Raw genomic sequence first — 144,179 nt, 5'->3', positions numbered from 1 at the left:
CCAACGTTCTGAAGGCTTGTCTAAGTTTAGTGGTGTTAAAAGGGTGTTCCTTCTGAAAAGAGCCTTAAGGGCATGTGCTACAAGGTAGAAGGGAGAAGAGTGGAGCTGGAAATGGTTAAGCTGGAAGGTAGGGATAGGGGAGAGGAAGAGGCAAGGAGAAAGTCAACCAAAACTAACAACAAATGAAACAAACCCATAGACAATCTGGTACTCAGTAAGTAAGCTAATAATAATTTAAAAAAAGCTAGTTTCACCAGAGGTACTCTGTGTACTAGATAAATCTGCTCACAGATACTGTAGTTTATTCTAATAATCCCAATGCCAGGAACGGGCTATCTCCCTATGCATGGAGATCCCTAAGACCCTTCAGGGAAATGGCACTACTGTTGGTTGTCGACCAGAGCATGCTGGTAAGGCCCTGTTGTTGAAGATCTCACACGATCTAGTCACAGGACATAGAGAAAGCAAGATGGCAATGCGGCTCCCTGCCTACTGGCTTGGCTCCATAGTGCCAGGAAGTGCTTGGCAGGCTACTAAGAGAAATTATCAATAGTCTTCCTCAATGCCTGGAAACTGACTGGTCAGTCAGGATGTGATCTCTGCTGCAACAATGTCTGCTGAGCTAGGAGAGTAACCAAATGCTTTTGGGTTGGGTTTTGAGGCTGACATTACAGGAGGGAATTCGCATCCTGTACTGTAAACCTGGAAAAAAAAAAAAAAAAAAAAACCATGGCTGGAGAAGTCGTGTAAGCACTAGTGGGAAAGCTACTTGTATTGTTTGGCTAAAAGTATGTGCTGGTCAAATTGCCTTCAAGGTAGCTCTGTTTATAGCCATAGACCTGTCCGTGACCAGCTTTGGGCAGAGCAGATTCTTTTTACTGCAGCTAGCAGTAGCTGTAGAAACTCTAGCCAAAGTGTTGAGCATGAGTGGCTGAAACACGCAGCCATAACTGGGACATTTGTACCACATTTGTATCTCTGAGGCTTGGGGAATTTGTTGAAGAAAAAGGAAAAAGAATGTGACAGCCAAAGGAAGGGGTCATATATAACGCTACCTTCAGGGCACTCTGTGGCTACTGCCTACTTGCATTCAGAGGGCAGGTTACCTGCACAAGGTTGTGCTCCTCCGCATCTTATCAGCATGCAGAAGGCACACACAGAGCCCCATTACTCTTTGAGAATTTCTTTGCAGCTACTAACCCATGGAAGAAAGAGAGACATTTTCTTCAGTGTTGTAGCCACTGGTAAGTTGCCCGGGGTCCCTGTAAACAAGCCCTCATCCACGTTCCTTTAATCAGCCCTAATGAAAATCATGGGTCATTTAAAGAAAGAGGAACTAATTGGGAAAAGGAGGTCAGGAGTGAGAAGGAGAACCAGAAGGATAATGACATAAGTGTTGTCAATACACATTATATGCATGTATGTAAATGTTGCAATGAAATTCACTATGTGTAATTAATATTTGCTAATAAAATGTCTTTTAAAATAAAGAATTTCTGGAGCCATTTAATTTTTTGAGCTTTCTTTGTTTCAGTTTTCCAAGGTCTCTTTCTTTCTCTATTAAGCTATTTGGGTAGCAACAGAACTTTAACTTGAGTTACCTTAATCAACAACAGGTTTGTCCATAGGGCTGGCGTAACCCAACCAGGTCTAGAGTGTCGCTAGATGCTCTTCTTTTGGGGCCCACCTGAATGTCTTGCATTTCTGGGATCATCCAGGAGGGGTGAGCCTATTCTAAACCCTTGAAGAATTACTAACATAAAGCTCTTGCTGTACTTTCTCCAAAGTACTTTGAGAAACTAGAGTCTGTTCAGAAAGAACAAGGGCTCCAGGAAGCCATTTACAGCACATCTGTGAGGCATAACTGGCAGAGGTGTCTGTTGTGTGCTCAGACTACAACCCTGTTGTTGAGGTTAGTTGTGAGACTCCAGTCTGCAGATCTGACTTAGCAGGGGCATGTGAGTCTCTCTCCAGAGTAGTCCTTGTTTTGATAGAGAGCGAAGGCAGAGGTTTTTGGGATGGGGGTAGAATAAGCTAGAAAATGCTCGATTCCTTAAAATTCTTTTTACCAATCTCCTGTTGTGTACTTCTTAGCAACTAGGGAATTTTGGGAAAGAACAATTTATTGCACTTGGGTGAATCCAGTTTTAAAATGTTAATTCTCTTTCTACTCAGGTGTGATGAAGACCCCAGATTGGACGATAGCTGACCCGGAAATGACTGTTTATTACTCACAGTGCCCTTAAGGAGAGGATGCCAGGGCTAGCAAGGAAGCAGGGTGAGGAAACAGGAGGGAAGGAACTTCTTTTGTTCTCTGTTTGGGAAAGAACAGGTATGGCCTGGAGGGCCAGCCGAGATGACTTAGAAATGGCCGTGTGCACGCTTTCCCTAAGCTCTGAAAAGTCAAGGATAGACCTAGTTATGGGTGTTTGGTGCCGCCACGAGGGGAAGAGTCCCGAAGGTTGAAAGCCCACCTAAAGGAGGCAGCTGGGTGTGGGACTCTTAACTGAAGCCATGCAAAGCTTGTGTCTGGCAAGCGATTTCTCTTCTGGTGTCAGCGAGACCTCAGATGGACAATTATTGGAAATTCAGAAAATTAAAAAGCCATAATTAATCCAAAATTCATTGGTCTTGTACTCTTGCCAACAGTTTAAAAATATGTACATACATACATACAGAAATTAATTTACAAGATAAAGGCAAAAATTAAAATTCAGACACATTCTGGATAACAGCATCGAAAACCTGTGTGTTACTGGGAAAACGATGTTTGTGAAGTTTTGATGAGAATTCTACACCTTGTAAAATACATTCTCTTCTATTGTCTAGTGGGGAAAATCCTCCCGATTTGCTGATAAAATGAACCACTTAAGCACAAAATACTATGCCTGACTCTTGATAATGCATCAGCTGTTTCATGATATGAATAATATATTTTCTGCCAAAACCACAATGTATAATTCAAAATAGCAGTACACGATTCAAAAACAGGTTGAACACGGGTTGTGATTTTCCTGGCAGTTCTCTTCTCCCTGGGATGCGTTTCCAAGGTGAGTTTAAAATGAGCTTTTATTTCTTAAGTACCCACCAGCTGGGCAGCAGCTGGTCATTTAGGATGAGGAAGTTTGGAAGTTACAGATGTACACCAGTCTTCCATTTCATCTCCACAGACTTTAAAGCGTATACTTTTTAAGCTTTCTTTATAGTTATTCTTTGTGTCTTTCACATCATGCATCCTGATCCCAACCATCTCCCTCTTCCCCAGAATAAAATAAAACTTAAAAAAAATGGGAAAAGAAGAGAGAAAGGGAAAATCTCACTATGGAAACCACAGTGTGACACAGTGAGCCACCCAGTAAAACCCTTTATCCATATATTTTTACGGGCAGATGCTCATTGCAAAGTCATTGTTCTGGCCCAAGGCCCCTGGTCTCTGCTGCACCATCAACACTCTCACTGGAACTCTTCCTGGATATCTTGTTGCTGCCCTGTGTCTTGGAGATCCTGCAGCCCTGTGTCCACAGGACCAGCCTCATCCCAGGCCTACCCTGGTGCTCCAGATAGGGTGGATGCTGGGGTCGGCCAACACATAGCCCTGGTTCTGGACCTCAGTAGTTGCAGGGTTGCCCAGTCTGCCAGCTCTCCCTGACTTCACCACTAGGACGGGCTCTCCATCATTGCCCTGACTGGTTCACCCCTTTCAGTTATGAGCAAGGGACAGGGTCAGCTCTTTGCTTTCACACCCTCAAGGTTGGTTCTTCCACACCTACTCCTTCAGGGCCAACTCTATTGTGCTGAACAGGAGAAGTGTAAGGACCACAGCTATGAGGGGCAGGACCAGCTCTCCTGCTCTTATGGCCTCAGGACCAGGTCTTCGACCTGCCTTAGGCATTGATGGGGGTCCTCTCCCCCTGCTCTCCCGAGTGTTAAAAGACATTAAAAAAAAAAAAAGGCAAAAGGAAGATGTATATTTTTACATAGACCCAACAGTATATGTTCATAATTAAAGTAAATTGTTTGAATAAGAGAAATGGCTGCTTTAATGTAATGAGAACTGTTTTCATTGTCTTACTCTTTCTAATTAATTCCTAGTTTAGGTAAGCTATCTCTCTTCAATGACTTTATTTTTCATTTTGATGTTGCTTGTGTCTTCCAGGTTTTCTAAGTAAAACATCAGGAGACTTATCAACTAGAGATACAGTCAGAGAAATGCTTGAAACAAGTAAGTTTTTGAACTAATCTCAAGATAGCCACAGCATCTATGCCGCTTAAAGTTCATTTATTCAATCTGTTTAGTGTTGTACTACACACACAAAACTCGTTGGTTTTCTAAAGCATAGCTAGAAAAATCCAGAACTTACAATGCTCACAATAATTTCACTTACAAAATGTCTGCAGTAAATAAATTTATTACAAAAGAAATTTGACTTCTTATTCTGATTATTCTTATGAAAGGCCACAGCTCTGCTGACCACAGTGCATCTGTGCCTCCCTGGTACTTTTTCTCTTTTCTTCCTTTCTACCAAAATCAATGCAATGAAGAGAAAAGAAGTTAAAGCCTTTTCCCCCATGGATTTATATCATATTATTGGTTGAGGTACCTTCGAAGTCTTTAATTGAAACTTAAAGTTCATGAAGATGAAAGTGGGAGACAATGTTATTCCTTGCCCTTGCGTGGGGAGCTCACATGTGGATGGGTTTGGGAAATGCAGGTCTTTAAATAGTGCACCTTTGCCATTCAAAGTTCCCTGCCTGCTGGGTGTGATTCTTAGGAGGAGTTCCCATTAAAAGGTCGTGAGAACTACAGTGCTGGAGACGCAGGTAAATTCCGAGAGAGTGCAGCATCTTAGAGGTAGCATTTAGACTGAACTGTAGAGATCGTCAAGCAAATAACAGTAGTGTATGGTACCGAACCTCCAATTCGGCCAACCTGGGAGCAGATTTGTTTTTGAATCCAAATATATAACACTGCTAATGCAAAGGCTTGATTTGTCCCGGCAGCAATGGAAATGTCATGTCAGTGCCTCTCCTCCTGATGCAAATACGGACGGCAGCAGCCTGCACAGGATGGCTGTGTCCACCATGCCTGGGTACTGTGTGATCCCACTTGATCGTCATGGGGGAAATAGGCTTGAATACAGAGGGTGTTTCGATTTGACTGTGCTATTAGAGACACCAGGGAAACCAAATGCTGTTGTTGAGGTTTTTTTTTTTCTTCAGATAACCCAATTCCATATGAGGTGACTCAGCAGAGGTGACAGAACCAAGCACAGGTCTGAAGTGGATGACAGTGTTCCTGTTCCCGCACAGCCCTCAAAGTGCTGTGTGAATCTTTGGAGCTATTTAGGCTGGTATGTAAATTGTCTCGCCCAGCGTGTTCTGAGAGTCACTGTGCGGCGATATCAGAGATCAAAAGCAGTGTGAGAGCTGTTATTCTATTGAACTTCAAAGACATCCGAAATAACGAAGTGAAGTGAAAAGTATTTTATATCCAATTTCAGGAACACTTTGGCAGTATCAGCCACGTAGCCATGTGAACAGAAAAAGAAAAGGGAATCGTCACAATTCAAGGATGACATTTAACCTAGTGCTAAAATCTGTCAGGAATTACCATCACCTCAAAGAACCCTGGGAAGAGCTGCTAAGTATAGGAATAGACTCCTAACCTGATGCCATTTTGTGTGCTTGGAAGGAGCAGAAAAATAGCTTTCTTTCTGTGTCATGTCTGCTTGTCACCCTTGCCCTGAAGACTTGCACATTAGAGAGACTGAACTAACAAACCTGGGGCAAACTGGGCTGCTGCTTTGACAGCTTCTCCTTAACGCCTTTTGAGAAGTGGGCAAATGTACAAACACACACACACACACACACAAGCATAAGAGAGAGGGGGATGTAGAGAGGGGAGAGAGAGGAGGGAAAGAGGGAGATGGAACAGAGAGACAGAGAGAGGAGAGGAGAGGAGAGGAGAGGAGAGGAGAGGAGAGGAGAGGAGAAGAGAGGAGAGAAGGGGAGAGAGAGGGAGAGGGAGTTGAAAGGAAGGGAGAAAGAGAGGACAGAAGTTGTAGCATTTGGAAGGATACCAGGTAGATGGAGGGTAGCGGTCTATTTATTGGTAGTGCCCTGATGAAACCTGGAGACTATGGCACTCATGCCAGGAGCACAGAGATTCCCAGAGTTGAGGGTATCAAGATTTTCTGTGGCTTCCATTGTTCCCAGCTCAGCATAAACAAATGCAAAGAGAGCCTGAGAGAAGGTGGGAGTAGAAGGTCCCACTTCAGTGCAGAGGAACCTTGTGGATTAAAAGCTGCTGTTTCTTTAGCGTGGAGCTGGGAGCAGGCTTATTAGCACAGCTTTGTAGGTTATTCACTGGAGAGATTGAATCAGGAGGGCACGAGGTAAAGTTAGCTTGTTTATTTACTAAATGCCTGTATCAACAAAAGTTCACAACCTGGACAGGAATTCGTCATGGTGACTATGAAAAATTGAGGGGAGGTCGTCCTAACAACGCTGTTTTATGAAGTAAATGATGACATCTGATATAATGCCTAAGGACAGGATTTCAGAGACAAGAGCAGAGGAGAGCAGGGAGGGGGTCTAGCTGCTGAATTGGCAATAGGGTGAAATAGAAAAGGAGATTCATAGAATAAAAGGGGATTACAGGGAACAAAAATTTCATTACCTAGATCAGAACTCACAGGGAACGCCGTCAAAGAAAGATTTAATACTGCGAAAGTGGACATGCGCGGCATGAATAATGAGCAGCTTTCTTAGAACACAAGACAAAAGGCACAGCAAGAACATAGGTGCAGAGAAAGATCACAGATATGAGATGTCTGAAAGAGAAAGTCGAGCTCAAAACCGCACACTCCAAGGAAGAATATTGTCCAGAGTCCTAGCGCTAGCTTTGCTTGATGACAAACTTTCTGGACTACTGTTGGCCAGCGAGAGAGTCTTCTATGTTGAGACAAGCCTTGCAACAAAACTTCTCAGGCAGGCCTAAACAGTTTTGTTCTTTATTTTAGTAGAGTATCTCTCCATTTCTGAAGCACCCGGGGCCATCAGAAGCAGCCTACTAACAACAGGTTAAAAGGTTAAAAGCTATGCTCCCAATCTCGTCACTAAGCAGTGTCTGCAGAATGATGACGAGTCAACCAGTGTGTAATAAGCATAGGCTTTCAAGGGAAAGATCGAAAGCAAAGGATTTTACATAAACCCCAGTTTTAAGTCACAAGCGAAGAGAGCACAATGTCATTTTTACAGAAGCAAGATCCTCAGAGGAATATGGCTTATGTATTTTGAAAACTGTCATGACAATGTATAACAGCAAACCAAATGGCAAATCAAATCCAAAACCGAGGGCATTGGGCTTTAAGGTGACTCAGCAGGTAAAGGCACTTGCTGCCGAAGCAGAATGGTTCTCAAGCGAGATGAGAACTCACTCCCAAAAGTTGTCTTTTGATATCCACATCCACAACCNCCCCCCCCCCTCTCCCTCTCTCTCTCTCTCTCACACACACACACACACAGACACACACACATGAGCTCTCTCTCACACACACTCTCAAATGTGCAAAAAAATAAGTGTGTAAAAATGACATCTTAAAATATGTTCACATATGGGCTTTACTATGGAAAAGTATTTTGTGAACTTACTTTAAATATACTTATTATTATTTTTTAATTTGGAGGGAATTGCCCTGCATAGCTGGATAACATCCTTCTCAGAAGCCATAGGTTTTGCAAATAAGAACCCTAGTGTCAGAAGTGGGCTACCTTGTGCTCGCTTCGGCAGCACATATACTAGAAGTGGGCTACCTCCCAATTACTTATTGGCCAGGGACGCTTGAGAAACTTCTGAGTAAATACAGGCCGTTGCTATGCTACTGTTTGCCCAGCAGAAGATTGTAAATCTCTATTGCTAAACAAACTGTACATGCTAGGTGCAGGGGATATAGAAATCAGGTTGAAACAGAGCCAAATGCTTTTGTAGCGTCAGAAGGTCCTATTCAGGCTGCCGGGAGAGAAACATCATCTTTGGCTTCCCCCAGCTGAGAACCCTATGAGTCACAATACAAATCGGCCAGGCCGCTTTACAATTGGATTTAAGGCCTGTTCCACAGAAGAAATCCATGTCTGGTCGGAGAGGCTAGGAAGGTCACAGACCCTCCAGGGGACCTAATGCTGCTGCTTTGCTTTGCTAAAGGTACATGGCATCAAATTACCTCCTAAATATGTCTGTTAATACCCGTGGGTTAGTGCTGCTCTCAGCCTTGGCCAGAGAAGGGCCCTTTTTGCAGCTGGTGATGACTAATGCAGAGATTCATAACTGGTCCAAATGCTCAGAACAAGTGGCTGTTCAGTGTTCAGGCTCAAATGGGACATCTTGTATCTATCTCCTTCCAGGCTCAGGGAACATCACGAAAGAGTAGGTAGAAAGAATGTAAGAGCCAGAGATGCTGTCTTTTGGGATGGGCTGAGGTTATACTGCCCACGAATTCAGCACGGTGGCTACCTGCAAGATGGGGCTGATCAACTTTCCAGCTTGGGTAAGGACATGATTTTTAAGTCCCCACCCCTCTCTGAGAAGTTGTAGGCAGTTAGTTGTTGCTTGTAGACTGAACGTCATATTCCTGAAAATGGTGTAGCTGCTGGTAGGTTGTCCTTCCTCAAAGAAATATCCCTCCACCCATGTAAAAGCAGACAAACCCTAATTAAATGCAGCGGGCTAAAATTATTATTTCTATGGAGTCTGCAGCTTCTTACTTAGAAGGGCTCCCTTAGCAACACGGGTTCTGAAGCAGTCTTTGTTAAACCTGTGTGCTAAGGATTTGATTCCATGAGAAAGATGCCTCAGCTCTCTGTGTTTTTGTTTAGTGAGGCGTGAAGAGAGAGAAATGGTAGTTCCTGTTTCACAGGGCACACGTAGGTCTCGGCTGTTGTTCTTTCCAGACTCTAAAATGACACAGTATGTTATGTATCATTAATGTGCGTAAATCGTAGAAAAGAGTAAGACGAAACTTCTCCAGTGGAAACAGCACTTAGAAAGTGCTGAAGAATACTGACTAGACGGGGTGAATTCGATTTCTGTCCCCATTCTTACAGTGTGAATTTGGAGAAGTTACGGAAATTCTTTTACTTTATAAAATGGAAAAGACACACAATTTTTAATATACAAGTAAGGTGGCCCCCTGTCCTGGTTTATCCTACACATTTAAAGTTATCCTCATTAAAGTCCCTTTCCTCACCAGCACCCCAGTCAGAAACTTTACAGGTTATCCTACAACAGAGTTCAGAAGAGCTCACAAGGGCCTGACATACGATCTGAAAATGTGTGTTTTAATAAATATGTTGTTTCTACTTTGGTGATAAGCCTTCAACAAACAGTAATGCAAACTAACAAGGCATTTCAGTTTTGATAAGCACATGACAAGTACCAAAGAACCCCTGATGGCTCTGGACCACTTTTTTGAGTGGGGTGGGGGGGTGGGGGAACAAGTCTAGAGTCAGACAGGCGTAAGTGGAAAGAAAATTGAGAGTCTCTCTCTAATTCTTGTTCTTGCCCTAAATGGTGATTATTTTTTTATCTTTCTTGTTTTACATACTTACTCAATATTTCCAAATCCAGAAATTCTTGTGTGAGGTCAGATGATGGTGTAAAAATCCATTACTTTATCTCCTGTTTTAGATCAGTGGTTGGCAATCTGTGGGTCAAAACCCTTTTGGGGATTGCCAAAGATCATTAGAAAACACAGATATTTGCATTAAGTTTCATAACAGCAAAATTGCAGTTATGAAGTACCAACAGAAATAATTTTATGGTTGGGAGTCACCACAGCATAAGGAACTGTATTGAAGGCTCACAGCATTAGGAAGACTGAAAACCACTATTTTAGATTATCAACTACAGTGATAAGAAATTTGATCTACATAGTTTTGTTCATCTGCTTTCCTAAGAGAAATCAGGCAACAATGCACAGTTGTAGGAAACCTATAGTTTAAGTGCTGTAGGAAGTCTTAGCTTGTGGTTACCCGCCTACTGGGGCATGGCCTCTTATACTATATATGCTGATGCAGAGCCTGTGTCCACCCTCTTTTTTGACTGCTCTTTCTGGTTGCTGGATTCAATTTCTGTTCTCCACTCAAGCAGAGGATTCTGATTTGTGAGTTTTCTTCTAAATAAATAACCCTCTATTTCTCAATTCTGAGCTAGTGTGGGATTTCTTTTAAGCGTCCATCCACATTCAAGCCATCCTATTGCTCACTTATTTTTTTAACTAATTCAAACTTAGATATGTTCATATGTTAGCCTGAGTTTGAGAGCTACCTCGAACTTCTGCTCACTCTTTATTAGGCAATAATATTTACTCGAGTGACTATTAAAAACGACATGGAATACAAAACCATGGCAACCAATATTTAGTGCTTTTAGATGTTTGTGTCAGCTCTCTCTACCCTTTATGGCTATGACTAAGTCTTGTGAGATATTTGTTGGGGGTCTTAATGGGCATCAGAAGCTTGCCCAGCTCTTCCTGAGTTATTGCTCAACATTAGGCATCCAAATTTTGATTTACGGACTCATGACTGATTATGCAGTTAATAATAATTTAACTAAAGAAGGAAATTAATAAAGTCCTATCTTTTAAAATACTTAATCCAGGTTTAATATGAAAATAAAATAGACTTTTTACTTGAAAAATATCTTATTCACTCTAATTACATCCATTTAAGGAAAACTAACTCATGGTAGATGGTATTTCCTACACATTTGTGAACTTATTGTATGTTCTGTAGTGATATAAAATTTGGTTTCTGATCATTTTAGTTTATTTTAGATAAAGGTACAGGAGGCAGACAATCTGGCTTAGCGTGGCAAGTTCCATCTGGAATGCCAGCGCTAATTGATTATTAGTGGCTGAGGGGATCTGTTGTGCCGAGGAGAACTGGGACTCTGAAGCAGTTCTCTGCGAAGGCTCAACCGCAGATGTAAGTCAGACCACGGAAAGTGTGGGTGCCTCTGAACACCCTAACCTCTCATTAACAGCGGGCCCCACAAAAGTGAGAGTGCACAGTCATTATTTCCACAGACTGTCTGGAGCTTCAGGCAGCACTTTAGGGAAAAAACCACAACATACACACACACTCACACACGCTTACACACACAAATACACTCACACACTCATAAACACACAAGTGCCCACACACGCACACATACACACACACACACACACACACACACACACACACACACACAGAGCTCGTTCAGATCCCAGGCTAGAGGAATCAAATTCTGTTGGAATTCTGCAAAACATGGTGGCCTTGGTCTATAAGGTCACAGGTGCCATCCTTGGGGATACATGCACGTTGCCTGGGTACCCTTAAGCACTTGAGCATGGAATGATGCTGTTTGGAAAGGTCAATTTTGAAAATAAGAAACCTCATAAAATAGCATAATACTTAAAGAAAATTATGAAATTATCAAAAGTTCAATTCTACCAGTATATTAGGGGTAAGATATATTTAGATCATCTTGCCAAAAGACAATATTTGACAGGGTTCTACCCTAGCTCTGAGACAGACAAGCAAATAAAACTAGCAACCATAACAACAAAAAGCCAAATAGATAAAAAAAAAAAATCTAAAGAAGGGGAGTAAAGTCCAAGGTCTGAGAGTGTGCACAGTAGGACTCTGTGCAGAATTAAGGTCTGCATTTGTACCAGGCTATTTTAGTTCTGTGATCCAACAGGTTCTGCATCTTAGAGGCCTGCTAAGATAAAGTGGGAGGTATTGGTTTTCCTTCACCATTTGATGGGGAACTTTTCTAGAACTGTTTCGGATAGATAGTTTCCTTGTGACTTTAAAGAGTCCTATAATATCCGGTTGTTGCTATTGCTATATTTGAAAGAAATAAATCTCTTCTTCGCTTGCTTCTGTTTTGCTGATTCTCTTGAAGTTCTGTACTTGTCTCTGAAATTGTGTCATCATACCTGAGAAAAACAATGCAGGCCAGGGAAGCTCCGTTCGTTGCTTTGTTCCTGTTTGTTCCTGGCTTCAGACCTATCGGCTCGTTGGCGGGATCCGTTATCTAGAAGCCTGGGGGAAGGCAACAGCAACATGGTAACATGTAAACAACTTTGGCATAGTCATAGTCTGAACGAGGAAGATTCTTAATCCATGAGAATGACTTCTTTGTCCTATGTGATTTGGCGTTCACTTTGTTCTATTGTTTTTTTTTTTTTTTTAAGTTCTGTTATTGGACGACTCGGTGGGAATGAGACTGCACACAAACACAAAATGTCGATCGGTTTTGGCAATGTTTAAAATACCATAATTTTAGTCATAAAGTGGTAAGTTTTTCTTCATTAAGCATTTTTTTTAATTCTGGCAGTATGGATATAGACAATGAAGAATGAGGGGGAAAATAAAAGAATGCTATAAAACTTAGACAAGTTACATAAATAATACGGACAAACTGGGGACATCTCCTTGGACACCTGGGAACCCCTCTGGAGTCAAGTCTCTTGCCAACCCTAAAATAGCTCCCTTAATTAAGATATATACTTCCCTGCTCCCATACCCACCCTTCCTCCATTCCAACCGTCCCATTCCCCCAAGCTCTCCCCATCCTCCCCTTCCCCCTTCTCTCTCCCCATCTCCCTTTACCCTCACCCCACCCCCACCCCCAAGCTCCCAATTTTTGCCTGGCAATCTTGTCTACTTCCAATATCCAGGAGGATAACTATATGTTTTTCTTTGGGTTCACCTTTTTATTTAGCTTATCTAAGATCATGAATTATAAACTCAATGTCCTTTATTTATGGCTAGAATCCACTTATGAGTGAGTACATACCATATTCATCTTTTTGGGTCTGGGTTACCTCACTCAGGATAGTGTTTTCTATTTCCATCCATTTGCATGCAAAATTCAAGATGTCATAGTTTTTTACTGCTGAGTAGTACTCTAATGTATATATATTCCACAGAGATCCACCTGCTTCTGCCTCCCAAGTGCTGGAATTAAAGGTGTGTGCCTCCACACCCAACTTCTCTCTCTTTTTTAAAATGACTTTATCCTTTTTCTTTTCTCTCCTAAGCCTACATATATTTTTAATCACACTGTAAACTGTTTCGAGGCTTTTTCATCTCAAACTATCTTTAATGTATCTCTTTTTCTCACCTCATGAGTCTTTAATTTGCTAAGTGATATGGCTAGGTTTAAAGCCGTGGCTTTGACAGCTAGATCCAGCCCATTCCTTAGCTTTCTGAGAGTCTAGCCTCATGGCAGAGGTACCAGCGAGAGCCATATTTATTGTCACGACTCTATGGAGTTTCACGGTCCCTGCCACTACCAAGAAGCATGTGGTCTGCAATTCATAAACACCATTTAAGTGTTTGGTGGCAGGGTCTCTTAAAAGAGCTGCAAAGTTTTTGCAGCTCAAGCTGAGTTAGGAAGCCTCTCTTAAATTAGACACATTTGCCTCTAGCAAACAGAGCCCACCTGAGAATAGAAGCAGGTGGATCTCTGTGAGTTCAAGGATAGCCTGGTTTACAGAGTGAGTTCCAGGACAGCCAAAGATACACAGAGATACCCTGTCTCAAAAAGTCAAAACTTAAAAGTAAAAATGAAAGAAATAGAGTTTAAAATTAAGCCACATAGAAATGAAAAATACACAGAGAATGTATGTCCTTGTGCTGTCTTGAAATTGTTTGAAGGCTAAGGGAGGAACAACAGCTGCTAAAGGACATTTGTGGAATAATTTGAGGAGTATTGACATTAATACTCTTTTGAAAGAATTCTGTGATGACTCTGGGGTTTCTGTTTCTTTGTTTGTTTTCTTTTGCTTGGAAGACTTTTAATGACTGCTTCTATTTCATTAACCATTATGCTCTGTTTAAACTGCTTATCTGATCTTGATTTAACACTGGTAAGTGGTATTTATTGAGAAAATTACACATTTCTTTTAGATTTTTCAATTTTGTGAAGTGTGAATTTTTAAAGTATGTCCTTAGGATTCTCTGGATTGCTTTGGTGTCTCTTGCTATTGTCCCCTTTTTTCATTTCTAATTTTGTTACTTTGGAAATTCTTTCTCTTCTTTTTAGGTAATGTGGGTAAGGGTTTGTCATTGTTACTGGTTTTCTCAAAGAACCAATTCTTTGTTTCATTGATTCTTTATTCTTTGTGGTTTTGTTTTTTACATTTCTCTTGTATTGATTTCAGCTCTGAGTTTTAATTTTCCATCCTTTCTACTCACCTTTGGTGTGATTTCTTCTTTTTATTCAAAAGCATTCAGATAAGTTATTAATATGAGATCTCGCTGATTGTTTTAGGTAAGTATTTATTGTTATGGACTTGGCTCTTAGAGCAGGCTTCATTGTGTCTCATAAGTTTGCATGTGTTGTGTATTCATTTTCATTCAACTCTTGAAAGCCTTTAATTTCTTTTGTGACTCATTTTTCATTCAGCAGTGAGTAGTTCCACAAGTTAGTAAACTTTCTCTTGTTTCTGTTGCTGATAGCCAGTTTTAATCTAGAGTGGTGAGATAGGACACAGGGTGTTAGTTCAATTTTCTTGTATCTGTCAAGACTTACTTTATAGTTTGCCAATTTTGGAGAAAGTTCCAGGAAGTGCTCAAAAGAAGGTGTATTCTTTTGTGTTTGGCTAAAATGTTCTATAAGTATCTGTTTGATATTTTTAAATCCATTTGGCTTATAACATTAGTTAGCTCCAGCATTTCTTTGTTTAGTTTTTGTCTAGATGATCTGTCTATCAGAGACAGTGGGATATTGAAGTCTTCCATTACCAGTATGTATGAGGGTCAATATCTGTTTTAAGCTGTAATGTGCCCTTGGGTGCCCTTGTGTTTGGTGCATAGACGTTAAGAATTATAATGTCTTCTCGGTGGAGTTTTCCTTTGATGAGCATGTGGTGTCTGTCTCTATCTCTTCTGATTAGTTTGTTCTGAAGTCTCTTTTGTCATCTATGTTACTTGGTCATTTTCTTTTGCAGCTTTTAATATTCTTTCTTTGTTCTGTGTGTTTTGTTTTATGTTTTGACTATTATATGTCTCTTTTGGTCAAGCCTATTTGGTGTTCTGTATGCTTCTTGTACCTTGATAGGCATCTCTTTTTTTTTATGTTAGGGAAATTTTCTTCTAGGATTTTGTTGAAAATATTTTCTGTCCCTTTGAGTTTTTTCCTCCTCCATTTGTTCTTTTTATTCTTAAATTTTGTCTTTTCATAGTGTCCCAGATTTTCTAGTTGTGTCAGGAGGATTTTTGTTTTGTTTTTTTGAGATTTAACATTTTCTTTGACCAAAGTATCCATTTCTTCTATTGTGTCTTCAATGCCTGTGGTTCTCTCTTCCATCTCTTATATTATTTTAGTGAGGATTGTTTCTGAGGTTCCTGTATGGGTCCTTAAAATTTTCATTTCAAGATTTCCTCCAGTTTCAGTTTTCTTTATTCATTCTATTTCTGCTTTCCAACAGAAATCATTTTATTCATTTCCTTCCACTGTTTGTTTGTGTTTTCATAGATTTCTTTAAGGGAGTCATTCAATTCCTCTTTAAGGACCTCTATCATATTCATATCTATTTTAAGGTCCTTTTCTTGGGCTTCAACTATACTGAAATCCCCAGAGATTACTGTGGCAGGATTGCTGAGCTGTACTGGAGACATATTGTCCTGACCATTATTGATTGTGTGGTTATTACTGATATCTAGGCATCTGGGGCTGGGAGTGTTGTAATTCTAGGTACTGATATCTGGTCCTGTCTTGCTTTGGGCTGATATTTTGTTCCTTGGTTTCTGCTGCTCTTTCTGGTTCTTAGGAGAATGTGGTGGCTGTGTGTTGCCTGGTAGGTAATTTGTCTGGGATCCCAAAAGGTGTGGCTCCTGGAGGTTCTGGGGAAAATGCATTTCTAGGTATTGGGAGCTGACATTTAGGAATGGAGATGGATGAGGTGGGAGGAGTTAGGTAGTCTACAGGAGGGACAAAAGCAGAATGTCCCATCAGGATCTGCTTAGAGAATAAGATTGGAGATATTTTGGGAATAATATGAATAAGTTACCATGGTTATCTGTGTATGAGCTACATAGCTTTATAGCGCAGTACCAACAAAATACAGTCACATATTGTGTGTGTCTGTGTGTCTGTGTTTGTGCATATGAGTATTTAGGTATGCAGTGGGTAGGGTAGGTTGTTGTGAGTATTTGGTCACTCCTATATCATGTTCTTATGTGAGGCATCAGAGATATGTGATACTCATTTAGAGAGAATTGTAGGTGTTGGCCATTTTAGAGACGGTAGAAATCACAAGGGAAAATACCTTAAAGTATGTTTAATATGCTAGTAACTAGGTAAGTAGTTACTAGTGACTCTGTGAAAGTAATTTTTGCAAAGCATATTTAAAAACAAAGAACAGATTAAGGAGATGGGGAGTGACTGACAGACAGAAAACACAGGTCTCAAGTTGGGGCTCCCTGAGAGTCCAGGCTAGAATCCTGTCATCTGACATTTCCACTGAATATGTTAAGAGACAGACACCTTCAGGTCAGTCGATCAAGGTGCTTGCTTCTGAGCCTGATACCTCGAGTTTGAGCCTAAGGGTCACACATGGAAGCAGGGAACCATTTTCTGCAAGCTCTCCTCTAACTTCCACAAATGTGCTGTGGCACAGGAGCCCCTCCCCCACAATGAATAGAAAATAAAATAATGTACTAAAAGTATATCAAAGGAAAAGAAAGCTACTGTGTACTCAGGACACATAATTGTCATTTCTATAATTATCTCTTCTAGACTCCTTTACCTTCAAATTGCCAAGGACATGCTGAGTGGTGTGAAGGTGAATATTGGATTCTGTATGCTTCTATTTATAGTTTCTGGACAAACTAGCTATTTCAGCGGCTGGATCACTCCCCCTCCCATCACTAGGTGCTGCTTTGTAACATTTTATATGGGTTCTCTACCATGGACCCTCTCTAATAGCTAAGACTTTCTTTAGTCCCGTGTAAAACACATAGTTTGCCTTTCTCCAAAATTGTGTGTAATACTGAAACTACTAGAAGAATGGTTAAGTTAGCTGATGGTGGCATAGTAACAGAGGGAATTACAGATGGAAAGACATGAAGGATTTCAAAGTCTGTGGCCTTGCCTGGATTGCGCGGTCTAAACTCGACATTTTGTACTAAGATAAGAGCCCAGACAGGATTGGGGGGGAGGGGAGGAAGCGCGTGAAGTAGACCCTAGAAGCAGCTGTGACCAGCCCCTCTCTGTTTATTCAGCATCCCAACATACTCTGTATCATCATTTCCTGGCCTTCTGTCTTCAGTTCCACAACTGAGAACTCATAGTTACAGCAGGCCATCTGCGTCAGACCAAGCTTAAAGAGCATGAAAAGATGATGATGTAAGACAATTAATGAGTTGAAGATTATACAGGAATCAAGGATTAGTATATTAATAAAAGGTCATTAAACTTAAAAAAAAATCAGATGAGCCTGTCTCAGTGTGGTGCTGGTGATTCATATTCTATCCTCACCGGCAGGGAGAGATTAGTCTCTCCTAGGAGAATGTGTCCCAGGCTTGGGAGAGCTAATTGCATTTAGCTGTTTCAAACCAAGGTGAATGCACATGGAAGGTTAAGCTGTTCGTGGCCGTCTTTTGCTGAAACTGCGAGGCAATGAGCTTATTCCCACATTCGTTTAAATTTTAATTGTATTTTTGAAGAAGTTCAGAAGTTTCCAACATTTTTTGAAGAAGTCAAGATTCACAGATATTAGAATCTAGGTCATTATACTAACTCATGAATTCCACCTGTAGAATCGCTCACCAAGAGTTTCTCAGAAATTATTTAAATAGCTCTCCCCTGTGGGTTAGCAAGCCAGTAAAAATATTTAGAAGAACCATGTGAGGCAAGGGCAGGGGATAATCCAGCTCCTCCCATTGCGTGGAGTTTTTATTGTGTGTACTGGGAGGCAGGCGGTTTAACCAGCATGTTTCATCAATAACTTCTAGAGCTGTTGGTACAAAACGGAGACTCTACTAGACTCACTTTTTTATATTACCCCGCAGAGGGCTGCCACCTCCAGTTTTACGTCAAGCCAGCCCAGTCTGATTATTGTTCCCGCCTCCTCTTCTTTTTCTTCTTCAGAATTATCTAAGGAGTAAGAAAATAATAAAAAAATAAAGCAAGTTGCTCTCTGTTTTAGATGTATATTATACTTAATTTGATATGGCATATTATTTTAATCAATTTCTTACTTTCATTTAGTATCATCTGAGTGGCAAATCAAAAAGGGGTGTCAGTTTTCCTCAATTTATTGGGGGATTGCATTTTTCAATTTGTTATTTCAGGTTTTCAGAGAGAATTTCAATCAATAGAATCACAAATACTTATCATCTATCTATCTATCTATCTATCTATCTATCTTCATCATCATCATCATCTATCTACCTATCTATTTCTCCATCTATCTATTTCTATCTCCCATTCACCCTCTGTCTTTCTGTGTCTGTGTATTAAATTTAAAGTTTATAGGACAAATAGTGAGCATTGGCTAATGCTAATTTCGGTGGCTCTGTTGCTTAATCAAGAATTAGCATGAGAGTCAGTGGTGCAGTCTATGCTTCTTGCAGTGAAACAGAAATATTGTCAGTTCATCTGTAGTGTTGAGGAGCGAGACATCTCTCTGAACTCCCAGATCGAAAGCTTCACAGGTCTGCAAGACAGTAAGAAATTGCTAAATCCTTTCTCCCTGTATTAAAATAATAAATAGCAGAGGATAAGGTAACAGAATCTAAGACAGGATATATCAAAACATTTACAAAAGCTTAGTAATGTTTAAGACCAAACCAAGAAAAAGAGACAATGAACCAATGAACACACACACACACACACACACACACACACACACACGTACGTTTGAGCATGCAAGTTCGAGCATGCACGTTCTTATTCCTACCCTGAGGTCTCATGCTATTGTAGCTGGCTTGGAACTCTCCATGTAGACCAAGCTGGCCTTGAACTTACAGAGTTTCACCTGCCTTTGCCTCTCTCCTGTCAAGAATAAAGATGTGTGTAGTCATACCAGGGTAGAAGTATATTTAAAGAGCTTTAGAAAGAAACCCTTTCTTACTTACATTAGTAATTTAATAAAAGAAAAATGGTTAAGTCCATGCTTTATGGTGGCCGTGGAGTTAAACGTGATCAGCCCTGTGAGAAGCATGTACACTGAAGAGGAAAGATAGCCTTGAGTTTCAGTTTTGAAGTTGTGATGAATGGGTAACTCCATTTCAAATCCTTTGTTATATGTAATATGTGTGTATGTATACATGTATATGTATGTATATGCATATATGATGTATATGTATGTGTGTTTGTGTATGATGTATGTGTTTTTAAGAAGCTTATAGTAGTAGTTCCATATTGTATTTTTTCTCTTAAAAATTTTGAAATTTATTTTTTTTTATTTTATGTTTCTGAGTGTTTTGCCTGCATGTATACTGGTGTACCATGTGTATCTGATGCCCATAGTGGCCCATAGAGGGCATCTGATCCTCTGGAACTGGAGTTACAGATGGTTGTGGGCTGCCATGTGGGTGCTGGAAATCGAACTGAGCCCTCTGGAAGAGCAGCCAGTGCTCTGAACTGCTGAGCCGTCTCTCCAGTTTCACCATACGGCATTTTCAAAAGACCTTCGGTGTTGGTTTATCACTCTTTCTATTTCATTCTCTACCCTGTCCTCCCAGCTGTAGCATGAATAATAAAAACCCAGAGACAGATATTGGGGTTCAACCTAAAGATCAGAAAAGCAAAGACGCCAGCCCACTAGCTCTTCCCGCTCTCTCAGACCAAAATGACAATTCTGTTTCCACTAATCCTCAGAAGACCAAACAGAGAGCTGTCTCCGCCCATTTTATATTCCTCTCTAGGTGCTGGGATTAAAGGTGTGTGTCACCTCTGCCTGGTGTGTATGACTGACCAGTGTGACTATTTTACTCTCTGATCTTCAGACAAGCTTTATTTATTAAAATACAAATGAAATACCACTACACTCCGCCTCACCCCATCTAATCCTTCTCAGTTCGTTCTTTTGTTTTCCTCTTTCATTCCCTGAGCCCTCCTTTGAAAGCCTCCCCACCTCCCCCGTAGCCTTTCACCATTCTCCTGACTCCTAGGAGTGTTCCAAATGCGGCACACACATGTGATGATCCACAGCTACCATCCACATATGCAACATGCAATGGGTATCTTTTGGGGTCTAAGCCCTCTCATTCAGGATGACTGTCTCCAGTTCCATTCGTCTACCTGAGGACTTTTCAAGCTCCTTTTTAACCAGCTGAGTACCTACATTGGGTAAATGTGCCTCATTTCATCTCCATCCCATCAGTGGATGGATACCTAGGTTTCTCCGTTTCCTGGCTATCAGCAGAGCAGCAGCTGACATGAGAAAGCAGGCATCTCTACAGCGTGGATCTCAGGGGCGCTGGCATCCACGCCAGTAATTGACAAATGGGATCACATGGAACTCAAAAGCTCCCGTAAAGCAAAGGACATCATCATTTGAGTGAAGAGGTAACCTACAGAATGGGAACAAAGTGTTCACCAGCTACACGTCTGACAGAGGCTTTTGTGTCGGGAATATGAAAAGAAACCATCAAGAAAATAAACAACCCAATTTAAAAAAAGAAAAACTGGGGCACAGCACCAAACAGAGAGTTCTCAAAAGATGAAAGACAAAAGCCCAAGAAACAATGTTTTAAATGTTCAACCTCCTTAGCCATCAGGGAAATACAACTTCAAATTACTTTGAGATTTCATCTTGCCCCAGTCAGAGTGGCTAGGGTGAAACAAAACAAAAATAAAACAAGGGCAGCAATTGCTGGTGTGGGTGTGGGAAAAAGGAAGCACAGCCCCTTCCTTGCTTGGGGGAGTGCAAAGTGGTACAGCTACTATAGAAATCTTCCTTAAAAAACTGGAAATAGATGTACTATACGAGCCAGCTTCCCCCATTGGGCATATACTCTAAGGACTCTACATCTTACTACAAGTATTTGTCCTGGGGGCTCTACCAGGGTCTGGTTTCTTGGGGAGAATGGAAGTGTTAAACTTGAGTCACCTCCAAGTCGTCACATAGAGAAAGGAAGCACCAATTGCATCCCCTCTAGTCACCCTGTTCCCCCCAATGGGGAAGATTGGAAAGCGAGGAGCACCGATGACATTTACAGTCTAAGGGAATAGTCTCACATAAAGGCTGTGCCCTGATCCAGGGCCTGTATTGCTCCTCACCCTCTCCTGCTATGACTCATTCTGCGTCACTAACGGCCTAAGGGTCATTTACTGAGGTCCAAATGCCTCTCATCCCTTCTCCTTGGGCCTTGTTATTTCATGACTGAAGGTCAGTTTAGTAGTGCTCCTCATACTCAGCCAGTCATGTCTGCCCTTCAACCAAAACTTACAAGGTCTACTGAAAATTAAAACAACACGAAAGAAAACCCAGTGCGAAGCACTGAAGAAACAGCCCAGCAGATATACAGGATGCAGGAATGCTTCTGGTCACTTTAGCTATGGAGATTAGCTATGCTAGCAGCTTTATAGAACAAAAGAGACACACGAAAGGACAACAAGGGCATGTAATCAGAGAAATGGGCATTTTTGAAATAGAATAAAGGATACCAGGAAAAAAAAGACCCTGTGTGTAAAATAAAAGCATTTGGTGTGCTTATTGGTGGACTGGACTGTGTACAGCTGCAGACTTCATGAGTTGAGGACGATAAAAACTTGCAAAATTAAGAGAAAAAGACAAAAAAAATAAGAGAACTGAATAGTACTCTCCTACCCGAGAAACCCAAGCTCATCAATCTTAAACACATCTCATTCTCTCTCCCCTTTAACACAAACTCTTAGATCTGTGTTAAAAGAATTTCTTAAGACAGCCCAACTTCACTGCACAAAAGTGGAACAAATGGGCTGGGTGTGTGAAAGAAGCAAGAAAAGTGAAATATACACACACAGTGAGAATCCTGTACGGGGATGAGAGAGGAATACGGAAGACATCTGAAACAATACACGGCTGGAAAATTCTGTCATATTAAAAGAATATGAAGCAAGCAACAATCGCAAATTACTAAACAAAACACGGCAATCTGACATGTGTCTGGAAAATACAAAGCTAGAGAGATGCTAAAAATGGTCTGTGTCAAGCATAATAGCTAAGCTGACCACAGAGGGCTGTCAGAGCTATCGAGTTACCATGGATGCGTGGCATTTGCATCTCTCTAAAGCATAGAATGCACAGGAACAAGAATGGACCTTAATGTTACCAGGGCTCTCAGGGTGCTTGCTGGAGGCCAAGGTCATGCCATAGCCTCCTTCACTGTGACAGGTATACACTCCGTTGGGAGTGCAGTCTCTATATTTTCTGCTCTTTTTTCTTCTGAACACTTAACTGGTCGCATATTTCCTTTTAAATTTTCTGGGGGTAAAATTTAAACTCTTCATACAGTCAGAATAAATCAATGATCGGGCAGCATTTCCTGTGTCTTCTCAGACAAGAAAGAAAGGCTTTTGTAATTAGCAGCCCTTGAATTTGTACTGATGGAGATGCCCAGACTCCAACGTGGTGTGCGCTCTCGGATTCACACAGAACTAGACGTCGTATCTGCCATGGCAACCTTGACTTGGTGAAATGTGACACCTCATCCAAGTGAGTCACGCTTCTGGTAACCACGACATGATTCTCTTCCCTGACCTCTGCAGCAACTGACTTGTGTGTGAGGAAAAGAGGGACTGTTTCACGAGCTTGTGGGTTGTAAACAGAACAAAGGGGTTATCTGCAATTCTCACTAAAAATACATCGTAGTTAGCAACAGCATTCTCAGGAAGGCTTCGTTCCAGAGAGGCTTCAGATAAAAATTGGTTAGAAATTTCTCGAAAGATGAATTCAAGCAGAATAAAAAAAAATTAACGCCTTTCCTGATATCTTTGCATATTTCACGATTTTTTTTCCATAAAGCCCATTGACTGTAGACTTACTGTACGCCCTCATGCAATAATATGATTGTAACATTTCCTAAGATCTTGTTACAGAATATTAAGTGCCCCTCAAGGAATTAAATCCACTTTCCAGCCGGGAACTAGCGGTAACCCTGTGAGCACTCTCAGCTCAAGGTTAGAGCTAGCTGTACACATGAAACAGGGATTTGATATTTAGTTCTCCTGCCTAGTGAATACAGAACACAGTGTAAAAGAAAACACTACTGTGTTAACATGCGGCGAACTCCCTGACCAGCAGGAAAGAACAGCCACCAGACGAGGATTCTTCTCAAATCACGCTTTATTGGAGCCTCTTGGTTGAAGGGAGAGCAGAAAGCGAGGGGCCCAGAGCTCTGAGCTGTAGCTGCTTATAAAGCGAGGGGCCCAGAGCTCTGAGCTGTAGCTGCTTATATAGGGAGTCTGCCTAGCAACCTTTGCTACTTTGATACTTTAACTGCTTTTCTGGAGACCCACCGGCAGGAAAGAAAGCAGGGGAACATCCCTGTCAATTACAGACCACAAGGAAGTTCCCCTGCCTGTCAGGGGAAGTGTGGGCAGCTAGATCACAACAACTCATCCTGTTTTCTAGTGGAAGAACTGCAACCTTTATTATGGTATCAAGCGAGGCTGGGGCCAAATGCCATCTTTAATGGCAGCCATTCAAATCGGCTCCCAGCCGATAATAAGTCCATGATGTAATATTGAGGTGTTTCCTTTGTTGATATAACCAGAAGCCCCCCTGTTTTTTTACAGTTGGTATAAAAGATGTGTAGAATTTTGAAAGGAGAGAAGCATCCCTACAATGATTTTTCTAACGATCAGTGGGGCCACAGGACACTGAGTACATATGTGATTTCAGGCACGCAGGCTGTAGAAGGCTGATTGGAGGTTGACTTCTGAGTCTGGGCACGCTTCTTTATACATAGGTGTGTTTGTGTGTGTGTGTGTGTGTGTGTGTGTGTGTGTTGGTGGCCCATATGATACTCACAGTGAAAGTATGCACACCTACTCGGTGCATGGCGCATGCGGACTGATGTTTTGCTTCTCAGCAAATCTTAAGGGTTTTTCAGGATTCCTCAATTTTCTCAAAATCCTTGAAAACGGCCATGTGTTTGTGCTTACATGTATTGCTGTTTGCTTAATTAGAAATTAAAAAATGAAAGTATATGCACTTATTGATTTAACTTAACATAACATAACCACTAAATAGCAATACGGGTGACAATGTTTGTGTATCTGAATAAGACCTCACTTTCTAAAGCAAAGACTATGAAGTAAGGGGAACTGTTTTATGGTTTCACATCATCTCTCAAATGCATGATTGAATAGGAAAAAGCTGCATCCCTGCATCTCCTTCTAGCCCATCAATATATTGATTTGACTAAAGCTTATGAAGAACAGGGAGAAAACGGAGGAAATTTTTAGTGGCTTTCCAGACACCTGTCAATACTGTTCTTTGAAGCTACCCTAAGATGTGCTAAGTGGGAATGCACTGGAAGCTTCTCCTACCATCAGACTTTGATGCCCCCATCTCATATATAACCTACTGAAAATTGTTTGCAAACTGTTCTTGAGGCAGCTTTCCTGGCCTTGAACTTACAGTCAGACTCAAACTAGCATTGACTGTGGATCTTCCTGCTTCAACTACCCACATGCTGGGATTATAGATGCGTACCAGTTCCCCTGTCTTAGCTTTGCAATTTGAACGCTTCATAACCCACAGTCTTGTGTTCATCAACTGAAAGACAGTGTCACTTACTTCTGTAGATTTTCCAGCAATAATGCTTTTTATTATGTAATACTAAATTCACCTTTGCCAGAGTAATCACTAAATTCATCAAAAAAAAAGTTGCCTGGGAAGCTGTCAAGCTCGTGGCAGCAAATAGGAGTATCTAAAATTTGTATTTTTTGAAGCTTTGAATTTTATTATCAGTAAAAAAAAATAGTGTCGTCTGTTTCCCTTGAAGTGACACCTTATTTCATTCAGTTAAAAAAAAATCCCACAAAAACCCACCTGTCAAGTTCCAGTGTCTGAAGTCTGAATAAGCCCGGCTTGTCTGTCAGTTCTTTCAAGTAAAGTTGTCTTCCATGGCAAATGTAGGTGGCTTATTTTGCAGCTCAGACACCAACGGTTTTTCTTCAGGTTGCATACACAGCGAAAGGCTTTTCCTGTACTTGCCATTTTGTTACAGAGTCATTTCCAATTTCAAATGGGGGTAAAATCTTGAACAAATCAGTGGTCAAGTTCTTGAAACATTTTTTTCTTTTGTGGCTGAATCTGGCACAGTTTTAAATACAATAGGAATTAAAAAATAAAATGTGACCTCACACAGGACTCACTGTGGAACTTGCTGTCATTGGCTTCACACACTGGGACATCTGCAGTTCTGCACACCAGCGTTGAGTGTAGGAAGTCAACAGCAATGAAGGCAAATAGTTGTGACTCTAGAAGTCCCCTGGAGAAGTGTTAAGGTTACTGGGTGTCCAAGCTACCACACCCAAGGGTTGCTGCTCACTGCTGTGCATCCACTGGAGGAACTGTAATCAACAGACCAAGGGCTTCTCACTCTTTCATCCCATCTGATACTTGTGTGAGGTGACAATGCTCAGGAAGAAAGATGTGCAGTCAGACACCGGGGACATAGTCACCGACTGTCGTTCTGACTCTTCTGCCTCATATCTACCTGTGGCGTGACAGGACAGCAGACCGGAAGTGTCTTGAAAACCCTTCTCCCCTGAGGCCTGTCCACTTGGCTACCTTGGACATTCTTCATGCACAGTGGTCTTTGGATGGTTACTATTCAGGTAAAGAGACTTCTTTCCTCTGAGGTCACAGTAAAAATTCTTCAATACGTTCATCTGTTGAAATCTCTTGATTAGGGGAGTCAGAGAACACAAAAGCATTCCACGGGGACTATAGATTTACTCCTCATTGGGAGGAGTTGAAATAGCTTTTGACCATCTAACCTAACACACACGGTGTAACCTAGAAGAGGCTCCTCCTAGATTTCCCAGAATCCCAGAGTTCTTTGTTTTTTTTTTTTTTTGACTGTAAGGTAGAAATCATAGTAGATCTTACTTTTATCATTTTAAAAACCATTATTTTCTGAAAGTCATATATTAACCAATATTGCCTATGTTTTCATTTCAGTACATACTTCCAATTTTTTTAAAAAAATTGTTCATTTTTGTCTGTGTTTCAAAAAACATGAGTGTGTGTGATGGGGGGCAAGGGGAAGAGAGAGAGAGAGATAGAGAGAGAGAGAGAGAGAGAGAGAGAGAGAGGTTGTATGATGTGTATGTGTGAGAGAGTGTGCCATGGTGCATTTGTGGAGATTACAGGGCGCTGTGGAGTTTGTCCTCTCCTCTCACCTTTAGGGGAATTCTGGGAATCCCACTCAAGTCACCAGGATTTCAGGGCAAGGCCTGCTAAGTCAGCCCACAGGCCCAGGGCACACTCCTCTAGAATTCTGCCAGCTTCAGCGTCTTTGAATCCATCTTCATTTGCTTGGCTCTCCTCTTTCTCTTCCAGTGACTTCGATGGAAAATTCAAAGTGCTACTAAGTGCGCTTCTTCCCACCCCTGCTATTTAATAAAAAGTGTACTTCAGCTCAGAAATTGCTAATGGGTCTGGATGTCACAGTCAGTCAGGACAGGATCCATAGACTCTGGCAGGGAATAATTCAAGGCTTACTATAGAGCAATGATAACCAAGACAGAGGGCTAACCTAAAAATAGAAGCTGTTGATAAAGTTAACCAGTTAACTGTTTAGCAATCCTATTCTTCCAATTCTGGCCTCAATAGGTGTGGTTGTGTGCTGGCTGGTTTTCAACTTGACATATGTTAAGATTCATTTGAGCCAGAGGAACCTCAGTTGAGAAAATGCCCCCACTAGATTGGTCTATGGAGAAGGCTGTGAGACGTTTCCTTGATTGATCATTGATATGGGAGTGCCTGTCTCACTGTAGGTGATGCCACCCCTGGGATGGTGGCCTGGATAGCATAAGAAAGCAACTTGAGCAAGTCATAAGGAACGAGTCAGTCTCTGCATCAATTCCTGCCTGAAGTTCCTGGCCTGACTTCTCTGGAAGATGAAGCTATAAGATGAAACAAACTCTTTCCTCCCCAAAGCATTCCATTAGCAAATGAACATGTTGCATGCAACATGCTGAAGTAGAAAGATCTGGGAACCTCTGCACAGAGCCTGTTTCCAGCTGACAGGCCACAAGAAACCCATTTCCAATGATGAGTTCCAGGAAACAAGTTGAGGAGGATGGATCTTTTTAAATTGGTCTATGGTACCCATCATTTTATTTTATGATGACTATTGTCCCTATCGTGTACTGTCCAAAGCAGAGAACTTCTCTTGTTAAAAATGAATTTTTCTTTTTTTCCTTCCTTCCTTCCTTCCTTCCTTCCTTCTTTCTTTCTTTCTTTCTTTCTTCCTTTCTTTCTTTTTCCTTCCTTCCTTCCTTCTTCTTTTCCTCCCTCCCTTCATCCCTCCCTTCCTCCTTCTCTCTCCTTTTAAAGAAGAATTGCAATCATATTACTTGGAATGGAGAATAAAATAGAAGACTAGAACTCAATTACCCCAAAGTCATACTATACCAATGCAGAGAATAAATAAAATTGGAAATGTGCTGCCCTAAAATCTACTGCAATCTTGAAATCTATGGCAATTCACACATGCAAATAAGAATTATATCTGAAAATAATTTTGCATCTAGTATAGACAAGAATGAATCCTAATTCCAGTGTTCAGAAGTGTATGACACTCTGTGTTTTCAAATTACTTAAAAATAGTATCTGAAGAAGCTGAATAAATTCTGCTCTTTTATCTCTCATGTGAAAACTACAAATTAAGAGATCATTGAATATTTAAAGTTAGACCAGAGTCTTGGAGTAAAATTTGAGAGTGGGAGAGAGGAAATGTAAGCAAACCTATTGTGATTGGGGAAAGCCAAGCTTCCTGGAAGAGGCTCAGAGCAAGTGATTCACTTGGAGAGGATGTTCACTAACCTGTTGAGCTGTTTGCAGGTTGTGTGGTGTGTTCGAGGTTGCCTGCTTTCATGGGCTCTCAAACGTGCTGGTAGGGGCTTTGTTGATAAAGCTGTCTTTGAGTCTGCTCCTGTAAATAAACCCCCATCAGTGTTCTATAAGTAGCCATAATAAAACTCAGTGGTTGACCATGTTGGTCATTGGTGGTGTCTTTACTTTGGTCTATCATCAGTTCCCTAACTGGAGTTGGTAGATGGCTGTTCATGTCACCCCAGAAATAGTGTCTCATGACAAATAAAATGTTGTATTTAGAGCTGAATGCGCCACAGTCTCTTATTCGTTGCATGTTGACCTAATGTGAGTGTTATTTGTGATCTCCGAAGAGAGATGTGCTATCCTATGGGAATAAAGTTAAGAATTATGGGGCAGTTTATCACCATGCCCAATACTAGTATACAAATGCATTAGGTTATGTCTTAGGGCTTATGACCAATCAACCAGTTATTCTTGCTCAGTTAACAGTACCCTGTATGAATTCTGTCTTGTAGATCAGGCTTTAATCCCAGCCATGAAGTGGTTGATCACTTCTAAAGCATCCATGCTCTTATTTCACCAGTGGGCATATCTCGCCAAGCCAGTCCGCAGTATTCACCAACTGGTGGTACTACTGGTACATTTTCTCTCCTGGAACTGTTCACGGTCCTTTTCAATGCTATGAAAACTAGCCTGTAGAAATAACACCTCCAGGTTGGCACTAGTTTTGAAATACCATTCAAGGACACTGTTGGTACTTTCAATAAAAATGGCCCCCAAAGCCTCATAAGAAGTGGTGCTATTAGGTGGTGTGTCCTTGTTAGAGTAGGTGTGGCCTTGTTGGAAGAAGTGTATCACGAGGGACTGGCCCACTCTCTCTCTCTTGCCTGTCAATCTGAGTCAATCTTGGCTCCTTACCCAGCACCCGGTTTGCCTTCATGCTGCAATGCTTCCCACCATGATGATCATAGACTAATCTCTGAACCTGTAAACCTGCCCCCAATGAAATGCTTTCCTTTTGAAGAGTTGCTGTGGTCATAGTATCTCTTCATAGCAATAGAAACCAGAACTAAGACAGACCCTCACTAGTCTCCCAACTCCAGTGGCTACTCCAATTTAAACACACATATCAAATATTTAAAGCTAATATCCACATGTGAAAGAGACCAAGTGACATTTGTCTTCCTGACTCTGAGAATGATTATTTCTGCTTCTATCCATTTATTTGTGAGTCTTAAGGGAACATTAGCATTCAGAGACCATTTGGGCTGCCCTTCTGGTACAGGAGTTTCTGTTCTCTGTAGGTAGGCCTAATCAGGAGAAGACAGGGCCCTGTCTTGCTGTGGATCACAGTTGATTGAATATTATATAAACTAACACATTCACAATACTTTTATATAAAAGACTCCATAAGATATCCAGAAAAAGAATTTTATGAATTTTCTTGTGGATTTTTAGTTTCAAGAGAAGTGGCTGTCCACAATCAGTTAGTTTACATGGAAATAATTGCTAGGTTGGAACCTCCAGCTTGCCTCTGTCTGGTCCTGAAAGCTACATTTCTCTCTCTCTCTCTCTCTCTCTCTCTCTCTCTCTCTCTCTCTCTCTCTCTCTCTCTCTCTCCCTCCCTCCCCCCCTCCCTCCCTCCCTCCCCCTCGTCCCTGTCTCTGTCTCTGTCTCTGTCTCTCTCCAAACCCTGCCATCTCAGAGAATCACCAACAAAGAAAAGGCACAGCTCTGTATTCCTGGTGACTCTTACAAAGTCCTCCCCTGTTGCCCCAGCAGTCCAAGTCCCCCACCCCCCCACACACACCTAAGCATTCCAACTTTTGACCATACTTGGGAGTAAACCCAGCTGGTGGTGGTCACATCATCACCCCTCACCTGCAGGCTATACAATCTCCCTGCTTTAGTTCGGGCGTGTGGCTTTTCTCCTTCTCTGGCTTGGATCTCTGGGATTGGAGAACCTGCCTGGGAGTTGCTTTGTCCAAATAAACCTGTTGTTTTACTTTTTTTCAGTTCAGTTCGATCTGATTTATTGCATCAGTAGAGAAATCTATTATTGGGCACTTATTAATACTTTTTGCTTTTTTTCTATTTGTATTTTCACTGAAGGATACAGGATATCACAATAAACATGGATGATGTCACCATAAGTGTTCTAACTAAAGTAGCTGTGTTTAGAATTTAACAGAACTGTAGAAAAAAGGGGGGTCTGTTGTTTGTAGTGATCTAAATGGTTAGCAGACTATGTCCTTTATATAGGCTCGTATTTTTTTCCTTTGAATTACTTTTCCAGATCTAGTTGAATCAATTTGTTTTACTTGGTAACATAAATAGGGCATATTTGAAAAAGGAGAGGTTTTTCTTTTTTTAATGTGGTATTTCATATTTCTATTTATGTTTTAATCATTCTCAAGTTTTGGCTTGTGCTTATCTTGCTGTATGCATTACTGGGTTTATTGACTGGCAGATGCCAATAAATCCACTGCTATGCAATTTTTCTTAAAGAGCTTTAACATCCCTTTTATAATGTCTTTTAAAAATTACTAACAACTATTGTTTTTTAATAGAGAGATTAAATGATTTCAGGTAGGTAGTAGCTTGTCCCTGGTTGAAGCCTCGAAGAAATAAATGACTTTTCTAAAGGTAGTACTTTGATCTATTTAAATATCAGCTGAGTACGTAGGTGGTTAAAGTTTTCTTCATGTTCCTAATGCCATTGTATGGGTATGTGTGTGTGTGTGTGTGTGTGTGTATATGTGTGTGTGCGTGTATGTGTGAGTCTGTGCATGTGTGTGTGTGTGGCTGTGTGCATGTCCATATGCATTTGTGTGTGCATGTGTGTTTATATGTGTGTTTGTGTGTTCTTTTTCTCTTCTCTTTCAGTGCAGTAGATTAAGGCTCGATGTTCACTGCCAGCCCCAGAAAGGCTGACTGTTGTGTTCCCACGTGGCTCCCAAACCAGCCCTGCTGGTTTCAGCTCAGAGGGTAGAGGAGGAGGGCCCTCCTTGTCTCCTTGACAACCATGTGTCCTCTAGGGAAGCTGCTTGGAGTTCCACATCTTCAAAGAGCTCAGGAGAGGCCATTTTGGAGGAAATAAGACCTCAATTCCCTGCTTTTAAAGCAATTTGCAAAATTATGTACACTTTTACATAATGCTATGTGTTTTGACATAATTCTATTATCCCAAATCCATGCATATACCCTTTTCTCAGCAACAGGAAAGCTGTGCTCCAGGGCTCTTTTTCTAGCATCTGGTGTGTATTTCCATACCCCTCCCCCTTCTGTGCTAAGTTTAACTGTGTTTCTGGTTCTCTAATGTACTGCGTTGATTCAAATATTAATGACCCTTAGAAAGCCAAATACTCCCTTCATCCTGCAGCATTGCTGTGATATAGCATGAATATTTAAAAGAAAAAAATGTGCCCATTTTTTTCTGCTTAAACAAAAATTTGCATACAATTTGAAATTACAGCACTAAAAACAACGTCTGTTGCTGGGTGTGAACCCAGTAGTTGAGGGACTGAAACAGGGGGATCACTGGGAGTCTGAGGCCAGTGTAGACTATCTACTAAGTTCCATCTGAGTTAGTATGGGCTACAGAGTCAGGCCCTGTGTCAACAAACAAAACTAACAAGAAAATAAAATCAGATAAAGATGTGTTTTCTGTGGAGTCTAGTTACTGCCTCTCAGCAGCTGAGGGCCAGAAACCCCAACATAAAGCTTCCTCCTCCCCACTGGCTAACTCGCATGGCGCCAGCTAGTACCGTGAGGCCTTCTGGGAGAAATGACAGTCAACATTCTTCTGGTGGATCCTGTGTACAAAACCAGGAGCCTCACCAGATGAACTAGCCTACTGGTACAAGGGAAGCAAGGCTGCTTGGGGTAACCAACTGCTTTCTAATTGGATGTGGGGCTTCATAGAGGTAAATTCACATCTGGTACCAGAAACCAGTGAGAACCTTGTAGATGAGGAGATCTTAGATCCTAGGAGGGAAGCTACTGATGTTGATCTGCTAAAGGGACATGATGTACCTGTCTAGTTGCCTTCTACATATTTATGCCCACTTCACTAATACAAATCATACAAACATCCAAATCTCTTAAACTTACTAAGCTAATTTGTTAGGAGGCTAATCAGCTGATTTACATTTGCCACACATTTTGAACATTATATATAATGACTCCCAGTGATCCCCCTGTTTCAGTCCCTCAACTACTGGGTTCACACCCAGCAACAGACTTTGTTTTTAGTGCTGTAATTTCAAATTGTATGCAAATTTTTGTTTAAGCAGAAAAAAATGGGCACATTTTTTTCTTTTAAATATTCATGCTATATCNTTCCCCCAAGACAGGGTTTCTTTGTATATCTTTGACTGTCCTGGAACTCACTCTATAGACCAAGGTGGCCATGAATTTACAGAGATCTGCCTGCCTTTGCCTCCCGAGTGCTGGGATTAAAGGTGTGATCCACATTGCCCACCTTACATATTTTTTTTTTAAGATTCTGTTCGCAGAAGATAATTTTGCCTGGTTATGGCAGATAATGCGAGTGGGTTCACACAACTGTCACCCTACCGCTCACCGTGCCTCTTGTTCTCCACAGACGTCTCCTTGCTCTTTCCAGGTAACTGTGGTTATTTGGACTTTTAGTTCTATGTTAGGGGCCTTGTCTTATAGCTGCCTCATGATTTTCAAGAGAGGAAACTAGAAATTTTATCTTAAGTCGCCCCATATATTCCAAAGTATTTATTACCCACAAAAGCCTAACTCACTTCCATTCAGACAAGGGAACATGGTGTGGTCTATATGAGGGCAGTTCTTGAAAAGTCTTGTCTTTGACCTTTGCAAGGCATTTGACCTAACATATAACATTTAAAACCGAGACCTGTACAAAACTCACTATACTTTTGAAAATGTTGCTGTGTCTAAAACACCAGGTGTTAATTGTGATGTTCAAGAGCTACACACATTTTTAGAGTTTTTTTCTACTTGAGTTATTGATTAATTATTATTCAGGAAAATATTTATATTTATATTTTACATAGTATACTTCTTCTTCTTATGACTTACCAGATATTTTTCAGGCTGTCTTAGCTTTCGTTGTCAACTTGACAGTCTAGAGTCACTTTAGAGAAAAAGGTTGATTGAGGACCTGCCTAGCCGAGATTAGTCTGTAGGCAGGTCAGTGGAATAGTGTTTTGAGTATTAACTGACTTAGGAGGGCTCAGTCCACCGTAGCCAGTACTCTTTCCTGCACAGGTAGCTGGGTTGATTAGAAAGATAGCGAAACATGAGCCCATGACCGAGTCAGCAAGCAACGTTCCTCCGTGGTTTCTGCTTCCAGTTCCTGCTTGAGTTCCTACCCTTACTTCCCTCAGTGACTGGCTGTGACTGATAAGGTCAAATAAAGCCTTCCCTGGATAATGGCCAGAAGCCAGAGCATGCTTTCTCCAATGCTCTTGGCTTTCTCATTGCTTCTCTGACTTCTATGCCTGACTTTCTGTCTTTCCTGCTCCATCTCTTTCCTCCAGCCACCATTTAAAATTACAGATTGCCCAATCCGCTGTTTTCCTCTCAAACTTTGCTAAATCTGTCCTCAACCTCCCATGTATCCATATAAGCCAAACGAGAAACTTGGACTCTCTGGTAACAATGCATAGAAACAACAGCAAAAAACCTCAATACAAGGTCATCATACTTGAATAGAGGGAAAGTCTGAGGTGGATTGGATTACACATTGAATTTGATGCCAAAAATGGAACCGAAGTCACGTGTCAGGGCTGCTGGCCCAGTTCATTTTATGTTTTCATAAAATGTCAGCATTGACTTCCTGTGTAGGTACCCTGGGTGGATGCCATGCACAGGAATGGTATTCCTTATATTCTGTTTAATGGAAGTGCCCGTAAGGCGCATCATTTTACAGAGTTCAGTATTTGAACATCAGAATGTCCAACTTCCTGACACTCTTCAAAATCAAAAGGACAGCCATTCACACCAATAGTCTTGGTTACTAAAGCTAAGTTTCCTTTAGTTCATGGTCTTGTTGCTTCCGGGAGGAGGAGTTTGGTTGTGTCACTGTTGTTTCTCAAAGAAAATTTCAATATTAAAGTTTTCCTGAAAGGACTTTGTTATGCACAGGAGCAACCATTTTAAAAATTTACAGAATTACATCCACACCTCAATGTTTGCACAACAACCTTTAGCTCAAAAGGCATCTTCTAGAGGTGCTTTCTTTCCATACAAAGCCTCTGTAAATTAATTTGGAAGGTAGTGGTATTGACGTAATACACGTTAACTGACTGCTACAGAAGCCTACTTATTGCTTACGCATCAAAAAGCTTCCAAAGACTTAGGATTTTGCAAACCAATCTTTGTCTCCTCTGGTATCGGTCAAGCCTGTAGATTGACTTGGGGAGAAAGAAGCCGAGGAATCCCATCAGTGACCTCATGTCATTTATTCTAGTGAAATGAAAAATGTCTAGATCTGAGTCATCATAAAACACACTTGTTAAAACCCGAGTTTCCCACTGAGATAAAGGCTTGGTTAGGAGTTGACAAAAATGCAAGGGTCCTTGGGAAAGCAACTTACATTCTTAATATCATGGATACTTTAGTGTCAGTAATATATTATAAGTGGGAGAGTGTGTTAAGGAACTAAAGCCCATGAGTGGCATGGTAGTCACCAAGATATGAGGACATGACACCATTTACATCCAGAGGCGTTGAGACTGGATTCCTGGCAATTCAATAAACTAACTGAAATAGACAGCCACTGGTGAGGGGTGCGGCAAATACTGCTGAACCTGAAGGTTGGGATCATGCGGGCTGGCCCTTCGATGAAGTAAACAGTTCACAAAACTGCTTTTAACTAGTCTTTATTTTGACAAACTTCTGGGTAGATCATGTAACAGGGTGTTACAAAACTCGTGAACTTTTATGCGTACAAATGTCAAATCAAATACAGGTTTTCATTAGTTGTGTAAATTTTTACCTGCCAATAATAATTAAAAAAAAACTCAGTCCAACAAATGAGATACAGTTAAAAAATGAAATATTTATTCTTTTGGCTCAATAATGAAGTAGCTCACCATTCTTTTAGGAGTAGCAATTCCCTGCATGCAGTTCATCAGTATACTACAGTAAATAGTTTTGTAAAAGGGATGAACATTAAACTTTTGGCTTGTGCAAAAAAAAAAAAAAAAAGAAGAATTATATCATTTTAGATAATTGTACAACTTTGTCACTTTGTTCCTGGCTAAAAAGGACAGAGCCCATGTTATATCCATGATAGCTTTAGTGCAGCAGAATTTAAAAAAATAAGCCTAGTCTGCATATGCAAATACTACAAAAGTTGAGTTAAAAAAAACAAACTTCCATGAGTGAAGGATTATCTGCAGGTAACCAGAGTAGGTAGAAAATGGTCAGGGTTAGAGATTTTGACCAACATATCTCTTATTAGAATGGTAGAAAATATATTATAACAAAGAAATCCACAAAACCCATTGTCTAACTTTTATTTTAGGAAATTATCTGCTGAAAAGTCTTTTGGATGCAAAAGTTTGGAATTCTGATTAAAAATAAAAAGCAAAAGGATAAGGTAAAATAAATTGCCATGTCATCAACCTGAAAATAATTTTCTTATGTACAAATGCTGACAAAGAAAACTGATATATTTTACATTATTTATATTTAAACAAATTTTGGACTCTTTTTTTTTTTAAGGAAACTATGAAGTATAGGTTTTAGTGAGAGGCCCTATACAGTGTGTCTCCTTGAAATTAATAAAGACACATTGTGATACTCAAGTTGATTTAACAATGCAAAAATAAAGGTGCTTTAAAATAATATCAATGAGATTTTCTTGACAGGTAGACAGAGAGCAGATTGAATTCATTCTACCACCAACATGTGACTCTCCTTACCAAAATGTGTGATAAATGGATTGATTAAAATAGAGCAGCTTAGGCAATATTAACATGCATTAGTGATAGCCTTCCAGCTATTTCTGTGGGATGAATGGTACAAGATACCTCCCTGTTTGAAGTTTACAAAAGACTCACACACTGTGGTACATATTTGATTTAATAGAAGTTGTGTATTAGGCTATATATACGTTATATATATATATATATATCTGCCCAAACATGCACCACAGGATAAAATAACTATTTACATAACAGAGGGTATTTAATTGACACAAACTGTCAGTTTTGCTGAGAGCGGAAGATGGCAAAGAAATACTGCCACAGAAAGTGAAACAACTACTCTAAAGGGGTACTTTGGATAGATTTTTCTGGAACAGAAAGATTAGATAACTTTGTGTGGGGATGGGGTCATTTAACCAAACTTAAATATAGAACTCTGAAACTTAGAATACAATTTGCACTTATTGAAACAAAATATTTTGCATAAAAATAATCTTTCAAACATTAGGGGAGACTTTACAGGCACATAACTGCTCCAGTATAAATAAACATAACAGACTAAAATACTTGTTAAGTTAACGCCATCCAGAAAGTAGAAGTATTTGAAACTGTTAACATTAGAATTAGTTTTGAGCAATAACTTTATCTCTCAGGCAAAATATTTTTTTTATGATTACTGGAGAAATCTGTGGACTTAAGAACACAGGCTTCTTATATATATTTTTTTTCCCTTAACATAAACGACACTTACAAAAATAGTGACATAGTGTTATGAACAGACTATGAATCAGGGACCAGGAAGATCCCCTGGGACAGATTTTGTAAAAATATGGCAAATGTGGATGTTAAAAATAGAGCAGATGGGAGCGACGTACTAGCGGTGTTTGGTGGTGGTGTCATGGTCACTTTCACCAGGGAGTTCTCCTCAGCAGTGTCAGCTGGTAGTGGGCGCAGCAACCTCTTGTCAATGTTGATACCCTGTCTCACAGAGTGGCGGCGACAGAGAGGCCACTGTCTGGTATAGGCACTGACCTTCAGTATTTGTTGAAACAGTCAGTTTGGCATGGACCTCTCCGTGGAGTCCAGTTGACACATACATGTTACCTTCAGAGGCTGTAAACAATTGATTACAAAGACATTTCTCTGTTTCTATTTACTTTTGATTTTCTCTGACCTCTTTCCCTTTGCTTTCTTTCTCTGGTTTGTCTTTCTCAAACTTTTCCTTGTCTGGCTTTGTCACACTATCATAGGAAGGAGGAGAGGTGGTGGAGGAACTTCCATCTGTCTTTTCTGGAGTGGAATTCCCATTTAATTTGTCAATCACCATATCTCCTTTTATAGGCAGGTCAATCCTCCCCTTGATTGTCTCTTTATCATATTTACTTGATATGTTTTTTAACCTTTGCTTTAAAAGATAGCATCTGTAGTTGCGCTGAATAATGGCAGCAGATACTTCCTCTTGTTTGCGTTTCAGAGTGGTGGTAATTGGTTCATAAGAGACTTTGGAGGGGTTGGAAGCCATGAACCGATCTTCCATCTGGATTCGAAGGGCATCCATCTCTCCACTCTCACCCAAAACCCGCTTTGTAAAGGCAAAAAGGATGTCCAGGCAGTGGATGCGGTCTCCGCTCACCATGGGCAGGTCCATGGCGATGAGCTGGACTTTGTTTGGCTTTGCGATGAGAAGGGGAGGATCCAGGGCAGCCGCAAAGTCGGAGAGCTTGCAGAACTCTATGAACTGAGTGGCATCGGGGTCGAACTTCTCCCAGACCTCATAGAACATCTCAAAGTCGTCCTCACTCAGGGGCTCTGCGCTCTCTTCTGTGGCGACGCTGAAGTTCTCCAGGATGACAGCGATGTACATGTTCACCACCACCAGGAAGGATATGATGATGTAGCTGACAAAAAAGAAGATCCCCACAGATGGGTTCCCACAATCCCCCTTCACCGAGCTTCCAGGGTGAATAGCATCGGGGTCACAGTCGGGAGGCGCACTGTTGAGGATGGGGGCCAGCAGTCCGTCCCAGCCTGCCGACGTGGTGATTTGGAACAGGCAGATCATGCTGTTGCCGAAAGTCTCGAAGTTGAACATGTCATCAATTCCAGCTTCCTTTTTAACGTAGGCAAAGTTGGACATCCCAAAGATGGCGTAGATGAACATGACCAGGAAAAGCAGGAGGCCGATGTTGAACAGCGCAGGAAGGGACATCATCAGAGCGAAGAGCAGCGTGCGGATGCCCTTGGCGCCTTTGATCAGGCGTAGGATTCGGCCGATCCTGGCCAGGCGGATGACTCGGAACAGGGTAGGGGACACAAAGTACTTCTCTATCAGCTCGGCCAGAAACATGCCTATGAAAAAGTACACAGAAGACAAATGAACAAAGAGTTTTTCAATGCTTATATAAATGTTGTATGTATATGGCTCTTTTTTCGGGGGGGGGGGCAGGGTTTCTTTGTGTAACCCTGTAACCTTGGCTATCTTGGAGCTCTCTCTGTAGACCAGCTGGTGTCAAACTCAGAGATCCACCTGCCTGTGCTTCCCGGTGTGGAGATTAAAGGCATGCACTTCTACTGTCTGGCTTTTTGTGTATGTCTAATTTAAAAAATAACCTTACAAAAACTTGTCTTAACTAAACCTTTGAATCCACTCGAATATTGGCATTTAAAAATGATTTAGAGTTTTATTCAATAACTCTATAATACAACATTATGAAGCAATGCTGGTATTTGTAAATTCTAAAATAATATAAAATATTAATATGGCAGTTTCTGGTTATACTTCCCAGTTACTATGCTTTACTGCTAAACATGAAATATGGCAATTAGAAATAAAGATTATTTCTAAAACGACTTAATTCATTGTTCCCAATGGCAATGGCATTCTTTAGTTTGAGAAAAGTTGACTATATCTGGCCTATAGTTTCTAAATTTATAGTTTTATAATATCCTCATTTCCTCTTTCTGCCTGTTAAGACCCCACCTTTTTGCAAGAGCTATATCAAATGTCATTTATCTAACTTCTGAAAGACTGTTAAATGCTTTGGACAGTGTTGGCTATTGCTTAATTTTTTAAATTATATATAGTACTGTTTGAATGACAATGGTTCCCATAGGCTCATATATTTGAATGCTTGGTCCCCAGCTAGTGGATCTGTTTGGGAAGGATTAGGAGGTGTGGCCTTGTTGGGGTAATATGGCTTTGTTGTAGTAGGTATGGCTTTGTTGTAGTACAGATGGCCTTATTGGAGGGAGTATGTATGACCTTGCTGGAGTAGGTGTGGCTTTTTTGGAGTAGGTGTGGCTTTGTTGGAGTGGGGGCACAAACTTGTTAGAGTGGGTATATCACTGGGAGTGGACTTTGAGGTTTCTAAAGCCCATACCAGACTCAATCTCTCATTCCTTCTCTGCCTGCTACCTAAGGATCAGGATGTAAAGCTCTCAGCGACTGCTCCAGTGCCATGCCTGCCTGTTTGCCATGGTGATCACAGACTAACCCTCCGAAACAGTAAGCAAGCCCCTAATTAGATGCTTTCTTGTGTAAGAGTTGCCTTGGTGTCTTCACAGCAGTGATACAGTGATACTGCTGTGTTATGATGATGTGTTTTAAAGTCAGATGCCTCATCCTTAAGCCTATTTACCCCTGGCAGAATGTTGTGGTTTGAGTGTAAGCCATTCCCCACAGGCTCAAGAGTTTGGACCTTTGCCATGATGCTGCTTGTGCTGTTTTGGAAAGTTGTGGAATCTTCAGGAGTTGAAGACTTATGGGGAGAAATCATGGGGTCACTGGGGGAGGGGGCAGGGCTTGAGGTTTTATAGCACAGCTCAATTTCCTGTTCTCGCTCTCCATCTCAAATACAGGTACACTTTAGCCAGCTGACCTTGTCTCCCATGCCAGGCTTCCCACACCAGGATAGAGTGTATCCCTACAACTGTGAGCCAGGATATGCCCTTCCTCTGTAAATTACTTCCTCTTGATTACCGTGTCCCAACAAAGAGAAAGGTAACGAATACGAAGAAGATATGCTGAGTTGTTTCCTGCTTTCTTCACCCTTCCCCCGAATCCATTACTAATACTTGGTGAAGAAACTCAAGTTTCAAAATTTTATCCAAATATGATAGCATTGAAATTATCATTCTGCACACTCCATTATTCTCCCATTGTATTTCTGCAGCAGGATTTGGAGAAAATGTTCTCCAGGAGCATGTCTCTGTGGTTGAAGTGCTCTTACCTACGATCGAGAGAATGACCACCACAAAGTCAAAGATGTTCCAACCGATAGTGAAGTAGTAGTATCGGAGGGAGATGAGCTTCAGCACAAACTCCCCGGTGAACAGGACTATGAATACCAGGTTGATGCGGGACAAAACCAGGGTCATGTATTTGCTCTGGTCGTCAGTCTCCACCATCATGGTGACCATGTTGAGGCAGATGAGGATCATGATGCTGATGTCAAAGACTTGCCTGGTTACAAAGTCAAAGACCATCCCTTGAAATTTGTTCTAGAAAGAGAGGGAAGATAAGGTTACTGAATACATCACATAAATAGCGATCTGGTAACATCACAGATCCAGACGAGGCTCTCAGGTATACACCCTCCTTAAGATACTCTAAACAGTCTTTAAGCTCCAGTTTATTTCCTATTGTTTTTTTGTAAAATGAGAAGAACCGTACCACATGCCAGTAACAGGCATACTTGCTTCATTTGGGTTACGTAGTAAGACAGAACTGAATAAGCCAGAAACTGGTGGAAACTGGCTAAAAATATGTAGAGCCTGTTTGGTTAACCATGAAAGTTTTTAGACAGATGATTTCAAACAGTAGTGAAGATTTATGAAAAGGTAAATACAGACTTTTCAATTAATAATCTGCTTCATTTAAATATTTCAAGAATTTTCTGTTATTCCTTATTTTTCCCTCAAATGATGTTAGTTATACTTATTCAATTCTATTTGTTTATTTGCTAATTTATCTGTTTTCCCCCATCATATTTTCCTATCTATGCCTCAACAAGAATGCATGAAAGGATTAGAGCACTCTTGGGTCTTCCAGAGGACCCAGGTTCAATCCCTAGCTCTCACGGTGGTTCATAACTCTTTGTAACTGTAGTTCCTGGGTATCCGATTGTCTCTTCTGGATTCCATGGGTACAGGCAAGTACATGGTACACAGACATATGCATAAGCCCAGTGCCGTCCCACACACAGCTTTTTAGAAATGCATGGAAAATTCTTGTCTAATTAATACCTGTTTCAGGAGACATGTGCCTTTAAAGTCCCATGTAAATCCAAGTGCAAATGTGGTTTTGTTAGATAACTAAAAATAACTTATAACACACACACAAAATCCCATGGCTTATGGAAAAAAATTCAAGGTCATAAACCAAGCATGTTTGCAGATATCAGTGACTTTTGGTGAAGCAGACAGATTCATTCCTTTCTGGGTTCAGTGTCTTCCCATCCTTCCTCCTCATATTACATCTCCCAGTTTCAATTACCTTTCAATGCATAGTAAGATGATGTCACTGATGAGGGTTCATGAAACTTTTCCATTGAGACTTTTGATGACCACAGGCTTTTGTGGTCAGGGGTACAGTTACTTTATGGGCCTCAGTGACCTTTCTCAGAGGGTAGATGAGTTAGGGTGCAGCTCTAAGCATGACCCATCATCATCATGCCATTCCACGTTTGCAAGTGTTACAGACTATGCCTTTGAAAGATCTTTATTCTCTTTCTGGGGACACAAAGTTTTTGAGACAGTTTTTCTTTCTAAGAAAGTTGGAAATGTTTCCTAGTCTCAAGAGTGAGACAACCCCAAAAGACAAATGGTTTTCTCCTGTGTAGAACCTAAATGTAATATATATATCAAGTCATAGATAATATGGAGAAAGTATACCATGAATCCAGATAGATAGGGGAGCATGAGGAAGGAGAGGATGGAAGGGGTAGGGGGAGCTATGAAATGAGTGTGATGTGTAAACAGAAAAGCTTACTATTTATGGGGGGATGCGGGAAGGGAACCAGAATGCAGGGTGCAGAGGAAGTAAGGGGGGCAGCAGAAGAGGGAAGTTACAACAGAGTCTAATGATACACATGTATGAAAATGTTATAAAAGTATTGATTACCATGTGTGCTACCTTAAAAGCTAATAATAGAAGGAAAAGCTAAAATGAGATTTATACTAGGGAGGAAACAAGAGCATAGAGCAAGGGAGTTGTGGTGGGCTGGGCCTTCCGGGAACTTCCATCTACTTAAAAAGACAAACTAAGTCAGACAAGTAGCCACCGGACACATTGGCAGCAAGAGAGTGAATCTTGGTTCAGGGCCAGTTCTTGGGAACTCTGAGTTGGAGATTTCAACACACTAGCTACTCAGAACATCCCAGAATTTTAGGAACTTGACACTTGTTACCAAGTGTGCATCTGTAGACTGTACCACACAGTATAAGATTTGTGAATCGTGCTATAGATTGGTGGTATCACCCTCTGTGTTCTGATCTAGACACCATCATTAAAATATCATCTTAGACTCTTAATGAATACAAGATATCCTTCTTACCGAAGGCCGAGGGATGGGCTTCTGGGGTTTTTTGGAGCCGAGTTTCTTCATTGCATTGTAATACTTCTTCTGTTCTTCCGTCATAAAGATGTCCTGACCTCCAAAGTAAACACACAGAATAACCTGGTTACAATCCCAAGCTGTGTCACAATAACATTATAACCAAAGTACTTCTGAGTCCTCCTTTGATCTTTTCTCAATTTTAAGTGGATTTTATCCTGCTAAATATAGATTCATTAATCTGCTTTTCTCATTTATGTGAAATACTGCAGAATTTAATATTATGCAAAGCCCATAAGCATGCAAAATTCTGATTAATACAGCATCCTAATTGGATTATATTATATTCACAATGCATTTTAAGGTCCTCAAATATTTATTTTCATTGAGCCAAATATCTTTTCTTCCTCTCTTACAGTTGAGAGTTTTATTGCTGTATGAAACAGTTTTTTAGCATTTTTGTTTGTCAAACAATGTGATTGGTATGAGAATTGCAAAGGTATATAACATGGTGTCACGCTCTTTATGAGAGTAGGTCGCTGTAAAGGAAGGTGGATAAATGTGCAATCTTATGCAAAAGGGGGAAAGGCACAAAAAAAAAAGAGCAAGCAAATGAACAGGAAGAAGGAAGAAAAGTTATTGTAGACATAACAAGTTGAGGGATTCAGGATTAAGCTTAAGACTTTAAAGGATAATATAGAGTTTGCTGGGCAATGCACCTCAGGAAGAGAAAATATCACATATAAAGCCATGGAGACAGCAGTGTGTGTCTGAGTTCAGAAAAGGTCAGAAAGATTCCTGCCATTGCCATCTGACAAGTTCTGTTGATGATGTGCATGAGTGGGGGAATGAGTAAGTAACAGGGTCAGGGCTGAAAAACGAGGTGCGGGGGAAGAGGAGGCTGAGGTATTGGTAAGGGTAATTCCTGAAAGACTGCATAAGCCATGCTAAGAGCTGGGTAACCAAAGGATGTCCTAAAATAATGGTTATATTTCTAGGCCAGAAAGATAGCTGCACAGAGGGTGAAAGGAGAGAAGCCACTGAGTAGGGACTGTAGCCTAACTGGCCACAGAGCAAGAGTGGAATTAATATAAATCCAATCTCTTGGAGTCATGACTCCAAGTATCTGGTTGGCTGGGTGCCACACAGATGCTCTGAGCAGGCAAGGGTGAGCCGTGGGAGACACTCATCTTCTTCTTTTGCTGGTTGAAGTTGTCTATGATGACACCGATGAACAGATTTAGAGTGAAGAACGACCCAAAGATGATGAAGATGACAAAGTATAAATACATATACAGATTTTCTTCATATACAGGCTGGAGTTTGACCTAAACAATAGTGAAAATATGGAATACTATTAGCAACGTGGACACTTCAACAAAATAATGTAGTGAGTTTTGTTACTTCCTATGAGCTTGTCTTATCATGTTTTCTGGTATTATTTTACAATATAATTATTTTCTCAAAGTAGCATGACATTTGAAAATTTCACTTTTTAAATCCAACATGTTTTTCCATTATAACCTCCCTGCCAACTATTCTACAGCACAAATAACACTGATAAAAATGCATTGAACAGTTGGAATAGCTCTATTTGTCGGGCTGATGTGATGTCTCATTTTCCATGTAATCTGACAGCTTTGTAGAGTTAGACATACTACCTATTACATACCTATTACATACTACCTAATACCTACAGGGACCAAACTACTATCACCACATAAGCACCTGTCTTAAAACAACCATTTCTACCTGCATTGGTAAATACTTTGGGTTTATGCACTATAGAATTCTGGGTCTCTCAGGTCAGTTCTCACCAATGTCTACTGGGGACAATCTAGAAGCTGCGAACAGTGTCTGCGAGCTACTTACGTCCCGCGAATCAACAGCTGCATACATAATATCCATCCAGCCTTTGAATGTGGCCTGTAAACAATCCATATTAGAATATGTATGAATATCTCACCTAAATGTATTGCATTTGCCAGACATAAATACAACGGCGTTGTTTTAAGTATGTGTTCATACATCACCATGACATTTTCTACACACACAGGTGTTGAAAGGAGTCAAATGAGGCTCTATGAAATATCTCCCTACTACTGAATATCAAAATTTGTGTTTAGAGTTTAGAATTTGTTTTCTTTTCTTCCGTTTGGAGAAATTCTATTTTTTTTGTTTTTCTATAGCAAAATATAACTGGAGATTTGATTAATGAAAATCCCATCTCAATCCCATCTTAATTCCTTCCAGCAACAAGATAAAATTTGTGGTTGAAGCCTGGGTTGTATTCAAACACAATTCATTTTCACTAATAACTGACTAGAAACTGTGCTGTCATAAATTTAAAAAATAAACATTACACATTTTACAATGTAAATCTTAATATTTCACATGTACAATGACCTCATATTATTTTAGACATTGCTATGGAAATACCTGGCTAAAAATTCATGCATTTAATTCATAAATATAATATGTAACTGATATTTCAATCTACACAATTTTTACATAAGATTAAAAAATTGAAATAATTGTCAGTGATATAACATGAAAAACACAGGAAGAAGAAATAAATTCTGTGAAAACATTAAGATTGCATTCCTGGGGGATATAAAATAACTGTAATGTCTCCCTCATAGTCAAATAATTAATTAGAAGCATCATCAACTACCTTCCTACTTTTGAATATGAATTATTCAGAGAACAACACAGAATGTTGTCAGGTTTGCACAGTAGCCACTTACCACTTGCAGCAACGCCAGGTAGCCCGCCCCCACGTTGTCGAAGTTGACTTTCACGTTCTTCCACCGGGCTTGCTTGCCAAGAGCTTGGCAATCACTGAAATTGTTGACTTCGCTCACGTTCAACGTGTTGCCTGTTGTCATGTTAACACAGTGATAGAACTTTCCAGCAAACAGATTCACACCCATGATACTAAAGATCAGCCAGAAGATGAGACACACCAGTAGCACGTTCATGATGGAGGGGATTGCGCCAACAAGAGCGTTCACAACCACCTGTGGAGGGACAGGAGAGCCATGGCTTGCTGAAACGGAAGCTGTTGCAGATGTATATACATTCTGCACTCAGACACATTTGGAAGGGATTAAATGGGTACCTGGGTAGACAGAAAGTTTTAGAATGTGTGTGTGTGTGTGTGTGTGTGTGTGTGTTCTACTGCATATTGACTGGTAGAAGCAAAGAAAAATACAGCTATAAAGAGCTAAGCAAGAAAGGCGAGCAAAATACAACAAAATCGAAAAGAAACAGACAAAACCTGATAGAATAAGATGGAGTCAGAAAGTGCACACTAGGGAAAAAAGGGTGAGAGAGGAATATTCATTAAATGCCAACAGTAGTAATTTTTTGAAGTAGCATATTAATTTTTGTGAACTTGAGTGAATTAATGATGATCTGAAAGATTAAGTACGCAACCCCTTTACAGGTAAAGTGTATAAAAGACAGAAAATCTGTTTCCCCAGATCAGGTACATTTATATGATCATGAAGGTGAGGATTAGGGGTTTCAAAGTCTCTTGTTTTGTATTAGAAAATCTCTATATTTTAGACATAGAATGAATTAAGGCAGAGGTAAGATTTCTCTTTAGATGTAAGACTAGAAAACAGGTCCTAGTATTATTACTTGTCAATTTCCTACATGGTCTCCTTGAGCCTATATTAATCTTTTTTTTTTTTGCTAGGTTGACCTGTTTAGTGAAGAAATAGCCCAACCACCTTTTCTTTCTCAGAATCTAGGAAAGATTAAGATACACTGAAGATCTCATGGACAGCAAAAGTAATTTTTCGAACTTCACTTATTCTACTCCGTAGTGGACTACTCTGCTAAGTATCCTACTCAATGAACCCATTGTCTAATTTGAAATATAGTCAACATTATTTTAGAAATTGACAGAAAAAAATTGTAAACTAGCATCAAAATTTGAAATCCCAAATTGTAGTGTTTTCCTGTTAATCCAATTTTATTTCCTTTAGAAACTAAGTCATGTAGATTATCCTTGCTAGTTTTCTTTCCAGATTAAAATTATGTACAATGACCTCTTCCATACTGCTACAAATTCTATCTTCATATAGATGTGGCTACATTTGGCTGAAATCTTAGGTATTCCATATGAATTAAAAGTACTAATCTTAGAATATTTTTCAGATAAGAGGAAAATTGTAAGTCTTCAGACTTGTTCAATTGATAATTCCTCTCTGATATAAACTATAAATACGATTGTTGACCAAAGTCCCATGTGAACCCCAAACCACCCAGGCTATTGCCAAGACTCTAAGTTGCTGTCGTTAAAACTGGTGGCAAGGACCCTTTGCTGAAGACAACACCTACCCAACTCACTGAACATGGAGAATTAAAGCTGGTGCCTACATAAAGCCTTCACGCCAATGTGCTAGCATCTTTGCTACAGGAGGGTACTCGGGAGGATACCACAGTAGAAATGTAAACAAACCCAGCTACAAACCTTCTGATCTACAATGGTGTCTTGCCTGCAAGATAGCTAGTGTAATAATGGCTGAAATTTTGTGGGAGTAAGCAACCAAAATCTGATTTGATTTAAGGTCCACTTCATGAGATGGAACCCATATCCGGCACTGCTTGGGTGACCGAGAACCTGAGAGCTCGGGTAAAACCATACAATACTGTTCTGAGCAAATAAAAAAAAACATAGCAAAAAAAAAAAAAATGACATTCTGCTACACTCACAGATCAGTGCCTTGCGCAGCCATTATCAGAGAACTTCTCCCTTTAGCAGATGGGAACAAAGACAGAGACCCACTGCCAGACACCATCCGGAGAGCAAGATACCTTGGAACACACTCGCAACCCTAAATGGGATGTCTCCATCAAATTCCTCCCCCCAGGGTTCAGGGAACCCTGCAGAAGAGGAGGCAGAAAGCGTGTAGGAGCTGGAGGGGATGGAGGACACCAAATAAGCAAACAAGACCTTTAAATCAATAGGATCGATGTACATAGGAACTCACAGAGACTGACAAAGCATGCACGGGGCATGCGTGGATCTGCTCCAGAGGGATCCTAGAGCTGAAAAGAGAAGTGGACACAGGCCCCCATCTACAACTCAGAAGCTTTCTCCAATTGACAACCATCTGAAAAATCTAGCATTCTCGAAGGGAGTCTCACCGGGAAACAATCTACTCTTATGGGCAGGAGGCAAGCCCAGCTGTCAATGGCCGACAGGAAACAAACTCAACAGCATCTTTGGAGGTTCCTTGTCTTATAATGCTGCGCCAGGATTTTTTTCTTTTTTGATTTTGTTTTTAATTTTATCTTACTTTTCATTTCATTTTATATATTCTCTCTCTTTTTACTCTATGGGTCCTTTGTGTATATTTTAAGGTTTCCTGTTTAGTGTTTTTAGTCCTGAGTGTATGAAAGAGTGGCTCTCTGTATTTATATCTGCATCTTGAACTCTTTTTCTTTCTTTCTTTTATCTTCTTTCGATGCTTTAAGGTTTCTTTTTCTGCCTTATTTTATTATTGTCTCTTAGAAGCCTGTTTGCTTTCTATTGAGAGATAGAAAGGAGTGTATCAGGTGTGGGGGAGGGGGTTGGGCTGAGGGAAGGGAGGGGAAATTGTGATCAGGACATATTATTTGAGAAAAATAATCTACCTTAAATAAAAAATAAAGCAAAATAAGTTTACAGCACGAAGCTCTGAAGCACCAGGAAGGCTGAGATGGCACCAGCAGACTGCTATTTAGAAGAGATTTCTATGAATTTGTTACCATAAGCAATGACATAGAATTTGCTGCGGGCAAGCCAAGCGTGTCTCCGCTCACAGTGCTGCGAGAGCAGCTGGAGGGTGGTTTCATTTTCCAGGATGAGTAAATTCTGCAGTCAAGGCTGAAGGGGTTTATTGCCCCAAACAAACCACCTCCTAACATAAAAACCCCATGGCCTTGAAGAAATTCAATATCCATGTGCTTTTGCAAAGCAGATTAAACAAAGCCGGCCTTCTGTGCAAAGCAGTCCTGAAGGCGTGGCAGGCGTGCGTTTTCTGTTGTTGAGACAAGATATCCTTGCTCAGGAGGAGAGCAGGGGAGGACAAGGCTGGTGCTGTGGAAAAACTGAACATCACTCAAGATGTGTGCTTCGAAGATTTGTGGAGCAAAGCCAGCTTGTTAGAAATATGTAGCTAATTATCTTGGCAACTCACGGTAGATGTGAGGGATGTACCAGTTTTGCTGGGTGCTATGACTTACTTTAATTCAAGAAATAAAGCATTGCCTTTTTAAAATGTTATTACTGATACCTTTTGAGACCTAAAATTCATCTACTGAAAGCCCAGCTGGGATGAATGTTGCCAATAGTCGTTCCAAAGTGACCGAGCAATGTAAATAATAGTGACTCATGGAAGTTGTAGTATGTGTGTGGTGTGGTGTGGTGTGTGTGTGTGTGTATCGGGATGCAAGAGAGAGGGACAAGAATTGTGAACTCAAGTCCCAGATGCTGGTATTTGCTCTGTCTCAATTCCTGGGTGTGTGTTTAAATAAACTGCAATTTCCAGAAGAAAGGCTTGCTGTTCTCTGTGGCTTTAGCCCCGAATTATCTAATTCTGCGGGGATCGCTGTGTGTCTGAGTCACGTCCTGCATGGAACCCTGACTTGAGTTCTAGAGAGCACTGTTGGCTTTTCTTACCCTCATGCCTTCAAAGCGGGATAAGGCTCGGAGGGGCCTCAGCGCTCTCAGCGTCCGCAGGGATTTGATGGCACCAAGTTCGGAGTAACCAAGAGCATTGGCTACCAGGCTAACCAGAGAAACCTGCAGACGGAAATGAAACTGTTAATCTACCACAAAATCAAGTGTTTGATCAAGGCACAGCATATACTGTCCATTCTTCAGTGACAGCCAATGGACGTGTGACTAGCACCCTTCTGGCTTCATCTTCCACACCCTCTGAAGCTGCCTGCCTCATCCCTAGCTCTGCTTTCACGACCAGTAAAATGTGATACTTGTTCATACTTATTAGCACTTAGAGGGTTGTCATGTCGCAGGCTTCTTTGAGAAATATGTGTATTTTTATCATTGATAATTCAGGGCTTAGTTCAAAAGCCCAATCCCGTTGCTTAACCCTGCCAAATAAAACTTAAGACTTCTCTCCCGAGTTGTATGATTTTAAGGTTGTGAATCCTAGAGATACTTGCCAGGAACCAGGGCTGGTCAGCTGGCTAGGTGTTTGATCTCTGCCTCTGTATCACAGAAGCATTTTAAAAGGTGGACATGAAACTCTGTTCTTAATGTACCTAATATGGTCTGGTTAGATATTAATTAGTGGAGCCATTGTGTTCCCATTGGATAAATTTGGCATATCATTTATAAAATTCAAAACAACAATGCACTGGATTAATAAGGATAAAATTTATCTGAAAATAGTTTATCAGATGTGGATTTCTTAATAATACAATACTCTTCTTATAGTGATCACACATCTTTCTGATACTTGTAATTAAGTTGAACTTTAGTTAAGTATATGCAACAGTAAATAACACACATCCTTTTCGGGGAAGGGGAGGTCATTTGACTTGATATGCTTTCCATATCCTTTGAGGCCTCCGTTTTCAAGTCTCCAGGACTTCTGTTGTCACCTGTGTGTTGTGAGGAAGCTTAGCCTCACTCTGAGCACACACAGCCTGCTAAAAGGTAAAAAGTAAAATAAAGAAAGAAAGGAAAAGAAAAAGAGAGAAAGAGGAGCTGGAGAGATGGCTTAGCAGTTATGAGCACAGGTCGTTCTTCCCGGGGACCTGGGTTCAATTCCTAGCACCTACACTGCAGCTCACAACCATTGGTACCTTCAGATCGGGGGGACCCAATGCCCTCTTTTAGCCTTCTGGGGGGCACCAAACACACATGTAGTATACAGACATACATGTAGGCAGAACACTCATACACAGAAAATTTAAAAATTAAAAAAAAATCTTAAGAGAAAGAAGGAAAAGCAGAATACACATCTACGAAGAGGTGACGTTGGAGGAGGCTGGAACCCAAACCATTTAACTTCAAAGCCTATTTCAGCTTTTACATTCATTTAAAATATGTTCCTTATCAGAATCATAGAACACACACCACATGACTTCAGTGGCCACTTTCTCATTCCTTGTGTGGGTAACACATCCCAGTTCTTTTTTTGAGGAACGTTGATTCATTACATTAATTCAATGGCTTAAGGGCATGAGAGTTTAATTTCCCAAGTGAAAAGCCATTGGGAGACTAAGTGAATTCTCCCTGTGATGCTCGGACTCAAGATGGAGTCACTGATCTGCTCAAACACACATGGTGTCCAGGGTGACAGGGACTAAAAGCAAGTGCAGTCACTGCCCCTTCCTTGATTGACTCAACATTAACTCACACATAAAGTCTAAGAGAATTACAGATTACCTGAATGTTAAATTTGACCAGTGAGAAGATTATTTATGAAGCTCTCTTTGTGTCTTGGGTTTACTGTGATGGAAGACCAGGGAGAGGTTATTAGTGAACTCATGGACTTCTATGTTCTCTGCCGCTTTATCTCAGGAGGCATTAACAACGTTTTTAATTTTTTTTCTGGAGTTAATATCTGAATGCTTCTTATACTCCCAACCAAGCCCATGATTTAGACAAGGGCTTTAAACAAAAGTGGCTGCACATACCTCGTGGCCCTAATGGACTTCAGTTCATACTTTAAAGGGGAAGGATAGCCTTTCTTCTCATGCTTCGAACCAGTAGGTGCTGGGAACAGAGGAAGTCTTGACTTTAAAGGCTAGATGCATCCACTGGAATTGGTTCTCCCTGAGCTAGAATAGGCAACGTTGCTTAAGAAGCTGTTAGTGAATCTGAGCTTCTACTGAAACTTAGGGATTAGAGGGCAAAAGCTGCACCCTTCTCTGAGCCTGTAATGAATTTGCCCGTGAGCTTTATTTTTAACTGTTTTATTTTATCTTATTATTGTTACTAATGAGGCTAAGAAAGGATCCCCAATTTGTCCTCTGACCAAAGGGATAAATATTTTAAAAAGCCAGCTGCATTCTTACCAAAAACTGGTAATGGAATGACAGAGTCTCAGAACTGAATTAGAGCAAAAGCGTGCTAAACCACCTGGCTCCATCTAGAAGCCCAGAAGATCACTGACTGTCCTCTGCTTCATTATAATAAGATCTCCATATCATTAGCCTTGCAAAGCTATCTGCTACCTTCATTGGTAGGATGTCATCAGGAAATATTATAAGGGCAGAAAAATAGAATGTTGTACCCTGATTTTTTTCCTCTGGGTACAATGGAGTACTACTATTGGACTTTGCCCCTGATAACCATGGCCACAGTTGTCAGGCCTGTAGTAAGAACACTCCCTCATAAGGGGAAAAAGGGAGGGTCCAAGACTCTCACCTGAGATGCCAGCTATTGTTGCTCTGCTCCCCCCCCCCTTAGCTGGAAGGGACTGGGGATATATAGAAAGCAAAAGATTAGTTGAAAGCAGACTATGTCTATGATAGTGAGACGATGACCTAAATACATCCAGTGTGGTAGATGCATCACTGGGGAGCACTATGTAGTACCTCTAAGTCCTGGTTTGCACAAAATAACTCCATAAACCTTCAAAACACTATTTTTGTTTGTTTAAAAATGAGTGATCTGAATCATGTGATCTCTTCATATTTACTTCTTTGATCCTTTAAGGTGATCACAACAAAATCACACTGCCTGTTATTGATGCTAAAAAAAAAAAAAAAGACCAAATCACAGTGTCTTTGTCAATGGGCACATCATCTTTAATCAAGTGCAACCCTGGATTTGAAATGCTGATTTGTTTGCCTGTGACAATGATTGCGTCTGTTTATGATGTCTGTAATTGCAAGTGATGAAGATGATTTTGCTGATGGATGATGTTATGCTTGCATAAAAATCTGCAAGGACCACACACCTTCTAGTTGTTTTCAATACATTTCAAGTAAATATTAATTCAGTTACACATTTAGCCCATCAGTACTGGTAAAAAAAAAGTTTGCATAGCTCTGGAATATTATAACACATTGTGCATTTTTTGAGGATGAGATCATTTTGGTAATAAACAGCTACCCAAATGGATGGAGTGATCTGCCTTGTACAATCTTGCGGCATACAGAAGCATGGGTTAAGATGGTCATCTTATTCTAAGTTGAGCCATCTGCTGTCTGTGGACCTCTTTGTCATCATTCTTCTCACTCAGAACTTTATCCCACTTCTTCCATGTGACATCTCTTATCCACGACACCACTGACCTCTGCTTTTTATGTCCTAGCTTCTGTTTTCTGTGGTTACCCCTCTAAATCCCCCTGAAAACTTAGAGGGGGATATGTCTTCCTTTTAAAAAGCCCCAAAGACATTTGATTTTCCTTTAAATTGTCACAGCTCAGTCTAATTTACTATTGGCTTCTGTTTTGTTTTGTCTTTTGCCCAACTTCTTCACTGTGTTAAAGCACAGATTTTACCTCTGCGCTCCCTCGTTAGTTTCCACTCTGCAGTGAAAGCATGTCTGTAGCTTCAAAAACCATCTCTAGCTTGCAAGGCCCTAAATTCACACATGGGATCCTGGCTTCTCTCTTGACTATCTTGACCATCTACACCTGAGTATCTGATAAACATCTCTTTCCTGACCCACCATCCTGCCCTTGTGCCAAACCTGTTTTCTGATAGTCTGCCTCCCAGTTGCTCATTCTGCCTGATACTCAGGTGTTTAAGGTAGAAGAAAACCTGTATATGAAACTTACTCCATACCCTATCCACAATTTATATACCATAAATCACGACATTAGTCTGAGACCAAATCTCCTCTTTACTGGAAGACTAAACAACTTCGTCATCCATCTCCCCACTTCCATTATTTACAAATGTCATTTAAAAATGTTGATTACATCCTTGCATGACTTGACTCCCCAAGCCTCCATCAGCAGGTACTGCATACATAATTACAGTACATAGTGATGGCTTCAGTGCCTTCAGACCCCATTTCTGTCTTTCCTTTGTGTCTCATCCCAGGCAAACACAGCAGTTTTCTTCTTGTCCGTGGCATTTCCACGCTCATCCTCCCATCCTCACAACAGAGCCAAGTGGCTCTTTGCCTTTCTGCTCTCTGTTCTTTGAAGGGAGGCTGCCTCTCTCTGCCCACCTCTCAGGGACACCTACTTGGACAGCAGTTGACAACGACTTCCTGCTCCCAATCCGGAGTCATATCCTATCCATGACCCCTTGCTATTGCTCACTAGTAATCTTCATTTAGACTTGGTTGTTTCCCTAATTGGAGATTGTTTACCATACCCCCAGCCTGCGGAGTACAGTTTCTGCTAGAAGTTGGCCTGTTTCCACCTATCTCCTTTGTCTCCAACACCTTAAAAATCCTATCAGGTTTTCAAAGAGATTTACTGAGTAAGTGGATTAATTTTAAGAGGTTAAAAAGATCATTGTAGCCTCATTTTGCATTTAGGTAGGATTTGAAAGAGGTTGCATTTTTTTAAAAACAGAAACATGCCTCAAGTATATGAATGCATTTTTCAAAGATATGAAGTATTCTTTGTTCCAAATCCTAACTTTCTGTGGCTGTTTGGTATAGGATCAGCAATTTACTTCTAAGATATTTTATTTGGGACTGGGGAGATGCCCCAACAGAGGTAGCGACTGCTCTTCTAGAGGATCTGGGTTGGATTCCCAGCACCCATTGTGGTTTACAACCAGCTCTAACTCTAGTTCCAGAAGATATGATTTCCTTTTTCATCTTTTGTGGACACCAGGCACACATGTGGTCCATAGACATGTATGCCACCAAAGTATGTATACACATGAAAAGGAAAATAAAAATAAAAAAGATACTTACTTATACTTTGAAAAATAGTGTTAATCTAGTGTGAACTGTAACACAGTCGATTCAGACCTTTGAAGATAAGTTGTTATCAACTGCTAACATTAATTTATATATTTTAGATCTTGTTTGGGATTAACGGATAAAAATATAGTATAAAACAACTTGCGTAGAAGTAGAAGGGTTTAACTAATCAGTTCCAATCTGGTAATTTTTTACTCAGTAAAAGACAAATAATTTTGGCCTAATTGTCTTATTTCCTTTAAATATTACTAAATAGAATATTGAAAGTGTCAATATTACATATTTTGAGCATTATATAAACCCTTGACCTTGAGAAGTTTAATTTTCTTAGAGAAGGAAATCCACGAGGTTACCTCATCAGTAAATGATTGCCATGCACGACAAGAATAAAATATGGAACAATCACACAGGAGATGCAGAAGGAAAAGGGAGATCTGAATTGAGGATCAAGAAATTTGGACAAAAGTGTCAGCTTTGTGACTAGTAGTTATTTCAGGAAAATTACTTAAGCGTCAGTTCTCTAATGTGTTGATTACAAGAAAGGCCAGCTTTCAAGACCCACCCCAGCTACACAAGAAAGAACATTAAACTTCCCTGTGTGCAGAGACTTCCAGGACAACCTAAGATAAAGCTCTATTATTCATGAAAGACCAGCCGTGGAGATTGACAGTCATTTGTGGTGTATTCAAAGAAACTTAGCGGAAGATTTCTGATGAACTCAGAGGGTTGAACACATTTTGGCTGTCGGACAACGAATGAGTGTATGTAAGAAGAGAGACAGTAGTAGTTGAACAGACCCAGGCTTGCTAAAATTGCTCTACTGAGTGGATGATCACATACAGAAATCACTGATTCATACTGTAAGTGTTAAACTAAAAACTGAGTGCTTTTTTTTTTATTGCTAAGACACATCCAGAACATAGGACTTGGAGTGCCTTGTTCCACTGGGACGCTGTACAGCCTTAAACAGTGAGACATCACAGACTACAGGACACTAGCTGGCTGTGATTTCCATACTGTGACCCCAGTGGTTAGACTGAAAAGATAAAACAGTCCGCGGGCCAGACAGATTCCAGGTTGTGATGTTTCTCTAACCACTGAGCCTATGTCAGTCAGAGCAGACCTTGTCTTACCCTTTCATGGTAAATTTCTCACTGGCTACTGGGATACCCAACTACTGATTTAACAACATAGAAGCATTTCATTGTCTCTACAGATATGTGTCTGATGGAGTATAGTAAATGAATCAATTATTCTTACTTAGTAATAACTACTTTAGTTGCGACTTAAAATACAAATCTCTCAATTCCTACCCCCTCTCAGTCTATCATGACAGTGTTCCCTGGAGATTTTTAAACGATCTCTTAATAAGCTAATTGCTCAGATCCAATCACTCGGCTAAAGACTTACTTACATGACTCAACCACAGCCGTCAGCTTGTGGTCCAGAGAAGACTCTATGTGTGTATTTCATCTTAACACTTCTACATTTGGAGCCTCCTTCTTTAAAAGTACTTCCTAGACATCATCTCTGGTACTCACATCAACAATCAGGAAGTCCAGCCAGCACCAAGCATTGGTGAAATAGGTTTGAAACCCATAGGCCACCCACTTGAGAAGCATCTCCAGGATGAAGATGTAAGTGAAGACCTTGTCAGCATACTCCAGCATGGTCTTGATGGTCTTTCGCTGCTCAATGTATATATCTTCAAAGGCCTGTGAATCAAGAAAACCTTATTTATTACCATAATGGCCTGCCTTCCCAAAATGCTTTAAAATATTTTTAGTCTAATATCAAGAACCAAGCAACGGTTGAAGCCGTATTGGCTAGGATCACACAAATGTTTTCTATCAGAATAAGTTAAAGGTCATAGCTAGCTGGGGATTAACAGCAGAAGGATGTCGGCATCTTCACTGACTGCATATGTGCTTTTATCTCTACTTCTTACCTAAAAGTGTCTACCTCAGTCACAGCAAAAAGGCATGCTTCAGTTCATGGAGGATGAACAAAAGATGTTCAGTTCATAAGGGGTAGAATTGGCTTCTTCCAACATTTTCTATGATGTCATCGCTTATTTTCAAAGAGTAAGCTTATTGAACTTAAAGCAAGACACACAGATAATCCATAAGTATAGTCATTATGGCAGACAGGGTGACATTTGATCGCAATGCTAGCATAGCCAGGGAAATGTCTCTGCAACTGGTGGATCAGTGAGGAAAGTATCTGGTGAAAACACCAGAGGTGAAGTTCCTTCTGACTGTTTCATGGTTGTTGAGGAATAGTCCTTTACACCGTGTGAAGATGTGACGCTGTGCTTGGTATAATAAAAAAGCTAGACAGTCAATATAGCTATATAGCTAGGCAGGAGATATAGTTGGGACTTTAGAACATAGTTCTGGGCTGAAGAAAGGCGGGTCCCCAGGCAGATGGAGAGGAAGCAGGATGGGCAGTGTAGAGAAAAGCTAACGGAGCCTTGTAAAAGAATGTAGATTAAAGGATATGAGTTGATTTGAGTGGGATAAGCCTAATCTATAGGCTGCACTTTTATAATTATATATAAGTCTGTATATCTTTTTTTTTTGTGAGCTGGCAGCCCAAAATAAAAACCTGCTACACCTGGTTCTGGCTTGTTTTGAACAAAGTTTTGTGAAGAGTTCGCAGCTCCGCATGGCAGAGATGCATGTGTTCTTTTGATCCCCACACTAAGCAAACACCGCTTGCATTTCCAGAGTCAGGTCCTTCGCTAGAGCCTGGTTCTCCCTAGTGCTCCTTCACTCACCAGAGCGCCGCTGCTGAGGAGGATCATGAAGACAATGAAAGTCTCGAACCAGTTGTGTTCCACAATGCTATAGCAGGTCTTCCTGAGATTCCACCAGATCTTCCCTTTGCCTTCTTCTGTACTTACTTGGCAGAAGGGAAACTTTTTAATACACCCTAAAAGGCAGCATTAGTATAATTAAGAAAAATACACTTTGATCATTAATTCAAAAAAAATAACATTTTTTTTTTACTTCTCCCTCACCCCAATTCCAGTTCATCACTTTATAGGTCACTGGCTGCTTTATTGTCTAGTTTTGTTTCAACACTCTTGTATATAATGAGCCATACTTAAACTTACAGGCTTAGAATTTATGGAATTTCTGTATATTTGCTTGAATAAAAAAAATTATTGTTTCAATCTAAGTTAGAGTCTCTTTGCCTTGAGGTCACAGAGGAAAATTGAGTCATTTTTCATTGCATTGGTTTGGAAGCAAAGCCAGATATGAAAAGTTGTTTATTCATATTTCCACGTAACCCAGGTTTTCATTCCCTTCTTTTAAAGGACAGCACATCCCACTGTCTCCCCAGGTGTCAGCCACTGGCAGACTTCTCAAGCTAATTTATATTTGGCCTCAGGTCTCTTCTTCGTCACCCCTCTGACTCACGGTGCAGCCAGTGTCTCTTACTCTGCTCTATTCTCTTCTGCCTTTTAGACTTCATGCAATTTCCAATTTCTGTCTAATCTGACGCTCTCTCTGAGCTACTGCCTGTCATGTTGAATCCAACTGCAATGGATCAATAAATCTTTATTGATTTCTGTGCAGGATGAGTTGATCACTGTGAGAATGACATGGTAGCATACCAACATTCTACAACACGGCACCATCTCCAAACAGCTCTGGTCAGAGCGCACATTAACCAAATTTGAAACTGGGAGGAATGGGATGTAGTTAGTGCAGCAGCTGCAAATCTAGTTACCCTACTCCCTGCATATTTTAAAGGGATAGATATGTGGGTATGACAGTGAGCACCATACTTCTCAAATGTTATTATGTTCTGAAAGATAAGGACAACAAATGCAATGCAGAACAAACAACCAAACAACATCCACACTTAGCACACTTCCCTTTGTCCAGACACAGTCTCTGCTGTAGTCTCTGGACATCTAAGATCTGAGGCAACTTAAGACAGAGCTCTTGGAAGAAAGTGAAACAGAAATAAATATGCCCTCACCATTTCTTTTACATGTTTATTTTTATTTTTATTTTTTATAAATGAGGCCTATCCAGATCCTGTAAGGATGGGACATTTCAACACCTTAGAGGTTCTTTACCTTCAGTAAAGCAAGCTTCCGGTTTAAGGTCTTCCTCTGGTTCAATTTCAGCCTGTTCACCTTCTCGGGGTGGAGCAACATCAACTGTGCTTCCTTCCGAAGAGCTGGTTGCGTTTAATTTCTGGAAACAAAGCCCATGTAAAGGTGTAAATCTCTTCCTTGTTAAACAAAGGATCGGGAAGCACTCTGTCACATGGGAGAAGATGGCAGGGCCTAAGGATGGCTCCATAATGCTATTAATGATAACGCGCTAGTGACATGAGCAATGTCTACTCTTCAGACAGAAAGGACAATGGTTAGTGTTGATGGCATGGAAAGACAGACTTGTTTTGGAATCTTCACTTGTGCATGAGCGCAGCGTTCAAACAATTATGAGTACTCCGGCCACAGCAAGAAGAGTCTCATAAAGTTGAGTGTGCTCGCATCTGCTAATGAGTATTTTAATTAAATGCATCAGATCAGATCACAACTCCCTCCTCTTTAGATGGGAAGTTTCAGAGGGCAAAAAGCACTGTCAGTTGCTTCTAAGGACTGTCCGTGTTTCTGTAATTTTAGCAAGGCAGGGCTACAGGTTACCATCAATCACACTCATTATGGCTCGGCTTTGAGCTATATTCTCCCTAGCTTACATAATTTTCTCCTCACTTTACTCGCAGAAAATGATGGATCTCCCCCTCTCAGTCTCTTTTGAACTACATAAATGAATTCAACACTCGCCAAAGAATTCTAAATGAAATGGAAATTTCTCCATAAATGACATTGTCTGGAATCTTTATTAGGAGCTCACTCTAAGTGCAAGGTATGATCAGGTTGCAAATTTTTCCTCTAAATAAATCACTGTGACATGGCACACAGCAAGAATAGCCACCTTAATGTTGCTGGAATAAATATCCAATACGTTTTCTGAGATCATGTGGGAAGACATCACGGATGTGCAATGTTTCATGAAAACTGAGGCAAAGACATGACATACAGCAAAGCTTTCAGGGGACGTAAAGCTTTCAGGGTGGAAGAGAAGTTCACAGACTTGCTAATGGTTTCAAAGCCCCATTAATTTTCAGCAGCTAAGTGTTTGGGTCACACGGCCCTAGCCTTTGGAACAGTTAATGTGATATCCTAGAAAGGCCCAAATGACTCCCCAAACACACGTTCTATTGGGAGAAGTTTGGCTTATAATTTCTGGCTTCCCTTAAATCCCATTGCTAATTATGATTTTAATATTTCTGGGTGTGAACTATAAAAAGTTGAAGAGTAACATTAGCATAGTGTTTTCTGTGTTGTGATTATGATGGCAATGTTAACCATGCCCAACTAAGTATATAAAGAAAATGTCTTTAAGTCAAAATATAATTTAATATATGGTCCCTCCAGGTGAGTTGCATGCTAAGGAGGTGAACTGTCTCATCATTTTGGGCTGATGGCTCTTAGGATTGTTATAGAATAAGAATTTTTACCATCAAATTCCTTGACTTTTGGAGATGTGGGAAAGCCGAGACAGACCTCCTCCTGACAGTTTCTGTTTCTTTTACCCAGGCTATTTTTCATTCTTGGAAAAGAAAAGAAAAGCCTAGGAAAGCTGCCACTGGGATAGTTGTGGCAGCTTCTCTTGTAACTAAGGCCACACTGGAAAACTGATATCAGCAACTCAGCTGCACCAGCGGCTGCTATAGTGAACGCTAGGGCTTTTGATAAGTGACTGCAATTATACCATTGCGTCAACAGCACGGATAAGAAACCAGAGTAGTCTTGGTTTCAGAGATTGGTCACCAAAAGGTCCATTTTCATCTTCTTCCTCTTGGCCAAGCAGGCTCAATCATTTCCTCCATACATGGTTACGGTCCACCTCCTCCATGAATTCTTACATGATTGATTTGGTCACATATCACCGTCCATTTAGCCCATTACACTTATTGCCTTTGGCCAAATATGCGCATTTAGACATGTGCATGTGTGTTTATATACAGAGAGAGCAAACACCCACATACACAAAAATGTACACAAACATATACTTACACGTGTAGACCAAGTAGACATACATATTATCTATGAAAAGATCAAATATATAACCAAATATGGAATAGATATGGAATCTTCATGTTGCTCTCATGAAGAGTGAGTAAATGAATGCATTTTGTTTCTCTTCTAGAGAGAGTTATGATGTTTAGATAAATTCGTATGTGTCTACGATAAATTATTTGAATAAGTTGATTTGAATGAAGTCTAACTATAATAGAAAATGCCTTTTATGAATATAAATGCTTTAATATTAGAAACCTATTTTCAAAATGTTTTTCTATCGTATCAGCAGGCTTTCAATCAAAAAGTTTGTGGGGAGAATATTATAAACATTATATATAAGATACATGCCTATATGCTTTATTATGTATAAATTTAAGAAAATATACTTATCCTTCACTTTCCATTTTGCCAATGGCAATATGTCTAATCTTCAATGAAATCATCTCACCTATGCTCTACTGGTATCTTATGTTCAAATACAAATATTTAAAATAATGTTTCATGGCACAAATGATTTTATCACTGTCTTCCCTTGAGATAATAAATGAATGGCTGTACCCAACAAGCTTGGATATCATAATATCTAAATCCAATTGGCTCTGGAGATAACACACTTGAATCTTAAAGTAGAGAGAAAAGTATTCTATTATCCCCCCCCCTCCCCCCGCATCTCCAAGGGCTCTGAGGTTCAGCATGTCTTCAGAATGGTGGGGAAAAGACCTGGCCCTCTTTCCATTCTTGTCTAAGGAGCAGAAACTAAGTTCATGGAAAACTGCTTCGTGGCTATCCATGATGCTTTCTGGTTGCTAAGTTTCTTAAGCTTTGGCCCCGGGAAGCTTCCCAGTGACTATTCAGAGGGATTCCTATAAGTCCTTAGGACTTCCAGGAACCAAAGGTAGAAAGATGGTATGATAGTGTCCGTCTCCTCAGTGTGTTTTTACAGGAGGCGTTGCCTCTGTAAGGGTTGGCACAGGGTCCGCTGGCACAAGTCAGAGCACTCGTCCGGCTGAGGGCTCATTGGAGAGCAAGGGCACAACATCGTTTGAACCCCATAGGCCAGATTTTGGTTATAGGAAAATGTGAATGAATGCTTTACTCCATGAAGCTATGAAAATCTTATATAAACTATGTGGAAACTTCAAAAGTAGCGATTTTACTTACATTAGAAAATGAAACCATAAACTGAGTTCAGATTAAGCTGCATCAACTGCCCAATATATTACCTGGGACTCCTGAGTCACTGGGTATATGAAGAAATTCACATCTGCACTAAAAATCACTGATTTACATTCTAAAAAAATTAAGTTTTTTATATTCTATACATTTATATAAGAGCAGTCTATACTAATTCTACACACCATTATAGTATAAATAATCTATATACCAAACACTATGGAATTCATACAGTAGTAAAAGACATAATTCTTATAGTTATGGCAAAAGGATTACCATATTAACTGGAAGTATATGATTCATTTAAAAGCAGTGACTAATAAGAAATACAAAGAAAAACTTACTTTCATTTATATTGCCAGAGTTGTGATACTACAATGATGTTAAAAAAGCAAAGAAACCAGAAATTAAATTTACCATATGAAAAATGACATAAATACTCTAAATAGCCAAAGTTAATACTTATTCTGAGGTAGTTAATACAAATAAGCACATAATGAAAATATAGGCATAACAACAGAAAGCTTCCATATAAAACCACATAGTACAAGCTCCATCTTGTTCTCTTGTACTATTTTCTCCTTAACCCATCCAATGTTACAAGGCCCTTAAACGTTAGAGTCTTCCATCCCTTGCAGAGGCAGCTGAGTCTACAGAGGGATGATGCTCTACGAATGCACGCCGGGAAGCAGGTTTTAAGATGCAACATTCTCCAGGCTGAACTCAGCCGCAGAAAACATGCCCGGCTGTAGCAGAAGCCTGGCGCAATGCTGTGGAAGCTGCTCGCTGATCCAAGAACCATGCCCTTATAAACATGGTACCTGATTGTGACGCTTTCAAGGTTAACTACAGCTACCACACACCGAGAGGAATGGGTGATCTCAACAGAAGAATCACAGAATTAGCAAAACCAGACAGGCCATGAGAACATGCCCCCAGATCACGTGATGTTATAGAGCACTTCCTCCTTGTGAAGAATAGTGCTCTTGAGGTTTTGTCCAATTCAATAATAGAATTGAGCTTCCCGAGACAGAAGAGAATGTTAGCAACTAGCCCACTTCCACTGAAATGCGCTCACATTTCTTGAAGTTTTCAATCAGCGCTCAGGTTTTTGACTCTTACAAACTGCTGTATGGTTCAAGAGACAAAATAATAGATTCAGCCATTACAGATTGCCTCAAAAAATTGAGCCATTATTACTCTCAAGAATCTTGATTTTAGCATACAGGTAGCTAAAGAGAGTCTTTTGAGAGCCTTGGTCTGATAATTTGAATATGAAAATCCATATCCTGATTTAAAACGTATTCCATGAACAACAAGCAGCCATTGACGGGGGCCATTCATTGCTCGTCCAAGGCAAGAAGTGACTAAAACCAATAACTCTCTTGAACCACGTACTGAGTGGTTAAAAAAATATAAACTGCCACCATCTGGTTTCTCCTTGACATATGTTAAACGAACAATACCCTGAAGTGCTCCTTTAATGTAGAAATAGCCATCATAAAAGCATGGTATGGAAAATGGAAAGTAATTACGTGGTGGATGAAGAGGAAGTCAAAGGGCATTGAGAAAGGAGGAGATAAAGGCCACTTAGATCAAGAAGGGAGACAAACATTTCCATCAGAACCAGACTTAATTGGGGTTTCCTCTGTAGAAGAACACCAAGCCAGTTTCCTAAAGGCCAAGATGGAATAAAATCGCTATTCACACACCCATCTTTGTCTCTTGAGAGGTTGTTTGAAAGACACGGGCAAGATATCGAAAGCCAGAGCCATTTTACCATCCATCAAAGCCTGAAAACAACACAGTGCTTTTCCCTCTAAGTCCAATGCTCAGGATCTCAGTCAAACACCTATTCTTTAAAATCTCCACAAAGGCTTCAGAATCAAGTGTTCCTGCAATGAAAACGAGACACACAACTTCCCAACACTATTTCATTCTATCCTTCAAAATCACTAGCACTATATTTTTCTACTTTTCATGAAAAAAATATTTCTGAATTGGTTGTACTAACCAACTAAGTATTAGTGACCCTATAAAAGAATGCACGTAGAAATTAAATTTGCAAACAACTCTAAATTAGAAGTAGATGCTGGCTTGCAGAACGTCAATGCCTAGCAATGTTTGGCTTCTGGGCAGTTTTCCTCCCAGAGCCTCCTTTTGGCTGAGATCAGCAATGGTACCAACAGAAGAAAGCTGAATCAAAAGAGTAATAAAGCCTTAGCTAAACCAGAGAGCCACAGCCATCGCAGGAGATGACCCTGCTTCTCAGAAACCTACAACCAACCATCAGAAACAATACATGATCCAAGCACCATTTTTTCTTTTTTTTTTTTTTTTTGCACACTCGGTCTAGCATAGAACATTTAGGAAGACCTTAATATACACAGGGAGATACCAAGTCAAAGAGAACAAGTACATTAGTGCAATGACTTAGTGATCCAGTTGCCACGCGTGTTTCCTGCTGGCGGCACAGACTTTTCTTTTGGATTACTTTATGATGACCACTGTGTGTTTTCAGATGATGGACTGAAAAAAAAATTACTTGAAGTCCAAACTGTATGGTACCTAAAAATGCGTGTTCAGACTAATATCTGTCTATACCAAGATCTCACTGCTGCCCTTTGCGTTTCTCAGAGCCTTTCTGAAAGCATGAATGCAAACTTCCCCCTGGAGCACAGGAATTGGTTCAGTTGAAAGTGCTAACCACTGATCTGAATATAATGACTTGAAAATGGCAGTATTATCACACACACCAAAAAAGGCCCCGGAGGCGTATTTTGGTGGCACAGTTTGCATATAAGGGCTGAATCATCAATAACAAAAAAAAATGTTGTAGTCTTATTTTAATGAAATTTAAAAAAAAAACAAATAAAAATATGCATGCTCTCTTAAGTCCTTCATTATATCGAACTGTAAGCACTTCTAAAATGTTTAAAATCGATATCATAAGAAATCATCGGGCATGCAATTATTGCTTTTAAAAATCTAAAAGGCTAAAGTGGAAAGCCCATCGGCAGAATTAAGTATGACGTCAGGACTGCCCGTCTCGCCTGGCCATGCTGTGATGTGCCACACGCTTCAGCAAAGAGCAGCTGGACCAGCCTCGCACTTCCTTGCCACGGCAGGGGAAGGATTATAGCTGCGGAGCATGCAGGCCAGTCAAAATTCGTCTACGTGGTGACTGTGAGAACAACTTGCTTTGGTAACCTGGGTAAAAGTGGTGGCTCGAGCCTCTGGCGGCTTAAAAAACACCGGAGCGGCATTCTTGACGGCTCCAGCTTGGTCTCACGCCTGGGAGAAGTAAGAATGGTCAGAAATGAAGGTCACAATAGGATATTGCTAGACTGAGTTGGGAATTCAGCTAAGAATATGATCATTAAGAGCATTTATTCTAAATCGTTCCTTGGGGAAGATACGCCAGTAATCTTTTAAGCACTAAATCAGATCATGATTACGAGAACATTAAAACCATAAAAAAAACACCCCAAGACTGTACATTAGAGATTGCCATACTATTTGAAGAACCAGGAGTTTACTTAAGATAAAAAATATAAGTATCCTGAAATGCGAGCCTTCATATTTTTTTTTCATACAAAGCTTTGCGTTTGTTTCTATACCAGCCTAGGTGGTATATACATCCACACATAATGAACACATTTTCGGAGTACACACTTGGTAATATATAAAATACTAGAGTTTACACCTATGACTTTGAACAATACTTTCAGGTATTACTTATCACTGGCTGCAGTTATCAGTCATATTTTATTACAGATGAGTGGAAATACCTGAATAGCGAGGGTTTTCAGACCCTCTAAGCGGACTGGTTTACTACCTAATGAGGAAGAAGAAAATGCACGCAGTTGTGAAATAATCTTTATTGTTTAAGGATAAATGTAATAAAACTCTGCTGTGTTCAGCCTAATGATTGCTAAGCCTGTGAGCGAAGCCAAGGGATGCTACATGCTCTCCAAAGAGGAATTCAAGGTTTTCCTTATAGTGTGGTCAAGATACTAGCAAAAACAAATCAAAACATTGTGTGTGTGTGTGTCTGTGTGTCTGTGTGTGTGTGTTCAGGGTGTGTTCAAGATGTGTGCATGTGTGAGACAGATCAAAGTTTTATTTAGGTGGAATTAATCTAAATCTGTCCTGCAATGTTAGAGTATATTAATTTTTTTTTTAAGTTCCATCTTACGTGTTGTGTGTTAGCTTATATGAGAATTTTCCTTTTGCTCTTGGGTAAGTTTTTGGGGTACTATTTAAAATGTTTCATCCACATAAAATTTATTGTTAAATAAATTAGAATTTATTGATTGTTAAACAGAACTTGAGTTCAAGCAACACATGTAATAACATTTTTTACTTAATTTTTTTCAGAAACTAGATCAAAGAATTTTAAGCCTATTCTTTTTCCTCCCCCAACTTCTCTCAGAGTCTCCCTCACCTTCCTGCCCACACATCTTCACAGCAATCTATTTTCTTTACTTTATATTCTGTGTGTGAGTGTCTCCCCTGCATTTATGGATGTGTACCATGTATATGCAGTGCCTTTGGAGTCCTGAAGATTGTCAGATCCCCTGGAACTGGAGTAAGACACAGGAATTACCTGGGTGCTGAGAAACAAAGTTAGGTCCTCTGCAAGAGCTGCAAGTGCTCTTAATCTTTAAGCCACCTCAACAGCCCCACAGTGCAAGCAATATTTAATATTACTTTGTAGAGTCATTTCAAAATTTAACCAAGCATAAAAATACATGCATAAGCTCATGTTTACATGGATTATTTCCTACTACCATTTATAGATTTAAAAAAATTCATTAACTTCTGCAATTAGATTTCATGAATTCAAAACTTGGTTGAAAGAGAAGAGAATTATAAAAATTATCCAATAATAAATTTTTGTTTCGGCAGAAAACTATTTCTGAGAATTGATGATGAGGAATTACGTCTTAATATTCCAAGTTTATGATGTGATGTTTAAGCTTTTCTAAAAAGAAATATCCGTGGATCTTATGGAGGTTTTGAAATGTCTTGAAACCAGCTTTTCAGCAGAAGAAAATGGAGATATTTATTCTTCATAACTCCACTGTCATTGGTCTCTGCTATTAATGCAAAGGAAATTTCTTTCTTTGGCTTTGCTGTCTTTTCTTGACCGTAGGCTGGTCAGGCAATTGTGTCCTTAGCTGTATTCTATTTTGGGCTTATAATTATTTCTCTGGCCTCTCTTATTTTCAGGGAACCAAATAATTTAGTCTTGCATTATCTGCTCTACTTTTAGCTCCGACCTCTCACCCTGCCCAATGCTGTCACCTTCAGCCCAAGCACCCCTTGCTGTCCACAGAAAATTGGTTCCAGGACTCTACAAAAATTCCAACCAATGGGAAGTACACATCTTGCATATAAACTGGTCTGGCACCTGAAGAACACACAGGTAACCTACACAGTATCTCATATCTAGATTATCTGTAGTACAAAATGAAATATAAATAATGATTGCACTGTAATCTTTCAGGGAACAATGGGAATATAGTATGTATCTATTCAGCAAATATATTTTTCTGTGATGTTTTTGATCAGAGGTTGACTGAACCCCAGTATGCAGAATCCATGAGTGTGAAGTGCAAAGCTTAAATCCCTAATTAAACTCTTTCCACACAAACCTGGTAACCTTTCTCAAAAGACCATTTCAGACAGCAGAATCAACACTTTTCGGATTCCTCAGATTCTTTCTGTCTGTTGAATTGCCAGTTACTCTCGGTTCCCTATTACTTTAGGCCAGAATTACCTCTTCTCTGTGTTATAACAATGTGTAAGATAATCTCCATTATCTCTCAGTCTAGCCTGTTTTGCACTTTAATATCAAACTTTCCTGAGACAACAATTCCTAATTGCTTCTGTGTTTCAGAATATTCCTTCCTGACCAGGCAGCCAATTCCAAGCTCTGACTTACTTTGAAATGCTGCAATCAGAAGCTTCCAGACACACCAAGAGACGCCTCCTGTTGTCTCTCACTCACTATCCACCTTGGTAGTGGGTAGGAGCTCCTTCTCGGTCCTTGCTCTCCCTTTGCAGAATAATATCTTTTTCCTTTTCATGATGTGACCCAAATAGAAGGCCTATTTCAATCTTCTCTCATTTAGCAGCCTTTTCCATTCTTAAACACCTAAGAATTTATCACAGTCCTGTAAGGTCAAACTTCAAAATAGAGTTTTAATGACTTTGTGAGTTTGTTGGGGAGCATGTGATAGAATCTGTCTTTGACAAAACTGGATAAAGTGGTCGATGAATGATTGCTAGATATTTGGTGTTTTTTCTTAAATCAGTCTATGCCAGGTGATGGGAAAGGAAGCTGGAACTGAGTCTTGGTTTACAAGGATGAGTGATGTGAATTAAATGTGCTACACATACTCTTGAGTGTAACTCTGAAGATGAATGCTGCTACCTCACTTAGTTTGCTACCTTTCTTAGTTTTCCAGAAATACTTAAAATATGAAATAAATAGGGACACTAGGTTGTAATGCTATAAACGTTCTATAAGGATTTTAGAGCAATTATCTTGGTTTTCAAAAGTTCCAAGAGAATTCAGAAAATCAAACATCACTCGTCTGATTCCTATGGTGAAGATGCTACAGCCTCAAGCTAAAGCATATCTCTTATAACTCCATCTGTGCTAGATTAACTTCCAGCTGTTAAGTCCAAAGGCCATAAATAAATAATAAAAAAAATTTTAATTGAACCAATGTCACTATTGTCAGGAGAGTTCAAATTGTAGAACATAAGAAATTTTTCTTTTTTTCATTCTAACAACTATGAACCTGAAAATAAATTTTCCATCTGCAGTTTCTCTATAATCCTTAGTAGTTTCAAGTTAATATCGAAAATGTTATAGGTTTGCTCATCTTTAGCAGGGAAAAAAAAATCAGTGCTGCTTGTACCTTCTTCATAAACAAAATACTTGCCTAGATAATGTTCTCTATTACGGTAAATGAAATACTCAAAGGGGAGTAAAGACTACGTAAAACTTTCACAGTGATAGCATGACCACGGTTAAAATAGAGTTCGTTGATATTCCTAAAAGGACAAAAGTGTTAAGTAGTATCTCTTTTTTTTTCAGGGTTACACTTTAAATTGGGCTTTCAAGCCATCAAGAAAAGCGAACATTTTAATTGCTCAAATGGTGATTTCCCTTGGAAAGCTATAATTAAACGAATTTACCAATTTCTCATGATGTTCCAACATTACCAATACAACATTCAGCTGTTTTGCAGGTGGTGTTGGGTACTAGAAGACCTCCTGCCTGTTAAGCATTCTACCCTTGAGCTACACACCCAGCTCATTAAGAACCCTTAATAAAGCGCCTCAAAACACTTCAGAGAAGCCATACCACTCACGGGTTCTGCCAGCGGTGCAACCTGGACTGAGAAGTACACATACCTCCTTGCTTTCTTCTAGTTCCGACTCACTGCTGAATTCTTCCGTATTTAAATTTTCAAAGTCAGACTCTCCCACGGCAATGGGCACGGTCACAGTGAGACTTGGGTTGTTTATGAATGACATGTAGTCATTTTCGTCGATTACGTACTTTTCAACACTGCTTCCGGTACCTACGCCACTGGTGGTTCCGTTGCCATCCTTGAGGTAGTTAAGCTCCTTGCTTATCTCGTTGCCGGTGTTATTGGACATGCAGCTGTCTATTTTGTTGCCTTCGTGGATCTCTATAACTTTGGGCTTCCTGAAGAAGGCTTTGCGGAAGCACTCCCGTATCTTATTGTTCACATAATCAATGCCCTTCTGCATCCTTCCCACTGCGATCTGGAGGTTGTTCATCTCGTTATCGTCATCAGTAGCAGCGAGGTTGTCTGAGCTAAAGGAGCTCAACAGTAAGGCCAGAAAGAGGTTCAGAACCTGAACGGAGAAACAGTAGAAGTTCCATGTGAATACTGAAACATGCCTAGGGATAATTTAGTGGACAGGGAGCCCAGGTCTTTGCTTCAGCGGGTTTCACAAATCCTTTTGGATGCAGGCTCCACATTAAAATCAAACACCATTTGAAGAGCATGATAACTCCTGCCTGTGATAACTAACAGGACACTGGTAACTTGGGCACGCTTCTCCACCAAGAATAGCAGGGGGAAAAATAGAATTCAATCACATCTACCCAGACTCACCAGTGAAAAGACAGAATCGCACTTACAGTGGCTCTTATCATGAGAAAAAAAATATTTTTTCATTTCTCATTATGTAACTTTCTCTTACCAGTTTGTTGTCTACGGAATGTCTAGTTTCATGTGTCCATGTAACAAATTTAATAATCTGCTGGTTTGTAAAAAAAAAAAAAACCAACAACAAAATAACAAAACAACAACGAGCAGAAACAGATTCTTTTGGTTCGGTGACTATAGACTGTAATAGCAGATAAAGCAATTTGAATAAGGGCTAACCTACTTCCCCTCAAATATGCTTTAAATTTTTATGTGTCCAAATAGCATAGAAGGTGGAGAAAATTCTAAAATGTTCTAGGGGTTAGCCAGACTCATATAATGTAAATCCCTTCTCTCTTCGGTTTTTGTCGAGTTTTTTCGTGGCTCACAGCAGAGAATACCTAGGGATCTGGGGATAATACAGGGATAGCTCAGGATGTCTGACACAAAAGGAAATTTATTTACAGGACTATTTTTGGCTTAAAGTGTAATTACTGAGTTCCTTCACACTGCAGGAGGCAAAAGTAAAGCAGGTTTCCCAGTTTTCTAGCTATACATAATATTTTGTTCAGAATCTAGGGCTCTCCAATTTACTACTTTAAGAAAAAGTACATGTATCCCCAGATCATTCTTTAGAAATGTTCCCTTCAAAGGGAAGGCCTAGTGTGACTTTTTAGACAATCTTAATATTTGCATATGATTCAGGAATTTAAGTATTTTGTTCTTGGGCAATTTCATGCATGTGCACAACACACACTGATCACTCCCAGCTGCCACCCTCCACTGCCCTTCTCTGTGCAAATCTCTCTCTTGCCTTCAAATCCATTCCTTTTCTCTACTGCGGCTAACTGGGGCCATTTATGTGACCGCAAATATATTTAAAGCTAGGTGAGTCAGTGGGGACATAACTGAAGACAGTGGTCTCTGCTCTTCTAGAGTCCAAGCAATGGCTGGAAGTATTTTAAATTTGCTCTGTATCGTCCATCTCTATCTATCATCTATCTATCTATCTATCTATCTATCTATCTATCTATCTACCTATCATCTATCTATCTCTCTATCATCTGTCATCTATCTGACATCTATCATCCGTTTGTGTTTGTTTCTGTCTCTCTCTCTCTCTCTCTCTCTCTCTCTCTCTCTATATATATATATATATATATGCGTGTGTGTAATTATTCAAACTACAATAAGTCATTTTTTTCATAAAGCAAATTCACATAAGAACACATTTTATGCCCTATAGTAATTATAAACCACAGCTAAAGTACAATTCTTTATTTCATTAAAATTTGGCCTTAGAATTTGGGTCTAACTTACACCTTTAAAGAAAGAAATCTGAATTATGAGCCTGTAAAAAGTCATTTCAGTATAAAGTAATTGTATTTGTAGGGTTCAAAGAGATTATCATATCAAAATAATATCAGGATACAGTTAGTCTTTGTAAGAAAACACATCTTTTGACAAGAAGAAAAAAGGTAAAGGCAGTATTTACTGATCTTAGCAGGCATTAAATGCACCTCCCACCCTCATTTCCTCCACAGCAGGTCAGCTTTACTCCACTGTCACAGACAGGGGCTCCGAATCCAGAGAATTTAAATAATGTGTTCCTTCAACGGCTGCTTGTAGGGGGCTTTGACTCTCAGCCACTGGCGTTAAAATCAGAGATGAGTTTACAGCTTAAGCCACCGTTTTACCCCCAGCACAAACTCAATTCTTATTTATGAACATCTGCAATCCATACGTACCACGAGGTTGCCAATCACCATGACCAACATGAACACAATAAGACACATGGTCTGGCCGGCGACCTCCATGCAGTCCCACATGGTCTCTATCCACTCTCCACACAGCACCCGGAACACGATCAGGAAGGAGTGGAAGAAGTCGTTCATGTGCCAGCGCGGAAGTATGCAATCCTCGTTGATCTTGCAGACGCACTCCTTGTAGCTCTTTCCAAACAGCTGCATGCCGACCACGGCGAAGATGAAGACAATGATGGCCAACACCAGGGTCAGGTTGCCCAGGGCGCCCACCGAGTTGCCAATGATCTTGATGAGCATATTCAGTGTTGGCCAGGATTTTGCCAACTTGAAGACTCGGAGCTGTAATAAAATAATATGAAATTGAGTACATTTGGAAGCCAGGTTATTATTTTGGGAGTCAAACATAACATAGATCCAAACCAAAACTGATAATAATATTAGGATAACAAATCAAATCATATCATTTAAGTGCAATTTTCTATATAATTTTCATTTCATATTTGTTGAAAGGTATACCTATGAAAAATATTACTCCTTTAATTACACAGACACTGTTAAAACATCAACTGTCACCTCAGATTCTATTATAGAAAATGAGAAGGAATGCTGAAAGCATGAATTAAATTTTCTGTATCTTAAAATAGGTGTGAAATAAGCTAATTTGACTTTTAAAAGCTTTGTTCAATTTGAAATACATATTATGTGTATATATTATATATATAGCATATATGTACTTAATTTCCAACAAAAACATATGTACTTTTAGTAAATATTTTTGCCGTAATTCAAAACCATTCATGATATCATTGTTTAAAACACCAAATGCATCAAACATTTTTGTATGTGTTGAATTTGTTTTGTTTTGTCTTGATTTTGGAGACCGTCTCATGTAGTCCAGGCTGGCCTCAAACTTACGGTATATCTGAGGGTAACTCTGAACTAGGATGTCTGCCTCCAGCTTCCGAGTGCTGGGATTAGCTATAGGTGCCAATATTCCTGGCTTGCCACACGCTTTAGAGGAGTGTTCCTCTAATATGAGTGGGCTTGGTTAAAAACTCGGCATTATTAATTGGGGTTTAACATTTTTATTTGTCTTCTTTTCCCTTTTTCTTTCTTTACATTGCAAATATGAAGTGAAAACAATTTCAGAATATAAAACTGATTTAGAAAGAACATATATGTTTGTAACATGTGGGTCTCCTACATGTCGAATTGTCGAGTATTTCAATTGTTTTTTTTTATCATTTTTAGAAAATAAGTTATACTTCTCTTCAAAGGTCATGTTTGTACATTTTCTGAGGATATCGACTTGGTGTAATTAAAAACACTATTTTAAACACTATGATCATTACATAAACAGACACTTAAAAGTAAGTCCTATGCTAATGAGAGATGCGACGTGAACAACAGGGAGGTACCAGTCTGAAAGACCGAAGCACGGACAACCCCTCCACATTTGCCAGGCCAAGCTCCATCAAACTCAGGCTAACAATAATTCCGTCAAAAATATTCCAGCCCTCTTGGAAATAGTAATAGGGGTCCATGGCAATGATTTTCAGAACCATCTCGGCTGTGAAGATCCCAGTGAAGACCTGGAGAGAGACAGAGAGCGGTGCTGAGCGTGGGTGAATCATGGGCGCTGAGCTGCGGGAATGACAAAGAGCATTAAGTCGGACCAAATACAAACGTCTGACGTTTAAATCAAACAAATCAATACTGCCTTAGAATCTGTCCCACAAGCCAGCATTGTGCTAAAGAGATTTGTCATATTTAACGAATCAGCCGGGTTTCTAGGGAAAGCAAACTTTAAGGTCTTTCGCTGTGCGCATTTTCAGTCTCACACTGGGTAATAGTTGTGGCATTATTGTCACTGGGCCCATTCAGCTTCCACACAGCAGCTCGCTGACTTTCTGTAATGCTACAAAATGCATTATTGGAAAGAAATCCACACATTGTTGGAGGCGGCTAAAAATTACTTGAAATTGGTAAATATATACATTTTACTTCTAAACTTTGTAGTTTCCTTGAAGGGGTAGCATTTGGTTTCCGCATTCTATGAACATTCTTGAAACTAAAGAGCGTCTTCCACAATCGTTTTGTAATAATGGTCTCTGGCTCCCTGCCTCAGAATTAAAGTTAATGGATTAATAGTTTTAATTGAAGCAAGCAGGAGAATACCCTCAGTATTGCACATGAATAATTAAGAGTAATATGGTGAGCGGCTCCAAAAAAAAATGTGTGCTTGACAATAGAAAAAAAAATAAAACAAAACACATTAAGCACTGATTTCAAACTTGAAACCACAGGCAATAAGAACATAAGGGCATAAAGGGCTATGAAATTATTATTGCCAAAATCTTTTAAAATCGTTATCCTAATTCTGTATAGGTAAAGGCTCTGCTTTATGATGGCAACGTCGAAGTTCCCTTTATCCACAAGAATCTCTGTCAAAATAAATTTATGAGAAACACTTAGTGTCTTAAACCAGCATACCTTTGAAAAAGAACACAGACTCATTTTTATAAAAGCATAAATGCAACCAATATCTCATTTTAAATTGTGTAAATGTTTTAAAAGGAAATATCAATTCCAAAACAACATACCTTAACTGCTGTTAGTCATGTGTTCACACATATAGAAGGAAAATGTATTGTGAGCAAGGTGGAACACATTTTGAAAAATAATGTTTTCATTTTACACAATAGTTCACCATGGGAATTTTTTCTTCTTCCTCTCTCTCTCTCTCTCTCTCTCTCTCTCTCTCTCTCTCTCTCTCTCTCTCCCTTACAAATAGTGCTCCCTTGGTGAACTTAAAAATCAGTTCTAATTCATACAGATTTGATTTTTGTAAAACTTTCCGAAACAGAAACAGATATTTTTTAAAATAGGCACCCTGATGATATAAATGCATTAAAACAAGCTAAAAACTCTTTAGCTAAATGGTTCTCAGTATCTCTTCCTACAAAAAATCAAAACGAATCCTTTCATGTCCGCTGAGATGACTAGCTTCCTGCAGCTGGCAAATGGATATCCCAAAGTCAGATGTTCACCCAAAATGCAATGCCACGATGAAAATTCTCCTTAAGGATATTTGAATGTGCATTTTCATTTCAAAATTACAGGCATCTCCCCTTCAATTTTTCCAGGGGTGGTCCCCAAAGCACTGCTAATGCTGTTGTATTTTCCTGTGGTTTTAGTCAGGTAAGTTGGCAAGGAAGAGATTCTCTAACGCAATGCAATGTGTACATAGACTCTCTATCTCTGGTTTCTAGGATCCCTATACTAGCTTAAATTTTAAAATGACTGGGGGAAAAAAGAAAACCGCCTACTGTGAAAATATGGAGTACCAGAGAGAAACTTGACAGAGGTTTGTAGGTCTCCAGATACTCAAATTGAATCCACCCAATCAACAGGGAAGTGATGTAAGGTTTATGTACTTTGGAAACAGACTGCAAAAAAGGTGGACTCCTTGATCAAAGTTAAAACAGAAGGTCCCATAACCCTTTGCTGTTCTTTTGTTTTTAATTTGTCTTACACTTTTATGGTTTCATATATAAGTCACTGCATAATTATTTAAGCAACAATAGACTAGTATATTGAAATCAACATTTATATAAATGAGTGAATTTTAATGAACTCCCAACAAAATATAACCATCTATCACCTATAATGTATAATTTAGAGCTAATGAACTCTTGTGCTGAGACTCAGACTTGAAGCCATCAGCATGTGCTTTGCTGTCTGATTATCCTGCTTCCCAAACTCTGTCATTCTGTGCTTTCATGTACAACAGCATCAACACCGGAAGGCCATCAAACATCAATTTCCATCTACATTCTGGAAAGTTCCCCAAATGGTCCTCACTTGTTCAATTTCCCCTACTTCCCAGTATCCTGGGGAAAATGTAAGGGATGGGAGCAGAAATATTTTCCGTCAAGACTTCAATGAAAGGTTCAAGAGGTTAATGACATACATGTGGGAGGAAGGAAGCTGTTCAGCTAGTCCGTGCTAGATGCTAGGTACAATGCTAGACTCTTCCACATTACCTCATTTGACCTACACAGCAACCTCACGAATGGGTACCATTACGCCCATTTCAATAATAAAAAACAAGGCTCGGAGCCCTGTACTTTTCCAGAGATTATACTATGCATTTCCACTGACAGTTCTAGTCAGGTCATGCTGTCTGTTGACTCTAAAGTGTGTGTGATTCCTACCAAAACCTGACGCCTGAAGCAGCCTCTCTGGGAGTAGGAACAACCAGCCATTTGTTTATTGAGCAACTCCAATATAGACGCAGTGGGAGACACAAAACCAAATGCGATCCAGGGTCTGCCACTGAGAAACTCACACCAGATGGTAAAACCACAGCTTAGAGTATAAGAAAGTGCTTACTGCGGGCTCAATGCCATGTTAGAAGACAGAGAGGAGCCAGGGGAACTGGGAAGAATATTAACTGAGAAGTGAGAAGCCTCTAGATGTGGATGCAGAAAACAGTGAACGGAGAAATGTTGAAATAGATAAGCCACTGCGTGACTTGTGTGTGAGTCTGTGTCGAGGCTTTTCTGATGGGACTGAGGATGACTATACAGGAAATAACAGGCATTAGTACCAGAAATATTTTAAAGGTTTTAAGGGTAAAAGATAAATAGCCTGAGAGAAGAAATAATATATTGTCATATCAAGTAGATATGGGAAATAAAGGAAAAGTTATGTCCCTGTGGCTCTGTCTCTGGGACTGTTAAAGGTATCACAAAATTGAAGTGTGGCTGGCAGCCCTTCTGATAAACTGTGGGAAAGGTGGCCATTCAGCCGTGACCACACAGTGCTTACAGCAATTCTTGATCAATGGCCTATGACAGCTAGGCACACAGAATGGAATAAGGTTCATGCTGCAGAATGTATCATCCCTAAAGTTGCTGAGATGTAAAAATATTGAGTGAAAAAAATCATAAATAATATAAGGAGTTCAACAACCAGTAACAGAGGTCCCGGAAAGTGTCAGGGATGAAGTGATTGGCATTATCAAGGAAATCATCAGTAAGAAAACAGCATCATAGCACTGTAGGTGTCAAAGTTGAAGGAAAAGGTGGACGTTCTCCTGAGTCAAACAGCAGAGAGAATGGGGTGACTTATAGGCATATTTATGCCATTGTCTTCCCAGCATTTTTCCCCCTCTTTGTGGTAGGATCAATTTCTCCACCTGTATGACAACGCAGGACTGCCATGTTTCCAAATGGCCACACCTATTCCTTCCCAGGCTGGTTAAATCAGAAGTAACTGTTTCAGAAACATGCCCAACATGAAATCTTTGGACTGGAACTCAAAATGAAATATATACTTTTCTCGATTAAACCTGTGAGCTACTCTAGAACTGAGAGATTCAGACCATGTATGAACCTACTTGCAAGACCAGCTCCTTCATCCTTAGCTGCACCCTCACCCTACGCAAGGTCCGGTCCTTCACCTTTCCCATCCAATGAAGCAACTCCCTCCCCATCGCCAAGCATGCTGGAGACGGTAAAAGGAAGGTGTTGATGAATGCCCTATGTAATCTCAACTATCAAACAGAAACTCCAGGGAAGAGAGGGTGAGGATGGTGTAGAACCAGAAGGAAGGGAGAATGAACATAACATTTTTGTGGATTAAGTATTTCACTTACAGTAAGTTAGCCTTTTCACTGATGAGACTCACGTGGTTCAAGGCTTCACTTCTAAAGTACTTCTTAATTACCAAGACCCTTGGGATGTCCCCTTTCATGTCTCTCCCTCTCTCCTTCTCTCCTTCTCTCTCTTTTCTTTTGAGCCAGGATCTTACGTCGACCATGCTGACCTAGGATTTTCAATGTACGCTACCTTGTCTACTTCGATCATCCTATTTTGAAGGTGTAATACTTATTAGGGACTTTCTATCCCTAAGGATTTGGGAATTCTAATGCAAAACTGATGAGAATAATATCCTGTCTGCCTTAAAGCAAGAAAGATTGATTCATAGAGTACACTCAATAGTCACAATTGGAGAGCCCTTCCATTTAAAGCCCTGATTGTAGCACCCTTTGATCAGAAAGAATCATGTAATCAGCATTAGGCCTTCTCAAGTCAAGCACATCCACATCCGTTTATGAGTCCTTGGAAGACATCTATGTGCTCTGGTTACAAAGTATGTATGTCCCAGCAGCTACAGTAAGAAATCACTTATCCCACACCGCATTTGGGAAGCATTTCTGGATATTAGGTATTGAGGGTTCATTGGAAGAAAAAGAAGATACTAGCATTCTCTTACTGTCTTTTATATAGTACAGTTATTAATGAGTATGAAATTTGATGCGTTCAAATGTAAGAGCAAACTTATGTCTCAATGCAAATGGTTAAATAAAAAAACTTATGTAGCACAGAGGTTACAGATGGTATAATTATCATTCATGTCTGTGTTTTATGGTTTTAGAGGGAAATGTACACCTGTATACAGAAACAAAGTCAGGTTCAGCCCAACTGAATGAAAAGGATGGCTAAAACACAAGTGCATTTTTGCTCAATTCTGCGTTAGAATAGAAGCTTAGTTGTGATGGTGCACAATTCACTCCAGGTGTGCCATGAGGCTCGCTTGCTAGGACAAGGGTAGAGTCGTCAGTTACTCAGAAGGAAGCAAAACACGTGAGCTCAGGTACTCTGAGGGAATGTAGAACTGGTACTTAGGGGTTTTATTCCTGAAATGGGCTTGGGGCTTCTCAAGCTGCACAGGGTTTGCTATCGTATGTGCTTTGATGCTTAGAATGTGTCCAAGATGTGTCCAAGATCGCGTGGGTCCTCTGAAAGGCACTGATAGCAGCATGACAATAGTACTAAATAATTTCATACATAGGCCAAGTTTAGGACCTTAATGAACCAGATTGCAAACCATTTCCCTGAAGATGGATGCAAAAAATGTCCAGTGAAAACGAGCCTCTTTAAATGATCCAAATCTCCTTCTGTGCAGCTTTCCAAAATTTGACCAGTATTGAATGTTTTAAAGAGGAAGTTAACTAAAGTCAAATAGATAAAAATATTTTAAGTTTTTGGGTGGTTTTAGTTCAAGGACGTCTGTGGAAAGCAAAGGAAGCCTAAGTGTATGAGGTCCTGAGTGAATGTGGGTTGTTGACATGAGCCACCCTGAGCACAGACCCATGGGAAAAAAAATGGCAAATCCTTCTTCCTGGCAGTGAGTGGTCCATGTATGGACATACAGAAACCTGCCTCCTTGATTCAGCTGTCCATAATAATCAAGCCTTCTTGTTTATCTGTATGTAATAACCCTGCTTCCTTGTTAAGCAATATGCAATTATCCCACCTCCCTGCCCAACTCTATATAATAAACACAATGAGTTTCCAGGGACTGAAATTTCTCTAGCAGGGAGCCCACCCTACCTAATCCCAGCTAATCTGTGTCTGTTGTATCTATTTGTCTTGTCTTTAGTCCCTCACTGTCCCAGTCAGGTCCATCTAGGGAGCCTTGCAAGGCCGTAGCAGCCTTCACAGGAATACAAGGTGACCAGGGATTTGCCTACTGATGATTAAATATCAGAATATTTATTCATACTTTATAATTGGCAATGAGCTCTCTACTGAGTTACTCATGGGTCAAAGGCTTAAGGCTGATGTTTAAGATACGTTACAGGCTGCCAAAATGCTTTTGAGGGCTATGAGTCATCCTGAAATAGATGAGTCAATGTTGTCACCACCAAGTTCTAGGCATATTCTAGGAAGAACAGGTTAAGTCGTGCTAGTTTTAAAGTCTTAAGAAGCAGGGAAAATATCCCTAAGTGTAATCTTCCCTATGATTGGCTACCTTCATGTACTGAAAGCCCTACAAATTCATTTTACCCACTAGTTTTTCTATTGGACGATTACCACAAAAGCTATTTACCATGAACTGATTCACTTCTAAACAGCTGTGCCCTTTAAAAATAGAAATCGACTCTTTGGCCATTCTTCCAATGCACATGGTAAAGCCCTTCTGTAAAGCCCTTGTCCGTGCAAACCTTGCGAGTTTCCCCATACGTGATCCTCTAAAGTGTGAGCACTTTGCAACTCTAGGACACCATGGCTGTTGCCCTACATAGTCAGCCCCAACACAAGTTGCAATTCAGATCCTATCTGAGGTGTGTGTAAGATTCCTTTAGATATCTCTTCTTGTGAAGAAGGAAGATACCGTTTTCAATTTGGAACAGCACAGGGTGGGGGGTATTTTTCCATGTTCCATTGCTCCCTCCCCTACAGGACTTACCAGGTTTCCCACAGTCAACACACTGCTGAACTGGTCAGTCATGGGATAGTGCTCCATGGCCATAAACAGAGTATTTAATACAATGCAAATTGTTATGGCGAGATCAACAAATGGATCCATCACAATTAAATTCACAAGGTGCTTCACTTTTAGCCATGCATTGCAGCAGTCCCAGATCAAAAACACATTGGCAAATCTATACCAGCATGGCGGACACTTCTGTCTAGATTCTTCAAGTTCTGGTGAGTAATAAAGAAGAAAAGTAGTAAATAGCAGTAAAAATTAATTCTAATGCATAGTAAATGGCATGATAAAACTGATGCTTATTTTTGGGCATACAAGTTCATGTTACTGGGATTAACAGACTGTATAGAAAACAATCTTATTACTTATTTCATAAAATGTCCATTAAATAGCATACTGGTATTGATCTTCTTTCTCCTTTTAAATACAAAAAGTACTTTGAATTCAATATTCTACTTCAAAATAACTAATAACTGAATAAAAAGTGCAACAATATCACTATCAAATTGAACTTTTAAAAGTAATTTTGTGGGAATGTTAAACAATGAATGAAATCACCAAACATTTGTGTAAGGTGTACTTTAGAGTAACCTTATATTTGTGAATATGGCTGGTGGAGGAAGCACGTTTTAGGGACCTCGTTTGAATGGAAAACGGGCTTGGCTTTGCCCAACTCATTGCTGTCACTCTCTTACCCTAACATCATTGAGGCGTACAGGCTGAAGGAGAAAGGGTTTACTCTGTTACCTAATGTAACATTAGAGCAAGACCTCAATGATATGGTAACAAGTTTGGGAATGCCGCTCTGCAGGCAAGGTAAGGATCTAAATGAAAGAGGAATAAGTCAATCTCCATTTTTATAACCAATATAAAAGATGTTTTCTTTCACGTAAGTATATCTGTAGCTCAATTCTAGGTGTGGGAAGCCCTTAAAAGGTCTGCAAAAAGAAGAGGTGTTTATAGCAGTCACTGTGGATCTCACCCTCCATGGTGTTGGTCAGGATGCTGGCTATGCTCATGGCTCTCTGTCTTCCAGAAGAGTCTTCCAACATTTCCATTGAAATCTGGTAAGAACTGAGCCTTCTCTTCCTGACTTCCGTTTCAGTGGTGGTGCCCTGCAAACCAAATACTGATGGCTCAAACCACCCTTCTCCAAGGATACCATAAGAATGTATAGCATCTCTCTGGAAAGTCATGCTTCATGCAAGCTTTTTAAGGCAGCAATCTCAAGTAATAATATGACACTGAGTAGATCATTATATTCTATAAGCACATTATTTGAAAAGACCACAGGTCCTTTGACAAGAGTTCACTGGCTGGATGCAATTGTATAAAGCAATTTGTTCCACACAAGCATTTGAGCATGACAAAGTTCGGGGCAGAAACTTTTTTTATAAGCATGCTGTAAATAGTTTTCATTCAAATACAAATTATTTTTCAACTTATAGCAGCAAGGAATAGGTCAATCTTTCCACAAAGCTAAATATTATTATATAGTCTCAAGGCTGGGTTATTTTCGTTGAGGCTATATTGACAAATATGGGCCATTTTTTCCATGCACAAACACAGATGTACAATGAAATGTGTGTGCTTTCCTGAGATTTCTTTTTGGCCATTTGCCATTCTATAATCACCAATTTTATTTTGGAATAATCTTTCAGATGGAACTATAATATTGACAGTTCTACAAAACTGTCCATTGTCAGTACATCAACCATTACAATATTTAATTTTGAGAATACAAACATGTCAGGATATGAGGTGAGGGATGATCACATAATTTAAGGGAAAAGTTAATAATGAAGATCTGATTATGAAAGTGCTAATTATTTTGTATTTGCGCTAAATCTACTGTAGTTGCAGATTGGTGTTTTGTTTCAGACTCTACATTTTGAGTACTGTTAACCTAAAAAAAAAACCTAATAGCTCCACACAAGTCAAATGGCTTTCTTATTTTGTTTTGTTTTGGGTTTTTTATTCACTTAATCACATGATATTTTTAAGCACTTTCATTTGGAGGAAGTAGGATCCCAGAACAGGCTCAACTGCCCGGGGCCTGTATTTTTTTTTTTTTTTTCAAATTGAAGTAAAGAATCAGTAGTAGCTGGTTTATGTATTATCGCCTCTGGCAGAAGTTGTCCAGTAGGTGACGTAAGAGCTGATGGTCCACCCACCAAGGAAACCACACCATTGCAATCCACAGTGCTGTGCATCTTCCCATTTGCTGGAAGCCCTGGCACCATCCTGGATGACATACTGGCCTGACTAACGTTACTGTTGCGTCGCTCTCCAGGTCTGTGCGGCACAAACAGTGAGTCTCTCCGGCTCTCACTATCTTCAAATGTGCTGTGTTCTTCATCGGCAAAGTCATTCTCAGACCCCACGTCCTTCGCCCGACCTCTGAAGCTGAAAATGCTCGTTTTGCTATTGCGTCTTGGGGAAAACAGGGAGCCACGGATGCTCAAGAGAGACTGAGGAGAAAGGAAGGAAGGAAGAGATCGGGGGACAGGGGCAGGGTGGGACATAATTGTTTAATAAAAGATCTTAAGATGGCAGAAACCACTTGCTTTTAGGTTGGCGTCAGCTTGTTCTTAAGTACAGGTAATGGAATTCACTCATGGCTGTCCCTTTTGTTTGGAAGACCATAGTGAACAGTCAGTGCACACTTAATTATAAAGCACACCACTCCAAGAGTCCTGACTCATGATTGCCTAAATGCATGCGTGTTTCCATCTACGCTTCATTCTCGCGCTGTGAGATGGAGTGCACTCTCACAATACGGTGGGTGAAGTGGGGAGATCTAAGCAGGAGGCAGCTGCCCCTTCTCAGTGCTGTGATAGGAAGGGCCTTCAACTTGGAGGGGGGGAAAAAAGGCTCAAGTGAGAGTGTTAGTTCAGATTCTAAATACTTATACCAAATTCTAAAGGTACTTACATCAAAACACCTGGATAACTACAGTATTAGCAAAGGGATCATTGTGTCTTTATTCCCTTCCGGCTTCTACCAGGAAGGTCTCAGGGCTTATCTTTATCTGATGGTGAGAGTCGGGTCACAGAACCTGCCTTCCACATTTTTTAACATTTTCCAACAGGGTGACCCGTTGTTCACTTGATCTGAGGGCGCGTGTGTCACAGCAAATGTAAGAGGATTTTAATGCTCTCTGTGGTAGCCTTCCTACTAAAAATTTAACACTGGCTTAAAGAACTAAGGGATATAATATGACTGCATCAAAGAAGGTTGTTCTTGTGACATCATGTTACTTACAGTAAAGAGAGCTAGGTAAATGAAAATGAAGATGCCATGGCTTTCTTGATTTTTTTTCTTACTTGTTGTGCTGGGCAATGCACCCTCTGCCTCGCTCACTATTGGCTAGACAAGCATACACTGCTGGGCTATGTGCCCAGGCCACAACGACATTTATCATATGCTATCATATACATTTACAAATAAACTGGTAAGTTGCTCTCTAATTGCAGAAAATGGGATATAACTTGGTTTCTTCTTTGACTCTCTGAGTGAACTTTTAAACTGCATTGATAGCTCAGGAATGACCTTAGTGTGGTGATTGTTTGTTTGTTTTTTTAAAAAAAAAATACCCCTGGGCAGGCAATGGAATATTGCTTGCTCTCCTGACCATTAATAATGCTATTTATTTTTGCTTCCTTTCTTGCTCTTATTCCCTGCCCCACCTTTCTTCATAACCACTGTAATTACACACACACACACACACACACACACACACACACACCACACACACATACACACACTTCCTGCACATGAATACACATGTAGCCAGGTGTGGAGCATAGAAGCTCACACTTATTGTACTAGCACTGAAGCTGAGGCTGGAGGATGGACAATTTTAGGTTAGTCTGTGTTACATAGCAAGATTCTGTCTAGAAAACAAATCAAATTCAAACAGAAGAAACTAATATACGCATATGTTAATATGCTAAACACACACTGGCAGCAACTAGCTTGCCCTCCCCTTTTCTTCTCCAGCATAAAAACAAATATAATCTTAGAAGAGAAAACACAAGAAAATCAGATTCAGAATATTTTAAATATTTCTTTGCCTAATTAGCCAAGACTGATTCTCTTGGGTCCCATTTTTAGCTTTATTTTTATAAATTTTCCCAGATGACTGACTTTGTCCTTTGGAATTCTGGAAAGGTACTTTTCCTTCTGACGTGTGTCTTTTCTTGGGTAGGTTCTCTATAGGACATAGCAGATGTGGGGTGTGTGTAAACTGTATTGTGTCTCAGCAGCATGCAGTTCCAATGAGAGTGTGCCTCCAGTGCTGCTAGGCAGGGGTTAGACTGACTCCTTTTCCAAGAACTCAAACGCTGTGTCTTCCCTTTTAATAAAGAATGCGGGCAAGAATAATCTCGCATCCAACTTACATAATAAATATTGGCTATAAGAGAATGAGTATTTTGAAACTTCACACACGCATCACTTTGTATTTTGAAAATGTGCCTTTTCAGGAAATTAAATTTGGAATTCTGACTCAGTACATTTAAACATATGTACCAAGCATTCATTTGCAGGAAACACAATTATTCCATAATGGGGCAGTGTTCCGAGATGGAGCCCTTGAGAATGAATTACTGCTTTTCTGAGTTACCTATCACAGGGTTTGGTCCCCTCTTATCTCTTCTGTATGAGGCCCTTTGTGCTTTCACCCACAAGGCTCTCTCAGAAACCACGATGAACTCAATGCCATACTCCAGTCTCCAGACAATACACCAACATACAGATCTGTATAAACTACACTCAGTCTCTGGTGTTTGCCACACACACAAACACACACACACACACACAGAGAGAGAGAGAGAGAGAGAGAGAGAGAGAGAGAGAGAGAGAGAGAGAGAGAGAGAGAGACAGAGACAGAGACAGAGAGACAGAGACAGAGAGACAGAGAGAGAGAGACAGAGACAGAGAGACAGAGACAGAGAGAGACAGAGAGACAGAGAAAAGACATGGCAGGTGTGAGTCTAATAAGTTGGATTTTTAACCCACATTCAATCTGATGCCAAACCCAGGTGGATCTCTATACTCAGAGAAGCATAAACTTACATTTTACTCTAGTACATCTTACATTAATTTCTAGGATGGTAAGGTGTAATCATCTTACTCTACCTGTGTTTTAAAACTATCTCCGGAAAGTGAAAATCTGCTTATGTTACACGGCTTGGGCATATGTGGCATGTTTTTACCACGATAACATATCTGAGCATGCTGTTAATTGGCTTGCTTTTCTGTCGGGGTGTTTTCCAGAGGCGTTCCAGATCTTTGAGTTTGTGTGAAACTTCTTTTCACTCTTTGGAAAGTATAATAATGGGTGTGGGCACAGCTTTCAAGACAACAGAGCCCGAAAAAAAAGGAGATTACAAAAATAGTATTCAGAGAAAATAAACCAAAAATAACACCCTTGAAGATGTGGCAGAGTTAAGGGAATACCCGCAGCTGTGGCAAGCTCTACTCTGGAGAAAGAGCTTCTCTGCTGAGCTCAAGGGCCATTCTATGCCTCGTGCCCATCAGAAAAAAAAAAATTACGGGTGTTGGCTTTATTTTATTTCCTTCTGTTCTAAGAAGAAACATGTGGATATTTTCTTAATTTCAATAATAAAGGGAAAGTGTAAGTATTGAATCAACCCTGAAGATAGGATCTAAACCCAATGTGGGCTGAGAACAATGATGAAGACCCAGGGAATTAACAGGTGTTTGAGTAGACTATGTTGAAAGACTATTGGTTGAAAATCTCATCTGAGCCACAGCACAACTTAAATATACCTGCAACTATATTTGGTTATAGCTATAAGCCTCTGGTTTAAAAATAAATGGTCCCAGTGTGACCAAACACCATAGTCAAAATCCTGAGAGACAGGAGTTTCCATTATATACTTTGAATGAATTTTTAATGTTGCACAATGACTACGTATTATGTTTATAAAAGTAAATAATGCAATAAATGTAAAATATCATTTCAATTCACCCAGTAGAGAAGGATAGGGTGCCCATAATTTATGCTCCCTCTGCTTTGACCTTTTCAGGAGCAATATTGTTTTGAAGAGTATGCCCAGTCCACTTATGCTTGCTGCCCCTGCTGCCTTTATTCTCATTTCTATAAGACAAAACCTTTGATGCCTACAAAGCTATCACTGTAAAGAGTTTCCAGCTAGTTCTGCTTGAGCCTTGTATGGATGCCTTCTCTTTTGAGTTGGGTTTGTAGATTCAGTGTTCATCAGTCCAGCTGTCTATCCACCTACTCCACCAAAATCTGTCATCTTTATCCATCTATCTACAAACACAAAATGAATTGTTCAAATGTGCATGCTGCTTTTGCTTTTAGTGTTAACGTATCAACTAACAGCTACCTCCCCTCTGCCACTGCCTCTCTGGGGTTCCCTCGGCACCAGTCACCCAAGCTTCGTTGCTCTCTGAGGGTTGTGGACATATTGTCACATAAAGATTTTGAAGCTTCCCTTCCATTGGACCTGGAAGGAAGCATCATTGTGTAGTTCCTTCCCATGACCCCTCCAAATCTGAGAATGTCACCTTCAAACCATCTGATTTAAAATTTTATTTCCAATCATGTGGCTCTTGCTCCCACAGTATTCATCACCACACCAAATACTATGACCTGTCTGATATGACCACTGACTCAACCTTTAGAATAAAGCTCCATTATATCAGTGAATGGGATCTAATCTTTCATTAAGGTATTTTCAACATCTAGAGCTCTTTCTGTTACATCAATGATAATTGTGATGATTAATGCTAATTCTCAAATTAATAGACTCTCGATCACCTCAGGGAATGGACCTCTGTATTGAGTGTAGAGGATTATCTTAATTGGGTTAATTGAGGTGAGAATACCAATAGTAAGCATGAGAGCCACCATTCATGGGCTGGATCTTAGATGGAAGGAAAAAAAGAGTGGATGACGAGCGTACGAATCATGGCTCTCTTTCCTGACTCTGCAGCCAGGGACTAGCTCTCTCGAGCTCCTGACCGTTTAACTTCCTTGCAAGGATGGACCATACATAACCTGGAACAATAAGCCAGAATAAACCCATTCTCACTTACATTATTTTTGTTAGAGTATTTTACCACAGCAACTGGCTACTGGAAAAGAAGCCAAAACAGTGCTTAATAAATACTTACTGCTTGAAGGACCTAATATAGAAAGTTTTAGGCAAGAAGGGAAATAATCCCGTTTTCAAAAGACATACAATTGTCATGCAAATGTCAATAATATGCATGTGCTTTCATAAATAATTGAAACTACTCAGCATTTTTTAGTTTTTTTCATTAGCATTATCAATTTTTACTTTTCCTTAATTACATGAGATTCTTATATAATGTTTGCATAGCTCTTTAAAATAATGAATTCAAGGCTAAAGTTGTGAGTTCAAGGATAGACCTGGCAATATCGTGAAATTCTGCCTAAAAGAAAACAAAATCAAAACAGGAAAATAACTAAGTGCTATATCGAAGCAAAATTTGTGGTTGCCACTCTTTTTGTAAAATTTTATGATTGGCACACTTAATTTCATTAAAGTATTGTTCCTTAATTAAGGGCCGTCATACTCTTTGGTTGATTTACAGGGTTTTTTTTTTTTTTTGTTTGTTTGTTTTTGCTTTAAATGGATTGTTTAGCATTGACGTTAGGGTATAATTTTTGAGTAAATTTAATGTAATTGGGAACGTTTGAAATTTATAGGACACAATGTTCAAACAGATAAAATAAGCCTCAAACCAGAATGGTACTTATTGTGGTTTCCAGTAGTGTTCGCTGTTTGTATTAAACAGACCTAGTTTAAGTTAAAAAAAAAAAAAAAGTAGAAACTATTTTATTGTCTTTGACATAAAAACAAAAAAGCAATGATGCTAACACTGGCACTGTGAATTGGATAGCTGGCCTTAATTCCCACCCCTAATTAACTGACTTTGGTGTCCCTCTTCAAGAGAGGCTACATTGTAATTCTTCCCTTGTATGTACATACCATGGTAATAGAGACGTCTAAGTAGAGTTTTCACACTAAAGAAAACAGGCAAATCAGGAGGCATTCCTTCCCAGAATTCATATATACGTTATAATATAACCTCCTATAATCAAAGCAGAAGCTTCATAAAAAAAAAAAAAGCCAGGTTTATCCATTCTTAAAATGGGAAAACTGAACAGAAGCTTCCAATACAATCCCAATGAAACGGGTGAGAGACAGACTGTGCCAAATAAATAAATAAATAAATAAATAAATAAATAAATAAATAAAGCTATCAAAATTGTGAAATGTTCAAAGACAATTATCTTAAAGTATTGCCTGACCTAATTTTTAAAATACCCTTTTTAAGACAACCGATGATATAAATTTACATAACTGGATGATGCCAGCACCCTGTCACTCAAAGGAAACACCATAAAGATCTACCAAACAAAACTATGCACTGGTTTGAGACTGCTTCTCAGACCTCGGTACCTGGTGGGGGGAGCACAGCTTCTTCTCGCCCGTCAGCCGGTTCCCATCCAGGGAGAACAGGAAGCTCCTTCGCTTGACGCTGTCTTCGGATTCCGACTTGGGAAACCTGTCCCCCTCGGTTCTGTGGTTCCCCTCCATGTGCTCTCTCTGTCTCCTTTTTTTCCTCCGGTTCCTCCACTCCTTGGCACTCTTGGAGCTTAACTTGGAAGCTTCTGAAGAACTCTCCAGAAGTTCTCCTAACCCTCCTATCCCACTGAAGTCTCTGGATGCCGCCGAGGCTGCAGCCACCGCCTGTTGAGAATGGAGGCCAAGAGATGTTTGCAGTAAAGAGATGGAGGCAGGAGCAAAGGCAGGCATGCTGCATGATGAGTGACCATCAACTGAGAGGGCGAATTCTGCACTCCGGTTTACTTAGCAACAGGTTTTATCTTTTAAATGGCATAGTACAAAGTACATTTAAGCCAGAATGGCGCGGTGTAGCATACTGTCTGCACTGGCTTTTAATATGAAACTCTCGAGGTTAGCTTCAGTTCAGGAGACATTTGCTGACCTGAAAGAACTCTGTCTACCTTAAGGGCACCCCTTTCCTTGGAGCTAGACCCTCTCTGACCACTGTCCCATTTCCCCCCCGGAGGATCGTTTTTCTTCCGTGTGGTTGTGAATAAGCGTGTGGTCCTGCTTCCTTTGTTTGCTTTGCTTTTAATTTTGTGACATGTAAAGCTCAGGATGTGGTGGTGTACATTTGTAACCCTGGCACTTGGGAGGCAGAGGAAGGAGTGCTGGGAATGGGAAGCCATCCTGGTAAATCCAAGGTAAACTTTCAATGTGTGACTATTGTACCTTAGATGAAAGAGCTGGAAGTGGACGAATCAGTCCCTTCTCACCTTTGGCTTGGATGACACCTAATCCTAGGGTCCACACCTCTGCGGTGTTTTCATGCCAGACAGTGTTGCACAGCACTTCCAGCTGTGAAATTTTAAATGTTTACAAATTTCGTACTATTGTTATAAACGATAAGCCTATCAATCAATAAATTACTGATTTGTTCTTAAGATTATGAGAACGTCTCATATATTCTCTTTGTGGATCTCAGCATCATGCATTCTTAAAGATTTTGCGTTTCTTGTTTGATCAATGAAACGAACACAGATCTGTGGTACAAACGTAGTGAGTGTTTTGCACTTTTATCATAGTTTTAGGCTCGAAATGATTTAACCACGGCTTAGTGAGGCTATGGAACAACATAGCATGTCTCGAGCCAAGAGCTCTTTACATATGTTCCTGCTTTTAAACCCAAGCTCAGAGTAGAAAGGAGGGGAATTATGAAAACGCTGGTCACCTTTTTACATATGTCATTATTAGATATAAATAACTCTAATGTATCTGCCATTTTGTCTATCTTCCTCTTGGAGCGTAAGTCACATAGGCATTGGGTTTTTTTTCTTTCCAGTGTCTGGTATTCCCTCTGACTCAGAAAGTCCTCAGGAAGCACTTGATGAGCAAAGCCTTAGAAGGCATCTTACTGTCAGTCACCTGACACTAGTGGAGGGGGGGGGGGGCAGCTTAGCTTTGATTTTCCAGATCCCACAGAAGGCTGTGTGGGAACGGTGTGCTTAAGGGCAGTGTGCATTCGGAGGAGAGTAAGGAAAACCCCATTTAATAAATTTTGTCAGCCCTGTGTGCTGGTTTTTTTTTTCCTGAGAAGAGGCAGGCCCTCTTCAGTCATTTTGTTTTTCAATCTTATGATAAGTAAAATTAAAAAAAAAAAAGCCTTAAAGTGAAACACACTATCTTGAGACATTTCTTGGGTCAGCGGGATCTCAGTGGGCAGTTGGATACTGAGTAGAGTCTTACAATTGCGTGTTGGAGTCAGCAATACAGGACATATAACATGGATGTATGTGGATATTATTGAGCACTCGGCCCATGCAGGGTCCCTGATTTAAGCATTGCTATGGGACAATGCTCATATGTAACTGAAACGGTAACTCAGTATTTAGGTGTTCATAAATCTGTGTAAGACTGTCAATTTTTTCATTTTTGATATCCATCATTTCCTAAGTCATCCGTGATGACAAATGAATAGCGAAGATGCTGCGTAATATAACTATGTATGTTCACTAAAGGAGATCAACAAAGCACCTGTTGAGAGCAGATTAAATACTATCCATCCTGCGTTATGCAGAAGAAGCACATGATATATATTGTTGCTGAATATATGAACACATATGTATCTTTGTTCTGTCCAAACAAAGTTTTCCTTTTCTCTCTGTACAGACATAAGCACAGGATGCCAGCGCTGATCATTTATAGCCTTGTTTGTCCCTGGAAACGTAGGAAGTCGTCGTGAGACTCTCTGGCCACAGTCCTGAAGTTGTCATTCAATGGCAATCACTTCTGGAGTTTGTTTTGCGTAGGACACGATTTCCCTGCCTATTCTGAGTAATGGTTCAAACAATTCAAAACCAAAACAGATTCCTTTTTTACTGCGACAAAAGCGGCCTCCGACACAACACGTTTTCCCTGTCACTCGTCAGCTCAAAGCTGCCTCTTGTTCCCCTGACTCCTCAGAGGCAGATGTTTCCTGCCGTGGCTCATGTCCACGCACCTGCTTGTGCCCAGCTCCACGATGCTGCCAACGTCCTGCTCGCTCAGACTCATAGCCAATCGCTCACAACTGACATCCTGCATTCTTCTCATAACAAACAGCCAGTTAGTGCTTAATGTTTATGTAGGTTACCTTTTCTTAGGATATTTCTCTATGACTCAAAATAAATGCTGGAATATATACCGTAACTACAAGTCCTTGAAAATACAACCCCATGACTAATTTTTTCATTTTAAAAGTTGGATAAAGTTGAAACCCTGGTCAAAGATATAAGGCACTAACTATATAATTCTTCCATTTATATTACATATCTTAAATGTCATAATTTCAAATTATATCCTGTAGCTTACTCTAATATTTTGCCAGTGGACCTATACAGCCTGGGGTAGGCTAAACTGGATAATATTGAAATTTAAAGGTCACAAATTAAATATCAAGTACAATTTCAGTGATTGGGGACAGAACATTTCTGACGAATGTTAGCTTTTCCATTTTCAAAACTTGCCTTTGATTTGGTGAGCCCGCTGTGTTGTGTGCATTTCCCATCTACAGAAATGATTAAACCTACAGGAACTTTGACAAACATTGAGTAAGAAATAAAAGCCATGCTGTGTTTCGTGAGGACATTGGCTAGATGGCAAATCCTAATGGGACCTAGGCTGTAGAGAAGACCTGGACCTCATTTTGGCACACAAGCTTCACGGTACACCGAGCCTTCCTTCTCTTTCTCCACCCACCGTTCACTAGCAATATCAACCATGTCATCAGTAAAAATGGACTTGGTACTCTGACTTCCTCCCAAAATAACCCTTTCTCTGAACTATGTTTCAGGTGATAAAAGTGAATGCAATATTGAATCATGGTGATTTGGCCACTACAATCCAATAATGGGCTACTGAGTGGAGAATGACACAGTTTAGCTGATTTAACCATGAAGTAGACAACCAGCCTCTTTAATCTCTTATTAGACATACCCCAAACCTAACTTAGAATTGCATTTCTGAAGTTTGAAAGACTACAGTCTTTTAATCTGTCTATTTTGCCCCAAAGTGACTGCATTTCAGGAGATACTTATTCTTCTATTATCTATGTAGCATCTGCAAACAACTCAGAATAGTTGAAACATAAAATGTTGATTCTATAAATTCCAATTATGCGTTGTAATTCAAATAATAATTCGATGATCTATATCTATTCTTCTGAAAAAAAGTAAACTAAAAAAAATTGCTGTTAGGTAAAGCACTTTGTTTGGACCTCTACTTCTGGTGCAGCAGGTCTAGCGGGAGTTAGATGAGCTGTCTCCTGAAACAATGAGAGCAATAGAAAAATAGATAAAATAACGGTTCTGGAGACGCTGAACTTCTAATCAAGATGGTCTAAAACACTGGGAAATGGAAAAGCATAAAAGCTCCATCAGTGTCCTAAATTACGATCCTGGGCTCCTAGATGGAAACCCAGTAGAATAGAAGACTTCATGGGTTGAGGAGGTGGAGCTGAGACCACAGGAAAACCAACGTGGCTACCGTTCACAGAAAAGGCACACAAGGAAAGGTTGAAACAAGATAGAACTCTGGAGCCCTTTTGAGATCCACCTTGAGTACTAAGACTACTTTGTGGTGTGTGAGTATGTAAGTCAGGTGGGAAGAGAGAAGTAGGGGAGGGGAGAGAGATGAAGTTTCCTGAGGTGAGAAAGCATCCTCCACCATGCAACGTTACACATGTACTGGCCATCGGCACTAACAAGCACTTCATTTTAAAGCCCATTGGGTATTATTTAGGGAGGTCATCACTCCACTGTAGGTGATTAAACATCTTTACGTTAAATACTACTTTGGTCCTATCTGCTAAATCTTCAAATGTTTGAAGATATGAAAGCATCAAATTGCTAATTCATGTTGAAATTGTCTCATGGCAGAGACCAAGAATTTTTATAGGAATGCAAAAATATCCATTGATACCCCAAATAAATTTACCAGAATTCAGTTGAGGATTTTTAGAACTTTAAACAGGAAAAAAATGCTATATATGAAAAACAGCAAATTGGGAAGTGTAGCAAAAGATCAACTTGAAGATAGTGATAGAGAAACTATGCAGTCTGGCGTAGACAAGCTTATTTTAAAACTTGTTTGGAACTACAAAGACTCAGAATATCTTTGAAAAGCAAACCAAGGACAGAGTGGGAACATGATCATCCATAAAACCTACTATAAAACTACAATAGTTCAGAGTTTCTCTGTGGAAGTTTCTCCTGGCTGTCTTGGAATTTACTCTGTAGATCAGGCTGGCCTTGAACTCACAGAATTCCACCTGTCTCTGCCTCCCAAGTGCTGGGATTAAAGGTGTATACCATGACTGCCTGGCTGAGCAAGTGATTTTTGACAAAAGTGCCAAGTCAGTTTAGCAGAGATTCCCTAAATGGTTTTGAAATGGTTACCTTTCTATGTACACAAAACAGAATGCATACAACTAACATTTCATGTACATATTTATTTATGATGGGCATCGGGCACAAGGGAATGCAGACAGCTCTATAACTTTGGGAGGCAATATGGGGGGAAATCCAAAGCACTTATTTAAAAGGTAGTGTAGATGCTACACCAAAAGCATTAGGTCTAAAAAAGAAGAAATAAGTAATAAGTTTTGCTTCATCATATTAAAAACATTTACTTTAAACCCGTTATCAGATGGGAAACCAGCTCTAGCAAATGTCAAAAACTTGTACCCATCACACATAAAGACCACTTCAGACTCTGCAAGACAACAAAAACTGGGCTAGAGAGATTACTTAGTGGTTAAGAATGTGTGCTGTTCTATTAGAGTGTCCAGGTTCAATTCCCAGCACCCAAACTATCTGTTCCCCTACGTGGAGATCTGACTCCTCGGTTCTCTGTGGGAAATGCACATAATTTTTTAAATTTTTTTTAAGAAAACAAACAACCTGGAAAACAAAAACAAAAGCAAACAAAATAAGAAAGGAAGAGGATGAAGCATCTGAGGATTTCAGTACTCACTTCATGAAAGAAAGGCACAGAAGAAAAGCAAAACCACAAAAAGGATGCTTTGCATCATTAGTTGTTTGAAACCTACGAATTATAACAGCAACGAAACTTATCAGCAAGGCCTACACAAAGACTAGCCATGCTAAGCGTTATCAGCAGCAGGAGGAAGGGAACTGGCAAGGGCAACAGTGAGAGACAGAGGTCAGGCTCCTCTGCAACTGCCCACGACCTTCTTCTTGAGTGCACCCCGCACCTTTCCATCCACTCCTGTCTTCCCATCTCTTCCAATTACATCTGTCTTAGCCACTACATCTACATTACTCAGTCATTAAATACACTTCAGCATTGAAAATCTTGTTCCTTGATTTCAGATGTGTTTCTGGTACCTTAATTTGACCAACAAACTATCTTGGTAATATAGAAACCCCAAAGAAGTCTGAAGTGCAATCATTCACAGAGGTTTCTGGTAAACTTTAAAAATGAATTAACTTCAGAATACAACTTTGAAGGTTGTATTCTATTGGAATACAAGATTGTTTGTTTGGAAATCTCAATTATATCTCTTACTTAAATCCCAACCTCGGTTTCCATGAAAATATTGCATAATAAGTCTTATACTTAATGCATTCCTACCTACTAGGTAATTTCTTTATGTTATGTGATGTGCAAAAAGTTTATTTGACCCCAGTTTTATGAATAATTTTGAGTATCTTGCAGCTTTCCAATGCCAATAGCTACATACAATACAGAATGGTAGCTCTAGCTTAGTCAGGACAGCTGAAGATTCCTAGTAAGAAACTAAAACAAGAGCTGACAGCCACTTCATACCTGAGCCTCCTCCTGCTGCTTCTTCAGCTGCTCCAGCATCTGCTGAAACTCCGCCTCTTTCTGCTCAGCCTCCTCCAAGGTGGCCTGATTCTGCTCCTCATAGGCCATGGCCACCACAGCCAGGATCAAGTTCACCAAATAAAACGAGCCCAAGAAAATCACCAGAACAAAAAATATCATGTAGGTCTTCCCAGCTGCACGTAAGGTCTAGTATAGAAAAACAATAATTTAATTGATGTTTTAATATAATATCCCCAAATAAAATCACACTACAATAGCTAGATATCAGGAAATTGATGATTTTTAATATCTAACTTTTTGACCAAGTAATATTTGGTGTTAAATGAGCAAATATCTATATATTAACGTATCAATCAGATCATCAGCTGTATGACTGCTGTGTCATTTGACATAAAAACATTTCGAGATAATACTTGTTTGACTATATCAAAGTAATTTTATAAGGGTTTCTAATGCAGGACAATGTTATAAATGGCGTGCTTCCCCAATTTCTACAGATTCAGCTAAATGACTTTCACATAAATTCTCCAGACATGTATTTTCATAATATGAGTATGCTCATATACATATAGGAATGTCAATGCCCCATGTAAGAAACTCTCAATATGGTTTTTTGTTATCTAGCCCTAGGTATCTATACTTCCAGAAAGAAGCCCATAGCAGAGGGCCTTTTATCTAAGAAACTTTTTATATTGTTTGCATATGTGCATTTCTATATGAAAGAGATGGGGGTGGGGGAGAGATAGGGAGGAAAAGGGGAAAAAGAGGGGCGAGGGGAGAGAGGGGGAGAGGGGGGAGGATTCTAGGTGCATCTACTCTAATATTACTACCTTAATATCCCTGAGTGTTATAAATCAATACTTGGAATTTGTATAAGTTCATCAACACAAATCCTACTCATATAAATGTAGTTCATACCAACTGGTAAAGGTTCTCCCAGTAATCCTGAGTCATGAGTCGAAACAGAGACAAGAAGGCCCAGCTGAATGTGTCAAAGCTCGTGTAGCCATAGTTGGGGTTTCGCCCAGCCTTCACACAGATGTACCCTTCTGGACATTGTCTGTGAAAAAAAGGAAAAATGTAGGGGTGTCAGAGGAAGTGCAGCTATTCCCACCAATCACTCTTTTTTTTATAGAAATTGTCAAAAGCCAAAGTTATTATCTATGATGAGGCTTTCATTCCCAGAACATTTTAGCGGATTGCTCACAGGTGAAATTTGTAAAGAGACGCCAGAAGAAAATGGAAGAACAGGGGAGTCAAATTTATGGCCATTTGGAAAGGTGATAGTATAGCAGCCAGATGTTCCCCTGCCCCGATGTCATCATTATGCAGTCTTTACCAAGTGGGAAGAATCAAGAATTTAAAATTAAGGAGAAAGTGTCGGCTGGCGGGAAGAAGACCAGCAAGCTGGTCTGTTAGCCAGTTCCGTGGAGCTGTCTGAAATAACAGCACATCTTAAAACTCAGTTTTATAACTATGACGACAGTAGAATGCCCTGCATCATGATGCTCAGGTCTTAATGTCAGTACATCATCCTTAGCTACGATCTTTACTCATAAATCAATTTTTCCTTAGCACCCTACTGTCCCAGGTAGTTGACGCTGACATTTTCCTGCCTTCCTGGATCCGACTAATCTTTTTCTAATTTCCAAGAGAGCACTAGAACTGGGCATTCCTCTAAGTAGCCCCGATTCTTTATTCCTTTTATGAGACAGGGTTTCTTTGGAGCTTTGGAGCCTGTCCTGGAACTAGCTCTTGTTGACCAGGCTGGCTTCGAACTCACAGAGATCCACCTGCCTCTGCCTCTGCCTGCCAGGTGCTGGGATTAAAGGTGTGTGCCACTACCGCCTGGCTCCTCTTAAAAAGAACAGTACCAGAAATCAAAGTCTAGGTGGCAACTGGTGTTTATTGCTGCTCAGCTATCAGTACTTCTAGGCCCCTGGGGTGATGGGACGGGAAAGTATTTGTATGCATTCTGACTTAGGGAGCGCGCACACACACGTAAACACATAAATATCTCTACATGTAGTCGTTTGTGTTTCTATTTAGCTTCACATCCCCTACCTCAGACTCTAAACCCTCAGCACCACGACCATCCTAGACCTCACCTGACACTTGCCTGTCACTTGTCACTCTCCCATTGAGCAGCTGGGCTCCCTCCATTCCTCTCCATTTTCTGTTGTTCAACACCAGCATATAGCACAGGGGCTTTGAGATTGGCCATCCATGCTACTGTGGGCAACACTTTATTGCTAGGCAGCTGCTCCTTTGTCTCTGCTGTCACAGACTCTGCTCATATCCTAAAGTTGAGACCTTTGCCCACTTCTCTTTTTAGCTCACATTCTTGAGATAGTTTCATATATGTGTGCTCTCTTTAAATTCTTTTGTCATAGTTTTATTTTAATTTATTTTCATCTTGGGATCCCCAGATCTCCCAATGAGTTTTAAAGTTTGCATCAATTATTTACCCCTCTATGTTGCATGACTTGACAAANCCCACCTTAAATATACTGTGCTCTTCACCTAGTTCACTCCCCATCCAGAGTTCCTTTAAACTCTGATCTTTTGTTCATCTTTGCTGTTTTGTCCTTTTCAGACAACGTGTGATTATAATCTTGGGAGTGTATGGCTCTTTCAGGTTGATATTTTTTTCCTTTCTCACTCATGAACACTATTTTCAGATTCATTTATCACTTAGCAATATTAAATTATATGTGCTTATAGCAGTTTATGTGTTTCTTTAGATATGCAAAGACACCTTGGGTGTTTCCAGTTTGGACTGATTTATGTATACAGCTGAGGAAAATAGTAACTTGCGGATTTCTGTGTAAGTGTATTTTCTAATTAGTTGGCTCTCTATCTAGCCTTGTGGTGGTGTGGCTGTTTATTTTTTAAGAATTTTACAAACACTCTTATCATGATCATCTATAGTTCAAAGACTACACTTCCTAAAGAGGTAGCCACTCTTATTATTTACACATCAGGCATTCCTCCCTCCCTTTCTTGTTTGTTTTCATTTTTGTTTTTCGATACAGGGTTTCTCTGTAGCTTTGGAGCCTGTCCTGGAACTAGCTCTTGTAGACCAGGCTGTCTTTGAACTCACAGAGATCCACCTGCCTCTGCCTCCCAAGTGCTGGTATTAAAGGCGTGCACCACCACAGCCCAGCTTCTCCCACCATTTTAAAATAAAATGTCCACATCTTAATTATTACTTCTTTATTATTGTTATGTCTTTCTTACCCTGCATCGGAGCCATTTCCACACAGCAGAGGGTCTTTCTGTCCATCCAAAACATAAAAGTGGCCTGTTGATATAACAATAATCAATTTGATTTCATATGAAATTCTATTTACTTTTAAAACACAGTGGAGTTGGGGGCTGGTGCAATGAGATGACTCTGTGGGTAAACATGTTTGCTTCTGGCCTTGAGGACCTGAATCTGATCCCCAGAACACACATGGCAGAGAGACTGACTCCCATAATTCCTCTGACCTCTTTGTATGTGCTGTTTTACACAGGTGCACTCCCCCCGCCCCCATATTTTTATTGATTTATTTGCAATAAAATTTGTAAAGAATTCATCAGAGTTTGATGTCATTTCCAAAAGTTCACCAATAAAGTCTACCTAGAAAGTGTCTTCGCGCAGAGAGTCTGAATTGTTTATAGTTGAAAACTCCCTCCGCAACACTAAGGCAATGTTTCTTACTGTCATCTGCGATATAATCCTTCCAGTTGAACGTGCTCACTGTTACGTTTACAAATGTCCCATTGGAGTCCATTGTGCCGTTGAAGTAGGAAGTAGTGTTGGTTTCAAAAGCAGAATCACTCGGGGGCCACTGCAAGCATTTATTCCTCAGGTTGCCCATGAAGAGCTGCAGCCCGATTAGCGCAAAGACACTGAGACAGAACACAGTGAGGATCATGACGTCAGACAGCTTCTTCACCGACTGGATCAGGGCCCCCACGATGGTCTTTAAACCTTTGGAGAGAGAACTATATGTCAGATGAGGGATATGTGTGACATGTGACGAGATTTCTTCTTAGTAGAGGCATACATTCTACATAGCCCATGAACGGCAGCTCAGCTACATGGACATAGAAGCTTTATGGACAGCCTCATGACTTGGGAAGAGATGGAGGGCTGAGTTTCTATATGAATACCCTGATGCCAGAGGGTTCTGAACCACTGTCCACCAATCTTCAGGAAGTTCTGCCTGTGTGATACCATATTGCCACAAGCATGTAGGAAACTCAATTGTGGATACTCTTTCTTTCAATCACTGTGTTTTATGAAGATATTTCTCCCAACCCGTTCTTTATGCCAGCCTGCCAGAAGCAGTGATTAAAAGGCAAAGGGAATTTCATGGCTGTAAAGATCCCATGCCACACACATGCTGCTCCACAACCTTTTCTCCTTTATAAAGGATGATCTATTTTTGGAATAGATCTCAAGCACATGGTAAAATACAAGGCAGTTAGTAAAGCCATTGAGAGCAAAGCTATGAGGATGCAGGAGAGAAGACATACATCTTAAATGCAAGAGAGGAGTTACGACAACACTCATCAATGAGATGTCGATGTCTCATGCAACTTTCTGTTAAACTCAGAGGCTGACTTTATGAATAAATTGAAATTGCTAACATTGTAAGGAACCGAATGAACACGGGAACACTCTCTGGCATTCTCGAATGTGGCAGACCTGAATAACAAGCAGCAAGGCCGATGGTGGGTTTGCAACTCCAATATTATTAGGGTATGGTTTAAAGTCAGCCTCGGTGTTTAACCTAGCTCTCACCTGGAATGACTGAAATGGTTTTCAATGCCCGGAGAACTCTGAACGTTCTCAACGCTGAGACATTGCCCAGGTCCACAAACTCTGTCACATATCTGCAATGGGGAGTTCACACACAAACACAATAACACACAAGAAAAGTTGGAGATATAAGGGCCTACCACCTTACACCAGTTTCTTCTTACCTGGGATTACAGAAATAGTTTTCAGAGCTCGCAAGACTCTGAAAGTTCGAAGGGCTGAAACATTGCCTAGGCTTACAAATTCTGTTACATACCTGTAGGATTAAATCAGAGTTACAGATAGTTTTGGCAAAGTTCATTTTAAGTAACTACTGCTGGGTTGGCGTCTAGAGCCCCTGGAGATACACAAACAAAATGGATAGGAAGCTCAGGGTGCCAAGGCTGAAAGCTGCCCTTAAGGAAAAAAAATATTGCTTTATTTCAATGCACTTTTTATTTACATAAAGAAGATTATTTGCAAAAGTTATAACAGCATAGCAGTTTCTATTAACTTGTGGTTAATGAGTAACTTGGTTTTGATGAAGAGGATGGCAGGATATGAAGTCACTGCAGTTATTGCTCAAAGACTATGGGACAATAAAATAATCCCATGCGTTGCCAATTTGCTAGACCTATCTACCTTTCGATATTTAGTTTAATACATATTATCATAATGTATATGTCATAGAGTTGAGTTGACTAGTGAGAAAGCTCTGTATTCAAAACGTATCTTAGCTTGATGTATATGACGATTATTTTCATTCTTTTGAATTTATCAGATAAAGATAAATTACTCACGCCATGACGATGACACTGAAATCCAGCCAGTTCCATGGGTCACGAAGGAATGTGAAATCTTCTAAGCAGAACCCTCTTGCCAAAATCTTTATAAGGGATTCAAAGGTATAGATCCCAGTGAATGTATACCTAGGAAAAGCAGCCAAGGCCAAGTCAGCAACAGTCGAGAGGAAGTAAAGCCGATAATTTTGAGCATGGCAAACCCTAACTTTTTTTTTTTGAATCTTCCAGAACTTTGTTTCTTTTTGTACTTACCCAAGAATCTTAATTTAATAATTCTTATTAGACTGAGTGAAGGATTAAACTAAAGAGACAATAACATATTTGTCATAAATATATTCTTCAAAACTGTTGATGCTAAACTACCTATATTTTAGAACAATGATTTATTGGAAGAGTTGGGGGGTGAATATGATCAAAATACCCTGTATGAAGTTCTCAAGGAGTTAATAAAGGCATTCATAAAAGAAATAGCAATTTCCCATATTTAGTAGATTATCATTGCTTGAGCTCTTAGAGTATCCACAGAAGTAGAATGTCAGCCCTATGGGCAGTGTTCTGCTAGTATACAGGTGAAAATTATCAGCCAGATTTTAACCGTCAATAGTCACGTTGTTGGTGTCTTCTTTGACAGCCGTCCCAATGGGGATTCATGCACCTTTATTGAAATATTTGTATTAAAGTTTTGGCTAAATGGCTAAACTCATTTAAGGTTACTACAATAGACTGGAACTAGATTTTATTTTTTAATCTTGAGTCAGGTATAGAATTTTGAAACTGCCCCCCATCTGTCTCTGTGTCTCCTTCAGGTATACATTAATGCTCCCATAAAATGTATATTCATTGTCTAGGATCTGGTGTCTGTATTTGCCTGAAATCCTTAGAGCACAGATACACTAAACTCTTCAATCTAACTTTGTGTTCAAACTTGCTTGAATTTCTACTCTCAGCTTTCAAAGGGGGAACAGCTCTTGAGTTTGTGGGCTATCATTGTGCGCCCTAGCCCATTTCTCTGAGTGAAGACAATTGAAGTTATTTGTGTTTCCTCCAAAAATAGTGGCGCGTGCTTGTTTTTAAACACCATGTTCTTGAAAAGTAAAATCTGAGCTTATTTTTCAGAGCATTTCGTCTAAGTCATAGAAGCATTTGATTTTCTTATGGCAACTCATTGTGTTTTACAGCCTACAGCTCATTTCTGTGTGTGAAGTAGTAGGATCAGTGCTGTGAACGGCTTGTCGTGAGATGTTCCCTCATAGTGAGGAACAAAGAAACAGATGCAGAAATCATCACATTGAGTACATTTTCCTCTATCTTCCACCCCTACCAGGCTCAAGTGGTTACAGGAGCAGTAAGTATAATTGCTAATTACAAAGTAGCTGAGTATTGAGAAGAGATGCGTTTTACCACACCACACTTGTGTGGACTTGTATTTTAGTTTGGATGTTTGTATACTATATGAAGTTACCTCTGCGTTCACCTCAGAACCGAGGTATCTTACTGCCTTCTCTTTTCCTTGGAGTCCATATATATTTGCATTTGTTTGGTTTCACTTTTTAATTTTTTTAAAAATTTTTTTTGCAGTGACAACCACTCTTTTGCTTGTTTCCCTAAACAATGCAAAACTACTACATGTAGCTGAATAGAAATTTTGCACAGTTACTCAACAGAGATGTGTCAGCTGAAAACACTTATAGTGCAAACTGTTTTTACAGTGCATATAGCATCTCTAAGTTTCCCTTAAAAAGAGACACTCAAAGCTAGACACATGATTGTCCTCCAAAAGACTCAGGTTGTGTTCTTTATTCCAGTCCCAGGGCATGCAACACCCTCTTTTGACCTCCTCAGGCACAACATATACATGGTGTGCAGACATATGTGCAGGCAAGACACTCATACACATAAATAAAATAAAAATAAAATAAACATAAAAATAAGATAAAAAGATTCATATCCAAATATTCCCTTTACTTAACTTTTAGTATTAAAATTAAGTGAAATTTATATGAGCCTAAATGACTCCATTATAGGAGTCTTATAGGAAAATGTTTTACACAGTAGCTTTTGTAACTGTTTCCATTTTGTTAGCTGTACATCATAAATGGTACCTGGTATTTCCGTTGAAAGAGCTGCCTTAACCTATGACCAGGATCCACTATGGCAATACCATTTAGAAAGTATTTTTAAATGTTCCAAATGATCCTTTGCCAAAATATAAATCACTGACAAATGGTGCCTTAGAATGGCACAGTACACGTTTTTAGCAACCTCTGAAAGTGCTAATAATAAAAATTGATGTCATTTATTTAGGCATCGTTCTCAAAACTATAGAATCATAAGACAGAAGCCTTTTCCTTGACTTCGAAGGTGGGAGCCCCAAGTCAGACCATTACCACCAAGGGATTGCCAGAGAAACAGAATATGTTTTCTTCATTCCAAGAAGCTGGTCGTACTTACTCTACATTCTTTGTCCAGTCCGGAGGATTACTCAATGTCATAAACACGCAGTTGGTCAAAATCGTGCACATGATGAGCATGCTGAATAAAGTAGGTTGCAGTTAAGGAATAAGTGTCAATAGACACATAAAACCCACCCAACACAAAAGATGCAAAAGCCCAAGTTAGCCGTGAAATGAATCTTACTTAACTGGGTTAAGACAAAGGTTAATGAGAAAGGCCAAATCCTTTCTTATGGTCTGGTATTGTTTCTAAACAGTTTGCACAGGTTAGGAATTCCCTGATGAGCAGATGCTGCAGCAGGCTCACGGTGATGACAGCAATGGTGCCCATTTCTCTCTCAGGTACAGCAGAGAGAGGGGATGTGGCTTTGTGCTAGCCACGTGCAGTCATTGGCTATTCTGCTAGGAACATTGCTCTTGCTATTTCAATACAGATTTCACTATGGGGAAGTTCATGTGGCCGATAATTTTATTTTAAAATATAAACACTTTCTGACATCAAACTTCAGAACAGAGAATCCACATGTACTTCAACAGGTTATCTCCTATTTTCTGTGTCCATAGGATAATGTATTTTGCTTTATATATGCCTGTTTCAAAGTTTTCAATGGAAAATGCCCACTACTAAGCACCATTTTAAACCCATTTTGTCATTACTTTAGAATTTATCGTAATGTATGCCTAGTCTTCCCATCACAGGTATTTTTTATTATTATAATTTGCACATGTGTGTGTTATACTGGGAATCCATCCCAGCACCTTTAACGTGCTGAGCTACTATTTTACCACTGAGTCACAACCCAGGCTCAAAAGGAGTCTGAAGGTTGATGACTTCTTGACATAATGTTATCCAAGTACATAGATATAGGGTAGCTACTTGAATGAGGAAAAGAAACAAGAAGCAAGAAAGGAATGGTGGATGTGAGGGAAGGGGAAAAGGAAGGAAGGGGAGGGGAAATGGACATAAATTTGCTGAGGATAAACAAGCAATTAATACATGAATTTTGGAGAATCTGTCAATATGTATAGTGACACTATATATATAGTATATACACCATAATAACTGTAATAGGCTAAACCTCTTTAGCAATAATGAATAGTTGAGTTGAAGCTAGTAATGGGCAAAGGATTTGCTTTCATTTCTGTTACACAATATGATCCAGTGACACACTTGCTGGCATGACTTCCTATTTGATTCTAGAGCCATGATAACAATTTTATGATAAACTTGTCATATAGATATCAGACGGCCAATGGAAACTAATCCCTTAAACTAACAGTGTTGCTATTCTCTGTAAATAAATTGTATAAATCTTAAACCACGACAAAAGGCATTTCATTGGAAAGCAACCGCTGGAAACAGCATCTGGACAATTCGCGTGAAAAGGATATGAGTGGACCAAAATCTTAATAGCGATTTTCCTAACGGGGTTTAGCGGAGTTAAAATGTACATGGCGGAGGTGGCACTGAATCGGAAGATCGCCTTCCCTTTATTCAACACCACGAAAGTCTGAAAAAGAAAACACAAGGGACATTACTGAGTTAGCCATGTGGGCTTACTTGAAGCATTTACAATGTGCACCAAGAACGTTTACCTGATTTGTTCGTTCAAATGTGTTTGTTTAGATGAGTTGGAACTTAACAAATACCCTGTTTTCTTCTAGATACAGGCTACGTGTTTCTCCTCTAAGCATATAGCCACAATAAAGGTGCATTTGGCCAGTACGTGGTCTGTCTCTAAGCCTGCAAACTTGTTGATACAAACTGATAGCCCTACGCATTTTTTTTAAATCAAATTATACAGCCTTACAGAGTTCATTTTCTATTTGAGGCTTGCCATCTGTCTCCAGCTTCGGTAACTTCTCAGATTATTTCGTGTGCATAACTGTTAAAATAATCTTTTCTAATAGTTCAGTCGTATCAAAGTACTAACCCTAATTTTGCAGTGGCCTTCCTTCATCTCTGCGGCATCTTTTTTTTTTTTTTTGATTGAAGACATTTCGATAAGTCATAGAACCTGATTTTGTGGGCAGAGAAGGACCTGATTTGTAGCTTAGGCTGAGAAAAAGACAGCTGCACTGAAAATTCATCTTAAATACATGACCGCAAAGGCCACGCCGTAGTTCAAGTCTATGATCTGGAGCTTGCAATCATCACCTTAACATTTAAGCTATGCAGACCCATGACTACCTGTCAATCCCCCAGGATGGATCATCCTTTATTTTTTACCGCTAGAGTCATCACTGCTGCAGCCACTGAATCCACTTGTCAGTCCCACTCAGAGCCTGTCAGTCTCTCCGAGCTGTGGCTCTGATGAGCATGCTCACGGAATCAAGGACGAAGACTCCACCTGTGGAGAGTCTGCCCCTATCCAGGTAAGCCCATCCATCCATCAGCCCCCTCTGTTCAAAAAGGAGTTTTGAAAACACCTCCTTGCTCAAATAATTGTCAATAATTGAATTTTGGAGATGGGCAGGCATTGAGGTATTTTAAACATTCTCCTCAGGTAATTCTAACACTCAGGCAGTTGTACGATTCAATCCTTTTTTTCATTTCTCAAAACCCAGATCACCTCCCCGCTCCCGTTTTCCTAGGTAAATCGCACCACCTTCTCATAATTCCCTAGCTGTTTCTCTTGCCAACAGGTCTTCGTATATTACTCTGCACTCTTCCTACGTTGCTTGTAATCACCATCAAGTAGCAATTTCCACGTCGGGCTCCTTCCCGGGAGAACCTGGTTAGATGTTTTCATAAGCGACCTAGCACAAAGAGCCTGCAGCCTATGGTTGCCTTTCTCCCACAGTATTTAATAGTGTCGTTTGCAAATAAACACTTGTGTTAATTAAATATGGGTTTACCTTGAAGGCGCCGTTCACCTTCACGACATCTGTTGTAGGTACTTAATAACATGTTTGCTCCCTTTAACTAAGGCCACATCCATCCATACACAGTGACTAGCGACATGCTCTGTTTGAAGAGGCAGGCAGGAGTGTTTATACTGTGAGCAGAGAGGGCAGGGACAGCAAGCCATCCTCTCTCCACCTTCCTGTGTTTGTGACCGTGGGAGCTGACCATTACTAGACTAACCACTGTCAATGAACTGCGCTCTCTAAATTCTAAGAGGAGGGCAAGAAAACTATCCCTTCCTAGCGTCCAGAGTATCTGCAAGTGATCCTGAACCTTGCTAAGCCTGCCCTTGAACTTCAAAAGCTTTAGTGGATCATCTGGCATCCACAGTCAAGCAATCAAGAGCCATTTGGGCATCAACATCAGCCATGGTGTGTAAAAGTTCCCAATAATTTGAAGTGCATTAACTCACGCACTTTGAAACAATTTCCCTGAAAAAAAAAAAAGCAATTTCTACTTGCAACATTAGAAGGGAGTTTTATTTTGAAATATCTCTAAAAATCTAGGAAGTGGGAATGAACAGTCCTTTAAAGCAAAGTGAGCCTGTGCGTGCAAGTGGATCCTGGGCTGCTGAGTGCGGTACATCCGCCCCATTTACAGCTCAGGTACAGGACAGAACTGAAGAACACACACCCTGAGCGCTGAGAAACAAGGAGTAAAATTCTATTGCTCTACGTAGTGACCGAGTTCCATGGAGACATTTGAAAGATGGAGCTTTCTCATGCTGTTGAACGTTGTACCTACACCAAAAATTACATGGGGACACAACAGGTGGCTGGGTGGTGGCTAAAACATCAGCCCTCAAGTCAGGTTTCTAAGTAATAAGCAGTGAGGCACCTTGAAAAGGTTTGATGCATGGTGCCAAAATCCTTGCAAACCCTGTGGCCTGTTTGTGGCAACAGTTATTTTCTACTCTGGACCGCTGCTTCCTTCTTTTCTGCTGGGTGCATACTCATAAGCTCACTGAAATTCTTGGCATTGTTAAAGAAGCTGCATATTCCACCTCAAGGCAGCAGGGCAGCATGAAGTAAAACTGAAGCATGAAGAACTGAGTAAAAAAAAAAGAAAAAATGTCGCAACCAATCTTGGAGAATCCTTCTTGACATTCACTGCCCCTGCAGAGAGTTTGATCAGCGGTCAAGAGCTCCGAAGCTGGGCAGACTAGGCTCAAAGCCTTGGTCTGCCACCGATGAAGAGTGACCCTGGTCGGTTAAGGAACTGCCCTTGACTTTCCTTTCCTATCTGTAGACTGAAGCTAACAATAGTAACTGCCTCCCTGGCTCACTGGTATGAAATGAACTGGAGTATCCAAGTGGCTCCTCACATAGGATGAGCCCAACAAATGTTAGCTATTATTATCACGCCACTATTTTTAAGCCGTTAACCTGGCCAACTTAAATGCCATTAAGATACGTTGTGGTATTACTCATCTAGTTATATTAGTCCCCAAGATACATCACTAATCAGTGACAGCAAATCGTTACCTGAGGCCCCACAGCTCCACGCTGCCTTTTACATACCTTGTCATATAGTAGCATGGCTTCGTGCTATGGTAAAATTCTCAGTTCATGCATTAGCTCCTCCCTTTGGCTCCTAAGAATCACACGTCACTTTCCTGAAAGTAGCTGCTTAAATCCTCACCCTCAGAGATGTTTCATAAATGAAGCCAGGGCAGGAGGCAGTAAAGGGGCTGTCCAGAGCCCTTGCTATGGATCAGAGTCACTGCCAGTGAATCATGGCCTGAGTCTGGTTTCCACTTGGAGTGAGAAATGCCTGTCCCTTCCAGTGCACAGAGAACAGGCCTGTTTTCTAGTGCCAGATTCACATGAACCAAGCTTGGATGCCTGGCCTGTAACCTCAGATGCCAATCAATATACAATAAAATGGGTATGTTATTTTTCTCATGTGGGAAAGAATTGTAGTGATACTTGTCCCACAGGAAATCTTTGAGAAAATAAATTATGGACAGAAGAGTCCTTGTTGGACATTGAGTCCAAACAGCTTACTTCATTTAACTGGTGGGGGAGGGTATTTAATATCATCCCTTAGGTAGCCTAGGGTAGTCCTTTCACAAAGAGGTGATGTTGTCTTTGGGAAGGGAATTCTTTCAATGTAAGTAAACATAGCCCTTCATTGGATAATATCTATTTTTCTACTCCCCACCCCACCCAGCCATAAGAATAATCAAACTGTTTGACTCCTTAAAAGAGGTAATAATACCTTTATCTTATCAAAGTAAAACATACTCTGTGTCCTTACAATAACTTTAAAAAAACATATACTTTGGGGTTTATAGCTCAGGCTGTACTTTTAGATCAGGCTGGCCCTGAGCTCACATTCCTTCTTGCTCTGTCTCCCAAGTGTGTGACAGCAGATATGGCTGCCAGTGCATATTTTAGGCCAGGATTTCTCAAATTCTGTCCCAATTTCTGAGAGGAGTCGCTTATTGTTATTCATACTTTATAACAACAGAGTTTCCGAATCTCAACTATTTCTTGATCATCTCTGCAGTAAACACGGAAATTTATTTTCGAAACCTAAGAATGTATATTTAATTGGAAGCATATGGATGTATATTTAATGCTTTCCTTTCAAAAGGAAAGAACTTTTTAAGTATTTATTTTATTTATATGTATGTGTTTGTTTATGTGCATACATGTGTGTGAGCATGCTCACAGGGGCCAGAGGGAGGTCAGCTGCCCTGGAGCTGTCCTTGTTGACAGTCATGAGCCTCCCGATGTGGGTGCTGTGAACCATCTCCAGTACTCCATAAGAACAGCAAGTGTTCTGAACCACTGAGTCGTCTCTCCATCCCCAGGATGAATAACTTCAAATTGTGTACTACTTAAAGGATGCAACATCTTCAACCACTGCCTTTAAAAAAAATTCTATTTTGTCAAGTAAAAGTGTTTTGTTTCTTTCTTAATTCACAAGTCATCAACTCAAAATGATGGTAATCTTTACAAAGAACTGTTTTATTGTTGTGAAGGCAAGCTATAAATCGTGATTAAAAAGAGACAAAATATCCATTTAGAAATTTAAACAGTATCCTTTATTTAGATTCTCTACGAGTTTCATGAAGTTGGTTTAACTATAGAAACTGTCTAATTCTGGCAGAACTACGTAGCTATTTTGAACGTCGGATAAACATAGACAATGTTCCTTTAAATTATGTGAGGATTATTATTGCTATTGTTATTATCCTCATTATTATTTACTCCTCTAATCTTAATATTTCTTTCTTTGTGGCAATGTTTTAAATATTTCTAGGTGGCTCTAGAATTTAGCCTAGGACAATTTCAGTGACACCTGTAGAAGTTCCTAATCATATGCCGGGTCAGAGGATAAAGACTAAAAATGTATGGCTAGATAAACATGCATCTGCAAAAATTATCTGTCTACAGGGAGAGATAGGTAGATCACTGTCTTCTAGAACACAGATGATTGTAAGAAACATCAAGCCAAGAATGAACTAAAAAATAAGTAGAACATCCACCCCCTTTCGCCCTCATGACTACAATTTTGCTGTCTATCAAGCAGTTAAATGGGTTAGCAATAGCAGATACTTATCTTTGCTGTCAACTTTAAGTTTCCCCATTCATCTCGATACTGTGAAATGGTAGAAGTTGTTTATGCTTATTCCTTTTTTTTAACTTCTTATGAATCTTCTGTGTTTGCTTTACTGTGCTTCAAGATGTCTGACAGTAAAGAGTGCTATAGAATCCTTCACAAATGAAAATTACAATTCTCTAACGTACATAAGCCCTGCTTTGCACATCTAATTGGGAATGCATTGGCCAAGTAAAATCAGCACTCACTTTCTTACTGACGTAGTAGGGGTCCAGGTCCTCCAGAGGCTCCGACACCATCTCTGGAGGAATGTCTCCATAGATAAATGGAAGGTTCTTCCCAGCTTCCAAGTCACTGTTCGGCTTTGGTTTGTTCTCATCATCAATGTCTTGCTCTTTCTTGGGCTTCTTGGCTTTCTCTTCTGCAGCACGCTTTTCGATAGCAGCAAGAGATTCTCGCGTGAAAAGGCGGAAGCTCTCAGGTCCTGGGGGTACCAGCAGTGCCTGGGCCATCTTTTCATCCTGCACATTTAATTGCGTTTAGCTTCTTGCATAAGAATTGCCTAAGTGGACAGAAACCACACATAAGTGTTAAGAAAGAGAAAGGCGGAGAAGGAATAAGAAAGAAAAACCTGTGGTCATTGGCTTTGGGGAAAAGAAAATATTGTCCTATTTTGGTGATTAGTTACAAATTTTACCTGAGAAGCAGCATCTAAAATGATTTTCTGTTATTTCCAATATGCTTCAGTAATTTAAAATAATAAATTTAATAAACAGAGCAAAAGCCTGTTCTGAGTACTTACTAGCTTAATTTAGCCATTTTCAATGTATTTCAAATTGTTCACAATATATAAGGTCTATTGGTTGATTGGAATAATAAAACATTAAAAATCATATTTTCTGAGACCTTGAGTCCAAATGTATTATAGTACATTTTTGCTAACAGAATAATGACAGTAATGTTTGTCAATCAATTTAAGGGATCATTTTCCACCACACTTCCTGCATCACAATATATTAACTTCCCAAGTAAGTGTTGATAGCAACACAGTTGTTGTGATACATGCCTGATCCATTACATTGCAGAATAGAGAAGAAATTTTGTCTAACCCAACCATGCTCTGGTTGTCAGCATCATTAACTGAATCACTGAGAAACATCTTGGCAGCAGTGGCTTAATGGGAGCCAGTGCTTCCAGAAAGACTTCTGTCTGTTAAAAATACATATGTACCTTCCTTTATTTATGTGTGTACATATGCACTACTGTTCATGTGTGTGTGAGTGTGCATGTGTGTGGATACACATGTGCATGCAAATGTGCACGCACTTGTATGCCCATGTGTGGATGTAATGTGCAATGTGCATGCACCTGTATGTCTGTGTGTGAGTGCATATGTGCATGCACTTGTATACCTGCGTGTGGATGTAATGTGCATGCACTTGTATACCTGCGCGTGGATGTAATGTGCATGCACTTGTATACCTGCGTGTGGATGTAATGTGCATGCACTTGTATACGCGTGTAGATGCAAATGTGCATGTACTTGTCTACTCGTGTGTGGATGCAAATGTGCACACACTTGTATACTCGTGTGTGGATGCAAATGTGCATGCACTTGTCTACTCGTGTGTGGATGCAAATGTGCATGCACTTGTCTACTCGTGTGTGGATGCAAATGTGCAAGCACTTGTATATCTGTGTGTGGATGCAAATGTGCATGTACTTATATACCCATGTGTGGATGCAAATGTGCATGTACTTATATACCCATGTGTGGATGCAAATGTGCATGCATTTGTATACCCATGTGTGGATGCCAGAGGACAGCCTGTGTGTCACCCTCAGATATGCCATGCACCTTTGAGTCAGTCTCTCATTGGCTGAGAGATCGCTGATAGGGGTAGACTGGTCAGTCAGTGAGCCCCAAGGAGCCATTTGTTTCTGCCTTCAGCACTAGTACCCCAAGAGTGTGCCCATGCTTGACATTTTCTATGTGGGTTCTGGGAATTGAGCTCATATCAACAGGCTTGTAGGAGTACCACTTTAACAACTGAGGCATCTCCCCAGCCTTTTTCCTTCCTAAAATTAAGCCAAATCTTTTTGCCACTTAGTTTTTCTCTTTGGAGCCTTCGGAGGCATTGGATTAACCAGGCAAACTATATTTGGTTCCTCTTTGGGTTTACTGCTCTTCAACTACTTGAGACAATTTTTGATGTTGTACTGGACTTTGCAGGCGTAGCAAGGCTCTGACGAGTGGCCTCTTAGACCACATTCCCTAGGTTCTGCACTGCAGTTCTGTCACCTAAGATTGTGTGATATTGGATAATGTGGCCCCTATTGCTTCAGTCCTGATCTATTAAAAAAAAAAAGTGGGGGAGGGGAGACGGTAGAAAATTTGACCTCTCAAGATTGCTAGGAATAAATGAGTTAATTTATATCATTTCAAAAAGCAGCTCTTTGGAGTAAAAAATCACTTTCTTAATGGTACGTATCATCAGCTCTGCCTATCAGTTTCCTTGTTATGTGTCAAGAATCCTCCCAAGCTAACTGTTCTCCTCTAAGTGAGCTCTCGATGTGCTGGGGCAGCTACTGACCCAGAGCTTCCGCAAAGCCTGGAGAATTAAAGTCCTGGGACACAAGCCTCTCACCTGACTGGAGAGGAGTGGAGAGAAGGCAATGGGCTGGAGGGCCCTGGCTCCGTTTCTCAAGGAAAGTAATGACTTTCTGCAGGAATTATGACAAACTGTCAAAAACACAGGAATCTGGTGATAGGAACATTGGAACCAAAGTCACAGCTACTTTACTTGTATTGCCCACAAAATCACCACTTTAAATTCCAAAAAGGAAAGGAGAAACCACGACAGCAAACTGTGATGTGTCCATCAGTCATCTTGTAGAAGGATCTGCTGCTGTGGCCTGAAATTAACTGTCAAAGTCTTATAACGTTGCCTTCATTCCCAGCCCCCTCCAGGTCCCAAATTCATTCTCCTCTTGGGCAGTTTGCTCCTAAGTCCCCTTCCTGAGGCTTGGCTAGTTGCTGTGTGGAAATACTAAGCACACAATCAGAAAACCTGGATGGTTTAGTAAAGAGGACAGATGATATGGCTTTATTTTTATTGAATTTGGACTGGAATTACTAGTCCCCTGACGTGTTCCAGCGGCAAGAACTGTTCTCAACTTGAGAGGTGTTTAAATTAGTGTTTATAACATTGTGCCATCACATTGAGCCCTGTCAAATGTCAGATCTTTCTTTCACTCATTTTGTAAAGCACCTGTTTAGTGACTCTGAGGTTTTTGTTTGTCTTGCCTTATTTATTTTTCTAGCACATGGATTAGAAGGGGAGCTAACAGTTCCACTTTACTTAGAGATGAAGTAACCATTTATTCTGTGCTGTGTATTCATGGCAGGCTGCACAAAACTGAATTAACGCTTTCAGAATGTCCCTTTGAACTCATCCTAGGTTGTGCATCTCTTGGTTTTTGAAATCTGGATCTCTCTCTGGACAGCTTTGGCTGTTCTGGAACTCACTCTGTAGACCAGGCTGGCGTTGAACTCACAGAAATCCGCCTGCCTCTGCCTCGCAAATTCTGGGATTAAAGATGTGCACCGCTATACTTCTAAATGTGGGAGTCACTGTTTCCTGCTCATCTTTAATACTCAGAGAATCAGAATCTCCCTGTTGTATAGCTCTGGTCATGAACTCGGTGCCTATGGACCATCCCAGTTGCTAATTTGGGAAGATCACAGTGGGGCAAACATGGCGCTTTCCTGATTGGGTAAAGTGGCTTTTATATTTGAGCATCATGTTGAACTGACAGAGAGGAAATGATGCTGAATCTGGGGTGGGCATCTGGGGACTCTTTAGAGTCACCCTCAGAGAGCCTGTCTGTGTGGTTTAGCCCTGCCAAAGCCACGGCGTTATGGAAGAACCTCAGAAAAGCTCAGTGGCTAATGCTCTTGTTGCAGAGGCTGACAACCTGAGCTCATTTCCCAGAACCGGCATGGGGAGGGAGAGAACCAAATACCCTAAGTTGTTCTCTGTGTTCCACATGCGTGCAGTAATATGTATGCACACACACACACACAGAGAGAAAGAGAGAGAGAGACAGACAGACAGACAGACAGACAGACAGACAGAACTTAAAAGGATTTTTTAAAAGAACCTAATTTTAAAGGTGCCAATACATTGTCATTAAAAAAATGACTGGTTATACATTGATTGCATTTGGTTTCACTGAAAGCTTCTAAACCTTCAGCTTTCAAAATAAAATTATGTTTTAAATGCCAAACGTGAAAGTCTCTCAATAATCTCCATGGTTCACTCTGATTTCGGCAAAATGATATGGAGCAAAACGCTACCACAAAAATCATAAAAATGAAGGGCCCGTGAAATTCTCAGACAGTTGTCTGAGCCCTGAGACATATTAGTCCGTGTTCTCCACTTTTCCCTGATGTGGGGGAATGAGAATGTGGCCAATATTTGGACCAGCTTCTATACCCAGTGAGCCCAGGGTCCCCTAACTTCTCTTACCACTTTGCTGTATTGTAAAGTCCCATTGACTTTCAGTTCTCATAAAAATGTTTTTCCACTTCTTTCTAGTTCATTGAGAGCTTATTATACAGAACCCTTACATAACTTTATATCCATGTCAGAACAGATATTTAAATTTTAATTCCTATTGAAGCCTTGATGTGGAGTATATAATATTCATGAGTATATGTGCACTATAATTTATTAAAATAATCAGTTTAATATGCCTTGTTGTCTCCAGAGCTATCTTTTCAGAAGCAGAAAAGGTAAGCAAAATCCAAGGAGATGACCCTCTTGATTAAAAGGCAAAGAACTTAAATGTGAGTACCTATTAGCAAAACAAACACACCCATCTGCCAGTTAATACAAAAATTGACACTCAGTGCTTTTTCTTTGTAGAACTCGATCACAGAATTTGATACCTAGGAGGAACCCTTGGACCATGTACTCAGGAGCTATTTATCACAGGAATAATATGAACCAGCGACATTCCATGGACCAGCCCTTTCCTAGAGGAGATGGCGAACCAGTGCAAGATACAGATGCTAACAGAAGTTAATGCAGGCAATTAATACACAACCATATACGTTTGGCTACCAAAGTTCACAAATTGGATCTATTTATTCTGACCAGGCCAAAGGAGGGAGAGGTATGGTTTATAAATTTTCCTTCAGAAAGTGATAGGTTTTCTAAGCTATACAGATTTGGCAGGTGATGGCAGTGTAGTGACAGTTTGGAAAGGGCTGGCTGGAAGATACATCACTGGAGACACCAAGCTAAGGTGTATGTGTGCGCGCATGGGGGCCAAAGACGAAAAGGAACATGGAGAGCTTGGTTGGTAAGCACTATCAGAGGTTCATTAAGGCTGACACCAATCTGCACAAAAGACCGATGTGAGTTCAGCCTGCAAGGTTAGAGTGTGCTGCACCAAGGGTCTTCAATGGCTTGCTTAGGTAAGCATTGAAGTGGAGGGACACAATCAACTTGAAGATAAGCAAGCCAGAGGCAGCCTTATGGGAAGACAGGCAGGGAAAGGTCTCAGAGCAATGGTTTCTGTATGACTCCTGTATGAGTTTCGGTAGCCTCCTTTATCCCTTCACTGGCATATCCACAATCAGACAATTCTAGGGAAATGCCTATTCCTTTCTCGGGAACTGTGATTATTTTTCTCTGGTATCATATCAAGGTTCTACAAAGGATAATTTGTTACACTGGAATCAGAAATGGTATCCACAAACTTTTAATCAATCTTGTCTTTTGACTGTATCTTTTATACAAAATAAATTTTATACAAAATTTATCTGATCATAAATGAATCATTTAGAAGGTATCAGCACACTGTTATTCAAATCTTACCAATTTTGATGAATTTTATCACATGACACCCCAAAGCACATTCCTTAATGTTGCCCATGTTCACATGAGAAAAGTCAGAATGTATTTGGGGTTTTCATGCTCCCAGTGGCAGGTGAGAGCTCTCCCAAATTCCAATTCCTCTTGGGAGCTCCAGTTTAACACTGACAACAAGTGCTGTCATTTGCTTTTTCTGAGTGACAAGCTTGTCTTTTGTTCGTTTTTGAGATTACATGCTGCAGATACCCAAGTCTGAGTATCACTATTTGCCCTTATTCATTCAAATGATCATGGTGTTTCATGACTACACACACACACACACACACACACACACACACACACACACACACAACAGAGGAGACAGATACAGAGATAGAGAAATGGAGAGACAGAAAGAAAAGAGCAGACTAGCTTGACTCTTGACTCCTATAGTCGCCCTGGACTCCTTCTAGAAACAACCAAGCAACTCTAGTGTCCAGCAGAAATACTCTGGGTATTTCTTCCATTTCATCATATAAAATATTAAAACTGTGGCTTCTTTAGGGTTGAGATTTACTGTTTCATCAGAAGTTTCTTATGTGGTCTGATATTTTTTTTTTCTTACTGGCGGTATGTGATATGATCAATGTAGTTGACTGCACGCCTGCTGAGTTAGCAGCTGAATCCCTGCAACTACTGCATGATCAGTGCAAATGCTAAACCATGACGAAGGCAAATGAGATCTTGGTATGATCATGAGACTATCATGGACTTCACAGTCCTCCCTACAAAGTGTTTGAAAGACTTCCTGCCATGTCTTTGGCAATAGTACTCAAGAAGGAAGCAGTCGGTGAAACGGGGAGAGGAGAGTCCACCTGCAGCCCTATGTGAACAGGCAAGGAGGTGGCCATTGTAAATGGACTCCAGTCTCTCTGCTGGATGAGAACAGGTTGCTATCCTTTCTAGTCTCCACATCCCGTCACTCTATAATAGGGAGAATTACAGCAAGGGCGGTGCATACTTTGTAGGCTTCATGTGACATCTGCATATGAAAATCCACCTAAAGGGTGAGCACAGTGACCCAGAGAGAGAGCAGGCCACTCAGACGGCAAGAAAACCCATAGGCAAATGCCTGTTCAAGGACATGGAAAACCAGCAGCTTTTGTAGCTGACTTGATGCCAAGAACAAAGTTTGGGAGCCGCACCCCATTCCCAGGTCTCTGGAGTAAGCCACAGCTGACAATAGCCCAGGAGAGCAGCAGAGGAGGTTTGTAAGGCAGGATAATAAATTCTGATCAGCACCTATTCAGTTAGAGGTGCCCGGGGGCCATCTGGTAGGTAATTAAAATGTGTGTCTAAGATGCGGAAAAGTTGTCTGAGCTGAGAAAATGTTGATTAAGGGGCAAAGACCTCACATAGCATCATTTAGAAGTAACATGAAGAGATGAAAAAGCAGATCTCACATGGCTGCCAGTCTTGAAGGCAAGGGGACATAGAGGGTACCAGGCAATGAGGCCAGAGTGGTTACCCAAACACAAGAAGAGAAGCTTGCAAGATGTTAATTAGAGGTCATGTATTGGATCCAACAATGAGCTGAAATAGTCATCTTAAGGAAAAATGAGTAATGAGCCCAGAAAAACTAAGTGATATCTTCTGAAATGGTCACAATCAAACATACAAGTTACTTTGAGACAATAAAAAAAAATCTGTATATTCTATTTTTTGTTGAGTTCATTTTTGTGATATTTTTGTCCTATTGTATTGTATCTAGCTATTTTACTGATGGATTTTCTTAAGACCTAAGTTGTATATAAATAACTACAGAAAAATGAATTTGGGCCCTTCAGTTTTGTTTCCCATGTCAGTGTGCTGTGACTTTATCAGAAGCTAATGAATGTATGTGAGGCCAACCGATACCATGGGCCTACACCCTGCTAGCTGTTAATGAATCAGAGTCAGCGAAAAATCACACAGTAAACAGTCGGGACATGCTGGGGAACGTCCAGACTCCCAAGGCAAAACACACACCACCACTTGTGTGGTCCCTGGGTTCTCATCTTTACTAATTTTCCAGAACAGACAGTTGGAAAATCTCATTGTTAGCTCTATGACCTGTTAATATTCTCTCTTCCCTTTTCCCTCTCTCTCTTCCTTTTTCCCTCCTCCTCCCTCTCTTCATCTCTGTATCTTTTTCTTTTTTTATGATGCTGCATGCTACAGACAAAATCGATTAGTTGCAGTCTGTTACATCAGGAAGCTGCAAATTTACCCTCTTCAAGGATGGAAAGTTACTCTATGTCCCATAACTCAAAGTATCTTACCTCCCCCCCCCCCGCCCCGTGCAAAAGAAATTCACAGTGTATTTCCCTGTACTTGATGATGAATGAGTTAATATGAGGGCCTGGGCCCATTGCCAAAGGAAATGTGTGCTGTGCTCTTGGTATCCACAAAAGAGATTATTATAGGGAAGGCAGAGTCTAAAAGATAAGATGAAACAATTAAACATCTACTGCTAAAGAAAACTGTTTATTCTTGTGGTACTGAGGATCTTACCCTGTCCTTATGCATCCTAGGTAGCACTCTAACTAAGCTACATCCTCCTCAACCTGAATAAAAGGTTTTACTTCTTTTGTGGGTATGTGTGCATGTGTGTGTGTGCATGTGTGTTTGTGCACGTGTGTTTGTGTGAGTAAGTGTGTGTGTGTGTGTGTGTGTGTGTGTGTGTGTGTGTGTGCATTCATGCTTGCTTGCTGGGGATTGACTCTGGGGCTCACAAGTGGTAGACAAGCTAAATAAGAGCTTGACCTCTGAATGACACCTACACCTACTCTTTCCAGCAGAACTCTCATTTAGGACTAATAGCGTCCCATATTTACTGGAGTATTTCTGTTAGTACTATAAAGAAGAACAGAATGGTTTGTTGAATATATAGATTGAGTATTTGGCACACTGTATTAGTAACCACTAGATATCCACAAGCTGGGGTTACATCCTACTTTAAATATTTCAAAAGAGCTTTGAAATTATAACTGACTGGGATGAAATCCTAACCAGATGACTTTGAGATTAAATACTAGCAGTTAAGTGATTTCTACATATCAGATCCGCCAATGCAATTTGTGCCTGTGACCTTATTTAGACACATTGCAAATTTACGGATGGGCTTGCCCTATTGATATTATTTATTCTTATTTTACAAATCAATAAATGTAAGTCCATGTCAGCAATACAACTTGTCTCAATTTCAAAGTTAGTAAGCTGAGCAGCAATATTCAAATCTGGACAGTTCAGACGAAAAAAAAAATCATATTTCTAAGACCGTGAAATGACCAGCTTTCTCACTCGCATTTGCTGACGTGGAACTAAGATGGCAGCCATATTACTTGGGAATGACTGTGTGTGGAATCCGCATTGGAAATAGATGGGCTCCACCTAAGAGGCTGAGAGCGCTAACCCCACTTGTGTAAGCAGGGAACACTGAAAACAGGAAAACATTGATGATAACCATTAGATACATATGTACCAGATACATGATAAGATATAATAGTCACATATGTAACCAACATGTTCACATATATGCAGGGAACTTCTGAGCTGTCTTAAATGGCATGCTAGCCCTAGGCTTGCTCTTCTCGGGCATGTGTCCTTCAGTGTCTAATCAAGGGCGTTGGCACCTCTATTAGTCTGAATAAACTCATCAAGAAAAGTGATTCTGTGGCAAAGGTACCAGGCCGTTGTTGAATACCAAAGCAACCCTGACTTTCTTTTACTGATGCTCCCTCTCTGTCTACCGATAAGCACGTGACTTGTCAGCACATGATGCTATTCATTTATTTCCTGCTTAACAAGTGGATTTATTATTGGTCTTTTTCTTCCACGGACTCGTATCCTGTGGGAAGAACTGGTCACAGGAAGAAAGCCCAAGTCCAACTCTGTCTTTGCTATGATTACCTAGGAAATCATAATTAGCTCATAGGGGCTGATGTTGGCTGTGACTTTGTCCTCCTCTGATGGCTTATAAGCCGAGGAGACAAGCGCCAAGTAATGACAACAATTAAGCCAACCTTGTTCTACAGGCATCAGCCTTACTGGCTTTAATAGCTCTTGACATTTCTTCCTGAATGTTTGCAAACTGCAGTAGGTTTTCTGTGAGCCCCCGTGCGCACTCCACCCTGGATACCTCTTCTAAGCTCTTTTGCAATCAGCGCTTAAGGAAGTGAGAGGTGACCCCATCCTGGCCAACGTAATGTCAGGAAGGTTTGTCAGGGCGCAGTCTGTTAAAGCCTTTTATGCTGGTTAGAAAGGAAGTAAGATAAAGGCGTGTTTTCTGCCTTGCATGCCCCCCCCTTTTGATTTACATCAGAGTCGTATCCCTAACACTTGCTCAGCTTGCTTCCAACCACAGCGGATGCCATTCTTAGGGCAAAGCTGACACAGTGAGTGTGGCCGATCACAGAGACATGTTTACCCTTGGGCTCTTGATGGACGGCTCAGCTCTTGGACCCAAACAACCTCTGCACTGCTTGTTATGTCTAATAAACCTTTTTCCTGACTACAATTGTTCTAGACAGTTTCCCTAGTTAGCGGCTGCTGATACACCAAATAGACAAGTACTTGCTGGTCAGTTCCAAACCTTAGCCAGTCCAGAAGCCAGCTCGCATCAAATGCTAACCACACGTTCGAATGTCCTCTACCCAGAAGAAACAGGTGAGCGCTGGGTCTAATTACCAAATAAATATAATAAAATTTAAAATAAACACAATGCCAGGCAATTTATAAAATGCCCAACACAAAGGTCCCTCTTAAAAGAAAAAGAAATCGAGATGGGCTAATTTCTCCTCCTGGCATTTGGCTTCATTCCATGCCCCAAGGCCATCCCTGCCTGGCCTCTTCCATTTGTTTATCCATTGGGAGAAACACACTAATGGGAGGGTGTGCCGCTTTCTGCCTCCTTTTTGTCGGAGCACAGCTGCCCTGGCCAGCAATAGAAAGTTCAGCTTGCATTGCACAAACACAAAGTTATTCTAAAGGAGTAGGTTCAATACCTTTGAGAGTCACAACACCTCTGTTTGGAAAAGCTCCAGGCCCCTTCTGGGAGTTATCTCATCTGTTCTTACAATATCCCTAGAAGGGATTCTGTGGTTTTCCCCCAGTAAGTCACTCCTCCACGAATCCTTGACAGATATGTCATTGCTGACTAACTCTGATGTGCTTGACTTCAGCTCTCTCGCTCCATAGTCTGCGTGGAAAGAGAACACAGTGGTGTTAGCTGGGCCTGGGCACTCACGGTGCGGTGGGAACGCTGGCTCTGGGTCCTGACCTGGGGACTGGGTTTACCTATGGCTTTCGATCAGAAAACCAGCTTGATGCAAAGCAGGCCCTTTGATCCTGTGAGACAACATGCCCTGGCATGCTGCAGGAAGCAGGGCCAGGAACCACTGCCAGGATCCCAGGGCGGGGGTGGGGCTCTCTGCCCCAGCTGCCCTGGTTCATTTGGTCTTTCCAGAGACGCGCTGGCTCCTGGAGGCATCTCCTCCTACCTGCTTCTTTCTTTCTTTCTTCCTTTCTTTCTTTCTTTCTTTCTTTCTTTCTTTCTTTCTTTCTTCCTTTCTTTCTTTCTTTCTTCCTTTCTAACTTTCTTTTAGTAGCCATTTAATAACCACTTCTTTTTTTTTTATTGTTGGCAAGAGACCTGCTACTTTCTTGTCCCCTCGCCCCTTCTAGGTCTTCCCCTTGGCTTTTTTTTTCCCTCCAATACCTCAAAAACCACAGCAGGTTTTTTTTAGAGAGATTCTAACTCCTTGTGTAGCTTATCTCCCTTTCTCCCCTTCTGAAAGGTGGTTTAATTGACTCATTAAGATATTAAGATAAGACAAACATCATTCAATGGCTTCCGAAGGTAAATGGTAGACAAGCCTGTTAAACCAAAGTGCTATAATAACCTAAACTATCTGATCTCTCTCTCTCTCTCTCTCTCTCTCTCTCTCTCTCTCTCTCTCTCTCTCCCCTCTCCCTCTCTCTCTCTCTCTCATATCAATGACTTATCACAGGTTAACTCAATAAACGTGGTTTCCTAGAACAAGGTAGCTAGTCTAAACTCAGAAGCTGCTTCTTAAAACAATATGTGCTTTAATCCCCCTTCCACAATGTTCACCAAATCAAGAAATCCTCATTTTCCGTTTTCTGGCAAAAAAAAAAAAAAAAAAAAAAAAGTAGGTCCTTGTTTTAAAATTTCATAACACCTAATTAAAATTTCTGTCTTTAGATGAACTCTCTCCCAAGTCACCAATCTTTCGTCCCGTCCTGTCACCAGACACAGAATATTATTAAACCCTGTCAGGGGCGCTCAGTGATTTACAGTCACTTTAGCCGAGATTGACAACGACCTTGTGACCAGGCCTGCACCCAGCTCTCCAGCCTCTTCCTCTATGGTGGCAACAGCACAGCTCTCCCAGTCTCTGGGTGTGTAACATCACATGTCACCAATCCAGATGTCAGTTTCTTACATATAAGTGAAGATTGTATCCAGAAAATTGGTTTTTTAGAATAGGATTTTTAAATTAGCATATGTACATATGTTCATACATTAGTATACACGTATGTGAATTTATGTAAAGTAGGTTTTCCACAAAAGCTGGAACTTTTTAATATATTAGCTTCACTAATAGTATCACAGATGTTATTTTTTTTCTCAACAATTTCCATGTGCTGTAGACCAGATCTGGAATATCCACCAAAGATGGATGTACAGAAAGCTTGGTCCTTGGCCCTGGGGCCATTGGACAGGGCCTACTAGGAGGAACTTAAGTTACTAGGGTCATAGCTAAGAAGGAGTTATTGGGACCCTGATCTGTCTCCTTCCTGTCTCTGTTTCTGGCCATCATGAGGTGAACCAGCGTTTGTTCCAGAATTCGAACACGCTCATCACAGGCCCAAATTCACTAACAGAGTTATGCAAACATGGACTTCAGAGACATGAGCCAAAACTACAAATGTGATCCCTTAAATTGGTTTTCTCAGGTATCATAGCCAAGTGTCGGAAGTGTGACAGGCGCTACCATACAGCAGCTTACGTATCAGAACTTAAGCTTCACGCTGAAATTATGAGCCATCCAATAACCGCTAGTGTTTTCAACGTCCCAGAAACAATCCTGCTGAACATGGCTTCCCTTGCCTTTACAGCTCACAAGTAATTAGATTTTAAATACTCTGGCCTCTAGTTGGACATGTAATGAGAACGACTTTAAATAACCAAGAAATCGATTTAGCCATATTTCCTAAGTGTTTGCGAGGTCTTCCCTGGGGACGTGGCGGAGGTGGGGTGTGAGGTGAGGAAGAGAGGTGAGTCTCACCAACCTCCCAGCCCAGAAGGCTCTAACTCATCTGCGGTCTCTCTCCTCCCCACCTCTGCAAAGCTGTATTTACCAACAGGAGGAAACGTATCTGATAGCTTAGGCTTCAAGTAGGAGGACTCCAACTCTAAGTGCCCACTGGAAAGTGCAGGGATTTCTGGATGCAGCCTCCCACTCCAATCTGCATTGTATCTTCTTTTTCTTTCTTTCTTTTTATAATTTATTATTTTAAGACAGGGTCTCATGTAACCCAGACTGTTTCAAATTCACTTTGTAGCTGAATCTGACTGAGAACTCCAGGACCCCCATTCCCCAACTTCTTAATGTTCTGGGACAATAAGCATGTGTAGCCACGCCTGTCTCTTTTTTACTTCTTGAGACAAAATATCTACCAATGATCAGATTCAGATGGCTCTAAAGTCATTGTATAGCTCAGGCTGGCCTTGTACTTGTGATCCATCTCAGGCTCCCAAGTATTTGGGTTGGAGGCAGGCCTGTATCACCAACCCTGACTACATTGTATCCTAATGTGACTTCCTCCTCTCTTAGCTTTAACCGTGAGCTGTGTTTTACAGACTGACTGAGATCTAACATTTGACACCTTAAAGCAGTTCTGAACTGCAGTGTAAGATGACTTAGGCTGATTTTTATTTTTGGGAAACATTTACTGTGTGCACATCACAAGAGGCTGCTGGCCACAAAGCCACGCACATGGGAAGTGAGGTCGGCAGGCTGGAGTTGGCATTCTTCCCCTGTGTGGACTGTGATTCAAATGCAGGAAGTCAGGCTCTGTGCCTTTTACCTGCTGACCCATATCACCAGCTCTACGAAGCTACTTCACAAACATTTTATTGCATTTATTATCTTGTGGTTTCTGGTGGTTTGCCTGCATGTATACGTGTGCTATGAGCGTACTGTGTCATTAAGTCATTGTTCCAGTCCCTAGGCTACTTTTTTAAAAAGTTAATCCCTGTTTTATTTAGAGAAGAATTTTATACAATATATTTTGATCATATTCTTACCCCTTTGGCCGCCTTCCATATCCTCCCCATCTCTCTATACACCCAACTTCATGTTCTCTTTCTCTCCTTTTCCCCCATTTCTTTCCTTTCCTTCCTCCCCCTTCTCCCACCCCCCATAGAGATTTCCAGAGGTAAGTTGGGGTCAGGCAGGATCCGGGTATCTATCATTTTAAACAAATGTTCTAGGTACATTTGGCCTAGAAACACAGGCATCAAATTGAGAAGGGAAAGAGCAATGTCTATGAGGAATCTGATATGCGTTCATTATTTAATACAGGCTGGAATCCAGCTCAAATTAACCCAGCAGCCAAGAAAACAGGAATAGACCATGGATCTCAAGATTTTGGTCTTTTTCGCCAAAACAGAAACAATTCCTGAAAGTTCTGTGTAAAAAGACAAACTTGGTCTAAGAACTAAACTGGAGACATGAAAGTTTGCTTAGCATTGAGCCTAAGAAACAATTAAGTAGTGTACTCGATGGGTATCCAAAGCCAATTTAGCAGACGTTTGTCTAAGCCCTAATCAAGTCAGTCTGCTATTGGAGGAAAGGAGTGCAGCCCAGTGAATCTCATTTAGAAAGCGGTACAGTGGTTCCTACCCATTGCTCTCATGTGAACCCAGCTGCACGCTGAACCGAGAAAGCCTTCCTAAATGGTGAGCCTACCTTCAGCCCAATCTTATTAGAATTTCAGCACTCTAGACACTTTGGGGGAGAGACCCCAGGACACAAAGGAAGAAGTAGTAGTTCAAAAAGCATGATGGGAATTTTATCCCAAAAGTGGTCAATAGTACCAGCTGTAGAGCCCGAGACATATATACCATAAATTTATTTTTCTTAACCAATTCTTAATTTTACATTTGATGCCATTAACATCAAGAGGTAAATTTTCTAGAAAGTTGAACTTTTTAAATTCCCTTCAGTGTAATTTGGCAGCTTATTAAGCTTTTATAATGTCCTAATTCCCAGAGTTCTGTGGTTAGGGACTCTATGACTGTGTTCTTACTTACTTCTTACTTACGTATGTGAGCAGGTATGTACAGAGAGTGACTGAAGTCTTGTGTGAATGTATGTGGTTTTTCATGGGCATGGCCATATCGGGGACCCCAATGCCTCAGACCCATGAGAAATGGCAAAGTCTTCCTCTGGTCCATGTGCCAATGGCATCAGCATGTGCACAACATATCTACCTTAGTTTTTTCCCCCTGGTCTTTACAGCCTGAAGACTGCTTCCTTACAGATTGTTCCTACCAGGATTAGCTAAAGCTGTCTCCTTGTTCAACTGTATACAAAAACTCTGCTTCCATGTATATCTGTATGTAACAGTCCCTCCTCCTTGTTCAATTGTATATAACCTTGCTTCTGTGTGTATCTGTATGTAATAGCCCCTCCTTTTTGTTCAGCTGCACATAGCAACCCTTCATCCCTGTTTATCTACATGTAATAGCTCCTCCTCCTTGTTCAGCTGCACATAGCAACCCTGCATCCCTGTTTATCTATATGTAATGGCCCCTCCTCCTTGTTCAGCTGTAAATAGCAATCCTGCATCCCTGTTTATCTGTAATAACCCCCTCCTTGTTTAGCTCTATGCAAAGGGTATAACAACTTTGCATCCATATTTATCTGCATGCAACAGCCCCTCCTCCTTGTTTAGCTCTATGCAATAACCACACCTCCATGTTCAACTGTATAAAATAAACACACTGAGCTTCCAGGGTACTGCAGCTTCTCTATGTGAGATCCCAGCCTACCTGATCCCAGCTTTTCTAGGGGACCATGGGCTTTTCCTTCCTTCATCCCCTCACCTCCTTAGTTAGTCCAGTCCCTGGAGTCCTGCAGAGTGTAGCAGTTCACCATGTAATCTTTAAAGACAGGCTCTCCTAGTGAGCCCGGATCTAAAAAAACAAATCAGCTAAACTGGCTGGCCACCTGCTACTGGGAATCCACCTGTCTCCCTTCCTACCCCAGGGCTCCAGCACTGGGGTGACACCCAAACCCTGTTATGCCCAGCTTCTTACGTAGGCGCCGGGACCCGAGCTGAGTCCTCATGCTTACACAGCAAGTCCTTTACCGACTAAACTCTCTCAGGTCCGCTCCCAGGGCTTTAATGTCTTTATTGTACTAGATCTTTGTGTCTTTACCATACTTCTGCCTCTTTGTTTTGTCCTTTTGTTTGTGCCATTCATGCTCTCTTCTTTTCTTTCAACACATTGTATCTCCTCTTGTGTTTACAACGGAACACTGCTTCAGAACCTACAGGTTCAAAATCGCCCTAACTCAATGGCCTGGAAAACCTTGCCCCCTGGGTACTTTGTGCAGGAACTGATCAAGCTTAAAGCTGCTCACAGGACTCCTGGGCAGTGTTTGCGTGAGGCAGGGACACACCTATTCTCCTTCTGTAACCAGGTAACGGCTCCATCTGCACCTGCTCAGTTGATTTTGAGCCTTGAGATGGTTATCACGAAGATGGCTTTAAAAGGCCAAATGACCTCTCGAGATGACGTGAAGTGAACTACTGAGCAGTGCCTAGGCAGTCAGCCACACAGCTGGCCGCCGGTGTCCCTGCCATTCTCCTTGGAGCACGCTTGACTCCCTTCATGGTGGTCTGTGGTCATTTAAAAGCTGAAGCTTCTTTTAGTCGTATAGAATTTCATTTCCTGCTTTGCTCCCAGCGTGCTGTAGTCAGGAGAGTCACAACTATATGTACATCCTAAAAGAGTAGCTCATTAACCCATGAGTCCTAGCTTGTGGTATATCATGTACATATGCAAAAGACTCTCCGTGTCTTGATCTTTCTATTGAATGTGATCTAGAAACCAACAATAACAAAAACAAAATGACACCCCCCCCCAAAAAAAAACCCAATAGCATTATCAACAACAACAACAAACCCATCAGTTTATACCATGGGTTAAAAAGTGATATATAATAATTAAAACTTAAATTCATCTAAGTATTTCCTTTAAAAGCTTTATTTATTTTCACTGGCAGTGGTGGCATAGGTCTTTAATCCTAGCACTTGGGAGGCGGAGGCAGGTGAATCTCTGAGTTTGAGACCAACCTGGTCTACAGAACAAGCTCCAGGACAGCCAGTACTACACAGAGAAACGCTGTATTGAAAAACAGAAATTACTGATTCTTAAGCATGAATCTGCACTTCTTGAGAATAACCCATTTTTTTCCTAGCGTATTATTCCTTAATTTTATATCAAAAGTAAATATCAAATATTGGATTTATCAGTAGAACAAGTAGGGATTGGAAAGGCCCTTTCTGGCCACCTAGTTCCTCTCGTCTAGCTGATAGCAGTGCGCTTACTACACAGCATCAGAATCACCTAGAGGGCTGCTTGTTAAATCGCAGCGCTCCCAGCCCCACCCCAAAGCTGCTGCAGCAGCTGAGCTGGGTGAGACCTGTTCTGCATTGCTAGCATGCACGCAACTGGCGATGGCACTGTTGGGCAGAAATCACAGGTCCCATGTCAGTGCTTCATTTACGGAATCGGCAGCACAAGAAAGGAGACAAAGCAAGGAAAGGGAACCACGGTGTAAAAGCAGGGGAAAAAGGAGGAACAAAGACCCCACAAACCCAGAATACAAATCTGGACAGGGGCACACACTGTTGCTTGGAGAAACGATCTCACAGAGCCCAGGCTTCTGTCTAGTTCAGCTGAGGATGACCTTGAACGTTTGGTTCTCCTGCCTCTTCCCCACGAGTTTTGGGGTTACAGACATGCATCCACACAGCCAGCGATACCTTGTTTGTATTGTTTAAAACGAGAAACACACACACACAATATGTTCTATGCGTATACGTAATGTGTCTCTCACTTTAATGACTTCTCCGAGAGGATAATCATAGTTTCCTCTGTCTCATTTATCTACTTAGTGCCCCGCAGTGTGATTCCACCAAACCTGAAGCCTTGAAGTGATTGATGGCGGTGCTTCACCGAAGCCACCGAGCTCTCTGTCTCCCTGCCTCCAGCCTGATTGCCACACAGCCTATTTTAGTCCCACCAGCCAGAGCGATCTGGGGAGAACAGAAATTTAATCACATCGCTCTGCACAGAACCCTACAGCAGCTGCATAGAAAATGTAGGGAGCTCTCATGCTGCCTCCAAACTGGCTTCTGGCTGCCCTTCCTACCTGTAGGGATACAGGCTGTGTTTCCCTGAATGTGTCTTCCCTTAGGAAGCCGAAAACCGGGGTACTCACTTCAATGCTGACCAAAATGTGCCGCGTTAGAGAATCGCTCGCCTCATCAATTCCCTCTGTTCTCGCCCTCTCCAAAGGCCCTATCCCCTTAGCATGTGTGCCATACCTAATTTGTAATGCCAAATACTCCTTTTCTGCCCACTGAAGTAGCATGTATTTCCCCCAACCGAAAAATAATAATAAAAATAAAAAAACTGGAATATTTGCTCTATTCAGGAAACCACTCAGTTCGCCATCCATCCCATGTTTTTGGAACAATGCAAATGGCACAAGCTGAGTGCTCAATGGATTTTATTTGAACCACTAAATATTTAAATTATTTTCCACAAAAACTTTTCATGGCTTTGCATTTAGAGTTAGTTTTGGGCAATTCACCCCACGCTTTTGAAAGTATGCAGACATTTTATAACAACACCAGGGGGAAAAGGAAGTGTGCACCAAGGTAGAGTTGGTTAAGTAAATAAGGCAGTTTGTCCATCCATCAGGGTGACAAAACAGGAAAAGGACGCATGACAATAACAAGGCCATCCCCCCCCCCCCCCAGGTTCAGGATGCTCTCCTTATGTAGTCCTATTCAATCCAGACAAAACACACGTTACAACCCTGTGTACCTCAAAGATAAAACCATAGCCAGGCTAAGTTTACTAGATTCTCTTCACAATAAAGCAAGCTGAGGAGTGCAGGCTTCCCACTGAGATCAATGAACTTCTATTTAGACAAAGGACCAGCTTCTCTGAAAGCCTTAGCCAATCTGCTTCACCAGTAAAAGTGATCTACTTTCCCTTCTCCCAAAAGCTCCTCGAGTCTGGTTTGGGCCTTCTAATACACTCATTCTGCTTGGTTCGAGTCCTGCCTTGGGGGGCATAGCACACTGAATCCAAATCAGAAGTCATCTGTGCCTTCCTCTGGCCTCTCAGAGGACACTCTGACTGTGTTTGGATTCCTACAGTGATTAAAAGGTCATCTCCTGTTTGCCTGTGAAGGTGTCTTTCTCAGGTGCTAACAGATTCCTTGAGGAGAAGGCTCAGTGATGCTTGCAGTAACCAGAAAACTGTTCAATAAATAAATACCCACCGAACCCAATTGCCTAACTTGAATTCTGAAGATGTCTGTTTACTATAAATCCACTGATCACATAAAAAGACTCAGCACTGGAATTATGGTGCCAAATTTTAAAATAATAATAATAATATACTGCTTCGTGGCCTTGAATAAAACGTATCATCCATAAAAATTATTTTGACTTTTCCTCCTTTTTCAATTTTTGCGTTAGCATCTAGAAAATGTAAAGGCGCATTTGTGGGCCTTGTTACATTTCCACTGGCGAATTCCAGCCTTATAAGAAACTGTCTCCTGCTCCATCACCCTCCTGCAAACTTCTATCCATCCCTTGTTCCCGGAGCATCACATAGAACATGCTAAGTGCACATGAAAAAAAAGGCATTACTGCAAAAATCTCCTGTTCTGGTAGTGTGAAAAAAAGAGCGTCTTTCCCTCTAGATTGACAGTTTTCTCTTCCTTCCCATCAGTGTGTTGTTTTTGTCCTTAGGGCGTAAGATTTTTGTATGAAGAAATACTCAGTGGACAAAATGACTTTGCCCTCAGCAGACATTCTGGGTGTGCGTGCAAGGGAGCAAAACCCACATTTAAATCTGAACACAGCCGAATTATGGGAAGCTTTCTGTGCTGAAATAAATTGGCCAAAAAAGCAAACCCGTATATGCCTACAAACAGCCAGTCCTCCATCCTTACACCCGCCCATAACATCAGCCATATTGACAGCCTTGGGAGTTGCCCTTAGCTGTCTTTCCTCTACTGCTCCTGGTACTGTGTGCTTTAGGCAGCTTCTTTCCAGGCAAACACAGACTGTTTACTGACTGTAATCAACGTGACAGCACACTGTTTTCACAACGGACTGCTGGGAGTCGATTGCCTTTTCTGCTTGGCAACCTGAGGAAACTTTGGATCTGGGATCTGGAGGTACAACTTGTTTGTGTCGCTTCAAGATGGCGATGCCGGCCACCCCACCTCCATTCCGCCCCTGCTTTGAGGTTTGCAATATAGACAAGGGGGGGCTTTTCTCTACTCCCAAGTGGCAAGGCTTTGATCATTTCCTTCAGATCGGTGCAATTTGTAAACCCTGCTTAGGAACAGGAACGTTTGAGACGTTGCGAATTGTGTGTTGTGTGTGATTCTTCATCAACCCAAGGCTACGTACATGGGGAGGCCTTCACTGACAAGAGTGTCCTGACGGTATATGGTTCTCACATCCCAGGGCCAGATTACCTAGTGGTGGTACACAGAAGGCCAAGCAGAATGACAGAATAGGTACCCCTGCCTCATGCCCCACTCCCGAGACAATATTTAAGAAGGAGATCAATGCGGGGGTTGAGGGAGTCGAGAACGTACATAGGCTATGCTTCAAGCAACCTGTGTTCTAGACTGTTAGACTGTTCTCTGCGCTCACTTGCTAGGGTATACACTGAGGACCCAAGAGCTCAGGTATTTAGTGTCTATAGCCAGATAAAAAGGAAGAGAGAGGACATTGACTTTAATTTGGATGGTCCCTTTTACCTGAGAAAACACTAGGTCTGTCTCCATCCCTTTTGATATTAGAGCTGGCAAATACAGCATTAACTGGTATTCTCAACAGAGGTCACTGAACCCTGCTGCAAAACAGTCTCCTGAGACAAGAGTGCTATCCTATTAAAGGGTGTGTGTGTGGTGGTTTTGAGATGATTTTGGTGAACTGGGTACTTGCCAGGGTCCTCTTTATCTCTACTTAAATCTGCTTGTTGGTGAATAAATACTATGAAAGCCTTTTGGAAAACACAGTTTTGAATGCTTTCTAGATGTAGGCATTGACTATCTGCCAATGAAGATCCAATTCTGTAGAAATGATTTTTCATGAAATTAACTTATGAAATCCTCTTCTCAGGAACTCTATACAAATGCCAGGTTTTTTTTTTTAAAAAAAAAAGAAGACTTATAAAACAGTAAGTCTACTTTTCAGTGAAATATTAATAGTGACTTGGTTAAATCCCCTTAAAAGATGACCCTTTGACCCAAAGAAAGTATAAAAATGGCGTATCTCTGCAAGGATCAGAATTCAGGACCAAGAAAGTCTGCAACTTTTTTTTCTTGTCATGGAGCATAGCAGGGGTGCTAAAATAGAGCAAAGAGACTCTGTGTGCTGGCCTGATTTAGGTGTGGATGATGCCACTTACTGCAGTGGGGAAGCCAGAGAGGAAGGGCTCTGCATGGAAAGACGGGACGGATGCCGGTCTGTTCATCTTTGGCAGCCAAAAAAGAGCCAACATGCCACCGGTAAGTGAGATTTTTGTCTTAGATAGTAGCTACAATGGCAAAGTGCTCTCAGGAGAGCCAAGGACATGAGATGGTCTCTCTGTCTTCTCCCTTCTAAAGACAAAGACTCCGGTGAGCAAGAAGCTGGTTGGAGCAGGCAGGAAGCCTAGGGAGAACCCTAAAAAGATCAGAAACGAAGGAAGGTGGGGTTTTTTACCACGTGCCAGGTATCTCATAGAGGATGTGGGTGATTCAGAATTCCGACTGAATTCTGAATGGGACATTGCCGTCACCCGTTCTTCAAGGGCCCACCCTACTCCACATTTTAAAAATTCATGGGTTCTTTCTTAGACCTATTTCAGGTTTGTAGAAAATTGATTGGAAAGTGTGGAAAGTTCCCACATCAAGTGCCCCTTCTTGTTTCTTAAATATTTAGTGCTTGGGGTTTTTAATAAGAAAGAAATTGAGAAAATAATCAGTAATAATTTCTGTGTGCATAAAACTTCCCAGATAGCTTTCTTGTGTGATGTTGACTGTCAAAAAACAGTTTTTCTCTCTTATTAGATTGATCTCATGTTGTCTAACACCAGCATCCTTACAGTGCATATTGCAATGATTTAAGATAGCTTCGGGGTGCCGAGCAAAAATTGTGTCTTACAGGTGCATAAGAGGTCGTCCTGTTTCTTCTGGTGATATGCCTTGATTTTTCTATGTCAGTTTGCATAAATAGTCACATCCTGATTTGCATGCATTCTGCCACTTTCCATTGGCTCCTGAACTTGCTTTTTCAAAATGTAGAAATGATATTGACTATAAAGTTGGAAGGCTCACCCCACCCAAATCAAATTTGTTCTTGTAGCTGACACCATGTTGGTAGAGGGGTATGGGTAAAACAACAACAAATTTACTTTCTATACTATACAACTAGTTTAAGTTGGCCCTTCTCTGGCCTTTCATTATTGTTAATACCTTACTGACTTACTACTTATAGTTTCACTGTAGATTACTCCCACTATATTATTTTGTATGTAATAGAAAGAGGCAACTTCTAAAGTCAGTAATCCAGTTCCAAGGTGCGAATCCAAGTAATGTGGCATAGACTTCCATCATTAATTGGACTTTGAACACCGGGAGAGTACTGTCCCCTTAGAGATGCCTGGGACAAACCAACAGAGAGAAGCACCTAAGGTGTTAACCAGGAAGTGTCTCTTTAAGAAGCTGCGAAGCTGACTCACCTGAAGAATGGAATGCCTTTTTAGAAAGGCATTGAATTATTAACCTACTTAGCGATTAGATCAACTTGCTCTCTTCTCAGAAACACCACTTTCTGAAAAAAAAAAGAAATTTAACAAAGTGGTTTGACTTTAACTTTTTTGTTGTTCTACAGAACCTAACTTTCTTCTAAACCTTTCAAGAATTACAGTTTCAAAACCTTGGCCATCAAAGTGTCTCATTGGGAGCTGGATAGTTAAAACGTGGTCAGTAGAGCCACTCCTTTCTCATTATTTAAGACTTAATTCTCAAGGCAGAGATTCATAAAGAACAGAATAATGAGACCAGAGAATTTGTGGTCAAGTGAGTTAAAGTTCCCTGATGTGTATACAACTGTCTATACAGCTACTTTGAAAACTATTCAACAACCAGCATTTAGATTAGGTCAACCAGCAAAGGTAAGGGTAAGAACTTGTCTATCTGAAATAAATATCAACTCATTTATTCCCATTATTTCCTTTATAGGAATGGATGTAAGTACATCGTTTGTTATTTCCTTAGTAATCTCTGCCTTTCTGTAACACATGCCCAGTCATCAGCATCTCCAAATTGTTTTGAAAGTCATTGCGTTCAGCTCTCTTTAAGTTCTCTCAAGCCACACATTTCTTCAGCTTTACTTAATTTTCCCTGCCTTCTTCTAGTTAAAATGATGTTAAAAATCTGGCTGCATATTTCAAGCATGTTTACAGTGCTTTTAAACATACTTTGAAGCCTAGATTTGACCCCAGAAAATCCAACCAAATTGGCCAAAGGGGCAGGCAACCATTGCTCTTCCGTCTGAAGTATTCACAGTTGGGAGCTGTGCTGGCTAAGGCCCTGGCACCCAGCATGTTTCTGCATCTTTTTCCTTTAAGGTACTCCTTGCTGTTGCTGACATTTTAGTTAATGAGGTCTCACAAATCCATACCTTCTTTCTTTGCTTTTTCTTTCTTACTTTTCATTACTGGCTAGGTTCTCATCGTAAAGACATGAATTGTAACCCAGTATTACTTGGACTGTGTGAGAGCACACAGAGTGATGGTGAAGTCTCCTTTTGTGTTTGCCTCCTATACTGATTTAATTTATATCAGTTTTTGGTGTAAGCAGGTAGAGATTGGTGGGAGAGCCTAGTGCGGCCCTTGGAAGCTGATGGTACAGAAGATCACAAGAATTTCCTGGGCTGGAATGGGACTAAGTGGCAGAGCACATGCTTAGCATGAGGGAGACACTAGATTCAAGTTCTAGTAATACACACACACATACATATATACATACACACACACACATATGAGGGATTTACCTTAACTAAATAGTTACTAACAAATTGATTAAGTAATTACTAATATTAAAGATACTTTTAGGACTTTAGGACTATATATTATTCAGGATGTGTATAAATACTAGCAATGACATTGTAAAATACACAGCTAAAAGGCGAGCACATTCTCTGTATTTAAAGCTTTAAAAGACACATCTCAATAGCTTTAGCACAGAGTAGAAATGGGTTTACTATAAGGCACCCACCAGCTCACCAGGCGCGGGATGTAAACAGCGTGGGAAGGATCAACAACAACCAAAGGGGAAAAGAGTGGCCATGACTCTCATGAAAGAGACTTGGTGGTATGAACGTCATTAGGAGAAGCAGAAATCCGGGAGGAGATGGAACAACAGTGGGCAATGGGCAGGGGCTGCAGCTGCCCAAAAGGAGTCTGAGTGTCAACACAGCGTGGCTTCTACATACGGGCCATTGTTTCTTCTCTACCAGGTTTGTTTTGTCCCTGGCAAAAACTCTGGTTGGATTGCAGAAAGGGATGACACAGAAAACACTAGATTCTTCCAGTAGGTGTTTTCTGCTGACTGGGTTCTTTATCGTAAGATGATACCGATAAGGAGAGAGGAATTCTCTTTAAACTCTGGGATTTTCTGCTTTTCAGAGAAACCACTCAATCCAATGGTTCCCTAACCAGAACTTGGCGCTCTCTCATTCTAGAGTGACTTGACAGGAACTTCCAGGCTCCCTAGTCTCACAGTGATCATAGTGAACAGCTTCACTAATTCCTCAAACCCACTTTGTCTGTACAGACGTTTGAATTCCTTTCCTTTGGCTTCAGTTTCTAAGGTCATTCCCACCATGGTTTCCTAGAACACTTTGGAACATTGTAAGTTAGACAGAAGAAATTTCACAAAAGTAAATGTCACACACAGACATCGGGAAGTCCAAAGAAAACTAACAAACAATTGACCAGTTCTCAGAGACTTAAGCCCACATCGTGTGCACCCTTGAACCTTTTGCAAGAACATGTCAGTCACAATGCCACTTAGGAGCAAGAATTGGGATTTAATTAATTACTTCAACTCAAACTCCCGGAAAAGTGAAAGTACAAAATGTTCTACATAACTCAAGAATAAAGAATATTCTGCCTACCAGGAGATTAAAATTCCCTAAAGGGAACTTTTGGGCAGAAAACGGCCAAAGATATTTAAAGAGTGACTTCCGTCTTTGAATTCACCCACTGACTAAAACAATACTAAATCACTCTTTAATAATGTAGGCACCATCATTTTTCTTCCTCAGCTCCAGCATGGAGCTGGATCACATGAAGGACTTCCTGTTTGCAATCTCCAAAAGGATGAAAGCCTAATTCAATTATTATAGAAATAAAAGAGACGTTTAAACTTTTTTTTTTTTTGAACTTTGGCAGTCCTTGAAGATGCCCAGGTATAGTCACATCCATGCTGATCGGAACTCACTTGAATATTTTCTTTGTAAGTTTTCTTTAGTCATATATTTTGGACAGAATTTTCTTTCTATAAACTTCTTCAACTTCAAAAAGAGTGAAAGAGATAGGGCCTAAAATAAAAATCTATCAATAGTTGGCACATTGAAACTTAGGCGTCCAGTTGATTAGGTATTCATATTAAATTTTAGAGACTTCTACTGAGGTTAATTATATATTCAGATAAAAACTGAAACTTCAGAGACCCAGAGAACCAGAGCGGAGGTTGGGTAAAGGCGACCTATAAAATTTGCCAGTTCATAGAACAAAGAACTTCTCTGCCTTGCAAGCAAGAGAACTTTTATTATTGCTGCACAGTCGACAAAGTGAAAATCAGGATTCTTTGGCCCTGACCTTGGTTGCTACAATGACCATTTGTTCCATCACGTTAAAGCACAACCGAAGAAAATGCTAACTTCACCCCAAAGTGAAACACATTGTTGGGTAAAGGTGACCTATAAAAGTTGCCAGTCAGAGGCACAAGACTCAGTAAAGGCCCTTCTGATGCGTCTCCTCCCCAAATTGCTGAACACGTGACCAGGTAGGAATTCAGATATCTTGGTGCATTCTGGTTGCCTGTGAAAAGCGCGCCCACTGGATAACATGCAAATGGGGGTAAAGACAAACTCGAACTGAAGTTTATCAAACGGAACCTAAAAGCAGAAAAACAAATTGTTTTCTGATTTGTAGACTGAATAACATAGCCCATTATACAAGCACAGGAATGAAGAATATCTCTTCAGATGACAAGTGAGACATTGCACAGAGCTAAGTTCACAAAGTTTCTATGCACGGAAGAGAAGAAGAAACAGCAATGCGCACAGCCACTCTGGGGAGGAAAGGCCACTATCTCATCAGATGATCATTTTGTTGGAAAAAAAAAATTACCTCATTACTTACTTACAGTTACAGATGGTTTCAGATAAACTTCACCCTGGCAATTTAGAATTCAAAGGAGCTAGGAAGAAGCCCGAGCCAAGAGACATGACTAGCAACAGCCAGCTCAGTGCGGGTCCTGCTGAGAAATCTTACCCTCCAGTTGCTAAGCTAAGCCTCCCTGCTCTCGGCCATCGGCTCTGTGCTATCCTGAGTCCATTAAGTCATCCTGGCTGCCATGAAGATGGGGCTGACAGGGCAGTTACCGGAGTCAGTTTAAAGAGGCCCAGGGTGGTTGAAGGGAAGGATTAGGAGGCCTGGGGTGCTGAAAGGCCACCCCAGCTCTAGCTCCCAGAGATCCCCAGAGCACACAGCTGTCAGGAGTCTGAAGCTGCACTTAGGGAGTCTTTGGGGAGAAGGAGGGCCCTTGTAGCCTGTCAACAGTTTCATCAGGCACATTTGGCCTTCCCACCTTTCACTGCACCCTTAAGCCCAGAGAGTTCGTGACTCAGTGAGGACATTTCTGAGGTTTAGATGCTGTAATCGGCTTATCAAAGTAGCACAGAAATTACGTGTTTTTAGAATGTGATGTGTCATGAAACATAGGCTGCCTGTGTGAATCCTCTCAGAGGTCCTTTGTCTGCAAAGCAAGCCCTATTCAGATAAAATGAAATAAAGTCCTTGGGTTTGATTTTGCTCAAAGGATGAAAGCAAGCAAACAAACAAACACAATGCAGTCCATAATGACATCAAGGGACAGGAAGAACCATCTCCTAGGATTTCCAGGAACTCTCCAGAAAGTACCCACAGTGTCACCACTAACTGACAATGCCCTGGATAACACATTTGTCCTGCTGATGTTCAGCCCTGGCCCTCTTACAAGACGCCAGTTGCCAGTATTAAGCTACAGAATTCCTTGTGGTTTCATCCTCCCTTCCTGAGGCAGTAGAAGGTATTTCATCACTGGCACTAATAATAGCAACGATACCTGTTCCTTTCTGTGGGCATTGGGGTGGCAGGTGATGAGAGGAAGGAGGAGAGGAGGCAATGACAGCCTAGCATCCACACGAAGCCTGAGCAGACCTTATTTCTTTTCTTGGGTTTTCTAAGTAGGCTCGTCCTTGTCTTGTTGACAGTGTAACAGAAACTCCAGAAGTTTGCTTTCTTAGGAAACAGGGCAACTGTTTCTGCCTGCCAACCTCCTCACCACTTCTCTATCCGCTCCTTGGTGTTTCTACCAAAGAAGGAACTGGCCAAGGACCACGAAAATCTCTCCCCTTCTCTGTTTTTCTACCCTCATTCTTAGAGAACCATCGTCAGACACAAGTTGGGAGAACCAAGGATGCCGCCCATGTAAATCGCCCCAAGTCACCAGGAAGAAGTCTGAATGAGTTAGATTTGGTCTTTGACTCCACTTCCCATCTGTGAGAGACAAGGAAAATGCACTTCTGTAGTAGGTGGTGTCCTTTTGGCTCCTACAAAGTCTTAGTTGGTGGAGCCTAAACCCTGCTCCCATTTCCAGCTCAGAGCTGAACATACTTGAATCTTGTACATGGGAAAAAAAATAATACGTGTTTGGATCTTAGAAATGAAATCACCACTGCATTTTTGTAAAGGATGAGATACTCTAATTTGTTTTAGATGGCATGGAATCAAAGCGTTTCCTTTCCAAAGACGTCCAAGAGCCTGTCTTGCAAGGTGAAGAGATGTGTGTACAAGGGCTTTTCACATGTGGGAACAGGAGAGGAAGTAAAAGAGGCGAGCGACTAAGAGAAGTGAGCAACTAAGCTAAATGAACAACCGAGGCACCACTGCAACTTTAGAAACTAAACAAAGCAAAGGTAACATTCAGGGTCCAAATATAAACATCCATTCATGAATATAACCCAGCCCAATCCACCAGCGCCCGCCTTTCCAAAGAACAAAGTTACTCACATCCAGTCACCTGCAGAAAGGCATGGTGTGTACTGTACAATGCTTACATCCGAGCCAATTAACATTTCCTTCTGAAAACCCTTTCCAAGAGAACACTTTTCTTTATTTCCTATAGTCAGAGTTTCTCTGAAACATGCGAGACCACGGCTTTTCTCTGAGGCAGACACTATTTTGAAATGGTTTAAGGGGGTGTATTATTGCCACTCAACATAAATTACTAAGTGAGATCCCTTGGTTTGTTCAGGTCCTGATGAGAAAAATATACTTCAGGTACCTCCAGGTCTGGTTCTTTAAGCCCTTTGTGTAGCATAGACCAAAGCCTGGGTTGAAATCACAGGTCTTTATTTCTCGCAGGGCACACACTGTTCAGAATGGATGGGATGAAATATTTCCATGCAGATTCTCACGAACACTAATGCCTTCATCTTTGTCCTCACAAGAGACATTGCACTATCCATTGTATGTGTATACACACACACATACACACACACACACAATTGCACACACACGCATATGTATATGCAAAGCTTTCTAATCTTAAAAACTTAGCTTTCCACTATTGCCTGGGGGTTTTCTGGTGCTACGGTAATGGTGTGATTGCCAGCTGAATGAAACATTATGAGTATGGTGTGAAATATTTTAGTGACAACCACAGATTCTACACAATGGAAATTATTCTCATTTGGTCTCAAATGGATTTTCGGGGTAATTGGTAGTAATCGGGCTAATAATAAAAACCAATCGTAAAATGTTCCAGGAAGAACACAAACAGTAGCCATCTATCAAGCTTATGGGACGTGAAAAGACACCAAAACAGAGGGTTGTAGAACATATAGGAATCTTTGTGGTTATTTTTAGCAAATCATAGGTGTTTTAATATTACTCTTGGTAAACCCCTCCCTATCTGTTGCTAGATTTCGAAGAAAAATGATGATGTCTAAATAGCCGAACACCTTTGCATTGTTGCCACTGCCTGCATACATGGCCTCTCCAAAGCTGCCAGACCAAAAAAAAAAAAAAAAAACCCTAAAACACAGGAAAGATAGTTCTAATATCACTACACAATCACAGTTTAAAGGTGCTGGACATGCTGAACACTTATATAGGTGATGTGTAGCCATGAAATCCAGTAGCTTGGCATTAAGTCTAACAAAACGGATGTTCTCTCCATACAATGAGCCCCAAACATCTGCTTGTTTCACAAACACACACACACACAAACACACACACACAAACACACACACACTCCTTAACCCCCAGTCTGTATTGTACCACACCATTTCCAGACAGAAGCTCTGCTTCCTTTGAAAGATAAAGGACTGGCAAGCAGTTTACAAATCAAGTGATGCCTTTGGTTCTAATAATTTACATTTAAACATTAGGCTCAAATATGGCAGCGTAGAGAGGATTTTCAAATGAAAAGATGACCCGGCAGCTAGATTCTGCCGGGCATATAATTGAATGTGTTGTCAGCTTACCTGATGGAGAGCCTTAGGAATCACAGCTCAACAAAGGCCAGCATCCAAGAAGGTTAGGACGGAGCGTGCCACCCCCTGCAGTTCTTCAGACATGGGCCACAGGGATTTGCAAATTCAATTTATTTTTTTTTTAATCTGGCTTTCTCTGTGGACATGAAAACAAAGGGACCTTTCCAGAATCCTCTCTGCTTATGCCTCCGCTTCCTGTTCTGAGATTCACTCTATGGTACCCAACATATATCAGAAAACGGCCCTGGAAGGGAGAAAAAAAAAAAAAAGCTGGCAGCACCCAACGTGTTACCGCCATCTACTGGCAGACACACACAATTGCACAAGCGACAAAACATTCCTATTATTCCACATCTCTTCGGAAGGCAGGGGGTAAACCTGTATGGAAACATTATGAATCACGACAGGTCCCCACGGTGACAGCTGTGAGGTGAGGGTACCTAGCTACCACGCGAGTGTGCACAGACAACCTTCCTTGACGCTATTTTCTCCAAATTTCTAGTTGTTTGAGTAGAAATTATAAATACTTTAAAACCTAGCAATTCTTATTCAAAATTAAATGTTTAGGCTATCTAATATATGGAACATAGGTTTTCAGAAAGTCTCCCCTTAGTCTGCTTTTTTGAGATGTGTTTTTTTTTTTCAACGTGGAAAATCTGGTGTCTTAGAGAATTGTGTAATATGTATCCAGGCATATTTTTTTTCATGTTGTTGTTTATTTTGTTTTGTTTTTATTTTTGTAAAATGCCAAAAGTAATATACGAATGTACAAAAATTCTGTATCTCAATGAAGATTGCTAGTTTTGACCGTCGGATAGTTTGGGTGTGTGGACAACCCCTCCCCTGCCCCACCCCTTCCCGGCCCCACCCATCTTAAAAGTGGTGGGGTAGATCTTGGGAGACATCCAACATCACTCCACACCCCCGACCCTTCATGAATACGTGCACACTACTGCACAGACCCATATATATGCTACACACACAAGAAATAAATAGAAATAATTCAAATCAATTGTCTATTTGAATGGTAGTCTATTTGAAACCACAAGCCCTCCAAAACACTTAATATCTCTTTCCTTGCTCTTGTCTCTGTCCTTTCTCCATCTTGATGATCCCGTTCCCTCAAGTTTTCCTCGCCTCTCCTCTTCTCCCCGTCTTTCTCTTCTGCCCTCCCTACTCCCCTCACCCCCATGCTTCCAATTTTGTCAGGTAATCTTATCTATTTCCCCTTTTCAGGTGGATCTAAGTATGCTTTTTTAAGTATATTTTGATTGAGGGAGCCATTATGGGGCTGGCACTAGAGAAATCCCCAGGAATCCACAAGGATGAACCATTAAGATCCTAAGCAATAGAGGAGAGGGAGGGGGCCTGAACTGACTTTGCCCTGTAGTCAGACTGATGAATATCTTAAATATCACCTTCAACCAGCAACTGATGGAAACAGAGGCGGAGTCCTGCATCAGAGCACTGGGCTGAGCTCCCAAAGTCCAGTTGAAGAGCGGGAGGAGTAAGAATATGAGCAAAGAGATCAAGACCGTGATGGGGACACCCACTGAAACAGTTTGCCTGGCCTAATGAGAGCTCACCAACTTCAGCTGGACAGGGAAGGAAACAGCTTAGGTCTAAACTAGTCCGTCTGAATAGGAATGACAGTTTTATGACTGGAGCAGTCTGCGGGGCCACTGGCAGTGGCACCAGGATTTATCCCTACAGCTTGTACTGGCTGTTTTGGAACCCATTCTCATTGGAGGGATATCTTGCTCAGCCTAGATGTAGTAGGGAGGGCCTTGGACCTTCCCCCAAAGCAATGTGCCTTACCCTCTCTGAGGAGGGAATGGCAGGTGTTGTGTGTGGGGGATAGGTGAAGGGAATGGGAAAAGGGAAGGGAAATATATATATATATATGAAAGCAAATGCTTGCCAAGCATTGAAACACGTGATTACATAATCAAAGTGAAAACATGTTTGTAAAATAAGGGCTTTCTCTTAAGCTGCTACTTTTCCCATTTAGAGAATATTTATCTCATTGAACCTGGCATTTGACAGGCCAGTGAGTTCCCAGGGTCTTCCAGACTCTGTGCTTATTGCCAGATTATAGAACCACCTCTGAGCCCAGGCTTTTTCTTGGGTACTTTCTTGGGTACCGGAGACTTTAATTGAGGTCAAGCTTGCTAGGCTGGTACCCTACCAACTATCTACCTCAAACATCGCTGATGTACCTTTCTAAAGATGGATTTCAGCTACTCCTGATGTCATCCACCCAGCCAAACAAGTCTGTGGTCAAAATAATCTGGCTTCACGTAGAGCAGATATTGATGGAACGATTGCACATCTATGTAACTATGTGGGTGCCACAGCCGAACACAGGTGTAGCTTTGGAGCGAGGGATGCTTCTGGCAAATATGTGGTCAAAATATGGGTGGGGACAATAATGCTCATGACCACATGACTGAGAAAAACACAACTGGGACGTGAACCCCTAAGGACTCACCAACAGGAGAATGGGTCAAGGAGTGGAGGCATATCCTGGATCCGTCAGAGCAACATAAAATAAAGGAATTTCAGGTGCCTAGAGACTCAAGCTGTCTCTCACAAATACCCAGCTGTAGAGAGAGAAGGTTGGCACCCATACTCAAAACACTGTGGTTTTGTTATTAAATTAAAATCAGGGTAAATGAATTCTAATACCAGAAGTAAAGAATACTGGTTTGTCTTGAGAGAAGACAGGCAAGCTTGGTGGCAAGGGGTCATTACGTGGGCTGTGTTTCCAATTACATATACACATTGGTGGTCGGATGCTTCTCACTCCTTCAGAAGGAGAGGGAGATAAAGGAGAGATGGGTGGGACTTTCAGGGCTTCCTGCTTCTATTTCTCTTCTCCTTAAAGTTCCACGTTTATGTTTGTATTTTATTCATGTGATATTTTCTAGAGAAGAGTGTTGCGATTCCAGACTGGGCTAAAACTCATGACCCTCTTGCTCCAGCCTCCTGAGGCACACAGCAGCACACCTCATCTATAAGAGTGTCCTTTAAAATATAAGTATTAAGTGCCAAGATACATTAAAGACGTGTCCACTCTACTCACACACCCCTAGGCCATTCCCTCTTTCTGTTAGATGTAGAATGATTCTGTCTGCTATTTTGGGTGTGTCCCCAAATTCCTTTTTATTCAGTTCCTTGGCTTCTGTTCTTGAAAGCAAAGTTTTCTCCCATGCATTTTCCTTTGTGGGAAACAAACACACGTTAACAGATCTCTTGCTGTCCATGACTTTCCAGCCCCGGAGTCAGCTCTGCATTGCAGTCTTCTGAAGATCAATCAAGAGACAAACCAGAGAGGAGCACAGTTTAGTCAGTGCCTGATAAATAATATCTCATAATTAAAGGAACGGATGGTTCTCTCCTGGAAAGACAATCAAAGACTTTCTTAGTTAAGTACACCCCTTTTCTCTGAAGCGTCTTTAAAAATTGAAAAGCATAGATAATGTTCACATTTTTCTGTTAGAAAAAACTGATACACTAAGCAAATATTAAATGACGGTAGAATTGATTTTAAAACCGTGATAACTGCCACTTTAAAATCTGCTCACTAGAGCGACTGAGAAAATGGTTCACACCGTGAATTGTCTGGCAAACAAGCATAAGGTCCTTGAGTCCATACCCTCAGAATCCACATAAGAAGCCAGGCATGATGCACGGACCTCTAAGCCCACTCTGTGGGTACGGACATAAGGGGATGCCTGAAGCTCATAGTCAGCCAGCCTAGTTGAGTCAATGATCTTTGAAACATGAAAATGTGGAACAATAGAACAAGAAAAAACACTCAACATTGACCTTTGACCTCCACATATATGTGCACCCATATGTATGTGCATTTACATACACACATGCGCATGCATACACACTCACTGATGCTGAGTAAGTATACAACAACCACACTGTGCTCCACAAACTAAAAGTAATTCACCTATTCCATAAAATGAGTGTATATCAAGGACTTGAAAATTCCAGGCTTAATTGCTAATGAAGCATAATATATGAATTAGGTATATTTTAATGAGGCACCATTAATATATTTTAACTTTCATTGGGAAGGAGGAATACAGTAGAACATATTCAGTTTCCATGTGGCTTCTAACGGCTGAACAGCCCCACGACGGCAGTGTTATCTTGAGCGACTATGCCCTGGCGGTTGGTTCTTTTGCTTCCATGTGAAATTGCTTCCCTTTACTGTCATGATTATCACAACTTCCCTCTAACACCTGGGCAACTGCTAATTACCCCAGTACACCCGGTTAGGGTAATGAACTTGATATCCCTTTGCGCTTCCCATAAATGACTTAGGAAACCTTTTCTTTATCCCCTAGAGACCACTTCAGCAGCATTTTCCTTTTTTCCGACAACACTGTAAATACTGAGCTCTTCCCAGCTGTCACCCACCACCACGTTCCTTCCCAAGACTATGGGTTCCTCGAACACCAACACCGCAGCTTCTCAGTGCAGTTTTTCTTCCTTTTCCACTTGTTTCCCATGGTGCGGAGAACACGGCAGGCACCTTCTATGACAGCACCACGATGCTCCTCATGTTATTGTGTTATAGGCCTCGCCCATTTAGAGAGACAGTAGCAAAGCCTGGCTGCACAAGGATGGGTTAGAACAAGCCACTGTCTTGTTTTGAAGAGA

The 144,179-nt window shown here is 40.6% G+C and overlaps 1 protein-coding gene across 2 annotated transcripts; it reads right to left on the bottom strand.

The window, feature by feature from the left end:
• Positions 1 to 35,126: 35,126 nt before the first annotated feature.
• On the bottom strand, positions 35,127 to 109,975 carry Scn3a (sodium voltage-gated channel alpha subunit 3). Of its 2 annotated transcripts, none has more exons than XM_050123761.1 (26): positions 109,668 to 109,975; positions 104,334 to 104,452; positions 102,940 to 103,029; positions 100,486 to 100,614; positions 99,871 to 99,962; positions 98,600 to 98,872; positions 98,134 to 98,197; positions 95,812 to 95,953; positions 94,873 to 95,079; positions 88,438 to 88,728; positions 82,222 to 82,422; positions 80,934 to 81,066; positions 79,928 to 80,166; positions 73,084 to 73,257; positions 71,648 to 72,004; positions 69,133 to 69,603; positions 58,507 to 58,627; positions 57,193 to 57,347; positions 55,955 to 56,128; positions 49,223 to 49,345; positions 45,294 to 45,566; positions 44,419 to 44,472; positions 43,737 to 43,874; positions 42,547 to 42,651; positions 40,222 to 40,492; positions 35,127 to 38,341 (listed from the first exon to the last, which is right to left on the bottom strand). In XM_050123761.1, the coding sequence occupies exons 1-26, from the start codon at positions 109,929 to 109,931 to the stop codon at positions 37,146 to 37,148; spliced, it is 5,856 nt and encodes a 1,951-aa protein (XP_049979718.1). In that variant the 5' UTR covers positions 109,932 to 109,975; the 3' UTR covers positions 35,127 to 37,145. The 2 variants fall into 2 exon arrangements, with proteins under 2 accessions (XP_049979718.1, XP_049979724.1); XM_050123767.1 differs by lacking the exon at positions 99,871 to 99,962 and adding an exon at positions 99,689 to 99,780.
• Positions 109,976 to 144,179: the final 34,204 nt, after the last annotated feature.

This window comes from Alexandromys fortis, unplaced genomic scaffold (genome assembly GCF_014885135.2).
Source record: "Alexandromys fortis isolate MF-2015 unplaced genomic scaffold, M_Fortis_MF-2015_v1.1 scaffold_8_9099976_23576923, whole genome shotgun sequence".
Lineage (NCBI taxonomy): Eukaryota > Metazoa > Chordata > Mammalia > Rodentia > Cricetidae > Alexandromys > Alexandromys fortis.
Note: the sequence above shows the minus strand (reverse complement) of the source record. Positions and strands in the feature narration are given on the sequence as shown.

What these genes read in the sequence shown, in the direction of transcription:
- Scn3a (XM_050123761.1), bottom strand. Translation starts at nt 109,931, where the DNA reads ATGGCCCAGGCACTGCTGGTACCCCCAGGACCTGAGAGCTTCCGCCTT. An exon ending in AGCAGCAGGAGGAGGCTCAG is followed by an intron (nt 88,729 to 94,872) that starts GTATGAAGTGGC and finishes CATTCTCAACAG; the next exon opens with GCGGTGGCTGCAGCCTCGGC. An exon ending in TGGTGATTGGCAACCTCGTG is followed by an intron (nt 69,604 to 71,647) that starts GTACGTATGGAT and finishes TTCTCCGTTCAG; the next exon opens with GTTCTGAACCTCTTTCTGGC.